This window comes from Apodemus sylvaticus, chromosome 1 (assembly GCF_947179515.1).
Source record: "Apodemus sylvaticus chromosome 1, mApoSyl1.1, whole genome shotgun sequence".
Taxonomy (NCBI): Eukaryota; Metazoa; Chordata; class Mammalia; order Rodentia; family Muridae; genus Apodemus; species Apodemus sylvaticus.
The window spans coordinates 206,411,427-206,555,605 of NC_067472.1; the positions used below are offsets into that span (position 1 = coordinate 206,411,427).

General features: G+C 42.8%; 4 protein-coding genes and 1 pseudogene across 5 annotated transcripts in view; 1 reads left to right on the plus strand and 4 right to left on the minus strand.

The window, feature by feature from the left end:
- Positions 1–2,933, minus strand: part of LOC127676282 (carcinoembryonic antigen-related cell adhesion molecule 3-like) — a 6,695-nt gene extending 3,762 nt beyond the window's left edge. The window contains exons 1-2 of the mRNA XM_052172164.1: positions 2,870–2,933; positions 1,308–1,667 (exon numbers count right to left, since the gene is read on the minus strand). Of these exons, the coding sequence (XP_052028124.1) occupies positions 1,308–1,667; positions 2,870–2,933 (424 nt within the window). The remainder of the gene's footprint in view (positions 1–1,307; positions 1,668–2,869) is intronic.
- Positions 2,934–28,278: 25,345 nt separating this feature from the next.
- On the plus strand, positions 28,279–42,485 carry LOC127673020 (pregnancy-specific glycoprotein 22-like; annotated as a pseudogene).
- A 36,981-nt stretch (positions 42,486–79,466) lies between these two features.
- On the minus strand, positions 79,467–89,083 carry LOC127676281 (pregnancy-specific glycoprotein 22-like). Its single transcript, XM_052172163.1, has 5 exons — positions 89,020–89,083; positions 86,252–86,599; positions 82,695–83,054; positions 80,680–81,039; positions 79,467–79,741 (listed from the first exon to the last, which is right to left on the minus strand). Exons 1-5 carry the CDS (start codon positions 89,081–89,083, stop codon positions 79,467–79,469), a joined length of 1,407 nt encoding a protein of 468 aa, XP_052028123.1.
- Positions 89,084–101,700: 12,617 nt separating this feature from the next.
- Positions 101,701–108,001, minus strand: LOC127676280 (pregnancy-specific glycoprotein 22-like). Its single transcript, XM_052172162.1, has 5 exons — positions 107,938–108,001; positions 106,537–106,896; positions 104,867–105,226; positions 102,995–103,354; positions 101,701–101,975 (listed from the first exon to the last, which is right to left on the minus strand). Exons 1-5 carry the CDS (start codon positions 107,999–108,001, stop codon positions 101,701–101,703), a joined length of 1,419 nt encoding a protein of 472 aa, XP_052028122.1.
- Positions 108,002–127,742: 19,741 nt separating this feature from the next.
- LOC127676277 (carcinoembryonic antigen-related cell adhesion molecule 3-like) overlaps positions 127,743–144,179 on the minus strand; it is a 19,180-nt gene continuing 2,743 nt past the window's right edge. The window contains exons 3-7 of one of the 2 annotated variants that reach the window (XM_052172158.1): positions 135,877–136,236; positions 132,824–133,183; positions 130,455–130,814; positions 129,024–129,371; positions 127,743–128,026 (exon numbers count right to left, since the gene is read on the minus strand). In XM_052172158.1, the coding sequence (XP_052028118.1) occupies positions 127,743–128,026; positions 129,024–129,371; positions 130,455–130,814; positions 132,824–133,183; positions 135,877–136,236 (1,712 nt within the window). The remainder of the gene's footprint in view (positions 128,027–129,023; positions 129,372–130,454; positions 130,815–132,823; positions 133,184–135,876; positions 136,237–144,179) is intronic. The other variant, XM_052172159.1, reaches the window with a different exon arrangement.

Below are 144,179 nucleotides of genomic sequence, written 5' to 3' on the forward strand. Positions count from 1 at the left end.
GCTGAGACCCACAGTGTGTGGAGGATGGTGCCTCTCCCAGAAGAAACTGGGTCTGCACACTGACATCATATTTTCCATTACTCTTGCCATCCAGTAGAAGGCTTTATGGCCTGAGATTGGAATGATAATATAGGAAGACCCAACTCCTAGAAAGGGCTCAGTGGACAAATGCATTGAATAAACAGATGGACGTGTGCTCCAGGTCACTGTATGTCCATGCATTAAGTTACTAGATTCTCAGGTTCTAAGCTAATTTAAGTTTTATACCTCAATTTAATTTACTTTTAATAACTCTTTGTGTTAGGGGAGGAAACATGTACTCAGGCATGCATCGTTGTATGGGTGAGTGGGTGCATGCCACAGGATATGTGTGTAGGTCGGAGGACAGCTTGTGTGACTGAGTTCTCTCCTTCCACCATGAGGGATCTGAAGATTGACCTCAGGGTAGACAGCATGTACCCATATCCACTGAGTCATCTCACAGTTTGATTTTCATTTGAAGAGTCCTCTTGTCGTAGGTGGGAACATTAGTCTTCAGAATATATTTGCCAAGGTAATTAATGAATTTGATAAATGAACAATGCAATAATTCTCTTCCCATCTTATTTCCTGTTCACTGAGAGTTTCCAGCTATTGAGCTGCTGTCTACGTTGCTGTGTTTTCTCATCTTATGTTGCAAACTGTAACCCCGAGTCTCCTCTGAAGCCCTTATCCTCTCCAGGAGACTCCAGACAATCATTCAACTAGCCTCCTCCTAGGCAGGGATAGGGAATGGTGTAGGCGCCTGTAGCAGAATTTCCTGCCACTGTGTGTATGTTTGCATGGAGATAAAGAGCCAGCTGCACAGCCTCTGGTGGCTGCTCTGTTCTCCCTCCTTATAGAACACCTTCGCCGCCAGCAGTGCCTCTGAGCCTTGTTGCTCTGATACCAGCTCTGTTTTCCTCCACTCTGAGCTGAGTCTTGGACAGAGGTCTGGTTCAAGGGTCACTGAAGATCCCATAGTTTCTCATCTCTTCCTGAACTCAGGTGAAGGTTCATGGTGGGAGGCCCAAGGGTCTGGGTTGAGGCCGACATCCTTGTCTGAGTGACTCACCACAAGCCCACCTCTCTGCAGGTGCAGTCAAGTGAGAGATTCTGGTCTATGAAAGTTTTTCTCCAAAATGCGTTCCCTGCACTAAATCCTCAAACAACAACATGGAGACAAAATGCAGAGGGGAAGTAGATTCAGTTCAGGCCTAACACTTCTATAAAGGTACAATGGACTGAACCCCACCCAACAACAGAGTTCATAAAAAATATTGACTTACTCTGTACAAAGAATTCCGCACGCATTATTTCACGTCTTGAGGTTGTATCAAGCATTTGTAGAGTGTAGTATCCCGAGTCTTTTCTGGTGACACTCTTGATCAGCAGAGATCCATTGGGGAGTACTGTCTCTCTACCACTGTGCGCAGGCCCCACCACGGTAGAATTTGTTGCTATCACATGTCTTGCGATTTCAAATCTCTGGAGAGGTTTGCCTCCTGCATACCAGGAAAGGGCTTGAACTTTCTCTGGCAGGTTTTGCACAAGGACAAGAACATTTTCCCCCTCAACAGCAATGGGAGGCACTGATTCAATGGTGAACTGGGCAGTAGCCGGAAGCATCCAGCAGGCTAAAAGGGAAACTAGAAGGGAAGAGAGAAATTCCATGAACATTGGGAGCTCTGTATTTGATGGTAAGATGAGACCTGTGTCCTGAGTGGACAGCTTATCAGCCTAGGTTGGTAGATTAGGGTGGAATCGTTGTACTTGGAAAGGGTGAGCAGGTTGACCCCATCGCTGGCACTGAGCCCATTCCTTTCTGTGCATGGATTTCCCTCCTTGGGTATCTTAAGGACTCGCCACGCTGTCCTCAGCTTCCTGCCCATATGATGAGTACTTGGGCTGAGGTGATGTTATCTCTTTTTTTTTTTTTTTTGTTTTTGTTTTTGTTTTTTTTTGAGACAGGGTTTCTCTGTGTAGCCCTGGCTGTGCTGGAACTCACTCTGTAGACCAGGCTGGCCTCGAACTCAGAAATCCGCCTGCCTCTGCCTCCCAAGTGCTGGGATTAAAGGCGTGCGCCACCACAGCCCTGCATGATGTTATCTCTTACTCTAGATATCTCCACTTTCTCTTTTTTTCTCTATTCTCTAATTGGTCTGAGTACTCTAATTATATTTCTAGATAGTATATCTGGTCTAACTTACAGTCCACTTGTCTAGGGCTTTATCAGAACCAAGATGTGCCTGACATCTTTAGAAGGCCCAAAAGTGATAAAGGCTTAGATACCTTTGGATGAGTGGGAGAATGCGTGTGTCAGGGCTATGCATATCCAGGAGTATATTTATAAAATGCTAAAATATGAAGCTAGTGACACCTTTCATACAATATTTTGGTGTAGTTTGTATGTGTGAGAAAGGTGAACGCTTATATATGGGTGTATTTGTGTGTATTTGAGTATAGGTGAATGTATACACAGCATATACCTGGAAGTCAGACACCTTGTATGTGTTGGGAATTGAATTGGTGTCTTAGGTTTGGCATCCAGGAGCATTATGATTAAGTTATCTCAATGATCCTCCCTAATTTGGTTTTCAATTGGGCAGTCACTTTCTCGTGGGTGGAGACGTAAGTCCTCAGAATATAGTTGTCCATGTGACTAACTTGGAATAGAAAACAATTGTGCTGTTTCTCTATTATACAATCTTGTATCACTTCCTTCTATGGTGTGCCTGACCCTGTCTGTGTCCTCTTTCCAAACCCTGAGTCTATCCCCAGTTCTTGTCTGACATCAGCAAGGCTCTGAGCTCCCCTTCTCCCACTCAGTGCCGAAGAGTAGCCTCCTCACCTGTGAGCATGAGCCCCTGCCAGGAGGTCCAGTCTTTACAGTAAAGTGCAACAGAGTCCATCATGACCACTGCCGCCTGCCGCCTGCTCTGTTCTCCCTCTGTGAATAGCTTCAGCTCCTGTGCTGTTTCAACACTCTCTTCTTCTGTCAGTTCTGCTGTCCTTCCTCCCTTTTATGTGAGTCTCCTCCTATGTCAGAGCCCCTCCTAGAATTATACCGGCTGGGAACATTTCCTGTGTATAAAACACATCAGTTCATTTTCCCCAATCTCTTACCCCCTAAGCTTCTCCCCCTTCCTCTCATTATGTAACAGTCCACAGGACTGCATATTGAGCAATAAAGCTGATAAGACTCCTCAGGCCCTTATATGGCCTTATACAGACATATGGTACTCCATGATTTGCATACAAACAAAAAATCATGTAGAATACAAATGAATAAGGTTTACACTACTCCCAGAAAACTGATTGTTCTAATATTCTGCTGCTATGATAAACACCCTGATCAAAAGCAGCTTAAGAAAGCAAAAGAATTTAGAGACCAGACTCAGAGGTGAAATCAATCCTAGAAGGAAATTAAGGTACACATAAAAGACAAGAATCTGGAGTCAGGAACTGAGGGGGAGAGCTGTTTAATGGGTCGTTCACTGGTACTCTCTTCTTTTTATGTCTTTCTCTGTGTTTCCTGGTCTCCCTGTTTCTGTCTCAATGTCTCTGTGACTTTCTTTGCCTCTCTCTCTCTCTCTCTCTCTCTCTCTCTCTCTCTCTCTCTCTCTCTCTCTTTCTCTCTCTCTCTCTCTTTCTCTCTCTCTCTCTCTCTCTCTCTCTCTTTCTCTCTCTCTCTCTCTCTCTCTTTCTCTCTCTCTGTCTCTCTCTCTGCCTCTGTCTCTCTCCCTCCTCAGGTGTACATGACTCACTCTCTTTCTGAGACACTCCAGAACCACATGCATAGGGACACACTTCCCACAGTGGCCTCTGCCCTCCTTCTTCAATTAAGACACTCAAGAGAATCGTTCACAGATTTCTTCAAAGTGATCTATGAAAGACACTGACTCAACTGTGTCTCTTCTAGCCCCACTCCTGAAACTTTAGGATGTATACATTTAACAATGAATGCTAGCTACCACTGGAAGCTCCCTGTCATCCAAGGAAGCGGCCATCACTATTGTCTGTGACCATCACATGTGCTCCTGTTCACAGCCTCAGACAACTGCACCTTCAGAGCGAGGACTCAGATCAGAAGCAGCCCAATCTGAGGTTCACTTTCCCATTTCCCTGATCCTCAAGCATGGAACTCTTTGGTGTCAGTCAGTGACATTTTCATTCATGAGAAAGATAGTGAAATAAGTAACATGTCCCATTTTGACTCAGAACAGGCCTGCCTAGCACCTTCACTTCCCCTTCAAGTCAATATGGCATTATAGGTGAGTCAGTCACCAGGTAAGACAGGAACAATCTGGGAGCAGAACTCTAATCTGATTTTTGTCCCCCCCCCCCATCTACTGTACATTTTCATCTGTCGTGTGAGTATCTATGAGCAGGTTTAAAAGCAGTGGGTGTTCCTACTAGATCAAGAAGTACAAAAAAAGAAAAGAAATGGAGGAGACAGGAAGACATTGCTTACTGACAGAAAGAATTCTACTTTCTTTCTCAAGGTCCCTACTTTCCCCTAAAATGTTCCACTGACTGCCTGAGATATTCTGTAACTCCATACATCAGATTAAACCTGTAAGAATCAGAGAGACAGAGAGAGAAGACAATGGGGCATACATCAAGAGGCTTAGGAGAAGACTGAGACTTGATTTCACCCACACAGACTGAAAAATATTGTCTTCCTCTTACCAGAAATTCAAAAGACTCTACCCCAAAACTTAGTGCAAATCCACCAAGCAGAGGATTGAATATGTTACATATATTCCTATTGATGCTGGTGGTAGAGCTATGGAGGAGGTAGGCATGAAGTCCCTGTTGTACTATGATACTCAGGCTCACAGGTTAATGTTCTGTGAGGTTAGAGTGTCATTTGCAATGGTAGCCTTGGATAGCAGTACTTTGCAGGCAGGACAGAGAGAAGATGGCCCTCTGTGGGATCTCTGATCCTCAAAAAGGCCTCTTTCATACAGTGTTGTCTCCCTTAACTCCATCCCCAATAAAGGCCCTTCAGAGACTAGACATAGGTGACTCAGGCAAATGCAGGAGGACCTGAGTTCTACAATATGATGACCCCCATGTGTTGGGTGGAAGAAACAGTCCATGTCACAGGTAACCTGAGCCTCAGTGCTTGGTGTTATAGACCTTGGAGTTGAAGGCAGAGCTCCATTGACACTCCTTATCCTTACTGACACACTGTCTGCCTGGAGCCAGAGAATACTATGTCCTTCAAGCTGCACTGATCTCCAGTCTGTAGCATAGGCCAGCAACTTCCAAGATTTTAGTGTTAAAAGCTCTCTTGTAAGTAGGACTGAAAAACAACTTCACTTTAATCTTCCTGAGCAGCAACCACACCAGTCATCAAGAACTTATGTGTGTACAGAAATCCAACGTGAGACTGAAAATCAAGTAACTATGCAGGATGGGTAACAGCAAACGTAAAGAGTTTCCTTATGTTAGATGCAATATATCCTGGGAGTGACAAAGCAAAGACACATCATTTATATTGCAGAAGTGACAGTAGCACACAAGAAAACAATTTATACTATAATACTATTCTAGTATGTAGAATTTTACAGAAAATCTTCAGAGTCATGTGCCTTAGTTCTGGAGCCAAATCTAACTGTGCATTTGTTTTCAGATCCTGAACAAGATACCATCTCAAACTATGGGTGATCAAGATTGACAACAGCTCCTCCATGCTCCACAGACAGTTGAGAATCCCCCCAGGGTACATACATGTGACTCCAGACAGATTACTCATGCTCACATCTGCTTCCCATGGTCAGCGTGAGCCTGAGCAGAGCAAGCCCTGTGCTAGACTCAGGATTTATTGGAAAAGACACAACTAAATCTTCTCCTTTACATTCTAGGAGGAGTGACAGTGGCACAGCAGGTAACACATGATTTTATCCGTAGAAGGTAGGATGGGGAGTCCTGGAATTCTGCAGAACGTCTCCAGAGGCAGGACTTTGTTTTTTATATCAGTTTCCCAGATATAGGACTCATGGTTAGTGAATGTTAAAATCTCTATAATTTTGCCTTTAATATAAACAAGACATAAGCTTGAGACAGGACAGCTATGGAGATGAGCAGAGTCTGTTACTATTTGCCTGAAGGAGAGAGTGCATTAGACTTAGTCACTGACGACAGAGTGGTATATGTCTTTTATTCCTCCCTTGGGAATCTTGACTATTCTGTGAAGTTTCATAAGCCATCAGAACAATTGATCAATGACTTGGCACCTGTGCAGCTGTGCTCCTTTTGCTGAGACTCAGAAGGACATGACCTGGTGATCTAACTTGAGACTCTTATGGAAGTGCACTAATTGGTTCCATGAGCTAGCAAATTCAGACAGCTAATAAATCAGTCTATCCAGTTAGCTCTAACAGGTCATGTTACACCCCTGCCCACACTCTCCAAGAATATCCTCAATTCAAGAGTCTGGGATACTGACCAGGAGCCAGGATATCCTAGTGGTCTCTCTTCTAATAAGATTTGGTATTTCTCTCATCCAGACCATACTTGAAACCCAAAGAATTTTCTTGGTCTGTACTTATGGTGAAGAACATAAAAACTAATCTTTTTATGGTTTTTTCCTTTCTTTTTTTATTTGATATATTTTTTATTTACATTTCAAATGATTTCCCCTTCTCTAAATCCACGCATCCCTCAACAGAAGAATGGATGTAAAAACTAATCTTATTCTAATTCTTTGGCTAAAGTATCACACTCACATCCTCCTCTCAGCAGGAATTTTTTTAAAAAAATATGATATTACAATTTTTCTACACTGGTTATGTCCTCACCAAATGCTCAGTCCCAGTGTGGGCATAAAAAACTGACAGGTAGTAAGCAAATCCACATGTGTGTCTCTTGTTTTACTAAGTAGAAATACCACATGTAATACCCAGAGATTAAAGAGAGCTATGGGTGTGTTTCTTTGGTTTCAATCTCATTATCCAAATTTACATGGTAAAAATGTCTGTTTTCATCAAGATGGCATTCTGAAACTATAAGGATCCTTTGGTATACATTGTCTCTCTGACACTGTATACACGCCCCAGAACACTGATTGTTGGCTATTAGAAAATGTGCAAGCTCATCCCTGTCAGCTGCATTTTCCCCTTTGTATCAGTAAAAGTCTTCAATATTCTCTGCTTCATTAAGTACAAATGGAACATCTTCCCCTTCAGCTGCATTGAGCTATAGTGAGCCAATAGAAAGATAAACAGTATGGGGATAGGACCACTGAAAGTCATGCTAGGAGCAGGACCGATGACCTCGTGGTTGAGAGCGCTGGCTACTCTTTCAAATAACATGGGTTCCCAGCATATAGATGACATGACACCACTTCCTGTTCATGTAGTCCTGTGGAAAGTGGACCCTCTTTTAAGATCTGTTGGCACTACATGCCATTAACACAAAAGAACACGCGCAGGCATAACAGCCATAAGTGTAAAATCTTTACGTATTTCTTTTGAAAAATAAAATGGAAGTGAACCTAGAATAAAGAGAATGGAATCTTGAAGACCTGTGCATTGGGTCAGAGGGTAGGGCCCTAGGTCCTATGCAGATTTGTTCATTTCTCTGCCTCTGTGTGTGCATCTGGGTACATCTATAGAACTATACAAAGGCTATATGACATGAAGTTTTTAGTCAGTGATTCTAAATATGGCCTTTACTTTGTATTGAAATATGTTATTATGTTTCTGAATAGACCACACCTGATTGCAATTCAGATCTCTGTTCACTCACCAATGTACACTCAAGAGCACTTATGGAGGACAGGGATGCCTACCCTAACACTTCCTCTAGAATCCTTGTCTCATCTCTTAATCATTTCATTTCATAAGATTTATATTATTCCTTTTTGTGTGTGCTTCAGGATGATGTGAATTCAAGATCCCTCTGAGGACAGGGGACTGTGTGGAATTTCCTGGTGCTGGAGAAAGTTGAGGTTGTGAATTCTCCTAAGATAGTTGCTGGAAACTGAACTGAGAACTTCTGGGAGAACCACAAGTACTCATAACCACTGAGCCATCTCTTGAGCCCTTCTCTCTCATTTCCATACTCTGTCACCTTTGTTGTTCCAGTCAGTCTTGGACTTTACCTTCTAGATGACAATCTGCTTTACAATTCATTGCAATTAGAGCTTTTTGAAGACAGAAATTTGCCTGCCTTTCTGGGAAAATCTAGTGCCTGGAAAACTTGAAGATATGTGGGTAAATGAATGAATGATGAATGAATGAATGAATGAGTACACCAATGCACTGACTTTAGAGGCAGTTCAAGGGGAGTTTTCCTGGATACCATACACATGGCCCTGGCAGCACACACAAAAAGAGTGAACTATACTCTCATGTGTTACTAAGACTGAGTCTGAGATGCTCCTGTTATTCCATCACTGGGAGTGACCTTTTCCTACTCCAAACTCTAATGGCCCCTCAGTCTCATTCCTGTTGCAATGCAAGAAAAAACCTTTGGCTTGAGATATCAAAGATTGCCGATTACAACCTGCCTATGACTGTGAGTGCTTTAGATCATAAACCCAAGACATGTTCATGGTCTATAAACTGGGAGTTGAAGGTCTACTCTATTCACGTAGGCAGTTACAGTAATAAAGCTACCAAATTTACTCTCAGCTAACATTTAAGTTGCTTCTGTAATTTCTTTTGGCACTCACTTGGTGCCAGTTAAAATACTCATAAAATAATAAGTCATTCATTTTGACACTGGGTAAATTAAGAGTCACATACACAGTCCTTCAGATATAATCAGCCTGTGTATGTTAGAGGCTTTGATGATTTGACCACAATAAAGCATTTGTATATTGAGCTCTAGGCTCACAAGTCAATATTGCCCTCTGTTGAAGTTGTCACTTGCTTTGAAGAACTTGGGTAGCAGAGTTGTGTAGGCAACAGGGAGATGATGGCCCCTTGTAGGACCTCTGATACTTGCAAAGGCCTCTTTCATCTAGGTTTGGTCTCTCTTACCTCCACACCCAATACATTCTCTTAGGAAACTAGATAGAAGGTGACTCAGGCAGATGAAGGAGGAGCTCAGTTCCCTGAGATGATGGGTCTCTAGCGCTGGGTGAGACAATAAGTCTTTGTCACATATGAACTGAGCTGCAGAGATGGATGGTACAGACATGGGAGTTGAACTTGGTGTTCTAATGTCTCTGAATTCCTGAGATACCACAATTCTGTGTCCCTCTAGCGGTACTGATCATCACTGATTAGCCTAGTCCAATTCTTTCAAAAGTTTTTCTGTTCAAATGTATCTTACATTAAGACAGAATAAAACTTCCCATTAACCCTCCTGAGCAGCACCCGCACACTGTCCACAGAATTTGATGTGTGGACAGAAATCTCACACATTAGATCTGGAGCATGATTGGAGTTCAGTCAACTATACAGGCAGGACCATAATATGGGCCAATCTTTCCAGGTATTTGATTGAGATTGGCATAAGCCACAGGGCCCCCAAAACAGAGGATGAAATTCAAGGGGTGAGTCTCAGAATGATCTAGGAGAGTGAAGGATACATGCTACACCCATACTTAAAACAAAGCCACTATTTCTACATTTGGCCTGTAATACCTTTTCTTTTTTTTTAATTTTTTTTATTTGGTATATTTTTTATTTACATTTCAAATGATTTCCCCTTTCCTAGCCCCCCCACTCCCAAAAAGTCCCGTAAGCCCCCTTCTCTCCCCCTGTCCTCCCACCCACCCCTTCCCACTTCCCCGTTCTGGTTTTGCTGAATACTGCTTCATTGAGTCTTTCCAGAACAAGGGGCCACTCTTCCTTTCTTCTTGTACCTCATTTGATGTGTGGATTATGTTTTGGGTATTCCAGTTTTCTAGGTTAATATCCACTTATTAGTGAGTGCATACCATGATTCACCTTTTGAGTCTGGGTTACCTCACTTAGTATGATGTTCTCTAGGTCCATCCATTTGCCTAAGAATTTCATGAATTCATTGTTTCTAATGGCTGAATAGTACTCCATTGTGTAGATATACCACATTTTTTGCATCCACTCTTCTGTTGAGGGATACCTGTGTTCTTTCCAGCATCTGGCAATTATAAATAGGGCTGCTATGAACATAGTAGAGCATGTATCCTTATTACATGGTGGGGAATCCTCTGGGTATATGCCCAGGAGTGGTATAGCAGGATCTTCTGGAACGGTAAGCACCATGAGAGATATTTTCTGAAAAGAAGATGGCTGGTTTATATCTTTAAATATTTGTGTTTTGTTATTTAGACTATATGTTTATCTCTCCACTGCACACATTCCTGGTGCCCACAAAACTCAGAGACCTCACTGGATCCCTGGAACTGAAGTTACAGTTGTTTAAGAGTTGCCATGGGAGTGCCAGAAAGTAAACTTTGGTCTTCTGCAAGAGCATCCAAGGAGGAATCTCTCCAGCAGTGCTAGGTGGATGCTTTCAGAGGCAGATCTGACTGGCAGAATGTAGAGAGCAAGAAATTGATAAAACCATGACGTGAGGAGATGGGTGTGGTCAGTAGATGTGAAGAGATGGGTGTGGTCAGTAGACATAGGCTAGAGGTTTCAGATGATCTCCATATGACAGCATTGTTTCTAATATCCAAGATCTAAAGCCAATACCAATATTTCTCTAAAGAACACAATTTGGTATGGTGAGAGAAAGATGGATGCTGAAACTGTTTCATATCAGGAATTCTCTGAACGGAGAGTGCCCATGTTAGATGAAGACTCTATTAAAATGAAGAGCGAAGCAAAACAGGTTTACTTTACCTTCCAGATTAGTGACACTGGCATATCAGAAAACATTATTTCCTGTCTAGTAAGTGGAATTCTACAGTAATTCTCCAGAGGAAGGTGTCTTAGTTCTGAAGTCATATCTAACTTTCCATATTTTTGCTTCCTGAACAAGATGATCCCTGGGGAAAAAAAATGTTCCCTGAAGCTATGGATGATCAAGATTACCATCAGCCCCTCTCTGCTTCATAGACAGCTGAGACAGTAGATATGTGACTGTAGACAGATTACTCATGCTTCATGTCTGCTTCCGATGGTCTGTGTGAGCCAAACCAGAGACAGAGCCCTGTATCAGACTCAGGATTTATTGGAAGGAACACAACAAAGCCTTCTTTATGTTCCAGGAGAAGTGACAGTGGCACAATAGATAACACATGATTTCATCTGTAGTACCTAGGATGGGAAGTCCTGGAATTCTGAGATTAGCAACGACAGGAGTACTTTCTGTATATCACTTTCCCAGATATTCATTGTTTGAGGATTTTACAACATTTGTAAGTTGAAATGTGAACAACACCTAAACTTGCGACAAGACATCTGTTTAGATGAGATGAGTTACACAAAGATACTTCATAATATTTAGGGCTATTGTAAAGAGTGCCGTTTCCCCATTTTTTTTCTCAGCTTCTTTATCATTAATACAAAGGTAGACTTCTGATTTAAATTTATATCCTGCCACTTTGCTGAACTTATTTATCAGTTTGTAGGAGTTCTCTTCTGGAATTTTTAGGGCCACTAATGTATACTATAATACCATCAGCAAATAGTGATACTTTGGCTTCTTCTTTACCAATTTGTATCCCCCTTGTTATACTTTTGTTTGCTAATTGCTCTAGATGGAACATAGAAGAGTATATTGAATAGATAAGTATTGAGTGGGCAACCTCATATTTTATTGTGATTGCTTCTAGATTCTCTCCATTAAATTTGATGTTGGCTGTTGGTTTGCTATATATTGTTTTTATTATCTTTAGGTATATGCCTTGAATTCAATCTCTCTAGCATTTTTACAATGAAGGGCTTTTGTATTTTGCTTAAGGAGTTTTAAGATTCTGTTGAGATGAGTATGTTTTTTTTTTCTATGAACTTGTTTATATAGTGTATTATGTTGATGGATTTCCATATGTTGAACCATCCTTGCACTCCTGGGATGAAGCCTATTTAATCATTGTTAATGGTGGTTTTGATGTGTTCTTTGGGTTTGTGTGTTAGAATTTTATTGAGTATTTTTCCATTGATATTCATAAAAAAAGGTTGTTTTCAAGTTCTCTTTCTTTGTTGGGTCTTTGTGTGGTTTAGGTATCTGAGAAACTATGGATTCATAGGATGAATTAGGTACTGTTCCTTCTCTTTTGATTTTGTGGAATAATTTGAGGAGTTGCTATTAGCTCCTCTTTGAAGGTTTGGTAGAATTCTGCACTAGAACCATCTATCCCTGAGCTTCTTTGGGTTGGGAGGGTTTAGATGATAATTTCTATTTCCTTAGGGGTTATGGGATGGTTTAAATAGTTTAGCTGATGCTAATTTAACTTTATTACATGGTATCTGTCTAGAAAATCTTCCATTTCATCTAGATTTTCGAGTTTTGTAAAGTATAGACAGTTGTAGTAGTTTCTGATGATTTTTAAAATTTCCTCAATTTCGAGCGGCAACAGCAGCAGTGGCTGGTCCAGCTGAAGGGCCATCAGCAGTGGAACCAAGGTGACAGGGTCCAGGCAGGCCCTGCGCCCGCTACCACTGACCATCGCTGGCTAGCCAGGCTGCAAACTGTGGTGGATTTACAGAGCCTTTCACCCCACAGAAGCCACTTCAGAACTCTGCCTCCCGCCAGTCAGTTATGAGAGACTCGCTTCAATCTTGGTTCTGGGATGCCAAAGAGATCAGACAGACTGAGGTACGCAAACATAACCCGAGGCCAACATCGCGGGGGTCTAAGCCCAACGGGCGTTGGCCTGCACCCAGGCCCTGGGCTGTTCGGGGACCATCGGTGTGCCAACCCAGCCAGGAGGTTGTTAGCCTAGCAGACTCTCCCAGCACTCTCAGGGAGCTAGCGCACGCTGCCATCCTGACCACCTGACAGAACCAGTTAACACTCATAGCCCAAGGGGTACTTTCCTCGGACCTTGGCCTGCCAGGCTTTTGCCTAGACTCGGAGCCTGAGCAGCTAGGCTAGCCTTGTGTGCACCAACCCGGTTGGGAGATCAGCTGCCCAGCAGAGTGATCATAATGCAGAAAAGGTCCCACAGCATACACCATCAGCACTCCCTGAAGTAGCAAACCAGCACCATCTGGTTCACACAGACAATCTGGAGCAAGGCACACTAGGGCTCCAAGGGCACCCAAGAGGAGGACAGCACATCAGCAATCTGCAACAGGGGAAACCCAGCCATCCAGTGTTGCAGAAATAGCCCTAGAGCCTTACAGGTGGCTCAAACACCAGCCAGAGACAAGACCAACTAACGCCAGAGAACAAGATAGCAAAGGGCAAACATAGGAACGCTACTAACAGAAATCTAGGCAATATGGCAGTGTCTGAACCAAACTCTCAAACATCAGCAAGACCTGATTATGCCAACACACCAGAAAAACAAGATTTGGATTTAAAATCACTGGTCATGATGCTGCTAGAAGAACACAAAAAGGACATAAATGAATCTCTTAAAGAAATACAGGGGAACATGAATAAGCTAGAAACCCATATAATGGAAACATAAAATCACTTAAAGAAATTCAGGAGAATAAGGCTCAAGAGAGAGAAGCCAAAAAAGAAGAAACAACAAAAATTAAAGAAATGCAGGAGAAAGTGAGTCAAACAGCAGAAGTCAAGAAAGAGGAAACACAAAAATCTCTTAAAGAGTTAAAGGAAAACACAAACAAACAAATGAAGGAACTGAGCAAAACCATCCTGGATCTAAAAACAGAAGCAGAAACAACTAAGAAATCACAAAGGGAGACACCTTTGGAGTTAGAAAACATGAAGAAGAGATCAAGGGTCATAGATGCAAATATCAATAACAGAATACAAAAAATGGAAAAAAGAATCTCAGATGCCAAAGATACCATAGAAACCATTGATTCAACAGTCAAAGAAAATGCAAAATGCAAAAAGCTTGTAACCCAAAACATCCAGGAAATCTAGGACACAAGGAAAAGACCAAATCTAAGGATTATAGGTATAGATGAGAGTGAAGATTTACAACTTAAAGGGCCAGCAAATATCTTCAACAAAATTATGGAAGAAAACTTTCCCAAGTTAAAGAGAGAGATGCCCATGAATATACAAGAAGCATACAGAACTCCAACAGACTGGACCTGAGCAGAAATAACTCCCATCACATAATAATCAAAACCCCAAATGTACTAAACAAAGAAAGAATATTAAAGGCAGTAAGAGAAAAAGGCCAAGTAACATATAAAGGAAGACCTATCAGAATCACACCAGATTTCTCACCAGAGACCATGAAAGCTAGAAGATCCTGGGCAGATCTCATGCAGACTCTAAGAGAACACAAATGTCAGCCAAGACTACTATACCCAGCAAAACTCTCAATCACCATAGATGGAAAAACCAAGATATTCCATGACAAAACCAAATTTACACAATATCTTTCCACAAACCCAGCTCTACGAAGAATAAGAGGAGGAAAACTCCAATACAAGGAGGGAAACTACACCCTGGATAAAGCAAGATAGTTACCTTCTTTCTATAAACCCAAAAGAAGATAACCACTCAAATATAAAAATAACATCGAAATGACAGGAATCACTATTCCTTAATATCTCTTAACATCAATGGACTCAATTCCCCCAATAAAAAGACATAGACTAACAGACTGGATAAGGAAACAGGATCCTACATTTTGCTGCATACAGGAGACACACCTCAGTGTCAAAGACCTTAGAGTAAAAGACTGGAAGACAATTTTGCAAGCCAATGGTCTCAGGAAACAAGCTGGAGCAGCCATTTTAATATCAGATAAAATTGACTTTCAACCCAAAGTCTTCAGAAGAGACTCCGAGGGACACTTCTTGCTGGTCAAAGGAGAAATACAACAAGAAGAACTCTCAATCCTGAACATCTATGCTCCAAATGAAAGGACAAGCTCATTTGCAAAAGAAACTTTACTAAAGCTCAAAGCACACATTGCACCTAACACAATAATTGTGGGTGACATCAACACTGCACTCTCCTCAATATACCGATCAGGAAAACAGAAACTAAACAAGAAGACAGTCAAACTAATTGAAGCTTTGGACCAATTAGATTTAACAGATATATATAGAACATTCTATCCTAAAGCAAAAGAATATACCTTTTTCTCAGCACCTCATGGTACCTTCTCCAAAATCGACCATATAATTGGTCACAAGACAGACCTCAACAAATATAAGAAGATCAAACTAATCCCATGCCTCCTATCAGATCACTATGGAGTAAAAGTGGTCTTCAATAGCAACAAAAACAACAAAAAGCCCACATACACATAGAAACTGAACAATACTCAATGATACTTTGGTTAAGGAAAAAATACAGAAAGAAATCAAAGACTTTTTAGAATTTAATGAAAATGAAGGCACAACATACCCAAATTTATGGGACACAATGAAAGCAGTGCTAAGAGGAAAACTCATAGCCCTGAGTGCCTCCAAAAAGAAAATAGAGAGAGTATACACTAGCAGCTTAACGACACACCTGAAAGCCCTGGAACAAAAAGAAGCCAATTACCCCAGGAGGAGTAGAAGACAGGAAATCATCAAACTCAGGGCTGAAATCAATCAAGTGGAAACAAAGAGAACCATACAAAGAATCAACAAATCTAGGAGCTGGTGCTTTGAGAAAATCAACAAGATAGATAAACCCTTAGCTAGACTGACCAAAGGGCACAGAGAAAGTATCCAAATTAACAAAATTAGAAATGAAAAGGTGGATATAACAACAGAAACTGAGGAAATTCAAAAAACATCAGATCCTACTACAAAAGCCTATACTCAACACAACTGGAGAATCTGGAGGAAATGGACAATTTCATAGACATATACAAAATACCAAAATTAAAACAGGACCAAATAGACCATCTAAACAGTCCCATAACCCCTAAAGAAATCAAAGGTGTCACAGAAAGTCTTCCAACCAAAAAAGCACAGGACCAGATGGTTTAAGTGCAGAATTCTATCAGACCTTCAAAGAAGACTTAACACCAATACTCTTCAACCTATTCCACAAAATAGAAACAGAATGAACACAACCCATTTCCTTCTACGAAGCCACAATTACACTGATACCAAAACCACAGAAAGATCCAACAAAGAAAGAGAACTTCAGACCATTTTCCCTTATGAACATCGATGCAAAAATACTCAATAAAATTCTTGCCAAACGAATCCAAGAACACGTCAAAACGATCATCCACCATGATCAAGTAGGCTTTATCCCAGGGATGCAGGGTTGGTTCAATATACATAAATCCATCAATGCAATCCACTACATAAACAAACTCAAAGAAAAAAACCACATGGTCATTTCATTGGATGCTGAAAAAGCATTTGACAAAATTCAGCATCCTTTCATGCTTAAAGTCTTGGAAAGAACAGGAATTCAAGGCCCATACCTAAACGTAGTAAAAGCAATATGCAGCAAACTGGTAGCCAGCATCAAACTAAATGGAGAGAAACTTGAAGCAATCCCACTAAAATCAGGGACTAGACAGGGCTGCCCACTTTCTCCTTATCTTTTCAATATTGTACTTGAGGTACTAGCTTGGACAATTAGACAAATAAGGAGATCAAAGGGATACAAATTGGAAAGGAAGAAGTCAAACTATCATTATTTGCAGATGATATGATAGTCTACCTAAGTGACCCAAAAAACTCCACTAGAGAACTCCTACAGCTGATAAACAACTTCAGCAAAGTGGCAGATTATAAAATCAACTCAAGCAAATCAGTAGCCTTCCTATACTCAAAGGATAAGCAGGCTGAGAAAGAAATTAGGGAAATGACACCCTTCACAATAGCCACAAACAGTATAAAGTAACTTGGGGTGACTCTTACCAAACATGTGAAAGATCTGTATGACAAGAACTTCAAGACTCTGAAGAAGGAAATGGAAGAAGACCTCAAAAAATGGAAAAACCTCCCATGCTCATGGATCGGCACAATTAATATAGTTAAAATGGCCATTTTACTAAAAGCAATACACAGATTCAATGCAATTCCCATCAAAATCCCAACTCAATTCTTCATAGAGTTAAAAAGAGCAATTCTCAAATTCATCTGGAATAACAAAAAAACCAAGATAGCTAAAATTATTCTCACCAACAAAAGAAATTCTGGAGGAATCAGTATCCCTGACCTCAAACAATACTACAGAGCAATAGTGTTAAAAACTGCATGGTATTGGCACAGGGACAGGGAGGTGGATAAATGGAACAGGATTGAAGATCCAGAAATGAAGCCACACACCTATGGCCACTTGTTCCTCAACAAAGGGGCTGAAAACATCCAATGGAAAAAAGATAGCCTTTTCAACAAATAGTGCTGGTTCAACTGGGGGTCAGCATACAGAAGAATGCGAATTTATCCATCCTTGTCTCCATGTACTAAGCTCAACTGCAAATGGATCAAGGACCTACACATAAAGCCAGACACTCTGAAGCTAATAGAAAAGAAACTGACGAAGACCCTTGAGGACATCGGTACAGGAGGAAAGTTTCTGAACAGATCACCAATAGCGTATGCTCTAAGATCAAGAATTGACAAATGGGACCTCATAAAATTACAAAGTTTCTGTAAGGCAAAGGACACCATCAAAAGGACAAATTGGCAGCCAACAAACTGGGAAAAGATCTTCACCAACCCTACATCAGATAGAGGGCTAATATCCAATATATACAAAGAACTCAAGAAGTTAGACCCCAGAAAACCAAATAACCCTACTAAAAAATGGGGTACAGAATTAAACAAAGAATTCTCACCTGAAGAACTTTAGATGGTGGAGAAGCATCTTAAAAAATGCTCAACTTTATTAGTCATTAGGGAAATGCAAATCAAAACAACCCTGAGATTTCACCTTACACCAGTCAGAATGGCTAAGATTAAAAATTCAGGAGACAGCAGATGTTGGCGAGGATGTGGAGAAAGAGGAACACTCCTCCACTGCTGGTGGGGTTGCAAATTGGTACAACCACTCTGGAAATCAGTCTGGCGGTTCCTCAGAAAACTGGGCACCTCACTTCTGAAAGATCCTGCTATACCACTCCTGGGCATATACCCAGAGGATTCCCCAGCATGTAATAAGGATATATGCTCCAGCATGTTCATAGCAGCCCTATTTGTAGTAGCCAGAAGCTGGAAAGAATCCAGGTATCCCTCAACAGAAGAATGGATGCAAAAAATGTGGTATATCTACACAATGGAGTACTATTCAGCCATTAGAAACAATGAATTCATGAAATTCTTAGGCAAATGGATGGAGCTGGAGAACATCATACTAAGTGAGGTAACCCAGTCTCAAAAGATCAATCATGGTATGCACTCACTAATAAGTGAATATTAACCTAGAAAACTGGAATACCCCAAACATAATCCACACATCAAATGAGGTACAAGAAGAACAGAGGAGTTGCCACTTGTTCTGGAAAGACTCAGTGTAGCAGTATAGGGCAAAACCAGAACAGGGAAGTGGGAAGGGGTGGGTGGGAGAACAGGGGGAGGGAAGGGGGCTTATGTGACTTTCGGGGAGTGGGGGTCCAAAAAAGGGGAAATCATTTGAAATGTAAATAAAAATATATTGAATAAAAAACATTATTTTAAAAAAAATTCCTCCGTTTCTGTTATGTCTCTCTTTTCATTCCTGATTTTGTTAGTTTTGATACTGGCTCTGTGCCCTTTAGTTAGTCTGGCTAAGGTTTTAAATCTCTTGTCAAATTTCTCAAAGAACCAGCTCTTGGTTTTTGTTGATTCTTTGTATCATTCATTCTCTTTGTTTCTTTCATTTAGTATTTTATTGGTTATGTTAATTATTTACATTTCAAATGTTATTCCCCTTTGAAGTTAAACCCCTATCACCTCCTCCATCTCCTCTTCTTCTATGAGGGTGTTACCACTCCCACCCACCCACCCTGCTTTGTCCCCCTAGCATTTCCCTACACTGGGACATTGAGTCTCCACAGGACCAAGAGGTTACCCTCTGTTTGATGCCAGATAAGGCAGTCCTCTGCTACATGTGCAGCTGGAGCCATGGGTCCCTCCATGTGAACTCTCTTTTTGGTGATTTAATCCCTGGGAGCTTTGATCTGTTTGGTTGATATTGTTGTATTTCTGGCAAGATTGTTAAGCCCTTGAGCATCTTCTGTCCTTCCACTAACTCCTCCACTGGGCTACCTGAGCTTAGACCCACGGTTGGCTGTGTGCATCCACATGTGTAATGGTCAGGCTATCGCAGAGCCTCTCAAGGAATTGTGATATCAGGCTCCTGTCAGCAAGAGCTTCTAGGCATCAGCAAGAGTCTTTTCTGGTGACACTTGTGATCAGCAGAGATCCATTGTTGAGTACTGTCTCTCTGCACTGTGTGCAAGTCCCACCACAGTAGAAGTGGTAGCTATCACATGTCTTGCAGTTTTACAAGTCTTGAGAGGTTGAACCCCTGGGTACTAGGAAAGGGCTTTAACATTCTCTCGAGGGTTATGCACAAACAGAACATTCTCCCCTTCGACTGCAATGGGAGGCACTGATTCAATGGTGATTTGGGCATTAGTGGGAAGCAGCCAGCAGGTTAAAAGGGGGATTAGAAGGGAAGAGAGGAATTCCATGAACTGTGGGACCTCTGTATTTGATGGAAAGATGAAACCTATGTCTTGAGTGGACATGCTAGTCAGCCTAGCTGGGTAGGAAGGATGGCACCATTGTACTTGGAAAGGATGAGAAACATACCCTCCACATCAGGGCCACATTAGTGGCCCTGAACATATTCTTTTCTATGTATGGAACTCTCTCCTTGGATATCCTTAAGGACTCCCCACAAAGCCCTCAGCTTCCTGCTCACATTCAGAGCCCTTGGGCTGAGATGATGTCTTCAGTTACCTCTTACTCTAATGATCTTAACTTTCTTTTTTTCTGCATTCTCTCCTTGGTCTGAGTACTCACTTCTAGATGTTTTTTCTGGTCTAACTTACAGTCCACTAGTCTAGGGCTTTCTTAGAACCAAGATGATCCTGATATCTCTGGAAGGCCCAGAACTGATAATGTCTTGAATACCTTTGGATGAGTGAGAAATACATGTGTCAGGGCTTTGCAAATCCAGGAATATATTTACAAAATGCTAAAAATGTAGAGTTTGGTATAGTTTGTATAGAAAGGTGAATGCTTATACATGTGTGCACTTGTGTATAGGTGAATGTGTAAACAACATATACACAGAAGCCAGACAACTTGTATGTGCTGGGAATTGAAGTGATGTCTTAGGTTTGGCATCCAGCAACATTACCATTAATTCATGTCAGTGGCTCTCCCTGGTTTGGATTTTAATTGGACAGTCACCCAGTCGTGGTTGCTGATATCAGTCCTTAGAATATAGTTGTCCATGTAGTTAACGTGAGATAGAAAACAATGGTGCCATTTCTCCATTATATTATCTTGTATGACTTCATGCAGTGGAGTGCTTGGCCATGTCTGTCTCTTCTTCCCAAAATCCTGAGTCTACCCAAACCCGAGTTTTGGCTTCAGATAACAAAGGCTGTCATTTTCAACCTAGGTGTCCATGTGGGTGCTTTGGTTCATGAACCCAAGAGGAATGGCTGTTCATGGTCTAGTCTTGTGTTTAGGTAGTTAAAATCATGAAGGAATCAGATTTACTCTCAGCTACCATTCGGGTTGGTTCTGTCATTTCTGCTGGCACTCACTGGGTTCCAGTTTCAGCACTAAGTCCTATGTCATTCATGGTGACGCTGGGTGAAGTAGCATTTCTGTCAGTCTATGTGAGAGGCTCTGATGATTGGACTACCATATGCAAGTTGTGCTATGAGACTCAGGCTCACAGGTTAACGTTTTCTTCTGTGAGGTTGGAGTCATCACTTGCAATGGTAGCCTTGGATGGCAATACTTTGCTGGCAGGCCAGAGAGAAGGCCCTCTGTGGTATCTCTGATCCTTGAAAAGGCCTCTTTCATACAGTGTTGTCTCCCTTAACTCTATCTCCAATAAATGCCCTTCGGAGACTAGGCAGAGGTGAGTCAGGCAAATGCAGGAGGACCTGAGTTCTACAATATGATGACCCCCATTTGCTGGGTGGGAGAAACAGTCCACATCACAGGAAAGTTGAGCTTCAGTGCTTGATGTTATAGACCTTGCAGCTGAAGGCAAATCTCCATTGATACACTTTATCCTTACTGGCACACTGCCTTCCTGGAGGCAGAGAATATTGTGTCTCTCAAACTGCACTTATCTCCAGTCTATAGCCTAGGCCAGAAACTTCCAAGACTTTAGTGTTAAAATCTTTCTTTTTATATATATATTTTTTATTTTCTATATTCTTGGTTTACAATCCAAAAGCTTTCCCCTTTCCCAGTTCCCCCCTCCCCATATGTCCCATAAGTCCTCTTCTCTCCATCCATTCTCCTATCTTTCCCCCCTCCCTTTTCTCTGTCCTGGTACTCCCCTACAATGCTGGATCAAGCCTTTCCAGGATTAGGGCCCTCTTCTTCCTTATTCATTGCAATCATTTGATATGCTAATTGTATCTTCAGTATTCAGAGCTAATTAATATCCACTTATCAATGATTGCATTCCATGTGTATTCTTTTGTGATTGTGTTACTGCACTTAGGATGATATTTTACAGTTCCATCCATTTGCCTAAAAAATTCATGAATTAATTGTTTTTAATTGCTGAATAGTACTCCATTGTGTAAATATACCACATTTTTCGTATCCATTCCTCCATTGAGGGATATCTGGGTTCTTTCCAGCTTCTGGCTATTGTAAATAAGGCTGCTACGAACATAGTGGAGCATGTGTCCTTATTGCATGCTGGGGAATCCTCTGGGTATATGTCCAGGAGAGGTATAGCAAGGTCCTCCGGAAGTGTCATGCCCAGTTTTCTTAGGAACCACCAGATTGATTTCCAGAGTGGTTGTACCACCTTACAATCCCACCAGCAGTGAAGGAGTGTTCTTCTTTCTCCACATCCTCGCCAACACCTGCTGTTTCCTGAGTTTTAATCTTAGCCATTTTCACTAGTGTGAGGTGAAATCTCAGGGTTGTTTTGATTTGCATTTCCCTAATGGCTAATGATGTTGAGTATTTCTTAAGGTGCTTCTCGGCCACCCAAATTTCTTCAGGTGAAAATTCTTTGTTTAGGTCTTTACCCCATTTTTAATAGGGTTATTTGGTTCCCTAAGGTCTAACTTCTTAATTTCTTTGTATATATATGATATTAGCCCTTTGTCGGATGTAGGATTGGTGAAGATCTTTTCCCAATTTATTGGTTGCCACTTTGTCCCTTTGATGGTGTCCTGTGCCTCACAGAAACTTTGTAATTTTATGAGATCCCATTTGTCAATTCTTGTTCTTAGAGCATAAGCTATTGGTGTTCCGTTCAGGAACTTTTCCCCTGTGCCTATGTCTTCAAGAGCTATTCCCAGTTTCTTTTCTATTAGTTTCAGTGTGACTGGTTTTATGTGGAGGTCCTTGATCCACTTTGAGTTGAGCTTAGTACAAGGAGATAAGACTGGATCAATTCGAATTCTCCTGCATGCTGACCTCCAGTTGAACCAACACCATTTGTGTAAAAGGCTATCTTTTTTCCACTGGATGTTTTCAGCTCCTTTGTCGAAGATCAAGTGAACAGAGGTGTGTGGATTCATTTCTCGGTCTTCAATTCTATTCTATTGGTCCACTTGCCGGTCCCTGTGCCAATACCATGCAGTTTTTTTTAACACTATTGCTCTGTAGTATTGCTTGAGGTCTGGTATACTAATTCCCCCCAGAAGTTCTTTTACTGTGGAGAATAGTTTTAGCTATCCTGGATTTTTTGTTATTCCAGATAAATTTGAGAATTGCTTTTTCTAACTCTGTGAAGAACTGAGTTGGGATTTTGATGGGGATTGCATTGAATCTGTATGTTACTTTTGTCAAGATGGCCATTTTAACTATATTAATCCTACCAATCCACGAGCATGGAAGATTTTTCCATTTTCTGAGGTCTTCTTTAATTTCCTTCTTAAGTGACATGAAGTTCTTGTCGTATAGATCTTTCACTTGTTTGGTTAGAGTCACACCGAGATACTTCATATTGTTTGCGGCTATTGTGAAGGGTGTCATTTCCCTAACTTCTTTCTCAGCCTGCTTATCCTTTGAGTATAGGAAGGCAACTGATTTGCTTGAGTTGATTTTATAACCTGCCACTTTACTGAAGTTGTTTATCAGCTGTAGGAGTTCTCTGCTGGAGGTTTTTGGGTCACTTAAGTATACTATCATGTCATCTGCAAATAGTGACAATTTTACTTCTTACTTTCCGATTTGTATCCCTTTGACCTCCTTATGTTGTCTAATTGCTCTAGCTAAAACTTCAAGTACTATATTGAAAAGATATGGAGAGAGAGGACAGCCTTGTCTAGTGGGATTGCTTCAAGTTTCTCTCCATTTAGTTTGATGTTGGCTACCAGTTTGCTGTATATTGCTTTAACTATGTTTAGGTATGGGCCTTGAATTCCTGTTCTTTCCAAGACTTTTAGCATGAAAGGATGCTGAATTTTGACAAATGCTTTTTCTGCATCTAATGAAATGATCATATGGGTTTTTTCTTTGAGTTTGTTTATGTAGTGAATTGCATTGATGGATTTCCTTATATTGAACCATCCCTGCATCCCTGGGATGAAGCCGACTTGATCATGGTGGATGATGGTTTTGATGTGTTCTTGGATTCGGTTGGCAAGAATTTTATTGAGTATTTTTGCATTGATATTCATAAGGGAAATTGGCCTGAAGTTCTCTTTCTTTGTTGGATCTTTGTGTGGTTTTGGAATCAGTGTAATTGTGGCTTTGTAGAACGAGTTGGGTAGTGTTCCTTCTGTTTCTATTTTGTAGAATAGTTTGAAGAGTATTGGTGTTAGGTGTTCTATGAAGGTCTGATAGAATTCTGCACTGAAGCCATCTGGTCCCATGCTTTTTTTTTTTTTTTTTTTTTTTTTTTTTTGGCTTGGAGACTTTCTATGACCCCTTCTATTTCTTTAGGGGTTATAGGACTGTTTAGATGATCTATTTGATCCTGATTTAATTTTGGTGTTTGGTATCAGTCTAGGAAATTGTCCATTTCCTCCAGATTCTCCAGTTGTGTTGAGTATAGACTTTGGTAGTAAGATCTGATGATTTTTTGAATTTCCTCAGTTTCTGCTGTTATATCTCTCTTTTCATTTCTAATTTTATTAATCTGGATGCTGTCTGTGTGCCCTTTGGTTAGTCTGGCTAAGGGGTTATCTATCTTGTTGATTTTCTCAAAGAACCAGCTCCTGATTTTGTTGATTCTTTGTATGGTTCTCTTTGTTTCTACTTGATTGATTTCAGCCCTGAGTTTGATGATTTCCTACCTTCTACTCCTCCTGAGTGAATTCGCTTCTTTTTGCTCCAGGGCTTTCAGGTGTGTCATTAAGCTGCTAGTATGCTCTCTCCATTTTCTTTTTGGAGGCACTCAGGGCTATGAGTTTTCCTCTTAGCACTGCTTTCATTGTGTCCCATGGATTTGGATATGTTGTGTCTTCATTTTCATTAAATTCTAAAAAGTCTTTGATTTCTTTCTGTATTTTTTCCTTAACCAAAGTATCATTGAGTATTGTTCAGTTTCTATGTGTATGTGGGCTTTTTGTTGTTTTTGTTGCTATTGAAGACCACTTTTACTCCATAGTGATCTGATAGGAGGCATGGGATTATTTCAATCTTCTTATATTTGCTGAGGTCTGTCTCGTGACCAATTATATGGTCAATTTTGGAGAAGGTACCATGAGGTGCTGAGAAAAAGGTATATTCTTTTGCTTTAGGGTGAAATGTTTATATATATATGTATATGTATATGTATATGTATATGTATATGTATATGTATATGTATATGTATATGTATATGTATATGTATATGTATATGTATATGTATATGTATATGTATTAAATCTAATTGGTCCAAAGCTTCAATTAGTTTCACTGTGTCCCTGTTTAGTTTCTGTTTTCCTGAGGAAAGTGCAGTGTTGAAGTCACCCACAATTATTGTGTTAAGTGCAATGTGTGCTTTGAGCTTTAGAAAAGTTTCTTTTATGAATGAGGGTACCTTTGCATTTGGAGCATAGATGTTCAGGATTGAGAGTTCTTCTTGGTGTGTTTTTCCTTTGACCAGCAAGAAGTGTCCCTCAGTGTCTCTTTTGATGACTTTAGGTTGAAAGCCAATTTTATCTGATATTAGAATGGCTACTCCACCTTGTTTCCTGAGACCATTTGCTTGTAAAATTGTCTTCCAGCCTTTTACTCTAAGATAGTGTTTGTCTTTGACACTGAGGTGTGTTTCCTGTATGCAGCAAAATGTAGGGTCCTGTTTACATATCCAGTCTGTTAGTCTATGTCTTTTTATTGGGGAATTGAGTCCATTGATGTTAGGAGATATTAAGGAATAGTGAGTATTACTTCCTGTCATTTTTGATGTTATTTTTATATTTGAGTGGTTATCTTCTTTGGGGTTTGATGAAAGAAGGTTACTATCTTGCATTTTCCAGGGTGAAGTTTCCCTCCTTGTACTGGTGTTTTCCTCCTATTATCCTTTGTAGGGCTGTGTTTGTGGTAAGATATTGGGTGAACTTGGTTTTGTCATGGAGTATCTTGGTTTCTCCATCTATGGTGATTGAGAGTTTTGCTGGGTATAGTAGTTTTGGCTGGCATTTGTGTTCTCTTAGAGTCTGCATGAGATCTGCCCAGGATCTTCTAGCTTTAATAGTCTCTGGTGAGAAATCTGGTGTGATTCTGATAGGTCTTCCTTTATATGTTACTTGGCCTTTTCTCTTATTGCCTTTAATATTCTTTCTTTGTTTAGTACATTTGGGGTTTTGATTATGATGTGATGGGAGGTATTTCTGTTCTGGTCCAGTCTGTTTGGAGTTCTGTAGGCTTCTTGTATATTCATGGGCATCTCTCTCTTTCGGTTAGGGAAGTTTTCTTCCATAATTTTATTGAAGATACGTGCTGGCCCTTTAAGTTGTAAATCTTCACTCTCATCTATGCCTATAATTCTTTGGTTTGGTCTTCTCATTGTGTCCTGGATTTCCTGGATGTTTTGGGTTACAAGCTTTTTCTTTAACATTTTGCATTTTCTTTAACTGTTGAGTCCATGGTTTCTATGGTATCTTCAGCATCTGAGATTCTTTCTTCTATCTCTTTTATTCTGTTGTTGATAGTTTCATCTATGGCCCCTGATTTCTTCCCAAGATTTTCTATCTCCAAAGTTGTCTCCCTTTGAGATTTCTTAGTTGTTTCTACTTCTGATTTTAGATCCTGGATGGTTTTGCTTAGCTCCTTCACTTGCTTGTTTGTGTTTTCCTGTAATTCTTTAAGAGATTTTTGTGTTTCCTCTTTCATGACCTCAGCCTGTTGACCAAAGTTCTCCTGTATTTCTTTAAGTGATTTTTGGGTTTCCTCCTTATTGGCTTCTGAATTCTCCTGAATTTCTTGCAATGATTTTTGTGTTGCACTTGTAAGGGCTTCGAACTTTTGATCCATTTTCTCCTGAATTTCTTTAAGAGATTTATTTTTGTCCTTCATGTGATCCTGTAACTGCATCATGACCAGTGATTTTAAATCTATATCTTGTTTTTCTAGAGTGCTGGTGTATCCAGGACATGCTGCTAATGGAGAATTGCGTTCAGATGCTACCATATTGCCTTGATTTCTGTTAGTAACGTTCCTGCATTTGCCTTTTGCCATCTAGTTCTCAGGTGTTAGTTGGTCTTGTTGTCAATGCTGGACTCACCAGTGCACGCTTCCTCTTCACAGCTGGTCTCCGGGTGCACAGCTGACCTCCTGCACTGCCTGGAGACTGGGTACAGTGGCCCAGGCTGTTCCTGATCCCGAAGTGGAGGCCTGAAGGCTCCCACCAGAGCCTCAGGGCTAGATCCTCTGCTCTGCAGGGCCTGACTCACCAGAGCAAGCTGCTTGCTCCCAGCTGGCCTCTGGGTGTACCGCTGGCCTCTTGTACTTCCTGGAGATGGGGTGCTGTGGACCAGGCTGCTCCTGATCCCAAAGCAGAGGCCTGAAGGCTCCCGCCAGAGGCCTCAGGGCTGAATCCTCCGTTAAAATCTTTCTTAGGGTAGGACTGAAAAAAACTTCCCTTTGAGCTTCATGAGCAGCAACCACACCTGTCCACATCACTTTATTTGTGTACAGAAATCCCATATGAGACTAGAATTTAGACAACTATACAGGATGGATCATAACAAACATGAGGTGTTTAAAATCAGTGAGTTTCTGAGCAGAGAGAGCCCTATGTTAGATGAAAGATATACTGGAAGAGACAAAACAAAGACAAGCTGTTTATGTTGCAGAAGTGACAGTAGCACACAAGAAAACAAATAATTTATGGTATAGTATGTGGAACACTGTAGAAAATCTCTAGTCATGTGCCTTAGTTATGGAGTCAAATCTAACTGTCCATTTGTTTTTGGTTCCTGAACAAGTTATCCTCTCAGGCTATGGATGACCAAGATTGACATCATTTCCTCCATTTTCCACAGACAGTTGAGAATCCCCCCAGGGTACAGACAGTAGACATGTGACTCCAGACAGATTACTCATGCTCACATCTGCTTCCCATGGTCAGCGTGAGCCTGAGCAGAGCAAGCCCTGTGCTAGACTCAGGATTTATTGGAAAAGACACAACTAAGTTTTCTCCCTTACATTCCAGGAGGAGAGATGGTGGCACAGCAGATAACACATGATTTCATCTGTAGTAGGTGAGAAGCATACTCCTGGAGTTCTACAGAAATTCTCTAGATGCAAGAGTTCTTTTTGTATCAGTTTCCCAAATATAAGGCACAGAGTTTGTGAATGTTGAAATATCTATAATGTTAACTTTAATGTGAATAAGACATAAGCTTGGGACAGGATAGCTGTCTAAATGAGCAGCATCTGTCACTATTTGCCTGACGGAGAGACTGCATCAGACCTAATCACTGAAAACAGAACAGTGTCAGGAGGACATATGTCTTCTATTCCTCCTGAACTATTTTGTGAAGTCTCATAAACCATCAGAACAATTGACCAATCACATGGGCACCCAGGCAGCTGTGCTCTTTTAGCTGAGGCTCAGAAGGAAATGCTCTGGTGATCTTACTGGAGGCTCTTATGGCAGAGCACTGGCTGGATCCACAAGCTAACAGATTCAAACAGCTAATAAATCAGTCTATTCAGTTAGCTCTAACAGGTCATGTTCTACCCCATGCTCACACGCTCCCACAGTAACTTAAACTCAGAACTCTGGAATACTGACCAGGAGCCAAGGCATCCTAGTAGCTTCACTTCTAATAAGACTAGTGGGCCACTATCTGCATCCTACAGCTGGGGCTGTTCCACAGCCCTCAGTGCATGGGTCCTAGCAGGGGAGAGCTTGTCTCCAAGGAGTGCTCTGACTCCTGGGCTTGGAGGTAAGATCCCCAGTTTCTCTCTGGTGACTGTCCATGGTGGGTCTGGGCAGGAGCACAAAGGGCATAAGAACAGCAGAGAAACTGGGATAGGGTCTCTCTGGTCGCCATCTGCACCTAGGAGTTGGGGTTGTTCCACAGCCCTCTATGCATGGGTGCTGCAAAGGGGAAAGCTGGTCTTCCAGGAGTGGCAACACAGGCTGGCAGGCCCACAGGCAGGTCAAGCTCCAACCAGAGACAGCAAGACCAATTAACATCAGAGAAAACCAGATGGTAGAAGGCAAGCAGAAAAACCTTACCAAGGCTACAGAACCCATTTCTCTGACCATAGCAAGTCCTATATATACCAATACACCAGAAAAGAAAGACTAGGATTTAAAATCACATCTCATGATGCTGATAGAGGACTTCAAGAAGAATATAAATAACTCCCTTGATCAAGTACAGAAGAACACAGGAAAAGACCTTGAAGCCCTTAAAGAGGAAACAAAAAAAATCTCATAAAGAATTACAGGAAAACATAACTAAACAGGTAAAGAATATGAACAGAACAATTCAGGTTCTAAAAATGGAAGTAGAAACAATAAAGAAATAACAAAGGGAGACAACTCTAGATATAGAAAACCTAGGAAAGAGATCAGGAGTCATAGATACAAGCATCACAAACAGAATACAAGGGATAGAAGAGAGAAACTCAGGTGCAGAAGATACCATAGAAAACATTGACACAACAGTCAAAGAAAATGCAAAATGCAAAAAGGTCCTAACCCAAAACATCTAAGAAAGCCAGTGCACAATAAGACAACCAAACCAAAGGATAATATATATAGAAGAGAATTAAGATTCAAAACTTAAAGGGCCAATAAATATCTTCATCAAGATTGTAGAAAAAAATTCCCTAAAGTGATGCCCATGATCTTACAAGAAAACTACAGAACTCCAAAGAGGTTGGACCAGGAAATAAATTCCTCCAGCCACATAGTAATCAAAACACCAAATGCACAAAACAAAGAAAGAATATTAAAAGCAGTAAGGGGAAAAAAGGTCAAGTAACATATAAAGGCAGACTTATCAGAATTATGCCAGACTTCTCTCCAGAGACTATGAAAGCCAGATGATCCTGGGCAGATATCATACAGACTCTAAGAGAACACAAATGTGGGCCCACGTGGTTGTTCAACTGGCAGTTAGCATACAGAATGATACAAATGGATCCATTCTTATCTCCTTGTACAAAGTTCAAGTCTAAGTGGATCAAGGACCTCCACATAAAATCAGATGCACTGAAACTAATGGAAAAGAAACTGGGTAAGAACCTTGAACACATTGGCACAGGGGGAAAGTTCCTGAACAGAACACCAATAGCTTATGCTTTAAGATCAAGAATTGACCAAAGGGACCTCATAAAGTTATAAAGTTTCTGTAAGGCAAAGAACACTGTCAAAAGGACAAAATGGCAACCAACAAATTAGGAAAAGATCTTCACCAATCCTACATCCGATAGAGGACTAATATCCAATATATACAAAGAACTCAAGAAGTTAGACCCCAGGGAACCAAATAACCCTATTAAAAATGGGGTACAGATCTAAACAAAGAATTTTCACCTGATGAACTTTGAATGGCTGAGAAGCACCTTAAGACATGTTCAACATCATTAGTCATTAGGGAAATGCAAATCAAAACAAACCTGAGATTTCACCTTACACCAGTCAGAATGGCTAAGGTTAAAAACTCAGGAGACAGCAGGTGTTGGTGAGGATGTGGAGAAAGAGGAACACTCCTCCACTGCTGGTGGAATTGCAAGATGGTACAACCACTTTGGAAATCAGTCTGGCGGTTCCTCAGAAAACTGGACATGACACTTTTGGAGGTCCCTGCTATACCTCTCCTGGGCATATACCCAGAGGATTCCCCAGCATGCAATAAGGGCACATGCTCCATTACGTTCATAGCAGCCTTATTTACAATAGCCAGAAGCTGGAAAGAACCCACAAAAGAATAAACATGGAATGCAATCACTGATAAGTAGAGATTAATTAGCCCAGAAGCTCTGAATACCCAAGACATAAGTAGCATATCAAATGACTCCCATGAAGAAGTAAGGAGAGAGCCCTGATCCTGGAAAGGCCTGATCTACCATTGAAGGGGAGTACCAGGACAGAAAAAAAGGAGGGAGGTGAAACAAATATAAGAAGATCAAAATAATCCCATGCCTCCTATCAAATCACTATGGAGTAAAGTGGTCTTCAATAGAAACAAAAACAACAGAAAACCCACATACACATGGAAACTGAACAATATTCTACTCAATGATACCTTGGTCAAGCAAGAAATAAAGAAAGAAATTAAAGACTTTTTAGAACTTAAAGAAAATGAAGACACAACATACCCAAATCTATGGGACAAAATGAAAGCAGTGCTAAGAGGAAAACTCATAGCCCTGAGTGCCTCCAAAAAAAAAAAAATGGAGACAGCATACACTAACAGCTTAATGACACACCTGAAAGCCCTGGAACAAAAAGAAGCTATTTCACCCAGGAGGAGTAGAAGGCAGGAAATCATCAAACTCAGGGTGGAAATCAATCAAGTAGAAACAAAGAGAACCATACAAAGAACCAACAAAATCAGGAGCTGGTTCTTTGAGAAAATCAACAAGATAGATAAACCCTTAGCCAGACTAAGCAAAGGGCACAGAGACAGTATACAGATTAACAAACTTAGAAATGAAAAGGGAGATATAACAACAGAAACTGAGGAAATTCAAAAAATCATTAGATCCTACTACAAAAGCCTATACTCAACACAACTGGAGAATCTGGAGGAAATGGACAGTTTCCTAGACAGATATCAGACACCAAAACTAAATCAGGATAAATAGATCATCTAAACAGTCCCATAACACCTGAAGAAATAAAAACGGTCATAGAAAGTATCCCAACCAAAAAAAGCACGGGACCAGATGGGTTCAGTGCAGAATTCTATCAGACCTTCATAGAACACCTAACACCAATACTCTTCAAACTATTCCACAAAATAGAAACAGAAGGAACTCTACGCAACTCGTTCTATGAAGCCACAATTACTCTGACACCAAAACCACACAAAGATCCAACAAAGAAAGAGAACTTCAAGCCAATTTCCCTTATGAATATTGATGCAAAAATACTTAATAAAATTCTTGCCAACCAAATCCAAGAACACATCAAAATGATCATCCACCATGATCAAGTAGGCTTCATCCCAGGGATGCAGGGATGGTTCAATATAAGGAAATCCATCAATGCAATCCACTACATAAACAAACTCAAAGAAAAAAACCATTTGATCATCTCATTAGATGCAGAAAAAGCATTTGACAAAATTCAGCATCCTTTCATGCTAAATGTCTTGGAAAGAACAGGAATTCAAGGCCCATACCTAAACATCATTAAAGCAATATACAGCAAACCGGTAGCCAACATCAAACTAAATGGAGAGAAACTTGAAGCAATCCCGCTAAAATCAGGGACTAGACAAGGCTGTCCTCTCTCTCCATATCTTTTCAATATAGTACTTGAAGTTCTAGCTAGAGCAATTAGACAACATAAGGAAGTCAAGGCGATACAAATTGGAAAGGAAGAAGTCAGATTATCACTATTTGCAGATGACATGATAATATACTTAAGTCTACTTAAGTGACCCAAAAACCTCCACCAGAGAACTCCTACAGCTGATAAACAACTTCAGCAAAGTGGCTGGTTATAAAATCAATTCAAGGAAATCAGTTGCCTTCCTATACTCAAAGGATAAGCAGGCTGACAAAGAAGTTAGGGAAATGACACCCTTCACAATAGCCACAAACAATATAAAGTATCTTGGTGTGACTCTAACCAAACAAGTGAAAGATCTATATGACAAGAACTTCAGGTCTCTGAAGAGGGAAATCGAAGAGACCTCAAAAATGGAAAAATTTTCCATGCTCGTGGATTGGCAGGATTAATATAGTTAAAATGGCCATCTTGCCAAAAGCAATCTACACATTCAATGCAAGCCCCATCAAAATCCCAACTCAGATCTTCACAGAGTTAGAAAAAACAATTCTCAAATTCATCTGGAATAACAAAAAACCCAGGATAGCTAAAACTATTCTCCACAGTAAAAGAACTTCTGGGGGGAGGGGGGGAATTAGTATACCAGACCTCAAGCAATACTGCAGCGCAATAGTGTTAAAAACTGCATGGTATTGGCACAGTGACAGACAAGTGAACCCATGGAATAGAATTGAAGACCCAGAAATGAATCCACACACCTATGGTTACTTGATCTTCGACCAAGTAGGCAAAAACATCCAGTGGAAAAAAGATAGTCTTTTCAACAAATGGTGCTGGTTCAATTGAAGGTCAGCATGCAGAAGAATGAGAATTGATCCATTCTTATCTCCATGTACTAAACTCCACTCCAAGTGGATCAAAGACCTCCACATAGAACCAGACACACTGAAACTAATAGAAAAGAAACTGGGGAAAACCCTTGAGGATATGGGCACAGGGGAAAAGTTGCTGAACAGAACACCAATAGCTTATGCGCTAAGATCAAGAATTGACAAATGGGACCTCATAAAATTACAAAGTTTCTGTAAGGCAAAGGACACAGTTAAAAGGACAAGACAGCAACCAACAAATTGATAAAGGATATTCACCAACCCTACATCTGATAGAGGGCTAATATCCAATATGTACAAAGAACTCAAAAAGTTAGACCCCAGGGAACCAAATAACCCTATTAAAAAATGGGGTACAGATCTAAACAAAGAATTTTCACCTGAAGAAATTCGGATGGCCGAGAGGTACCTTAAGAAGTGCTCAACATCCTTTGTCATTAGGGAAATGCAAATCAAAACAACCCTGAGATTTCACCTTACACCAGTCAGAATGGCTAAGGTTAAAAACTCAGGAGACAGCAGGTGTTGGCAAGGATGCGGAGAAAGAGGAACACTCCTCCACTGCTGGTGGGGCTGTAAGATGGTATGACCACTTTGGAAATCAGTCTGGTGGTTCCTCTTCCGCCAGAAGAGGACATGACACTTCCGGAGGACCCTGCTATACCTCTCCTGGGCATATACCCCAATGGATTCCCCAGCATGCAATAAAGACACATGCTCCATTATGTTCATAGCAGCCTTATTTATAATAGCCAGAAGCTGAAAAGAACCCAGATGTCCCTCAAAGGAGGAATGGATACAGAAAATGTGGTATATTTACACAATGGAATACTACTCAGCAATTAGAAACAATGAATTCACAAAATTTTTAGGCAAATGGTTTGATCTGGAAAATATCATCCTCAGTGAGGTAAACCAATCACAAAAGAATACACATGGAATGCAATCTCTGATAAGTGGATATTAATTAGCCCAGAAGCTCTGAATACCCAAGGCACAAATCGCATAACAAATGACTCCTATGAAGAAGTATGGAGAGGGTTCTGATTCTGGAAAGGATTGATCTAGGGTTGGAGGGAAATATAAGGACAGAGAAAAATGAGGGAGGTGATTGTAGAACGGATGGAAAGAAGGAGGTTTATGGGACATATGGGGAGGGGGGATCTGGGAAAGGGGAAATCATTTGGAATGTAAACAAATATAGAAAATAAAAATATTTTTAAAAAAAGAAAGAAAAATGCATTGACAGGAAAAAAGAAATGTAAATAAATAAAATAATCAATAAAAAAGAAAAAATGTCAAAAAAAAAAGAAGGGTGGACACACACACACCCTCCCCAGCACCTAAGCCAGGTGATGATCACACCAGTTCGTTATTTCTGATTTCTCTCTTTTTCCCATTCAGCCTCCCTTTTAATCTGCTGGCACCTGTCTACCACTTCCCAAGTCACCACTGAATTAGTGCCACCCCAAGTGGTTGAAGGATAAGATGTCCTATTCCTTGTCCACAAACTACCAGAAAATCTTAGGTCCTTAGGCTGGTTCAAAGGGATGACAGTTATAAAACGTGGAATTGCACTGTATGAGATAAACACTAAAGTAAGTGTGATGGGGCCTAAGTACAGTGGTAGAGAGACCTTGTACAGAAATGGGTCCCTGTTGATTCACAATGTCACCAGAAGGACACAGGATTCTACACCCTACAAACCATAAATAGACATGGAGATATTGTGTCAACATCCACGTACCTCCATGTGAACCGTGATTCTTTGTAAACTCTGGATACTGGGTGGTTATCATTCCACAAAACATGCACAGAAGTGTTCAGCCTAGCTATGCCTACATCTACTGTACATTGTGCCCCATGTTAGGGTTTGAGTATTTAGTTCAGGACACAACAGCAATAGATCAGAATCTTTCATTTGACTTCAGCTTGAAGAAAAATGGATGCATGCTGGATAACTCAGTCAAAAATATCAGGTTCTGACTGGAGGAATATGTCCTTGAGAGAATCAGGGTTGGGCTTGATTGAGGAAAAGTGGGATCTTCAGAGAGTTGAACACCAGGAAGACCTAGCTCAAGACTCCTGTCCCAGACTCAACTTCTAATGGCCTTGAGAAGCCATTAAAAGAAGAACTTTTTACAAAAGTTGAGTTTTGATTTCCTGTTGTCAGGAAGCAGTGGTTTTGAGTAGTCAATGTCTTCTGCTTTGTCTTTCACAAGGCTTGTGCACTGCTGTGAGAGCCACGGGACTACTGGACATCTCTAGTGACTCAGCAGGGAGAGAGAGCAGAGCTGGACAGGAACCATTAACTAACTGTCCTGATGGTCTCATGACCTCCACATAAGGAGTGCACCCTGCACCCACCCATCCCCACTCAACTAGTCCTTATATATGTTCAAAGTCACACATAAATATAATTTGTAAGTAAGTGTAAAAAAACTCAAAGCAAGTCTCCACATATGTCTGAGTCATTTTTTTTAAGCATGACCCCAGTCAATTTTGAGACTGAAGGTGGGTTTAATAATTTCCAATCCACTTTTATACCATTTTAATTATGGACAAGTATTAAGATAGATAGTACAAAGAGGAACAAGCAAGACAGTAAACACAAAATTGTCAAGTCAGTAAGCAAAGTCCCATGACAGTTGTTTCCAAGGGCTTGTCAGAATGACCAAAATACCTGAGCCTACTTCCTTGCCCAAGCCTAAAACCTTGCCTGAAGCCTGCTTCTCTCATTCCACCATAAGATTAAAATTCCTGCCTTAACCTACTTCCCTGTTATAGCCCGTGTTTTCTGGAGCAACAACTGCTCCAAAAAAATTTAAAGCCCATGGTAAGAGCAAAGGCCTGTAATAAAATTCCAATAATAATAAAATAAAATAAAATGTAATAAAATAAAAAGGCCTAAAATAAAATCTGTAATGGATAATATACACTGAACAGTTTAAAATCCTAGCTTTTTGTATTGACACAGAGACAAACATTTTTTCTCACGTAAGGTAAAGGCTATATTAGCCATTCCTTGAGGCAAAACTTTCCAATGATATTGCTTCACAAACCCTTTACAATCATCAGGATGCAAAGGAATAATATCAAAACAATACTCCAAATCCGTAACAATTCTATATGCAGTAGGCAGGCCAGATTTTAATGACTTTTCTCTTTCAATACTAGAACATAACCACAACTTTGGAAAACAAAACCCAGTTTTAAACAATCCATTCTCTAATCAATACCAAAGACATTACTTTAATGTTACAACGTTCGGCTGCCAATTCTTACACACAAATGTACAACAGTGCTGCTTCCTGCACCTCAAAGAGACACTGCCCTAAATCCTATCTTTTGTAAGTCTGGTTTCTAGGACAAGAATTAAACAAAATATTATCTCAATTTAGAAGTATCTTTTAAGGCCTGTTTTCCTGGGCTGGTTCATGCCCCAAGTTGTTATTTACAGTGACTTCAACCCTGAGTTTCCAGTTTTAAGCTAACCGTCTTTATCAACGTTTCATAGCCTTGTTAACCTTTCATAAATCTTAAATTTTAACTTTATTTTGAACAACGCCTTGATAGATCTGTTAATAATGCTGCTTTGGCCCTAGAGGAAGTCCCTGAAGACCAGGCGAGAACTCAAAAAAAAAAAAAAAAAAAAAAAAAAAAAAAAAAAAAAACCTCCCCTAGTCAGGGAGTGTCACACTAGCCTCTGAGGCACTGAGCCTCTGAGCTTTGCATTAATTCATATGTAAATATTTCTTTATTTGAGACTATTGCCTGAGGCCAGGCCCAAAGATTACCCCTCCTGCTCTGAGGACAGATTCCAGGGGAGCAATTCTAAAGTCTATGTCTTTAATTTTTTTGGACAATCTTTCCTAAAATGATTTAAGTCCCATACTTGAAACATTCCTCATCACCTCAGCACTGTGAAAACATTACTTGTATTGTAGTTCCCTACAAGGCAGCAGCCATAGCCAGACCTTGATTGTATGAGGGTCCAATTTCTGTACAAAGGTAAGTCTGTCTTTGCTTTGTAAGGCTGGATGGCTGTGTGGCAGACTACATTAGCATTCTCATAAGCCAATTGTAACAAAAGGAACCCCTGCTTGAGGGTCTCTGAAAATTCTAAAAACTAGCTGATTTTTTTAGTAGCCTATTCACAGATTCCTGAAACAGTTCTTCGGGAGCCTGTTTGATACTGAATAAATTCCCACTGAGAGCTCCTTTTCAATCTTGGAGGCTTCAATTGGCTTCTGCTACTGTATCCAATAAAACTTGCGTAAAAGGGGCAGCAGGCCCATACTGGCCACAGCTCTTTTTAACCTTTTTTCACTCTTGAAATCATCCTAATTACAAAATGTGGATGATTTAAGCAGCAGCATCCTGGGATCAAACTGCAAACTGCAGTCAATGGGGACACTGGCAATTCAGCCTTAATTGTTAAGTTTCTCTTTCAATACTAGAACATAACCACAACTTTGGAAAACAAAACCCAATATTAAACAATCCATCCTCTAATCAATACCAAAGACATCACTTTAATGTTACAACGTTCGGCTGCCAATTCTTACACACAAATGTACAGCAGTGCTGCTTCCTGCACCTCAAAGAGACACTGCCCTAAATCCTATCTTTTGTAAGTCTGGTTTCTAGGATAAGAATTACACAAAATATTATCTCAATTTAGAAGTATCTTTTAAGGCCTGCTTTCCTGGGATGGTTCATGCCCCAAGTTGTTATTTACAATGACTCCAACCCTGAGTTTCCAGTTTTAAGCTAACCGTCTTTATCAACGTTGCACTTTTTTAACCATACCCAATGACTTTGAAGCCAATACTCTAAAACCAAGACATGCTGGACATATTTATACCTTTAAGAACAGTCAGAAACAAAATGAAGTGGCTACACAAATTTTATAAATTTAGACCTAACAAAATTCTTATGTTTTCTAACTGTAATTTCAAGAGAGGAGGTCTTTGTTACCTGATGAACCCAATAATCACAATTGCAGAGATTTTTGTAATATCAGCTCCCTTACCGTAGAAGCCGAGAGCTTCTGGGCGCTTTAAGATCGGCTTGTACAGAGAAGCTCCTGGCAGGGCCTCTCAGCTGTGCCAGACTCCTAACTGCAGGTGTAGGGCTCCAAAGGCCAACTGAGACTGCTTATTATTTATTTTTCTCTTTTTATGAAATTAGTTAAAACTAAATCAAAGGGTGAACAACCAGCAGATAAAGTTTTAACTGTTTTTTTCTTTTGAACATGAAACACAGAACAACAAACAACCAATCAAACCACAAAAACACAGACTTAACATAAAACAGTCAGTTTTAACGGATGTGGACAGATTGGTGCACCAAGGACAGACAATAGACAGGGAGGGAAGAGAATTAGAGGTCCTGGAAGGATCCAGATATCCTACCTTAAGGGACCCAGAACCAAACATTCCAGTAGGAGCCAGAGGAGGTGGGACATCTGTGATCTTCTGCCCCTAGGAAAGCACTGAGACAGCTTACTTTCATTTTCCTTCTCTTTCGCCAAAGTTTCCCAGACTGTCAGGAAGAACTGCTTTTCTCTAATCCTTTCTCTCATGTCTAGGGTATAAACTGTCTCTAGGCAGGGTCCAAAGATTAAGAGCACCTATAAGAATTACCTTCACTTCTCTGACCTTTAGCATAACTCTAAACACATACACAAAACATATTTTACCTTCTCCTTGTCCTTCTACAAGGATTATTCGCCACTAGCCCAAATTTTTATCTGCACATGCTTCCTTTTCCTTCACTATACTCCGCTTTCTGGAGCCAAACGTTGAGGTACCATCTGACCAAACCCACTCAGTCAGTCAACAGGTTCTCCAGCACAGGGGTGAGAATTAAAAAGAAAAAAGATAATTAGACTGCATTGTAGCATGACAGCAGCCAATTTTGAGACTGATAGCTCTGAATTTTTTTCTAAATAGCTTTTTTTTTCAATATAAAAGAAATCATGGTTCATACAATGCCCAGTCCCAGTGGACTGAAAGACAGATCAGTAAAGAAAGTAAAGGTGACATCAGGTGTTGACTGGAACTACAAGCCAAACAGAGCAACAGCAAACAGCAACAACAAGTCAGAAAGTCAAGACCCATGGTCTGTAGGGGAAGAGATTAGGAGGCATAACCCCAATACCAAACAACATTGAAAGGAGCAGAGATCTGAGGGCAGTGAGCCAGGGCCATGTTTGCATCTGAAGAAAGAGCAGCAGACAATGAAAAATAAAAGTGCAGGCACACAAAGTTGGATGGGAGAAAGACAACTAGGGTGAGTTATGAACACACCTGCTCAAGACTGTGTCTCATTTTACCAAAATACAAAGGTCTCAATTAATCAGATCTCTCTCTTCATGTCTAGTCTTCCTTTGGAACTGCGGGTGGTTTGTTGGCTCTGCCCAACCCAGTATAGAAACACTGCCACCAATTGTTCCCGATGGAAAAGATGTTGTTCTACAGATTCACAATCTCCCAGAGAACCTTCTAGGTTTTGTATGGTTCAGAAGAACGACCCAGGTCAGGAACCATCTGATTGCCCGATACATAAGAGATGAAAAATCAAGTTTTTCATTTGGGCCCGCATACAGCGGTAGAGAGAAATTTTATACTGACGGATCCCTGCTGGTCGAAAACATCACTCAGAATGAGGCTGGATTGTACACCCTAGGGATTCTGAGTACAGACATGAAGAGTGAAGACACACATGTAGAAATCCAGGTGGAGAGTAAGTGATTTCCAATAATCACTTTCCTGTAATCGTTCAGTACTGGGTGGGGCTTAGACACACATGACTGTCATGCCTGGCCTGTACCTTCCTCCTCTCTATACCATGTCCCCATGTGAAGGTTTGAGCACTAAGTGCCAGACAAACATGGAAAGACAGATGGCCATAGATCAGACTCCATCTTCTGACTCTACCTGCATCAAGAGACACCTTGATGATAAATCAGTCTAAGATGTCAGGTTCTGCCAAGTCTCCTGGGGCTCTAAACCAGGAAGCCCAAGCACTGTTGTCTTACGGACCAAAGCAACCCATGGGAATGTATTTCCAGTCCTCCATTCTTACTTCCTCTTAAAGCTGATAGGTAAAAATGTTTTTTGTTGTCCATGCCAAATTGCAATATGAATTATCTCCAAATTGAGATTGTCATAAATAAAATCCAGGAACTGGTGCAGAGACCGTGGAAGTTTACTGGATTGCTTTTCATGGCTCGTTCAACATGCCCCTAGCCCAGGGATGGAACTGTTTGTAGTGGTACAGACCCTCCAATATCAATCTGCAATTTAAAAAACTATACTATCAGCTTGCCCATGGGCCAATGTGTTGGTAGTGTTTTCAACTGAAGCCTTGTCTTTCAAAAGGACTCTACATTGTGCCAAATTGATATAAACCATTCAACCCTAATACTTCAGCCTCTTCCAAGATCTTGCCCTGAATATCAAATTGATCCTGACCCTTACACAATCCCACTCCTGTTGGGCTGCCAGGAAGAGCAGCAAGAACACCTAAAAGGTGACATCAGGAATTAACTAGAGACTCAAGAGAAACTGAACCCCCAAAAAACCAAAGAAACAGAAAGTGAAAATCCAAGACCTGTAGAATTCAGAAAAGGCATCACTTCAAATCCCAGCATGCATAAGTCTGTGTAGTGTCTGTGCAGCATGGAAGGATCCATGTACACATCCAACGGGCCCCTCCATGTAGAGGAAGCAATTTTCACAGCCTCTGGGGGAATGTAGGAAATTGTGTTGCTCACCTTCTTTAAGTGGGATAGATACACCCCCACCTGCCTCTCTAAGCTAGTAAGACCTCTTCTCAGGATGGAGGTGACTATGTTTACACCAAGAACAGTGAGCTACACATGGTGACTTTTTTCTTTTCCCTTCCAGGTCTTGTTTTTCAGTGTTGTAACTCTCTGACTCCTGCCAAATTCAGTGTAGAACCCGTGCCGGAAGTATGCTGCTGAAGGGGAAAGCATTCTTCTCCTCATTGATAATCGGCCAGAAGAGGTGATATCCTTTACCTGGTACAACTCGATGTATAGGGTCCCAACCTTTAAAATTGTAGAACCACGTAATCTGGAATATCACCACCTGGGGGGATGCATACAGAGGAAGAGATACAGTGTACGCCAGTGGATCCCTGCTGCTCCAGGATGTCACTGAGGAAGATACAGGAATGTACACACTAGAGACTTTAAACGTAAACTACACAGTTCACAGAGCACATGTGCAGTTTTATGTAAACAGTAAGTGACTCTCAGTGGCCTCTGGATTCTGGGTATGACTTATCCTACTTCATATGCTGGACTGTCAGGGTTGGATTGTGCCTGTTCTCTCTCCTGCTGCATTGTGTCTCCATACTGGGATTTGGGCACTTACTGTAGGACACACACTAAGTAGACAAACTGCAGTCAGTCAGAATCCCTCACCAGTCTCTACCTCCACAGAGAAGAATGTGTGTGGACTAACTCAGCATGAGGGCATCAGCCTCAGTGCAGACTCTTGGGGTTCTCACCATGCACATGGCCACAAGAGAGACCTTGGGGTAGTGAGCCAAGCACTGGATGAGGGAGCTATGAGGTCTTCACGGAGAGCACCAGGAAGCCCCTGCTCCAAAATGTTGTCTCTGGCTGGACTCTAGGTGACACTGAGGAGCTTTTTGTCAATGCTTGGTTTTGGCAGGGAACACGGCTTTGCTGACTGTCCAAGTCCCATAGAGTGTGGGACCAGATGTGACTCCCATGACAGTTGCAGTTTTGTAGGTTATCTGTGCATCTCCTTCCCCTGAGTCTCAGTGGAGAGGTGCCAAGACATAAGCCAACTATTGTGATGGGCTTAAGTGACTTACAGGAAGGTCAGGTCCCCCAAGGGAGGGAGATAGGTGACAGTTCTCCAGGCAGCTCCTTGTCCTCATGGGTCCAGCATAAAGAATTTTCTTCCCCCATTAAATAGTAATATATACTGCCAATTTGAGCAGCTCCACCATCCCAAGGTCAGGCCATTGCTCATACCTAATCTTAACTCCAGGCAGAGCAGTGATCATTTATTACATGTTTTGTTATATGAAAACTGAGACATAAGAAACACAGTAGGTAAAATAGGGGCACACAGGCCATGGCTATCTGATAAAAAGCACAGGATAAGTCTATAGTCACGGCTCTAACTTCTCCCTCTTGGAGGCTTTTTAAAGTATTCAATAAAGTGGGGCTGAAGGAGCTCTCTGACAGATTATTGTCATTTGGTCCCGTTCTGTTTTTTCACAGAGCCCTTCATTCGAATCATGGACACTACAGTCAAAACAAACAGATCTGTGACTTTCTCCTGTGTTTCACCCGACACTGGAATCTCCATCCATTGGTTCTTCAATGACCGCAATCTGCAGGAACGCAATCTGCAAGTTACCGATAGGATGAAGCTGTCTCCATCAAAGTGTGGATTCAGAATAGATAATGTCAAAATTGAAGATGCTGGAGAATACAGGTGTATGGTCATCAGCCGAGCTGGTAAAGGAGCGGGTAGTTATCCAGTCAGGGGGCCTTGATGAATGAGCACCCCTCCTCTCATCCTACAGTAGAACGGCAGCAGTTCTTTATTGATGGGATAAAACATGGAAGAAACTTATGCAGAGAAAATGATCAGTTACTATTCAGGTACAGCCAGCATGGTGAGACATGCCTGTGATTCTGGGATACACATGTGTATAAGAATGAGGCAGGGTTTAAAGTGAGACTGTCTCTAAAGGAAAACAAAGACATCAATATAGTAAACAGAAATACAAAGGCATCAGCAACTTAGACTATGAATCAAATATATAGCCAATCTTCAAAATCCATGGGAACTAATTTCAGGAGTCCCCAAACTTTTGGGTGCTTTGAATCTGATTTGAAAATCATACAGTGCAGAGGCCACCAACTTTGTTCCTGTGATTGAGCAGACAGGTCCATCCAGGTAGACAGGGAACACTGGAATGTAAGATTGCTCGGGACATGGCCCGACAGGGCACCACCTGCACCTAGGATCTGGGCAGTGCCAGCAGAGCTGCCTGTGCACCTATCCTGCTAGGGGACATCTGCTCTGCAGGGAGTGCCGTGATTAGAGGTGAGGTGGCCATCTTCACTCCTGCACTGAGCGGGCTTTTACAGCCAGGAAGGCAGAGAACACCCAAGGGAAAGATCACTTGGGACTCAGTCTCCCAGGGCCCCACCTGCACCCAGGAGCTGGGCAGCCCCACAGCACTCTGTGTCAGGGGAAATCCAGTCACCCAGGGGTGCTGAGATAGGCTTGCAGGCACACAGGAGGGACAAGCACAAGCCAGAGATAGTAGGACCAACTAATACCAGAGAAACCAGATGCTAAAAGACAAACATAGGAACGTTACTAACAGAAATCAAGGCAGTATGGTACCATCCGAACACAACTCTCCTGGATACCCCCACACACCAGAAAAGCAAGACTTGGATTTAAAAGTCATGATGCTGATGGAGGGCTTTCTGGAGGGCTTCAAGAAGGACATACATAACTCCTTTAAAGAAATAGAGGGGAACACAAGTAAACAGGGAACTAAGGGAAAACACAACAAAACAGGTGAAGGAATTGAACAAAGCCATCCAGGATCTAAATATGGAAGTAGAAACAACCATGAAATCACAAAGGGAAACAACTCGGGACATAGAAAACCTAGGAAAGAAGTCAGGAGTCATGGATCCAAGCATCAACAACAGAATACAAGAGATAGAGAATCTCAGATGCAGAAGATACCATAGAAAGCATTGACACAATAGTCAAAGAAAATGCAAAATGCAAAAAGCCCCTGACCCAAAACACCCAGGAAATCCAGGACTTAATGAGAAGACCAAACCTAAGGATTACAGGTATACAAGAGAGTGAAGATTTCCAACTTAAAGGGCCAGTAAATGTCTTCAACAAAATTATAGAAGAAAGCTTCCCTAACCTAAAGAAAGAGATGCCCATGACCATAAAATCAGGGACTAGACAAGGCTGTCAACTCTTTTAGATACTGCTAATTTTTAAATTTTCCAATTATTTATGCAAATGCAGCTCGTTAAGAAAAGGTACTGTTCCTTTAAATGACTGTCCTCTGGACATTAAAGAGCTCATCCAGAGGCTGGAGAGATGGATCAGAGGTTAAGAGAACTGACCTCTCTTCCAGAGGTCCTAAGTTCAATTCCCAGAAACTACATGGTGGCTCAAAAACCATCTGTAATGAGATCTAACACCCTCTTCGGGTGTGTCTGAAGACAGCTACAGTATACTTATATATAATAAATTAATAAATCTTTAAAAAGAGCTCATCCTAGATTACCTGGACAAGACCCCTTAAGGCAAGGCCACAAGAGATTTGTATCCCAGGCAGACTATAGGTCTTGCAAAGGAACAATTGGCCATACAACCATATTCTTTACATCATCAAATAGTAATGGCTTGAGAATAATTTTATATTTTTAGAAAATGTGCACATCAAATTGTAAAGACTTGTTCTCAGTGTCCTCAATTTCTACCTGTACCACATAATGGTGTTAATTCTAGAGGAATTAATCAATTATTACAAATCAATGGTACTCATATTTCTGATTTTAGAAAATTAAAATATGTGCATGTGACTAATGATACATTTTCAGGCTTTCTAGTTGCAACTGCTCTAAAAGGAAAATCAACTAAAAATACATTTATTTTCTATGCTTGCATAGTCATTGCCTACATTATTGTCTATGCTTTGTGTTACAACTTAGATTAAAACAGATAATGAAACTGTCTATTTATTACAGTCATCAAACATTTGATATATGTATGTCCACTTACGTGCAGGCAAAGGCACCAGTGGGAGGTACAAGGCAAAGCACTACAAGGGGAGGGCCATGTTTCCTGCCTCTGAGTCCCCTGTGAAGCAAACCTGGTTGCATAGAGGTTGGTGTTTAAAGGCCTTCCTCAGAATCAAAACAACAAGGAAGTCTAGACCCTCCCCTCCACAAAAGACACCATAAAGTATTTAGGAGGACCAGTCAATCTTCCCCTCCCTGGTTAATGCCCACTGTCCTTTAACAGATGACTGTCCACTTGGTTGCTACCTTCTCGTGTTAAAACTAATAAAAAGGGAGGAATTGTGCCCTCCCCCCCAGCCTTCCAGCGGAAATTTCAGACCTCGGTGCTAGCCACTACTCCCCACCGAGGGTGGGGCTCTAGCCCATTGTTCTTCAAGGACCTGCAGCTCCCTGAGAGGCACTAGCCACCTGCTGAGAAATGACTGGTTCTGTAGACCAGTTTCCAGCGTTTGGGGGAAGGGTTTTTCCCCCCTGCCTATATATTTGGGGACCCCCATTAAACCTCGAGCCTTGATCAGAAAATTTGTCTTGACTTGTTATTTCTCTTGCCCGCCTGTCCTTTCATTTCAGCCCCTTAGCCTTGGTTCCCTTAGTCGCAGGTGGCTACATTAATGATGAAAAATAATTTAATATTTCAAAACAGAAATGTAAATTAATCAAGAATGGATGCCAGAAAAATTTTTCAATTTGAAAGAAAGTAACTTTTTGCACATATCAAAAAAATGGTCAAAATTTTAACTGGAAGGGAAAGTCTTCTCTAGATAATTTTTGTTTTGATATCTTGATCTTTACATTTATTTAAAACTTTTGAGCGATTTAAAATAAACTCCCTTGCAATGAGGCAGCAGACTCTGTGGCTTCCTGCATTTTGATGATCTGTTACCCACTTTACTTATTTCTAATCCTTCAAACTGCCTGTTAGACAGGTTCCAGTAGAACACAGCCTGATGTAATAGGTCATGTGCTTCTTTCCAAACAATAGGTCTAGAGTCTGATTCACACAGCTATTTCCACACAATAGTTCTGCCGTTTGAAGCAATGACCTCGCTTGTGTTCATCCCAGCTGTTGTTTCCAGGTTCATCATGTCTAGCCGTAAGTCATTTATCTACTAAACAAAACTTTTAGCAAAAACTTTGAAATGTATAGAACATGGCAAAATCAGCTTTATCCTGGGTCTAGACTCAGGCAATCACTACTCACTATAAAGGCAGAAAAATGCATAATTTTGTGCTGAGAAGCCTCATTGTTTTAAAGTTCTCTATTGTACATCTAGGGAAAGCTAGCAGAAAAGTTAAATTTAGCACTTTTTTAAAACTAGAATTAAAACATTGTTCTAAAAATAACCATTACTTCTCATGAGTTTCATTTGTCATTATTCGTTCTAAGTTATTTTCTTATCCTGTGTTTGATATCTAACTATAAGGTTAGACCTTTGAATATGACATTAATTAAAGAAGAGTATGTGTAGAGTTACCTAACTAAATTATCTTTCTACATTTAATGATACTGGGGGTGCTTTTCGAGATGGCTGGTTTATGGTAGACAAGTCCTTGCACTGAGGAATTACTCCAATGCCATTATTCACTCTGAAAGATTCAACCTTCATTTCTTCTGAGAACACACATACAACTGGTGTGTCTCTGAGTTTGTGTTTGTTAGCCTTATGTTCACATCATGTCTCATAATTGTAAAAATATTTACATATTATCAGTTTTCTTGAGATCTAGGATAAGTGACAGAGAATTGGATATTTGAAAGCACAGAAAAGATTATATGAATATTTTTAAATGATCATTCATTCCATTCCAATGGCATCACTTCAGTGGCAGAATACTGGAATACTGGCAACCAATTATTACATAATTTAATTCTTTCAGCATGTGGATGGGCTAAATTCTAGCATTGAAAAATTAATGAAATAAAGGCACTTGCCTTTAAGATGTTTATTTTACATTTTATTCTAGGAAACTGATTATAAAAAGGATCCTGGAATAAATCCAGCTTTGGTTGTGTGTGTGTGTCTGTGTGTGTATGTGTGTGTGTGTGTGTGTGTGTGTGTGTGTGTGTGAATTCAAAAGCTTCATCTGAAGTGAGAAACACATAGAGATCTATAAAAAACATGCTATACTAGCATATGGTCAACTGGTCCCAAAGAAAAGCTACTTGGCTAGAATCTGTGTTCAGCAAATTGTAAGTCATGAGATACAAAACTACTACTGGGTTGTTTTTTTTTTTTAATAATTCATTCAAATGGAGACAAACCCATAGAGTAACCTGCCAGACCAGCTCTGGTTCTTATTATTTATTTATGCATTCATTCGTTTATTCAATGTGTGTGTCACGCTCCCCAGACATCCCATAAGAGGGCATGGGATCCTATTACAGGATCGTTGTGAGCCACTACGTGGATGTTGGGAATTGAACACAGGACCTCTGGAAGAGAGGTCAGTGCTCTTAACCACTGAGCCATCTCTCCAGCTCTGAAGCTCTGGTTCTCTCTTGAAGGTAGCTGAGGGGAAAGAGTGTCTGAAAGGGTTAGAGTTGGTCTTCTGAGAGATTACTTGTTTTACCCATCTTAGTTTTGGTTACCCTAAAGCCAGAAGCTGCAGGCCTCTGGGCAAATTAACACCTAGTGCATAACAATGGGAGTGGGAGTTGTGGGGGTGGATTAGGTAAAGAGGCACTTTGTTCTTTTCTCCACAGGTCCTCCATGCCAGGCACTAAGGCTGAAAGCCCATTTAACTCCTTGTCAGTTAGAGAAAAGTAGCCCTCAGAAATCAAACATGCACTTTTTTTAAACAAAGGTTCACTAAAAGTTCAACCATAAATTCAAATCATGAAATGAATTGAATAAGAGGCTTACAATAGAGGCATGTGGTTCCATTAAGACAAATTAGCTAGCTAGATATCCATTACTTGTTACTAGGTCTACGGCTTTTATTGAGAGTCTAAAACTACAATTTTTGTGTCTAAGAGGGATAGCTGTTCCCATACTTATGGGGGTCCATCATCTCAGAAGGCTACGATCCAAAATTAACCATTAAAATAGACAATAAACCATTCAAGTGCCTTATTGCTAATGGAGCAGACAGAACAATTTTAACACAGCAAGAGATCCCACGTGACTGGCAACTTGTCTCTGGGCCGAAGCTCATAGGCATAGGGGGGTACCTCTCACAGGTTCATCACTAAATGGGCTTACAAGTGGGAAGACCCAGATGGAGCTACTGGCCTTATATGCCCCCTGGTGGCTCAAGTAGCCACCAGTCTTCTAGGAAGAGCTATTCTACAAGCTTTAGAGGTGGTTCTTACCACCCAAACATAAGGGGACCACATTACAATCGAGGGCATTACCTATAAAGAAAATCATACCCAAGGAGACCCTAGAAACCCTCCAAATCATCTCCAATTCTAGGGACCACTGTCAGATTTAGTATTCCCTGCCTTGATTGGCTCTCTGATGAAGCCATCTGGGTCCCACAGTGGCCTCTATAAAGGGAGAAGCTTAGAGCCCTCACACAACTGGTAGAAGAACAGATGTTACTACAACATCTCCACCTCTCCCGCAGTCCATGGAATACCCCTGTGTTTGCTATAAAAAAGAGCTCAGGGGGATGGAGATTAGTACAAGATCTGAGGGCAATTAGTAAAACGATGTGAGTCTGGGGCTCCCCACAAATAGGGCTACTCTATATCTCAACCATCCCTGACAATGTTACCCTATGAGCAATAGACATAAAAGTCTGCTTTTTTTTGCATCCCTCTCCACCCCAGAGACTGTGAACGCTTTGCATTCTCAGTATCCCCCATCATTAACAGTTCTGGCCATGCCTAATAATATGAATGGAATATACTCCCACAGGGAATGGCTAATAGACCAACCATTTGTCAGGAGGCAGTAGCCACTGCATTAAAATCCCATTTAGACAAAGGACTCAATGTCTACCATTATATGGATGACATAGTAGTATGGGGTACTCTTCCATCTCCGCCTCCCAACTTAAGGACCAGCTAATACCTTCCCTTTCTGCCCTAGGAATCAAAATGGCCCCTCACAAAATCTAACTTATTCCACCCATTACATTTTTAAGAACTGAGATCTCCCTTACCTCAATATATCCCCTCAAACCCACCCTTTCCTTCCCTCAAAAATTAACTCTCGCCTCCCTACCGAGCTTTCTGGGCAACATCTGGGCTTCAGCCCTGGCTCCACCTTCCTACAAGTACTGTTCAACCCCTCTTCAACTTCCTGAAAGGAGACAAAAGTCCCTCCTTCCTAAGAACACTATCCCGGAGGCAGTCCAAGTCCTAAATTCTGTCAATGCAGTCCTAAAAGATATGGCTCTTGCTAGGTATGACCCAACAAAACCTATACAGCCCCTCGTCTTTAACTCCTCCCCTACACTTGTGGGAGCCCTTTACCAGCCTCAGGCGGTGCTAGAATGGCTCCACACCCCAATGGGTAGTGCACACAGAATTTTAAATGAGGTAGATGCACTCCCTAGCATGATTAAAAATGGCAGGGATAGAGCCCTGCAAACCCTAGGGAAAGACCCTGACATTCTTGTCAGCCCCTTCTCCCTCTGGCATTCAGTGGCTAATCAAAAATCACTCCCACTTTGCTATCAGCTTAATAAGATTCCCAGGACAAATTGACAACCATTATCCTGAAGAAAAAAAGATGGGCCTCAGCCCTCCCTCTGTTGCGATGGCTGCCTCCAGACTATTCTCAAAAGAGCCCATAGCAGGAGCCACCTCAATATTTACTGGTGGGGGAAAGAGGGGAGCTGCCACAGTAATATACTACTTCCCTGAGGATGAACCCTCTATCCTCCAATTCAAAGAGCTGCCCCATCACTCTCCCCAATATAAAGAATCATATGCCATGTATCTACCTCTAAAAGGAGTCCCCTTGACCTCTTTTCACACAGTGTATGCACTGCCAATTTGCTTCCCTGGCCGTCAAGATCCTTCATCAAACTAGATGCCAACCACTTTCCCCTCTACTCATATATATCTCCACCCTTCTACAGGAAAGAGATTCTCCCATTTATATCCAGTCCCATATCTGAGGGAAATGCACTCGCTGACCAAACTGCCTCAACAGGGACATCCATGGCCTCCACAGAACAAGCAGATCAATTTCATCCATGCACACACACACACACACACACACACATAAAGGGGCTTCATGCCCACTTCCCCCACATACTTCTTGCTCAACTCCAAAGGATAATAAAGACATGTTTCTCTTGTGCATCGCTCATTACCACCCCAGCTTTGCCAACGATGGGCACCAATCCCTGAGGCCTCAAGTCCAAGGCCTTAAGGCAAATTGATGTCACCCATATTCCCCAATTTGGCAGACAGAAATACTCTTTTGTCACCATAAATACATATTCACATTTAATATAGGCTACAGCCCAAACAGGCAAAAACTCTAAAGAATTGATTCACCGTATGCTCTCTACCTTTGCCATCATGGGCATTCCTCACAGATAAAAGCTGATAATGGCCCTGCCTTTATTAGCACTCAATTAAAAACATTTTGCACACACTGGGAAATTACCCATCATACAGGAATTCCCCACAACCTCCAGGGTCTATGAAAAGTAGAAAGAACATAGCAAACCCTAACGACCCAGCTCCTAAAACAAAAGGCAACCACCTATCTCCCTAATGTACAATTAATGATGGCTCTGATTACCCTAAACACATTTAACATCTACAAAAATTCCAAACATCCTCCTATCTCTCTCCATTGGCACACACCAAAGTTAACCCCTCCCCCATCCTAGTACGATGGCAAGATCCTTTGGATGGCATTTGGAAGGGACCAGACCCCCTCCTTACAACTGGGAGAAGTTTCGCTTCTGTCTTTCCACAGGATCAGCCTAAGCCTATCTGGGTTCCTCCCGGAAATGTCTGACACCACCCCACCAACCAAGAAGATGGCCTGCCTCTCACTGGCAGATCAGGGACAGAAGAAGTGGAGGAGGATGCAGAGGACGCACCACACCCAGAAGAATAGCAAGATCTCCTGGAAGGACACCCATGACCTGGTGACTGCTGCCCAGGCCGTGTGCCCTCCACAAGCCCGCCTCTCCTCTATTCTCTTGGCTGTTTTTGTTATTCTACATGCTAACTCTGCTACTTCCAAGCTTCCCCTTAGCTTTCCTAACACCTACCAATGGAGATTCTATGCTAGGAAAACCTACAATGGATACAACAAGGTTATAGGGACCCAGGACTGTCCACTTGAAGGATACTGAACCAGGATTGAGATCCCACTACACCCAGATTCCATCTCCTCTATCCCTAGCCCTTTTCTCTGTTTTCCTTACCGAAACACAGGTGAATGTCTCCAGGACGTTTCCACATATGGAGGCTGCAGATACTGGAGCTACAGAATGGAATCCAGCAGTCATGGTGGCACTATGCTCACCAACCTTAACACTCATTTTCAGCTTCCCATCAGCGACCCATGGAATGAACGCTGGTGGACCAGAGTCCTGGGTAAACTTTACCCCAATGGCCATGGCAAATACCCAGTAGCTGGCCTGCACATCTCCCATGAGCTTGTTGCTGCCTCCAAATCAGCCTTTACCCATGCTGCTATTACCCAACAGGAAAATCAGTCTCAGAAGGAGCTACAAGCCTTCTCCTGGCTACAATACATCCAATATGCAGCTGACCTCTTTCCCTTAACAACCCTTCCCAACTCCCCCCAATGCTTTTTCTGTGCTTCTCTCTCCCGACATTTATCAGCAGCTGTTCCCATTAATATTTCCCTTCACAACCTCCATGGACCCCTATCCACGAGGAAAGCACAGGACATCCTTGTCTTTGACATACCCACCTTTTTCCTTGTAGGGCCCTCTTCAAAACCCCATCTTACTGGCCGGGCATGGTGGCGCATGCCTGTAATCCCAGCACTTGGGAGGCAGAAGCAGGCGGATTTCTGAGTTCGAGGCCAGCCTGGTCTACAGAGTGAGTTCCAGGACAGCCAAGGCTATACAGAGAAACCCTGTTTCAAAAAACAAAAAAAACAAAAAAAAAAAACAAAAAAAACCCATCTTACATGTGACCACAATATCACTAAATCAGGATGTGTTACCCTCCTGCCCTCCTCTGATGCAAAGGCACTACAGGTGCCTGTATTAACACCCCTCTTCAAGGCTTCTGCACCCCCATGAGAATTATCCCCCAGGTTTATCTCTATAAACCTGAAGAACTCTCCTTGCAGATGGGAGAAAACCAAAAGAAGAGAGAGGACTTCATCCCTCTGCTCATTGGGCTAGGCCTTGCCGTCTCATTGGGCATGACAGAAACTGCTGAAGCAGCCCTTGCTTAAATGCAACATCTGGCTAGCGACTTCCAAGACAAACTTGACCAGGCAATGGCTTCCACTACAGACAGCCTTGAGTCTCTTCAGTGCCAGATAACTTCCTTAGCAGGAGTTGCTCTCCAAAACTGGAGAGCCATGGACTTACTGACTGCTGACCAGGGAGGGACTTGTGTTTTGCTGAGGAAGGAATGTTATTTTTATGTCAATGAATCTGGGCTGGTGGAACAAGATATACAAACACTCAACTCCAGGGAAACCTCCGGGCACGCTATACTCCCAACACCCCTTCCCCTTGGTACTCTAACCCCTTGGTAGCCTGGGTTCTTCCCCTCCTTGGCCCAATACTAGCCATTGGAGCCTTGCTTCTCTTGGCACACTGTCTCATTCAGTTTCTGAAACAGCAGATTAGTAGCATTGCAGAAATCACTACCAATCAGGTCATGGTTCAGTATCAAACTGCTTCCAGCATGAGAGACAGTTATCCTGATGGCTCCTCTCCCTTATAAAAAAAGAAAAGAAAATGGGGGAGTTGTTGGGAGGCGATCTGTGCACAGGCAGCCTGGCCTCAGGTGGAGCAAGGACTTTGAACCCTGAAGACCTGGAGGGAAAGGGGGCTTCCACCCACAACCTTGTGGACAGGGCTTCCTCCTGCATGGGACAGAAGGAATTCAGTCACCAACCCCTGGGCCCTAGCCCCTGTCACAGTTGCAGCCCCCACAACCCCCCACAGGAGAGGTGTGTGTTTATCAGTCACATAAGAGCAGCACCAGGCCTTCCCACATGTAAATAAGGTTTCCCCAAGCTTTCAGTCCAAGACAATGAGGAGTACCTGCTGCCAAATCCTGAATCACCCCAAAACCGTATATAAACCCTATCCTGAAGCCTATGAGGAGGATTAAAGGTGTGCGAGAATTACTCAGGTTTCTGAGGGTTTCTGTCCTAAGAACTGTAACACAAGGGAAGAGGCCCACTCTCCAGAAGCAACACCAGCCACTCTGCCGCAATCTTCCCTGGTTAAATGGCCTTCCGTCAGCCTACCAGACTGGAATCAGTGCAGAGCAACACGGGGTAACCAAGACAGTAGCTGTAGTGGCAGCAAAGGCTGAGGCGGTGGTGGTGGAAGTGGTGGAAGCAACTTGCCCATCTGCTGCCCCACCTCCCACCCCACCCCCGCCAGAACTCTCACACCTGGCAGGGCCTCCACACTACAGGCCTACAAGGGTGTTCTATTTAAGTGCTGATTTTCCTATAAAAATAAAAATTTTCACATTCGAATCAACTATATTGGCTGTATTGAGAAAGAGATTGATGGTGAAGCTACCTTTTCTATCACTCTATCCACCACAAGGTAAAACTAAGAAGTGTCTCTGAATCCCCGAAAAAATAGTGTCAATTTCACATACCCAACCTTTTTACTGCTGAGAAATTCACATCATAAATGGAGGAGGAGGAATGATTTAGTGGATATAGAAGGACAGAACTGCTTTATAGATGGAAGAACAGTTATACGATTGCAGACCTGATATTATTTACATGTTCAGAGAAAGGTGTAGCCCTAAATATCATCTCAAATTGTCTTGAAATCCAGGCAGAGGAGAAACTCCAAGTGTAAAAAGTCTCCAAAGAAAATTGCATACAATTCCTTGGGTAATGAATTAGAGCTTGAAAGATGAAGAGGGCCACTAAAGCTAAATCATGACTAGCAGATTACTTAGATAGTTAGGCATTGGAAGACTTGTAGGGGCACAAATATAAAGTATGCGTGTCCAGTCCTCAAACTTCACCTGGAGCACATTCTAGGTCGTATACCCATTTGTGTGAAAACAGTTCATAAGGCACGAACCCATGATTTTCTTCTGAAAATTGTGTGAAATTTTAAGCATTAATATGACATTATAGGAAACTGAAGCACATAACTAACTGAAGGCGTAGAAGCGGAGGTAAGTTGTGTTTTTGAGAGCCAGGTTTCAATGTCCCTTCAAACCTCATTTATTATTGGTAGGCCTACTGATAACACTGAGGAGATTCCATTAAGCTCAGTCTTTCTCAGAGTAAAACTAAACTGTGGAAAGGATTTATTTTCAACCCACATAAAGATTCTTCCTGAAGGTTAATCTTTGAAAGTAACTTTAAGTTTGAATTTCCTACATCATATCCTCAAGGATCATAAGGAACATTTTCACTTTTGCTCATGTGGCTGGGATAAATCAGCCTAAAGAAAAAAAAACATGTATTTTAGTCCACATTCTAACATATCATTCTAAACCAAGTAGCAGCAAAAATAACTTTTCTTCAACTTAACAACTTATAAACATAAACATTACACTTGATTTCACAATGTAAGAGAATATCCCATAACTATAAACATTGAAGAACTAAGTTGTATTTTCTGTGGTTACCCTTTCTTTCCACTCTGAATAAGTGAGAAGCCAGAGACTAGGTTATAGAACATAGTCTCTAAAATACTCCTAACGCTTTTAGAGTGTGATATGAAACAAAACTAACTTTTTCTTCTTCTTCTTTAGAGAGTCATCCTTCCTTAATACTCAGGAATAAATTTGGTGTGGTAAGTCTAAATACCTTAAACTTGTTATATTAAAGCTTCACAGGTCAAATTTTTCTACTTTATATTCCTAGTTCTTTAATGCATATAGCAATGCTAATCTAAAGTCTGAACACAATAATTTTAGACTTAATGAACTACTCACTGTTAAACATGTTTACTTTAATTGTCTCATTATTATTCTAACTATGAAATAAAAATTGAAGACATTTTTTAGAATTCTTAAGGAAATATTTTCAATCTATGTAATTAAATGTGCAAATATTAGCTTCAAAAAATATGTTTCTCAACGAAATCTCAAAAGTATGTCATTCCAAAAGTTAAACATTTATTTCAAAGAAAAATGGAGAAAAAGAACATGTTCTAATATGTTCTAAGAGAACAGGATAAACAGTAAGTAAAGACCATTTAAAACACAGTTCAAAACATAATTAATATATTATCATCAAATATTTATGAAGGTCATGATTTTATTAGCTCAATTTTGAATCTATGCAGACTAGGAAAGAAATATACAGATTTAGTATGGCACAAACAGCAAAGGGCATCTGCTCAAGTGTCTCAACTTCTCAATAAGAAAATGGAGTAAAATGAATGATTAGATGTATGTGTTTTGGTGAAAATGTTCATCACAATTTTTATTTCTAAGTAAGTCCTAGGACTGTTTAAGTCCAACAGTGTCTTTCACTATTGTCAACAGATTGAGCCACCAGAAGAGATTACTATTGTGCCACCACCACTTGTTGTCATTGTAAGTTCACTTTTGTACTCAATAAATGAAAAGCCATGGTTTTTAAATGTTTGTGTTTTAAGAAATGAGTATACATTAAGTGATAATGTCTTCTCTCTCTGCCTGTCTCTGTCTCTAGGTCTCTGTCTCTCTCTTTCTCTCTCTCCATCTTTTATGTGTACTTGTATGTACAGTCTATTGACAGATGACTTATTGGGAAATGAGTGCTTTAAAAGAATGTAAAGGAAACATTTATAGACTGTTTTTCATCCTGGGCTGTCTTTTTGAATTGTATGAAGGAGTGTACAACAGGAAAATGTAAATCTTTATAAATCATATATTGGGTATCATTCTAGGAGTGAGGGAAGGATCCATAAATAATACATAGGAAATATTAGAGAAAAATATGCAAAAACTGAAATAATAGAACATTACATAGATGCATATGAGGCAATGGAGAAAACTCTATGCCCAGGTTTCAAGGTGATGGCTAAAGCTCACTTCATGGAATAATACTCCAGCACATGACGAGTCACCATAGTTTATCGAGTTACTATATTTTACAATGTAGAGAAAAAACAAGAATAAGAAGATTTGTGCTGTACAGTGTCTCCAGTTTTGCTCCTAGAATAAGTTCCTGTCAAAGTTTTTGTTCTGATTCAACTAAAAGAAGCCTTGGTTGGGAAATTACCCTGTCAAGTGATCCATTTATTTAGTTGGTAATCTCAAGTTAGTGTGTCAATAATTTTAATGGCCAACAAAAGGGATAAGATAAAAATCAAGCTACAGTAGGAAAAACTTTGATATTTATTAGCAATCACAAGAGAGCAGGGGTAGACTTCATTGAGCATATGTAGATAGACCATGCTAAAATACATATAGTATGTATGTTATGTTTATGTGGTGTTTGTGTGTGTGTGTGCACAAGAACATAGATAGAGAGATATGCTTTAATATACCCCTAGATTCACATATATGGGTTACTATACATAAAAATATGTTGCTGCCAGCAGCTACTGTGAACTGGGGTCCCTGGAAGAGAAGATGGGGATGAATGGGGGGGGGGGCAGCAAGAAAGAAATGACATCAGGACAGCATTGCTGTTCAAGATGTAATGGTTTATCGGGGTCTCACAATATATATGACTTTTAGGGGCAAGTCCCTTCCCCCAAACTCCGTGGGTGCTGGCTTCAATGCTTCACACTGCTCAGTGGGTAGCCTGCTTAATTCAGGAAACTGTAGGTCTTGCAGATCAAAGGACTTCAACCCTCTGTCCCAGGCTAGCTCAGGTGTAGCTAGCAGCTAGCAGGCAAATAAACAGGAGGAGGCTGTGTTGTTCTAAGGAGAACAAAGGGCCAGGAACTTCAAGGGCTGAGAACTAGTAATTAGTGCAGAGGTTTGAAAACCCAACTCAAACACTAAGGGAAGAAACAAAAGATATACGTATAATTGGTAGATAAAGTAAAAATAGTCTTGGAGAATTACCAAAACTATTTAAATGATTTTTGTCTTCTAGACAAGAACTCATGCACTGGGGAAAACTGCAAAATAATGTACATCATGTGGTACAATTTTGTGCATGTGCATTATGAATGTTCCTAGTGTTCATTGAAATTTTACCTGTGATATGATCGACATCTCATATATTTGTCTGTTTTAATCCATGAGTAACATTTTTGTGGCTAAAATCTAGAATAAAAATACAGATGCATTACTAGTATCAAAGAATGAAAATGTCCCTAATAAAGCATGCATATGTCAAAACAAGAAACAAAAATGTATAGGCTTTTATAATTCCATTTTTGTTTACTTGCAGATAAAATCTCCATTCTCCTATTGATCGTTTGTAACTTTTAGGACATCCACAGCTAAGGTACAATGCCATTATGATACTCCTGTGGACTGCATATGTTCTACAATCAAAGCTCTCTGATACCCCCAGCACCACTAAGTGCATTTTAACCTATTCTTCAATGCACACACCCCTAACATGCCTATAAAAGTGATGGCAACTATTCTTACATCCATTCATAAATTTTGTTTCTCTTTATCAGAAATAAACTTATGATAGATAAACTGTATGATATCAACATCACAGAACATATTATATGTCAAGAAACACCTAAAGAATAAATACTAAAATATCTGTGGCAAATTGCTGGTTCATGTAAAATCCTCATGAAACTGAGATAATATAGCCAAAAAAGCAGACACAGAATTTGACCTCCTAAATTTTGCATATAGATGAAGCCTCCCAGGCAATGGGCATTTGAAATTACCACAATTTTCTAAAATGGATCCAATAGCTTCTTACTGTAGAAGACTCTTTTCATAACTTAGCGTATATCTAACATAAAAATTTAATTTACCCAAAAAGTTTACTAAACTATTGTAATTAGATTTAGGTTTATTTTCACAAAGACCCTTTATGTGTCTGTGAGTTTTGCATTCCTATGGGATAAATGTATAAACATATCCCAAAGAAGTATACTGGTGACAAGTTTTTTGTTATAGTTCTTCTTAGAAAGGTGGAAGGATGTCTTGAAAGATGTGTTAGTAAATAAAAGAATGCCATATAAACCAAACCTAAGGATAATAGGTATAGAAGAGAGTAAATATTCCCAACATAAAGGGTCAGTAAATATCTTCAACAAAAGTATAGAAGGAAACTTCCCTAACCTAAAGAAAGAAATGACCATGAATATACAAGAAGCCTACAGAACTCCAAATAGATTGGACCAGAAAACAAATTCCTCCTGTCACATAATAATCAAAAAACCAAATGCATGAATCAAAGAAAGAATTTTAAAAGCAGTAAGGGGAAAATGTCAAGTAACATATAAAGGCAGACCTATCAGACTTATACATGACTTCTCAACACAGACTATGAAACCCAGAAAATCCTGGACATATTTCATACAGAAACTAAGAGAACACAAATGCCAACCCAAGTTACTATACCCAGCAAAACTCTCAATTAACATTAATGGAGAAACCAAGATATTCCACGACAAAAAAATTACACATAACTATCCAGAAATCCATATCTACAAAGGATAATAGATAGAAATCTCCAAAACAAGGAGGGAAACTACACCCTATGAAAAACAAGAAAGTAATATTCTTTCAACAAACCCAAAATAAGATATACACACAAACATAATTCCACCTCCAACAACAAAAATAACAGAAAGCAACAATCATTATTCATTAATATCTCTTAACATCAGTGTACTCAATTACCCAATAAAAAGACAGACTAGGTTCCACAGATCATCTGTGCACAGGTGCCACCAATGAGAGAGCTTGTTTCCCAGGAGTGCTCTCACTCCCAGGCATGGAGATGACCTTTCCTTTAACTGTCCAGAGTGGGACAGCTAAGAGCACAGAGGGCACAGGATCAGTGGAGCAGCAGGGACAGGATCCTTCCATCAATGTAATCCACTATATAAGAAAACTCAAAGAAAAAACACACAATCATTTCATTAGATGCTGAGAAAGCATTTGACAAAATCCAACACCCCTTCATGATAAAAGTCTTGGAAAGATCAGGAATTCAAGGCCCATACTTAAACATAATAAAAGCAATATACAGCAAACCAGTAGCCAACATCAAACTAAATGGAGAGAAACTTGAAGCAATCCCACTAAAATGAGGATCTAGGAAAGGCTCCCCACTCTCTCCTAATCTATGCAATATAGTACTCAAAGTCTTAGCCAGAGCAATTAGACAACAAAAGGAGGTAAAAGGGTACAGTGACAGGCAGGTAGATCAATGGAATAGAATTGAGGACCCAGAGAATTGAGGACCCAAAAATGAACCCACACACCTATGGTCATTTGATCTCTGACAAAGGAGCTAAAACATTTCAGTGGACAAAAGACAGCATTTTCAACATATGGTGCTGGATCAACTGACAGTCAACATGTAGAAGGATACAAATTGATCCATTCTTATCTCCCTGTACAAAGTTCAAGTCCAAGTAGATCAAGGACCTCCACATAAAACCAAATACACTGAATCTAATAGAAGAGAAACTGGGGAAGACCCTTGAGGACATGGGCACAGGGGAAATTTTCCTGAATAGAACACAAATAGCTTATGCTCTAAGATCAAGAATTGACAAATGGGACCTCATAAAATTGGAAAGCTTCTGTAAGGCAAAGGACACTGTCAATAGGACAAAATGGCAACCAACAACTTGGGCAAAGATCTTTACCAATCCTATATCCCTCTCTTCCTTTCCCTCTTCCCTCTCCTTCTCCCTCTCCCTCCCCCTCTACCTACCCGACTCTCTTTCTCCTCCTTGTGATCTCAAGCCCAGGAAAACTAATCCTCACTTATATTTCTTCTCCCCAGCTATTGGCTATCAGCATCTTTACCCACAACAGATTAAAGCTAGATATCAACAACTACAAAACAACAGAAAGCTTAGAAGTTCATGAAAACTGTACAACTGACTGCAGAATAAAAAAAAAATGGGTCCAGAAATAAAGAAATAGAGCATGTAAATACTTTCTTGAATCCAATGAAAATGAATACACAACATAACCAAACATACGGGGAAACAATAAAAGCTTCGCTAGGAGGCAAGTACACAATGGAGAAGTAACAACTATGACATCATGAAATTTGCTAGCAAATGGATGGACCTAGAAAATATCATCCGGAGTGAGGTAACCCAAACACAAAAAGGCTAACATGGCATGTACTCACTTATAAATCCATATTAGCCATAAAATAAAGGATAACCTTCTACAAAGTCCAAAAAGCTAAGTGACAAGGAGGCTTCAGGGTGGGGACTTGTGAATCTTACTGAGAAGAGAAAAGACAATAGACATAAAAGGTAGAAGGGGAAACTTGACTGGGGTTGGGGTGTGGAAAGAAATGAGAGGGATCAGATTGGGGGTATGGAGAAAGAGTACTGGTAAAGACAACTAGAATTGAGGGAGGCCACTCCAGAATAAGATACAAACATGGAGAAATGGAAACTACTGGGAATTGATGAGAGTGACCCTAGCTAAGACCTCCTAGCAAGGAGGGATACAGAGTCTGAACCAGTCATCTCCAGGCAAAACTTCCAGTGGAGGGATTGAGATACCAACTCAACCAAAAACCTTCAATTTATAAATTTTTTCTGCCTACAAGATGGACTGGGGTAAAGATGGTGCAAAAATTGTGGGAGTAGCCAACAAATAACTGGTCCCGTTTGAGACTCATGCTATGAGAGGGAGCCCACCCCTGATACTGCCTGGAAGTCTGGGAGCCAGAAGTTGGATAGCCCAGAGACCTATAATAGAACCAAACATGAATGGCAAAAAGGTCATGCAATTAGTCCTAAATATGTTCTGCTATAATCATGATTGGCATCTAACTCAATTGTTATCAGAGAGCAACTGATGGAAACAGATGTAGAGAGTCACAGACAAGCATAATGTGAAATCCCATAGCAGAAAGAATGGAAGGATTGTAGGAGCCAAAGGGATCAAGAACACCACAAGAAAACCCACAGAATCAATCAAAGCTCATAATGGCTCACAGAGACTGAACTACCAACCAACAAACCTGCATGGGACTGACCAAGACCCTCTGTACATATGTCACACTTGCGTAGTTTGTGGGACTCCTAACACTGGGAGCAGGAGCCGTCTCTGACTCTGTTGCCACATTTTGGGACCCTTTCCACCTAGTGGAATAGGAGGCGCCTAGTCTTACTAAAACTTGATTGCCATGGCTGGTTGCTATCTCCAGAGGCTGGTCTCTTTGGGCAAAGAAGGGAGTGGGGAATGGGAAGAGAGGAGAGAGAAGGTAAATGGCATTCGGGGTGTGAAATTAGTTGATCAAGTAATAATTAATAATAGAGTTAATAATTTTAAAGGATAGAAAGGTCTCCTGTGCTTCTGGATCAGTGGGATTAACATAATAAAAATGGCCCTCATATAAAAAGCAATCAACAAATTCAGTGTAATCCCCACCAAAAGTCCAAGATAATTGTTAACAGATCTTGAAAGAACAATTCTGAGCTTCATTTGGAAGAAGAAAAAACAGAAGCAGAAAAATCCTGAGTAATAAGAGAACTGCTGACAGTTTCATCATTCCTAATTTTAAGTGGAACTACAGAGCCATAGTAATAAAAACCAACATGGTATTGACATAAGAACAAACACAATGAGACGCTGCCATCTTTGCACCTGTGATTGTGTAGCAGACGGGTAAGCAGGGATCACCAGAGGAAAGGATCACTTGGGATACACCCCGCCAGGACTCCACCTGTACCCAGGAGCTCTGCAGTGCCACGGCCAACCAGCTGGACACTTACCCTGCTGGGGCACCCTGCAGGGAGGCGGTTGAAGGGAGTCCCACAGTCAGAGCTAAGACACTGCCATCTTTGTGCCTGTGACTACGTAGCAGACTGATAAGCAGGGATCACCAGAGTAGATGATCACTTGGGACACACCCCACCAGGACAACACCTGCACCTGGGAACTCAGCAGCACCGCAGCAATCTGTACCAGGTGAATGCAGGTCACCCAGGGTTGCTGAGATAGGTTTTCAGGCACACAGAAGGGACAAGCACCAGCCAGTGTCACCAGGACCAACTAACACCAGAGATAACCAGATGGCAAAAGGCAAATGTGGGAAAGTTGCTAAAAGGCAATATGGCACCATCTGAACCCAATTCTCCTACAACAGCAAGTCCTGGATACCCCAACACACCAGGAAAGCAAGATTTGGATTTAAAATCAGAAGTCAGGATGCTGATGGAGGGCATCATGGAGGGCTTCAAGAAGGACATAAATAACTCCCTTAAAGAAATACAGGATGGGCGGTGGTGGTGCACACCTTTAATCTCAGCACTTGGTGGCAGAGGCAGGCGGATTTCTGAGTTTGAGGTCAGCCTAGTCTACAAAGTGAGTTCCAGGACAGCCAGGGCTACACAGAGAAACCCTGTCTTAAAAAAAAAAAACAAACAAAAAAAAAAACAAAAAAACAAAAAAAAAAAAAACAAAAAACAGTCATAGCACAGCACTCAGTTTACTGTCATCTGTGGAGGGGTAGTGTTGCTATATTTTGGACAGTGGTGGCACATGCCTTTAATCCCAGCACTTGGGAGGCAGAGACAGGTAGATTTCTGAGTTTGAGGCCAGCCTGGTCTACAGAGTAAGTTCCAGGACAGCCAGGGCTACACAGAGAAACCCTGTCTCGAAAAACCAAAAAGGAAAAAAAAAAAGAAAGAAAGAAATACAGGAGAACACAAGTAAACAGGGAGAAGCCCTTGAAGAACTAAGGGAAAGCACAACAAAACAGGTAAAGGAATTGAAAAAAGCTATCCAGGATCTAAAGAAGGAGAAAGAAACAATAAAGAAATCACAAAGGGAGACAACTTGGGACCTAGAAAGCCTGTTAAAGAAGTCAGGAGTCATGGATCCAAACAACAACAGAATACAAGAGATAGAAGAAAGAATCTCAGATACAGAAGATACCATAGAAAGCATTGATTCAACAGTCAAAGACAATGAAAAATGCAAAAAGTTCCTGACGCAAAACATCCAGGAAATCCAGGACAAAATGAGAAGACCAAACCTAAGGATTATAGGTATACAAGAGAATGAAGATTTCCAACGTAAAGGGCCACTAAATGTCTTCAACAAAATCATAGAAGAAAACTTCCCTAACCTAAAGAAAGAGATGTCCATGAATATACAAGAAGCCTACAGAACTCCAAATAGATTGGACCAGAAAAGAAATTACATAATTAAAACACCAAACGTACTAAACAAAAAAAAATATATATTAAAAGCAGTAAGGAAAAAAGGTCAAGTAACATATAAAGGTAGACATATCAGAATTATACCAGACTCCTCACCAGAGATGATGAAAGCCAGAAAAGCTTGGGCAGATGTCATACAGACCCTAAAGGAACACAAATGCCAACCCAGACTGCTATATCCAGCAAACCTCTCAATTACCATAGATGGAGAAACCAAGGTATTTTATGACAAAAACAAATTTACAGAATGTTTTTCCACAAATTCAGCCCTTTAAAGGATAATGAATGGAAAACACCAACAAAGGGAGGGAAACAACACACTAGAAAAAGAAAAAATTAATCTTCTTTCAACAATTCCAAAAAAAGACAACCACACAAACACAAAAAACTACATCAAAAATAACAGGAAGCAACAATCACTATTCCTTAATATCTCTTAGCATCAATAGACTCAATTCCCCAATAAAAAGACAGACTAATAGACTGGATTTGTAAACAAGGCCCAACAGTTTGCTGCATACAGGAAAAGCATCTCAGTGTCATAGGCAAACAGTACCTCAGAGTAAAAGACTGGAAGACCGTTTTCCAAGCAAATGGTCCCAGGAAAAAAGCTGGAGTAGCCATTCTAATACCCAGTAAAGTAGACTTTCGAACAGAAGTCATCAAAAAAGACACAGAAGGACACTTTATACTCATCAAAGGAAAAATCTACCAGGAAGAACTCTCAATTCTGAACAGCTATGCTCCAAATACAAGGGCACCCTCATTCATAAAGGAAACTTTACTAAAGCTTAAAGCATACATCAAACCCCACACAATAATTGTGAGTGACTTCAATATCCCACTCTCCACAATGGACAGATCAAGGAAACACAAACTAAACAGAGACACAGTGAAATTAACAGAAGTTATGGACCAAATGGACTTAACAGATATCAATACATTTCATCCAAAGTCAAAAGAATGAATATACCTCATGGTGCCTTCTCCAAAATTGACCATATAATTGGTCACAAGGCAGAGCTCAACAGATATAAAAAGATTTAAATAATCCCATGCCTCCTATCAGATCACTACAGATTAAAGCTTGTCTTCAATATCAACAAAAACAAGAGAAAGCCCACGTACACATGGAAGCTGAACAATGCTTTACTCAATGATACCTTGGTCAAGGAAGAAATAAGGAAAGCAATCAAAACCTTTTTAGAATTTAATGAAAATAGAGGCACAACATACCTAAAATTATGGGACACAATGAAAGCAGTGCTAAGAAGAAAATTCATAGCTCTGAGTGCCACCAAAAAGAAACTGGAGAGAGCATCCACTAGCAGCATAACAGCACACCTGAAAGCTCTAGAACAAAAAGAAGCGAACATACACAAGAGGAGTACACAGGGAAACAAACAAACTCAGGGATGAAATCAACCAAGTTGAAACAAAAAGAACTATACAAAGAATAAACAAAATCTAGAGCTGGTTCTTTGAGAAAATCAACAAGATAGATAAATCTTTAGCCAGACTAGCCAGAGGGCACAGAGACAGTATCTGAATCAACAAAATCAGAAATGAAAAGGGATAAATAACAACAGAAACTGAGGAAATTCAAAAAATTATCAGGTTCTATTCCAAAAGTCTATATTCAACACAACTGGAAAATCTGGATGAAATGGACAATTTTCTAGACAGATACCAAATACCAAAGTTTAATCAGGATCAGATAGGCCATCTAAAAAGTCCCATCACCCCTAAAGAAATAGAAGTGGTCATTGATGGTCTCCCAACCAAAAAAAAAAAAAAAAAGCACAGGTTTCAGTGCAGAATTCTATCAGACCTTCAAAGAAGACTTAACACCAATACTCTTCAAACTATTCCACAAAATAGAAACAGAAGGAACTCTACCCAATTCATCCTATGAAGCCACAGTTTCACTGATATCAAAACCACACAAAGATCCAACAAGGAAAGAGAACTTTAGATCAATTTCCCTTATGAATATCGATGCAAAAATACTCAACAAAATTCTTGCCCACCGAATCCAAGAACACATCAAAATGATCATTCACCATGATCAAGTAGGCTTCATCCTAGGGATGCAGGGATGGTTCAATATATGGAAATCCATCAATGTAATCCACTACATAAACAAACTCAAAAAAACCCACATGGTCATTTCATTAGATGCTGAAAAAGCTTTTGATAAAATTCCACATCCTTTCATGTTGGATGAAAGGATTTCAAGGTCTTGGAAAGAACAGGATTTCAAGACCCATACCTAAATATAGTAAAAGCAACATACAGCAAACCAGTACCCAACATCAAACTAAATGGAGAGAAACTTGAAGCAATCCCGCTAAAGTCAGGGATCAGACAAGGCTGCCCTTTCTATCCATATTTATTCAGTATAGTACTTGAAGTTCTAACTAGAGCAATTAGACAACATAAGGAGGTCAAAGGGATACAAATTGGAAAAGAAGTCAAATTATAACTATTTGCAGATGATATGATAGTATACTTAAGCTACCCAAAAAACTCCACCAGAGAACTCCTACAGCTGATAAACAGCGTCAGCAAAGTGGCTGGATATAAAATAAACTCAAGCAAATCAGAAGCCTTCCTATACTCAAAGGATAAGCAGGTTGAGAAAGAAATTAGGGAAATGACACCCCTCACAATAGCCACAAACAATATAAAGTATCTTGTAGGAGAATGGATGGAAAGAAGAGGACTTATGGGATATATGGGGAGGCGGGGACTGGGAAAGAGGAAAGCTTTTGGATTGTAAACAAAGAATATAGAAAATAAAAATATATATTAAAAAAAGAAAATTCAATAATGCACCCAATAAACTATATTATTTCTAGAAAAAAAATATATATAAGGTATCTTGGTGTGATTCTAACCAAACAAGTGAAAGATCTGTATGACAGGAACTTCAAGTCTTTGAAGAAAGAAATTGAAGAAGACCTCAGAAGATGGAAAAAAATTTTCCATGCTCTTGGATTGGCAGGATTAATATAGTAAAAATGGCCATCTTGCCAAAAGCAATCTACAGTTTCAATGCAATTTCCATCAAAATCCCAACTCAATTCTTCAAAGAGTTAGAAAGAGCAATTCTCAAATTCATCTAGAATAACAAAAAAAAAAAAAAAAAAAAAAAAAAGATAGCTAAAACTAATCTCAACAGTAAAAGAACTTCTGGGAGAATCAGTATTGGTACTGTGACAGGCAGGTAAATCAATGGAATAGAACTGAAGACCCAGAAATGAAACCACACACCTATGGTCACTTGATCTTTGACAAAGGAGCTACAACCACCCAGTGGGTGAAAAGCCTTTTCAACAAATGGTACTGGTTCAACTAGAGGTCAGCATGCAGAAGAATGCAAATTGATCCATTCTTATCTCCTTTTACTAAGCTCAAGTCCAAGTGGATCAAGGACATCCACATAAAACCAGACACGCTGAAACTAATAGAAAAGAAAGTGGGCTGGGTTCTCCACCATCTTGGCTCACAGACGGACCAGACAGGCAGAACCAGGTATGTTAAGAACATCCTGAGTCTAACATAGCTTGGGAGACAGCCCATCAGTCTGCACCCAGGGCCTGGGCAGCTCTGCGGGCTGTCTGTGTGCCAGCTCTGTCAGTGGACATTTGCCCTGCAGACTGACCAGCATTTGCAGGGAGTCTCCACCATCTTGGCTCCCGAACTGACCAGACAGGCAACACCAGGTATGCTGAGAACATCCCAAATCTAACATGCCTTGGGAGACAGCCCTTCAGGCTACTGCCTGCGCCCAGGGCCTGGGAAGCTCTGGGGCCCATCTGTGTGCCAGCACTGTCAGGGGACGTTTGCCCTGCAGAGTGATCGGCACTTAGAGGGGGTCCCCGAGGCATCCGAACAGAGACAACCCAAGCATAACATTGCTTGAGGCAAAGCACATCAGGGCTCCAATGGCACCTAAGAGTAAGGCAGCACATCAGCAATCTGTGCCAGGGGAAACCCAGTCATCCAGTGGTGCAGAAATAGCCTTACAGGCTCACAAGAGGTTCAAGGACCTAACGCCAGAGACAACCAGATGGGAAAAGGCAAACATAGGAACGTTACTAACAGAAATCAAGGCAATATGGCAGCATCTGAACCCAATTCTCCAACAACAGCAAGTCCTGGATACCCCAACACACCAGAAAAACAAGATTTGGATTTAAAATCACTGGTCATGATGCTGTTAGAGGAACACAAAAAGGACATAAATAAATCTCTTAAAGAAATATAGGAGAAAATGGATCAAAAGGCAGAAGCCCTTACAAGGAAAACACAAAAAAAATCATGTAAAGAAATTCAGAAGAATATGGGTCAACAGAAAAAAGCCAATAAAGAAGAAATGCAAAAATCACTTAAAGAAATACAGGAGAACTTGGGTCAACAAGCAAAAGTCATGAAAGAGGAAACACAAAAATCTCTTAAAGAATTACAGGAAAAAACAAACAAGAAAGTGAAGGAACTGAGCAAAACCATCCATGATTTAAAAACAGAAGTAGAAACAACTAAGAAATCGCAAAGGGAGACAACTTTGGAGATAGAAAACCTTAGGAAGAAATCAGGGGTCATAGATGCAAATATCAGCAACAGAATACAAGAGATAGAAGAAAGAATCTCATCAAAAGAGAGATGGAAGGACACTTCTTGCTGGTCAAAGGAAAAATCCACCAAGAAGAACTCTAAATTCTGAACATCTGTGCTCTAAATGCAAGGGCACCCTCATTTGTAAAAGAAATGTTACTAAAGCTCAAAATACACATTACACCTAACACAAAAATTGTGGGTGACTTCAACACTCCACTCTCCTCAATGGACTGATCAGGAAAACAGAAATTAAAGAGGGACACAGTGAAACTAATTGAAGCTTTGGACCAATTGGATTTAACAGATATATAAGGAACATTTCATCCTAAAACAAAAGAATATACCTTTTTCTCAGCACCTCCTGGTACCTTCTTCAAAATCGACCGTATAATTGGTCACAAGACAGACCTCAACAAATATAAGAAGATCAAAATAATCCCATGCCTCCTATCAGATCACTACGGAGTAAGAGTGGTCTTCAATAGCAACAAAAACAACAGAAAGACCACATACACATGGAAGCTGAACAATACTCGACTCAATGATACCTTGGTCAAGAAAGAAAGAAAGAAAGAAATCCAAAGGTCTGATAGATGCCACAGCTTAGGGGAATTGAGCACAGGCAGTGGGAGTGTGGTGGGTGAAGGAACACCCTCATAGAAGCAGGGGAAGAGAGGATGGGATAGTGGTTTTCTGGGAGAGGGGAATCTGGGAAAGGAGATAATATAAATAAAGAATATATCCAATTTTTTTAAAAAAAAAAAAAGAGGCCAACAACATTAAGGTGACATCTTTTCAGAAGTCTTTTCTGAAAGCACAGAGGCTGAGTTCCAGAGATAGTCAAGGTTGTGCCTTGTGCTGTGGCTGGACTTGGTTATGTGTAAGAGTCACCCAGGTGGTAGTGGTTTTGATGGCAAGAAGCAGTCATGAAGAGCAGCTGAGGCTTGGCACTGTGAGAGGCAATGGAAGGCATTGGCAAAGGTGCAGCTTCAGCTGCAACTAATGGCCCAGGACTGAAGGGGTCATGCAAAGGAGTTGAGGCTTGGCACCATGAAGAGAGCCTATGAGAGGATATTGGTGAAGCCTAGTTACAGCAGAAGACAGCAGTGTTGTGGAGATGCCAGTACCATGAGATGACCACCAAAGCATAAGCAACAGTGGAGTACAGGCAGCTGGAGCCTAGAAGACAAGGTTTGCTACAAAGGGTAGAGCTAGAGGAGGAGCCCAGAAGATTGTGAGTGGATCCCAGACATTGGACAGTTGGAGTTTGATTTTGTTTTTGATTGTGACTCTGCCCTGATATTTTCCCTCTTGAAGTTAGAAGGTATTTTAGTGGAGCCCACAGTTAAGAGACTTTGAATTTTTAAAAAACATTGAATTTTAAAAGATATTGGGGGGCTGGTGAGATGGCTCAGCGGTTAAGAAGGTCTGACTGCTCTTCTGAAGGTCCCGAGTTCAAATCCCAGCAACCACATGGGGGCTCACAACCATCCTAACAAGATGTGATGCCCTCTTCTGGGGTGTCTGAAGGCAGCTATAGTGTACTTACATATAATAATAAATAAATCTTTTTAAAAAAAAAAAGATATTGGGTATTTTAAAGGGATTGAACTTTTAATATGTAAAGACTGTGGGGATTTTAAAGTTATTGAGATCTTGGAGATGAATAAGAAAGTAAGGGTTGAGGCTTAATAGTGATGTGTTTGTGTGTCAAGTTGACAAGGGGTCAATTGTATTGGCTGGTTATGTGTTTCAATTTGACACCAGCTAGAGTTAACACAGAGAAAAGAGCTTCAGTTGAGGAAATGTCTCCATGAGATCCAGCTGAAAGACATTTTCTCAATTATTGATCAAGGGGAGAGGGCCCATTGTGGGTGGTTCCATCCCTGGACTAGTAGTCTTGGGTTCTATAAGAAAGCAAGATGAGCAAGCCAGGGGTAGCAAGCCAGTAAGTAACATCCCTCCATGGCTTCTGCATCAGCCCCTGCTTCCTACTTGCTCAAGTTGCAGTCCTGACTTCCTTTGGTGATGAACAGTAGTGTGGAAGTGTAAGATGAATAAACCCTTTCCTCCCCCCCCCCCAAAAAATGGAGAACAGAGCTAAACAGAGAATTTTCAACTGAAGAAATTCAAAGAGATGAGAAGCATCTAAAGAAATGTTCTACGTCCTTAGTCATCAGGGAAATGCAAATCAAAACACCTCTGAGATTCTACCTCACACCAGTCAGAATGCCTAAGATCAAATACTCAGGTGACAGCAGATGCTGGTGAGGATGTGGAGAAAGAGGAACACTTCTCTGTTTCTGGTGGGATTGCAAGCCAGTACAACTACTCTAGGAATCAGTCTGGCAGTTCCTCAGAAAATTGGACATAGTATTACCTGAGGACCCAGCTATACCACTCCTGAGCATATACCCAAAAGATGCCCCAACATATAACAAGGACACATTCTCCACTATATTCATAGTGGCCTTATTTATAATAGCCAGAAGCTGTAAAAACCCAGATGTCCTTCAACAGAGGAATGTATACAGAAAATGTGGTACATTTACACAATGGAATACTACTCAGCTATTAAAAACAATGAATTCTTGAAATTCTAAGGCCAATGGATGGACCTAGAAAATATTATCCTGAGTGAGTTAACCCAGTCACAAAAGAGCATATATGGTATGCACTCATTGATAAGTGGATATTAGCCCAAAAGCTCCTAATGCCCAAGATACAATTTGCTGACCACATGAAGCTCAAGAAGGAAAACCAAAGAATGGGTGTTTCAGTCCTTCTTAGAAAGTGCAACAATAAACTACAGGTTCAGGAGAACATGGTGTTAACTTCTGATATACAAGTGCACTTGCATATTTGTATGCATATATATCTGTAAACAGTTGTATACACAGGCACACAAATCATATTCAAATGATGGACTGGGTCAAGGGTATTCATTATAGAAATATTCCTTCTGTTACAAAATAACACACCTGCAATACATTTGAAACCTAAGGTCTTAACTTTTATCTTTAATACTGGAATCCAGGAGGCTGGCAATGTAGCTTAGCTGATACAGCTCTTTGCTCAAAGCCCTGGGTTCAATTGCCAGCACAGCAGAAACACAGTCGCAGACATTAAGAATGTGAGAGGTGGAAGCAGAAATCTCAGAAATTCAAGGTTATGCTCAGTTACTTACAGAGTTTTGAGATCAGCCTGAGCTACATGATACTTCTCTACAAAAATAAGTAAATAAGTAAAGAGGATTATCTTGGATTTGGATGGGTGGGGGGAGGCTATGATCTGGAAGGAGTTGGGGGAGAAAATGAATAATCAGAGTATATCGTATAAAAATTTTTGTCAACAAATTTTTTCAAAAGAAAAAATAGAACAAGGACATAATGAGATTTGCAGGCAAATGGATGGGACTAGAAAATATCATCCTGGATGTGGTAACTCAGACCCAAAAGGATATGCATGGTACATACTCACTAAGAAGTGGATATTAGCCAAAAGAAAAGTACAGAATACCTAGGATACAAAACACAGAACTCAAGAAGGCTAACAAGTGAAAGGGCCCAAGTGAGGACGGCTCAGTCCCACTTGAAAAAAAGAAAGCAATCACAAGAAGGGAGAGGAAGAAAAGGACCTGGGTGGAAAGGGGGACAGGGAGGGGAATAGGGGAACATGATCAGGTATTGGGAAACAGGACTGAAGCCCTGAGTACCAGTAGAAAGAATGAAAATAGGCAACCTCAGGAGGGAGGATGTGGGGGACCCTCTATAATGTACCAGAGACCTGGAAGGTAAGAGATTCTCAGCACTCAAATGGAGGGACTTTAGATGAAATGCCCTACAGTGGGGAGAGGGAACTTGTAGAGTCCACCTCCAGTAGAAAGACAGGGCATCAAGTGGAGAGATGGGATTGCCATCCCAAAGTCAAAACCTCTGACTCAGAATTGTCCCTGTCTGAAAGAAATTCAGGGACAGAAATGGAGAAGAGCCTGAGAAAAAGGAGGTTCAGTGACGCAGCCCAAATTGGGATCCAGCTCAGAGGAAGGCTCCAAGGCCTGACACTAATACTGATGCTATAGTGTGTTTACAAACAAGTGCCTAGCATAGCTGCCCTCTGAGAGCCCAAATAAGCTGAAAGAGTCAGATACAGATAGTTACACCCAACCAATGGACAGAAACTGGTGAACCCTGTGGTTGAATTAGGGAAAAGCTAGAAGAAGCTGAGGAGGAGGGCAACCCTATAGAAAGACCAGCAGTCTCAGCTAACCTGGACCCCAGGGATCTCTCAGACACTGAGCCACCAACCAGGCAGCATACACCAGCTGATTTGAGGCCCCCAGCACATATACAGCAGAGGACTGCCAGGTCTGGACTGCCAGGGAAGATGCACCTAACCCTCAAGAAACTTGGGGCTCCAGGGAGTGAGGAGGTCTGGTGAGGATGCAGGGTGGAGACATCGTTTTGAGACAGGGGAGGGTGGGGAAATGTGGAATGTGGAACAGTTGGAGGGTAGACTTGGAGGGGGATAAAATCTGGACTGTAAAAAAAAGATTAAAGAATAAACTTGTACTCTCACATTAAAAAAAAAGAATGCAAATAGATCCATATCTATCCCCCTTCATAAAACTCGAGTCGAAATGGATTGAAGACCTCATTGTAAAACCAGATACACTGGACCTGTTAGAACAGAAAATAGAGAATAACTGTGAACATCTTGTCACAGGACATTACTTTATAAAAAGAATGCCAACGTGGCAATCAGTAAGAACAATTAATAAGACCTCAAGAAACTGAAGTGTCTACAAGAAAGAAGGGTACCATGAGTCAAAGTGGATATCTAAGAACTGGGAAATACTTTTTACCAACTCTACATCTCATAGAGGACTAATATCATGTGTGTGTGTGTGTGTGTGTGTGTGTGTGTGTGTGTGTGTGTGTGTAAAGAAAGAGAGAGAGAGATACTAGATATAAAAAACAAATAATCTAATTATTAAGTGGGGTACAGATCTAAACAGAGAATTCTCAATAGAGGAAAGTCAAATGACTGGGAAACAGTTAAAGAAATGCTCAACGTTCTTAGCCAAAGGGGAAATGCAAATAAAAGTTAATTTGAGATACCATCATACACCTGTCAGAATAGCTAAGTTCAATAATGTAAGTGACAGTTCACGCTGGCAAGGATGTGGAACAAGGGAGAACTTCTCCATTATTGGTGGGAGTGCAGACTTGTACAGCAACTATGGAAATCAATATGGCAGCTTTTCCCACCAGACAAAAGACATGTGTTTAATCAGTGTCACTGTGGCTTGATTCATGATACCCATAAACTGGAAACAATCCAGATGTTCCTCAACAGAAGAATGGATGAAGAAAATGTGGTGTGTTTATACAACAGATTGCTCAGTTATTAATTTTAAAATGACATCATAAAATTTACAGGCTAACACATGGAACTAGAAAAATCAACCTAAGTGAGGTAAACAAGACAGAAAAATAAAAGTGGTACATAAAAGTTTATAAGTGGATATTACCCATTAAGTAAATAATAACCAAGCTAGAAGAAACTGACTCAGACAGGATAGGTAAAGAGGAAGAGGATAAGGGGAACACATGGATCTCCTAGGGAGAGGAAATAGAATAGCTTTATAGGCAGACTGATAGGTGAGTGGGGATGAAAATGGGACGATCAGGTGGGGAAGAGGACATAGGGTTGAAGGGGATAACACAGGACTGGAGACAGCTGAGGGGCATTTGACAGATGACATGTAAACCTAGTGCAATAGAAACTTCCTAAAATACATGACAGTGATACTAATGAAGTCTCCTAACAATGATAGATAGGGAGTCTCAAATTGCCATCTCTTGTCTCCAAACAAGGTTTCTAGTTATGGGACTGGGACGGGATTCAATGATGTTGTAGGTCGAGTGAGTCCCATAAAAAATACAAAAACAACCCATACTGATGCTAAACAAAGGGTTGCTCTCCACAAATGGATAGTGGGACCCTATTGCCAAGGACAACACATATACAACTCTTTGTGCATAGAGAAGTCAACCTGATACATATGGGGAGGTTTCACCCCTAAGTTTTAGTCTTTTGGTACTCTGAAGGCTGCATAAAGGGAAATATGTATACCAACCCAGTCACCAAACCTTGACTTGAAACCTCTCCTGCCTAAAAAGAATATGGTGGCACAGAACTCATGAAAGTAATCAGCCATTGCCTGCTTTGACTTAAGACTCCCTTCATAAGAAGGAACCTATACCTGACACTGCTTGAGTAACCAAGAACAAGAGACGAGAAAGACCTAGAGTAAAACCAATTACAAGTTATGATTAGGCCAGGCGATGGTGGCACACACCTTTAATCCCAGCACTTGGGAGGCAGAGGCAGGCGGATTTCTGAGTTCAAGGCCAGCCTGGTCTACAGGGTGAGCTCCAGGACAGCCAAGGCTACACAGAGAAACCCTGTCTCAAAAAAAAAAAAACAAAAACAAAAAAACAAAAAACAAAAAAAAAACCAAGTGATGATTAGATATAGATAGATAGACAGACAGACAGACAGACAGACAGATAGATAGTAGGTAGATAGATAGATAGTAGGTAGATATATAGATAGATAGATAGATCAATTGATCGATAGATAGTAGATAGATAGATAGATAGATAGATAGATAGATAGATAGATAGAAACAATAATGTGATTCCTAATGATATTCTGCTCATGGATGCTCATAGATCATTTCCTTCTCCAGCCACCATCAAAGAGGCTTTCTCTGGCAGCAGATGGGAACAGAACAGATGCAGAGACCCACAGCCAGACATTATGCAGAGAGACAAATTAATGGGTTGTATCCATCAAATCTGTCTCTTCAGAGCTTAGGGAACCCCTTGGAAGAAGAGGTAGAATGTCAGAGCCAGAGGGAGTAGATGACACCAGGAGAACAGGGCCCACTGAATCAACTAAGGAACTCACATATCAACTCACAAAGACTGAATCAGCATGGCAGAGCCTATACGGGCCTGCACAAGCTCCTCTGTATGTGTATCATAGCTATCAGCCTAGCAGTGTTATAAGAATTCTGACTGTGATAAAAGTGGGTCTCTGACTCTTGTATCTACTCTTAGGACTCTTCCTCCTGTTGAGTTGTAGTGTCCAACTTCAATATGATAGCTTTCCATCATCCTGTTGTATTTTATTTTGCCGTGTTTTGTTATTATCTCTTAGAGGCCTATTTTTCTCTACAGAGAGACAAAGTGAGTAAATCCCCAGGGGATGGGAGGAACTGGGTAGAGATGAAGGAGGGAAAACGATAAACAGTATAGGATATATTGTAGGATAAAAGAATCTATTTTCAGAGGCCAGCCTGCCACCGCACCACGTGGTGCAACTGTAGATACCCAAAAGTGTGGGTTAAATGGTGGCCCTCACCCACTTGGGGCTTGGGCTGCTGGGTGAGGTGGGACGCAGTTTTAACTACACGCACCCCACTCTGGTGCTGTGTGGATGTCGGGCTGTGAGAATCTATGGGACCCCAGGGGAGCACAGTCTGAGGTCCCTGGGGACTTCCAGAGTTGGCTTAGGGAGTCCTAAACCTGCACAGAGGCCAGGGATGGCAGGTTCTCAGACTCTTGGGCACTCAGATGGCACTGGGTGCAGAGGAAGAGCTGAGAATGGAGTGGGGGCCTGAGGGTTGAATCTAGCCTAGGGCCAAAGGGAAACGGAGAAGGAGGGCTCTGGCTGGGCCCCTTGGGAAGTACAAGGAAGGAGTGAGTCCTCGGTTTGTTCAGTGGGTGGCTTGGCTTGGTGGAGACGTTGCTGGGACCACCAAGAGGTCTCCTGCGGAGATTAGATGCAGCTCTTTAGATGAAGGCCTGTTCTATTGCTCCCCACAGCGGATCCTGATGGGAAGAGGCAGTCCATGGTTTTAAAGTATTTATTGTCATGGTGGAGAGTTGTGATGAGTGAAACTGTACCCCACTTCCTCAGGGTAAATCTAAGGTTAAATTCCTTTTGCAAGAAGGAGTGTCTTGGAAGGAGAGCTTAATTTGCTAAGCCCTTCAGGCCTTTAGGTACCTCATTAAAATGGAGATCTCTCTTGATTTGTGGCCACATCCGCTACCTGTGGAGGGGCTCAGGGCATTGCCCTTATGTGACTGATGTCCACAGACCTATGGAGTGGAGAGTTGTGGCCTCATGTCAGGAGCCTGGTGTGTGGGAGCAGGGCAAAACGCCTACAATTCCTTGCAGGATATCTCCTGCTGGGTCACCAGGATTATAAGCCTAGCGCAACCAAAAACCAGGCTGCCTCTAACGGTTTCACACAGAAGCCTACCCACAGCCATCCACATGGTCCAGGAGGGGAAAGACCCTTGGAAGCCCTCCTGCTGCTCTACTGACCTGTAGCAGGAATCACTTTGATGTGACAGAGAAGTGTACAGAAATGAGAAGCAGAATAATATGAGCTTTGTGAAGAGACTTGGAACTGGAAATATGAGAGTGGAGAACAGAGGCTGATGTGGGTTTGCCTAGTCTGCCACCTGAGTCCATGGTGAAATACCAGCCAGTGATGCCACTGAGAGCCATGTCTGGGTCCATAGACAAACAGCACCAGGGGTCTGTGTTGGTGTCTGTGGCTCAGGTTACCACTAAGAACACGTGGCCATCCCCATTCTGGACTGATTCCTTGGACATGTTGATGTCCAAGGGCTGTGCAGGGCTGGCTCCATTCCTCAGTGGTCAGAGCACTGGGGAGAGTTGGCACTGTAACTTACCTAGACAGCACAGTAAGCTGGCCCTGGTGGCAGGGATGCAGGTTAGCTGACCCTGAGGGCATAAGCACTGGAGAGCTGGCCCTGCCACTCATCTACCATGCACAAGGGCCTTGAACAAGACATGTTGCAGTGAACATTTCCAAGTAAAGATGTGTGGCCAAAAGGGTATACTGTGGGATACTGTCACACACTATAGTTTCCACATAAAAGGTTTTTCATATTTTGTTTTGGGGTTATTACCATTATCATTATTATTATTATTATTATTATTATTATTATTGTTGTTGTTGTTGTTTAAGGAGGAGGATGCAAGGGCAGATATTAGGAGATAGATGAGTGGAATTTAGGTACATGATGTGTAACTCATAAGGAATTAACAAAATGTTTTTTTAAATCAAAAAAATCGATTTTCAATAAAAGGAAAAGGTGTTTCTTCAAAGTATTAGTGGCTTTTACAATTTTTAATTAGATTAACTTTGTTTTTAAAGGGTTGACACTAACACTAGAGATTAAAATTGAGACCTAGCTGTCTACTTTTCAGGATACTAAAATTTCCGTGTTCACACTGATGGGATAAAGACAGAGTGACTTACATAAAAGAGACAAATTCCTAGAAGCCCAGAATCTACAGAGAGAAGCAATAAGAGACTCCAAACAGATTCTGTGAATAATTCATAAGACGGAATCAATAAAGACATTTGACAAATGTAAACAGCTTTTAATGATAAAAACAGCCAAATTAGGGCTAGAAGACTGCCAGTGCAGTCGGGGTGCATATGAATATCCAGAACCAGCTCAGTACTCAGTGAGGTCACCTGACAGCCTTCCAAACTCTAAGACCAGTATCAACACAAGGAAGCTGCTGTGGTCACTTCTATTCAGTATTCTCTTAGGCATACTAGACAGAACAGTTAGGCAACACAAGGAAATCAACGATGTCCAGTTAATTGGCTAAATACATCTGCACACAACATGAAGTTATTTTTAGAAAATCCTAAAGATTCTACAGAACTTTCTGGGAATAAAAAGCAAATACAACCTCATGAGCTATACTTCTTTGAACTAATATTGCCCACAATCAGATGTCCTGTTTTGTCACATGCATAGAGTACACCAAGTAACAAGGAGACTCAAGGGGTGACCCATGGATCTGCCCAGGAAGGGAAATAGAATAGATTGTGTGTGGATTGGTACAGGGCGAAATGAGGCAAGGGGAGATGGAGGAAGGGAGGGAGGAACAAAATACTGGAAGAGTGGAATCAGGGGGCATTTCAGGAGCAATGTGGAGACCTAGTGCAGTGTAAACTCCCAGAAAACTTTGAAAAAGACCCCAGAGAAGATGATTAGTAATGAGGGTTATGGAGCCCGAACTGGCCATCTCCAACTTAACCAGGCAAAGTTTCCAGCAGTGAGACTGGGACACCAAACCAGTCCCAAAACCTTTGACCCAAAATCTGTCCTGTCTGCAAAATGTGCAGGTAATGGTAGCAAATACATTTGGGGAGTGGTCAATCAATGACTGGTCCAACTTGGAGCCAATGCCATGAGAGGGGGCCAGTGTCTGACACAGCCTAGATAGTTAAGAACCAGAGACTGGAGAGCACAAAGAATCAGGATATAAACAAACTAGAATGAAAAAATTAATGAAATGATTATTAATGTTGTTCTTAAATAGTCATAGATCGGTCCCCAGCCTAATGGTCTTCAGAGAGGCATCATCCAGCAACTATGGGGGCAGATGCAGACACACAGATAATACTTGATGGAGCATAACAATACCACAGAAGAGAAGGAGGAGGGGTTGTAGGAACCAGAGTGTTCAAGGACACCAGAACAGCATTCTCCAGAATCAACTATACAGGGTGTATATTGAATAACAGAGACTGAATCAATAATCACAGACTTTGTATGGCTTGAAGCTAGGTACTCTGCATGTATGCTATGGTTATGTACCTAGGTGTTCTTGTGAGGCTCCTATCGACGGGAGTGGAGGAGTGTCTTTGACTCTTCTGCCTCTTCTTGGGACCCTTTTCCTCCTTTTAGGTTGCCTCACCCAGCCCTGATATGAGGCTCTGTGTCTAGTGCTACCGCAACTTGTTATGCTGTGTTTGGTTGATATTCCTGAAAGACTGGTTCTTTTTTTGAAGGGAATGGATCTGAGGGAAGTGGATGTGGGGGAGGACAGGAGGGAGGGGAAGCAGTGGTAGGAATTTAATGGATTAAAGAAGAACATAAAAGAAAGAAACATATTAACAGGAAAAAGAATCCTGCAAGATCCCACTGTGAATGCAACACTCAAAATAGAGACCATAGAATGAGGATTTACACCATGGAGTTTACATCTGTGCATCAAACAAGTTGAAGGTCAAAACTATTTAGAAACTAGCCATGTCCACAATCAGACATTGTGTTCCCTTCTTCTGTCACTCTCTCACTTCACATCAATGACTGCTCTCTAGGCACCATTAACAGCTGAATTAGTTAAACATGGAATGTGTTTTAGCATATAAAGGATGCATTTATCACGGCAGACTCTAAGAATCCAGGGTTTGGGGGCTCCTGAAATAGGGTCTTATGGATTCTGGGGGTTGGCTTTATATTTGATCCACAACCTAAGCTGTTGTTGACTTTGTGATCCTGTTCGCTGTGTTGAGTCTGCCCTTTGCTTTGAAGACAGAGTCTCACTTTAAACCCTGCCTCATTCTTATACACATGTGTATCCCAGGATCACAGGCATGTCTCACCATGCTGGCTGCACCTGAGTAGTAACTGATCGTTTTCACCACACAACCTTACTCCATGTTTTATCCCATAAATAAAGAAATGCCGCCATTCTGCTGTAGGATGAGAGGTGGGGTCTCTCATTCATCATGGCCACCTGACAGGTTGACTGGCCTTTGCATCACCGGCTCGGTTGGTAACCACACACCTGTACTCTCCAGCATCTTCACTTCTGACATTATCTATTCGGAGTCCACACTTCGTTGGAGACAGTGTCATCCTTTCTGTGGGCTGTAGATTGCGGCTATTGAAGAACCAAAGGATGGAGATTCCAATGTCAGGTGTAACGCAAGTAAAGGTCACAGATCTGTGTACATTGACTGTGGTGTCAGTGATTAGCACAAAGGGTTGTGTCACAGGCTCTGTGAAAAAACAGAGGAGGGGTCCAAATGACAATAATCCTTTAGAGAGCTCCACCAGCCCCCCCTTTAGTTAGTACTTTTAAAAACGTCCCCGGAGGAGAATTAGAACTCTAACTATAGATGTATCCTGTGCTTGTGATCAGACACTGCTGGCCTGTATGACCCTGATTCACCCACTGTGTTTCCTTTGTCTCAGTTTCCATATAAAAAAACACATGATCAATGATCACTGCTGTGCCTGAGAGTTAAGCATTGGTATGAGCAATGGCCGGACCTTGGGATGGAGGTACTGCTCAAATTGGCAGTATATATTATTATTTGACTGCAAAAGAGAATTGTCTAGGCTGGACTCATGGCATGTAGTTGGCTTCTGTCCTGGTACCTGTCCACTGAGACTCAGTAGAAGATGCTGCACAGGTGACCTATGTGAGCCCAGCTATCACGGCGGCACACAGTTGGTCCCATACTCTGTAAGAGTTGGACAGGCAGTAAAGACTTGTTCCCTGTCAGTTCTGAAAGGAAATCAACACCAAGCATTGACATAAAGCTCTCTGATGTGACCTAGACCCCAGACAGAGGCAAAATTTTGGAGCCAGGGATTCCTGGTACTCTCTGTGAAGACACCATAGCTCCCTCATCCAGTGCCTGCCTGACTCCCACAAGGTCTCTCTTAGGGCCATGTGCATAGTGAGAACCCCAAGAGTCTGCACTGGGGCTCACATCCTCATGCTGACTTATCCCACACACATTCTTCTCTGTGGAGGTAGAGACTGGTGAGGGATTCTGATTGACTGTAGTGTGTCTACCCAATGTGTGCCCTACAGTAAGTAGATGCAATGCATCTGAGGACAGAGCAGGCACAACCCAATCCTGACAGTGCAGTGCATGAAGTAGGATAAGTCATACCCAGACTGCAGAGGCCACTGAGAGTCACTTACTGTTTACATAAAACTGCACACGTGCTCTTTGAACTGTGTAGTTAACGTTTAAAGTTTCTAGTGTGTACATTCTTGCATCTTCCTCAGTGACATTCTGGAGCAGCAGGGATCCACTGGCGTACACTGTATCTCTTCCTCTGTATGCATCCCCCCAGGTGGTGATATTCCAGATTACGTGGTACTCCACAATTTTAAAGGTTGGGACCCTATACATGGAGTTGTACCAGGTAAAGGATATCAGCTCTTCTGGCAGATTATGGACGAGGAGAAGAACACTTTCCCCTTCAGCAGCATACCGGGGCACTGCTTCAACCATGAGTTTGGAAGAGGTGGTAGGGTTACAGCACTGAAAAGGGGAATCTGGAAGGGAAAAGAGAAAACGCTGTCACATACAGAACATTCTGCTTGGTGAAAAGATGGTGGTCTCTGTCCTGAGCAGATGGATTCTTAACTCAGCTTAGAGACTCAAGTATGGATGTACCACTTAATGAAAATGAGCAGCATGTACTCCATTCCCTCAGCACCCCTGAAAGTGTCATTTCCTCTACAGAGAGGTATCTACATGGCTCCTTCCTCACTACACTCCTATTTTAGTCAGGGTTTCTATTCCTGCACAAAACATCATGACCAAGAAGCAAGTTGGGGAGAAAAGGGTTTATTGAGCTTACACTTCCATGTTGCAGTTCATCACTAAAGGAAGTCAGGACTGGAACTCAAGCAGGTCAGGAAGCAGGAGCTGATGCAGAGGCCATGGAGGGATGTTTCTTACTGGCTTGCTTCCCCTGGCTTGCTCAGCCTGCTCTCGTATAGAACCCAAGAGCACCAGCCTAAAGGTAGTACCACCCACAAGGGGCACTACCCACTTGATCACTAATTGAGAAAATGCCCCACAGCTGGATCTCATGGAGGCACTTCCCCAATTGAAGCTCCTTTCTCTGTGATAACTCCAGCCTGTGTCAAGTTGACACACAAAACCAGCCAGTACAACTCCCTCAGACACTGAACATACTGTTGCACACTCAGGTTTGAGATGATGCCTCCCCTGAATCCTACAGAGTCCAGATTTTTGGTTTTTTTTCTTCCTTTCTTCCTTCCTTCCTTCCTTCCTTCCTTCCTTCCTTCCTTCCTTCCTTCCTTCATTCCCTTGCTTGTTTTGCATTTGTTTGTTTGTTTGTTTGTTTTATTTCTTAGTTTTTCTCTCAGGATCCAGGCAAGGCCTGACTTCATCTTCTATATGTCACTGCTGCTTTTGCTGGCAGTCCACTAAATTGGAGTTGAGTGAGGGCCAGGAGCAACCGATCTTCAGGGCAGGCTCAGCTCTTGGGAAACATTGGGGTATTAGGGTAGTTGGTTTTATGTCAACTTGACACAATGTAGAGTCAAGTTGAAAGACAGGGCCTCTGTTGAAAATGTCACCAACACATTAGCCTGTAGGCAAGCATGTATTATATTTTTTAATTAGTGATTGATGGAGAGAATCTAGACCACTGCAAACAGTTTCACTCCTGGGCTATGGGTCCTAAGTCACATAAGAGCAGGTTGATCAAGCCACGATGAGGAAAGTAGCACTCCTCCATGGTCTCTGCAACAGTTCCTAGATTTTATTTATGATGATCTCAATTTGGAGCTAATAAATATTGCAGTTTGACACGGACAGCCAAAAACCATTGTTGCCTATCAGCTTTAAGAGGAATTAAGAATAAAAGACTGGAAATATGCTACCCCAGGTCCCTTTAGTCAAGCGTTTAAAAGATGGCAGTGTGTGAGCTCCCTGGTTTAGAGCTCCAAGAGACTGGGAAGACTGACATCTTAGACTGAGTTACCATCAAGGTCTTTCTTCATGCATGTGAAGTCATAAGATGGAGTCTGATCTACAGTCATTTGTCTCTCCATGTCTGTCTGCTCACACCTGCACAAGGGGACACAGTGCAGAGAGGAGAGAGGCACAGGCCAGGCGTGACAGTCCTGTGTGTCTAAGCCCCACCCATCAGGAAGGATCCCAGGAAACCACTTACCAGCAACTTGGATTTCTACATGTGCTTCCTCACTCTTCATATCCGTACCCAGAACTCGTAGGGTGTACAGTCCGGCATCCTTCTGAGTGACGTTTTCAATCAGCAGGGATCCATCACTGTACAGTTTCTCTCTACCACTGTACGCAGGCCCAAACACACTGGAATTCCTGCCTATTATGTATCGGCCAATCTCAAGGTGCCTGAACACCGTCATCCCTTTGAACCATGCAAAGCCTTGAAGATTCTCTGGGATATTATGAACATGTAGAATAACTTGTTGCCCTTCAGCAACGATGGAGGGCAGTGATTCAATACTGGGCTGGGAAGAGGTAACAAAGCGCCCACAGTTCCAAAGGAAGACTAGAAGGCAAGAGAATGAGTCAGTAAATTGGGGCAGATTTTTGTGTGATGAGACACTGTTCTGAGCAGGTGTGTTCATTACTCACCCTAGCTATCAATGTCCCCATCCAACTCTGTGTCCATGCACTTATATTTTCATGGTCTGTTGCTTTCTCTTCAGAGGTCAACATGGCCCTGACTCACTGCCCTCAGATCCCTGCTCACACTCAATGTAGATTGGTATTGGAGTGATGCCTCCCCATCTCTTCTCCTACAAACTTTACTCTCTGACTTCTTAGTGGTGGTGGTGGTGGTGGAGTTCCTGTTGTTGTTGTTATTGTTATTGTTATTGTTTGCTTCCTCTTGTAGTTACAGATAACACCCAGCTTTCTTTACTGACCTATCTTTCAGTTCATTAGGACTGGGACATCATAAGAACCATGATTTGTCTTATATTTTTAAGAAATGTTATCTAGAAAAGCACGTAGATACCTGTGAACAATAAATGATGAGTGAATGAGTACGTGAATGAATGAACGTGCAGGACCTTTTGTGGCCATGGATTTCCTTAAGAAAATTGTAAATTTGAATGGACAGAAGCAGCTGGCCCCTGTTGTAGAATTAGAGAAGGCTGAAAGAAGCTGAGGAGAAGGGTGACCCTGTAGGAGGACCAGCAGTCTCAATTAATCTGGACCCCTGAGATCTCTCAAACAGTCGACCACCAAACAGGCAGCATACACCAGCTGACATGAGGCCCCCAACACACATACAGTAGAGGAGTGCCAGGTCTGTGTTCATTCAGAGATGATGCACCTAACCCTCAAAGGACTGGAGGCCCCAGGGAACTTAGAGGTCAGGTGGGTTGGGTGGTGGGGACATCTGTGTGGAGGCAGGGGTGAGGGGAGGAAGTATGGATGTGGAACACTCAGAGCATGGATGGGGGTTGGGTGGGGAATAAAATATGGAGTGTAAACAATTAATTAATTAATTAATTAAAAAGAAAAGAAATTGTAAATTTGATAAATCGTTGCATTTGCTTTGGTTTTTACAATTATTTACAAATTATATTTTATGTGAGATTGAATACAAGAACTACTTCAGTGGGGACGGGTGCTGAACTCAGAACTTAGGTGAAGGTCAGAAATCTTCTGTTCATTGATTGGTCTGAGCTTATCAGACTATGAAACAAATGCACATATTCATTCAATCATGTCACTGATCCACACCACCTTGGTTTCTTATTTGCAATGTCATAGCTGAGAACAACAGTCTTCAGAATACTGTGGCCATGTTAATTAACTTTGGGTAAAACCAAGCTCCCCCTCCTCAAGAGCCTCCTGCTGCTGCTAAGCCTCTGCTCCCCTGTGTCTTCTCCCCCTCCAAACCCTGAAACTCCTCTCAGCTCCTCTGCCTCTCAGTAGTCTCCAGAGAGGTGAGTTCTCTCCTCTCACCTGTGAGCATAAGCACTTTGCAGAGGGTACAAAAGACACCTCCCTGGTCTCTGTGGCATGATCTGTCCTTCTGTGGCACGTATGGTCCAGCACACCTCTCCAATCTTGTGCTTCCGCTCTCTAAGCTGAGCCTCCCCTCAGGCAAGCTCATCTCCAAGAGTCATATGGTCTGAGGGTATTGCTCTATAAAAATACTGTTTGTCCCCTCCAGTCTTGGTGCTGTGCCATGTCCCTCTCCCCTCCTTTTGTTTCAGTTATCCAGAGCACAGAGTAAGCACCAGGCTGGCGACCATCGTTGTGACCTGAGATCATAAAAGATGAGGTTTATCTCTGCTGCATCCTGACCTTGGTCAGTCAGCACCAAAGAGAGAAACTCTGCACAACTGTGTGACACAACCCGGATATGTACTCAGTCTGCCCCGTGTTCTCAATGCACTGGAAAGATGGAAATTGACAGGGATGTCTGTGAGGTTCCAAAGGGACCAGCTGAATAATATGTGGGAAAGGGGACACATCTATTCTCACAGGAGTCACCAGTCAGAGTTATGACCCAGGACAAAGGCCCAGGATGTGTCAGGAGTCTCATACCCTGGGTGTGCAGGTAGAGGTGACCTGATCCCTAGAAAAAAGGCTGAGTTCTTTCATCTCGTGCAAGATTTCAAGAGAATGCTCTCAATCCCTGTACTTGCTGAGCTGTGTAATGAGTCAGCCCATGAGCTCCCTGTTCTTTCTGAGATGCCTTGGACCTCTGCCTAATAGATTTTCCATGGCTATCCTATATTTCCCAAAAGAAATACATCAAAGGGGTAATAGAGCATGATCTCTTGTAGCAAACAAATTAAGCAGACAGTAGGTCTGAGGATGCTTTGTCAATGATTTCCATGTTGATAGAACTATGGGTGGAACCGAGCTTCTAGGTAAATTCCTGGTTCGGCAAATGCATTTCTGATTTGTGTCCTGATGCTGTAACTGCTGACCACTGGGGTAACTGGAGCCCATATCTGTGGAGCTGTTCACATCAGCTTAGTCTGTTCCCATTTGCCTATAGGACAGAATTCCTAAGCTAGACCTGAAATGACAAAAACCACTCAGAAGATCCTGTGTTCTCTGTCCCTCTCCTTGGCATCCATGAACTTCCTAGGAGTCTCATAAATATGTCAGGTCAGTGAGGTAATGTCCTATGTACCTGTCCAGCTATGCTATTCCTGCTGAATCACTAGAGGAGATGTCCAAGAGACCCAGCCTAATGGTGGCTCTAATACACAAGCCTCGTGCAAGACAAAGGGCAAAACTTTGACTACTAAAAAGCACTGTTCCCTGACAACAGGAAATCAAAACTCAGCCTTTGTAAAATGCTTCTCAAGGTCATTAGGAGTTGAGTCTGGAATAGGAGTCTTGAACTAGGGCTTCCTGGTACTCTCATTTTTTTCTGGTGATCCCATTTTTTTCTCAATCATGACCAACATTGATTCCCTCGAGGTCTCTCTCAAGTACACATTCCTGCTAAGAGTTTATACAGATATCTTCAGCAGATATCCTTGACTGAGTTATCCAGCATGTATCCACTTGCCTTCAAAGTGAAGTCAAATGAAGGATTCTGATCTATTGCCAATGTTGTCCCACAAGTGTGTACTGACTAAATGCTCAAGCCCCAACATGGAAACACAATGTAGAGTGGAGGTAGCCACAGGTCAAGCCAGACACTTCTCTATATGTCTAGTGGAAAGAAACCCACCCAGCACCCCAAATTCACAAAGAATCACTTACGGTTCACATGGAGGAATGTGGATGTTGTTGATACAGTTTCTGCATGTTTATTGAAGGTTCGTAGAGTATAATAATTTCTGTCCTTCTGGGTGACATTGTGGATCATCAGGGATCCATTGCTATACAATGTCTCTCTATCACTGTGTACATGTATATCAGAGGCCACTGTATAGAGTGCAATTCCACGTTTCCTATTTGTCCTCCCTTTAGACCAGACAAAAGCTGTAAGATTTTCTGGCAGATTACGGACAAGGAAAAGGACATCTTCCCCTTCAACCACTTGTGGTGGCACTAATTCAATGGTGACTTCAGAAGTGGTAGACAGGTGCCAGCAGGCTAAAAGGGAGACTAAAGGGGAGAGAAAGAAACTATCAATATTGAACAGCTGTGATCATCATTTGGCTTAGGTGTTGGGAAGGGCTGTGTAGATCCTTCTTAATGAAGGTGAACAACATGACCTCCATTTCCTCAGAGTCTCCCACTGTGTTGTCAACTCTCTACGAAATTCTCTGCTCAGTTGTCTGCCTGGATTTCCATGTAGCATTCCCATATTTGGTGGGAGGATACCTCTCTGGTCCCCTCTTCTAGAGGGTCCTCAGTTGTGACTTTTATTTTCTGTTCCCTTTGTGCAACAAGTCACCTCCTCACATCATCTTTCATATCCTCTGACTTCTGCTCCACAAGAATCAATTCACTCTGTGAAGACAGGGATTAATCTGAGGTTTTTAGAAGCTTCAGTTCCTGGAAAGATGCAAATACTAGTAGATAAAGAAAAGAAAGGGAAGGAAAAAAGGAAGGAAGGAAGGAAGGAAGGAAGGAAGGAAGGAAGGAAGGAAGGAAGGAAGGAAGGAAGGAAGGAAGGAAGGAAGGAAGTCTCCATGTTTTATCTACATGGTTCCCAGGTTTGGAGCTCATTACAACAATTATAGTCAAGTGTAATTTAAATGATTTTACACTGACTTATTTATGCTAGGTGTGTATTTCTGAAAGCAGGTGCCTCAGACTGCCCATGTGAAGGTGTATGCTGCAAACCTGTGTGGAGGCACCTGTCTCAGTGTGAGCATGTGCCTGTACATGCCACAACATCTGTGTGGAGGGCAAAGACCCAACAGAATTTTGCTCTCTCCATCTACCACGCGGGAGCTGAGGACTGAGTTCAGCTTCTCAGATCTCCACACCCTGGGTCATATTGCTGCCCACCCCTGCTTGACTTCTATGCGGAGAGTCACCTGTCACGATTGGGAACATCAATATTTAAAACATGGGAAACAGGTCACTTGACTGTGAATGTGGAGTGCTTGCAGCTTTTTTCCTATTCTCAGCTCCTCCTGACTGCTGAGAAAGTCTGGCCACTAAGCCTCTGACCCTCACTGTACCTTCTGCCTCCTGAAGGCAAACAGACACCTCAAGTCTATACAAATCAAAACAACCCTGAGATTCTACCTCACACCAGTCAGAATGGCTAGAATCAAAAACTCAGGTGACAGTAGATGCTGACAAGGATGTAGAGAAACAGGAACACTCTTCTATTGGTGGTGGGATTGCAAGCTGGTACAACCACTCTGGAAATCAGTGGTTGTACCAGCTTGGCAGATTCTCAGAAAATTGAGCATAGTACTATCTGAGGACCCAGCTATAACACTCCTGGGCATATACCCAGAAGATGCTCCAACATGTAATAAGGATACATGGTCCACTACGTTTATAGCAGCCATATTTATAATAACCAGAAGCTAGAAAGTACCCAGAGGTCCTTAAACAGAGGAATAGATACAGAAAATGTGGTATTTTTACACAATGGAATACTACTTAGCTATTAAAAACAATGAATTCATGAAATTCTTAGGCAAATACATAGAACTAAAAAATATCAACCTGAGTAAGGTAACCCAATCACAAAAGAACACACATGGTATGCACTCACTGACAAGTGCATACCCTAATACCCAAGATACAATTTTCAGACAACATGAAGCTCAAGAAGAAGGAAGATGAAAGTATGGATGCTTCGGTTCTTCTGAGAAGGGGAACAAAATATTCACAGGAGCAAATATGGATCTAAAGTGTAGAGCAGAGAGAGAAGGAAGGTCATCCAGAGACTGTCCCACCTGGGAATCCATCCCATATACAGTCACCAAATCCCGGCACTATTGTGGATGCCAAAAAATGCTTGCTGAAAGGAGCCTGATATGGCTGTCTCCTGAGAGACCCTGCAAGAACCTAGTAAATACAGAGGCAGATGCTCGCAGCCAACCATTAGACTGAGCATGGGGTCTCCAATGGAGGAGTTAGAGAAAGAACTGAAGGAACTGAAGGGGTTTGCAACCTCATAGGAAGAACAACAATATCAACCAACCAGACCTCCCTAGAGCTCCCAGGGACTAAGCCACCAACCAAGGGTACACATGGCTCCAGCTGCATATGTAGCAGAGGACTGCCTTGTCAGGCATCAATTGGAGGAGAGGTCTTTGGTCCTATGAAGGCTAGATAGAAGCCCAGAGTAGGGAATTGAGGACAGGGAGGTGGGAGTGAGGTGAGTGGAGGAAGACCCTCATAGAAACAGTGGGGATGGAGGTCAGGATATGGGGTTTCTGGGAGGGGAAACGAGGAAAGGGGATAATATTTGAAATGTAAATTTTTTTAAAAATCCAAAAAAAAAAAAAGAAACCTTAAGTCTCATCTCTCCATCTTGTCCTCTTTAGGAAACTCCAGAATACTTCAGAATACCCCTGTGTTCCTCTCCACCCCATCAGAGTGGGCACTCTTACCTGTGAGCAGAAGCCCCTGCCATGGGGCACACCCCTGGCAAAAAAGCAAAGCAGACACCTCCATCTCTCTTCTCCCTGAGCAGTGTGTCTCGCCTCTGAGAAGAACAGCTTCACCTCCTACAGGGCACCAGCCTCTCCTGTCCTTCCTCCTCCTGAGCTAAGTGTCCTCTCAGGCAGGAGCACTTTCAGAATATAAGAGGCTGTGTGTGCTGGGGTCTGTGTCCAAGACACTTATCCGTCCCTTCCACTCTGAGTCCTGCCCCAAATTCCTCACAGCTTCCCTTTATGTTTCTCCTCCAAGCAACTTGTTCAGACAACAAGACTGATAAGCAGCCCCATGCCCTCAGAGAACAACAGCTCATCCCAGGGTAGATATCTGCTGCAGCCTGTCCTTGGGTTTTAGACCATCAAAGACAGACACTTCTTCATCCTGCCAAAGAAGCCCAAAGACTCAACTGAGCTCCCAGTCTGCCCTGCGTTCTAAGTGTTTTGAGGAGATGGGATTTCTTTACTCCAAGCAAAGATGTCTGTGAAAGTTACAAAGAGGCCAGCTGAGTGGTAACTAAGAATAATGATAAATCCTTTATCACTAATGTCACTAGTTAAGTTCCAGATCCAAAAGAGTGACCAAGGAGTGATTGTGTGAGAATTTTCATGTCCCCCTTGTTGGGAAGAGTTGACCTATGTGTCCTGGAAAGGACTGTGGGTTCTTTCATTCTATGGATAGTTTCAAGGCAACCTTCCAACATTATGTGTTGGCTAAGCTGTGTGCTGGGTAGGCCCATGTCATCTCTGGTCTTCCTAGGAAATCTTTGCCAATTGTCTGAGTGAATGCCCAGTAATAATCTGGTCTTTCCCTATTAGAGATGCAAGAAGACAGAGCACTTTCAAGTTCCTAAGTGTGGAAAGGTACTGTCAGACACCAGGAGCAGACAGTAGGTCATATGAGAGTCTAGGGAGGGAGCTCCAGGTTAGTACAGACAGGAATGGACACCAGTCTCCAAGGCAAGGAGATCATGACTCAAGGAAGGAATTTTCTGAGTGTTGGGTGTATGTCCTGATTTCACCCCCTGGAGATCATGGGGAAAACTGTAGTCTCACTGTATAGGGCTACATTAGGGATGGTCAACAAGGCAAATGTGACTTCCCCTTAAGCCCTTCAGCACAGGTGGGATATAGGACCTGTCATCTTTCTCACTGTGCTCTACAGAATTATTATTTCTATCTAATGTGAGTCTAGGCAGCATTCCAGATTCTGAAAATCCCTGCACTAAAATTGACGTGATGTGCACCAGAGGATGAACATTCCTGTAGGAGACAATTCTTTTCAGACTCACAGAAGTAGACAGTAACGTAGGGGCTGCACATGCACTTTCTGGCCCATCTCTGGTATCTAAATCCTTCCTTCTCTTTGGCCACAGGGGTCTGAGTGGGTCTGCTCTTGAGTACAGAGAATATTGGTTCAAACAGATGTGTCTACTCCTCTTCCCTACTCATTGTTCTAGATTTCTTTGTCTTGTGATTACAAAACACCCTGAGCAAATAAAAAAAAAAATAGCTGAAGAAAGAATCAAGGGTCCATTTCCTTTATGGGTCTGGGGCATTTTGTGACACTAAAAGAAATCAAGGCCGAAAACAGACTGCTTGTAGGCTCACTCACTGGATCACTACCTGGCTCGGACATAGCTCTCTTGTATAATCAAAGAAAGTCTGCCCATGGATGGCACTCCCCACAGTAGCTTAGGGTCTCTTGTATCAATTAAGATAATCGCTCATGTCCACAGCCCAACCTAATAATGAGAGTTATTTAGTTAAGACACTTTCACCCCCAATGTAAACTTGGTGCTTGCCAATCTAATAGTACTAACCAGGACACTGCTTCCAACTATCAAGTCCTTCTGCTCCACAGTGACATTGCACAGGAAGTTTCCCATTCTCCAACTCAGTATCCCTCTCTCTTTGCCATGGTCATCACATGTGCTGGTGTCCATAGCTTTACACAGCTAAACCCTCAAATGCAGGGCACTGCTCAAGGACATTTACCCTGGCTTTCACTTTTCTCATTTCCAAGATCCTGAGCTCAGGGTCACTGACACTCTGATGTCCACCACAGACATTGTGAAGAGTAAGTGAAACCACATCATCAAAACACTGGTTTCATCCTGACTTGGGACAGGCCTCCCAGGCAAGTTCGTCACCTGCCTCTTCTTGCCCCATTTGCATCAGAGCAGAGATCAATCACCAGCTAATACAAGACAAGATCTGGGAGCATTTGGGATAAAGGAACATGAGTATGCTTCAAAGTTCTGGGTGGTCCTTCTGGTTCATGAAAAATGGAAATCACAAAGCAAATGAAGGGGAGGGGGAAGATAAGAGTGCCAGGAAAAAAAGAGATCTACTTAAATACAAGTGTCTTAGTTATGGTTTTACTGCTGTGAACAGACCCTATGACCAAGGCAACTCTCTTTTTTATTGATTGTTTTATTATTTCCATTTCAAATGTTATTCCCCTTCCCAGTTTTCCCTCCACATGCCCCCAATCCCCTCCTCCTTCCCCTCTGCCTCTGTGAGGGTGCTCCCCGACTTCCCACCCACTCCTGCCTCAGCAGCCTAGCATACCCCATCCTGGTCATCAAGCCTCCACAGGACCAAAGGGCTCCCCTCCCAGTGATGGCAGACAAGGCCATCCTCTGCTACATATCCTGCTGGAGCCATGGGTAACCCTGTGTAGTCTTTGGTTGGTGGTTTAGGCCCTGAGAATTTGGGGAGGTCTGGTTGGCTGATATTGTTGTTTTTCATATGAACTTGCAAACCCCTTCAGCTCTTACAGTCCATGCCCTAACTTCCCCATTGGGGGTCTCTGTGCTCAGTCCAATGTTTGGCTATGTACATCCGCATCTGTATTGGTCCGGCTCTGATAGAGCCTCTCAGTGCACAGCTATACCAGGCTCCTGACAGTAAGCACGTCTTGGCAACAGCAATAGTGTCTGGAATTGGTGTCAGCAAATAGGATGGATCCCTGGGTGGGGCAGTCTCTGGACGGCCTTTCCTTCACTTTCTGCTCCACTCTTTGTCCCTACATTTCCTTTTTTTTTCTTTTATTCGATATATTTTTTATTTACATTTCAAATGATTTCCCCTTTTCTAGCCCTCCCACTCCCCGAAAGTCCTGTAAGCTCCCTTCTCTCCCCCTGTTCTCCCACCCACCCCTTCCCACTTCCCCGTTCTGGTTTTGCCGAATACTGCTTCACTGAGTCTTTCCAGAACAAGGGGCCACTCCTCCTTTCTTCTTGTACCTCATTTGATGTGTGGATTATGTTTTGGGTATTCCAGTGTTCTAGGTTAATATCCACTTATTAGTGAGTGCATACAATGAGTCACCTTTTGAGTCTGGGTTACCTCACTTAGTATGATGTTCTCTACCTCCATCCATTTGCCTAAGAATTTCATGAATTCATTGTTTCTAATGGCTGAATAGTACTCCATTGTGTAGATATACCACATTTTTTGCATCCACTCTTCTGTTGAGGGATACCTGGGTTCTTTCCCTACATTTCCTTTTGACAGGAGGAATTCTGGATTAATATTTTTGAGGTGGATGTGTGGCCCCATCCCTTAACTAGGGGCCATGCCTATCGGCTGGATGTGGTCTCTACAGGATCTATCCCCCCTTGTTGGGTATTTCAGCTAAAGTCCTCCCTGTTGGGTCCTTGGAACCTCATGGGTCCCTTGCATCTGTGACTTTCTACTGGCCACCACCAATTCCGTCTCACCCATGGCTACATACCTACATACAAATTCCTGATACTCTGTACTTCTCCCTCATCTCCCCCCATATCTAAACTTGCCCCTCTTTTTCCCTCCCCCTCCTCTCTCCCTCTAATTCTCTTCCCCCTACTGAGCAGTACTGAGCATCCACACTTTGGTCTGATCTTTCTTCTTGGGTTTCATATGGTCTGTGAGTTGTATCATTGGTATTCTGAGCTTCTTTTTGGCTAATATCCACTTATCAATGAATGCATACTGTGTGTGTTCTTTTGTGACTGGGTTAACTCACTCAGGATGAGATTTTCAAGTTCCATCCATTTGCCTGAGAATGTCCTAAAATCATTGTTTTCAGTAGCTGAATAGGACTCCATTATATAAATGTACCACATTTTCATTCCTCTGTTGAGGGACATCTGGGTTGTTTCCAGCTTCTGGCTATTATAAATAAGGCTTCTGCTGGGTGGTGGTAGCGCTCACCTGTAATCCCAGCACTCTGGGAGGCAGAGGCAGGTGGATTTCTGAGTTTGAGGCCAACCTGGTCTACAAAGTGAGTTCCAGGACAGTTAGGGCTACACAGAGAAACCCTGTCTTGAAAAAACCAAAATCCAAATAAATAAATAAATAAATAAATAAATAAATAAATAAATAAATAAATAAATAAATAAGGCTTCTATGAACATAGTGGAGCATGTGTCCTTGTTATATGTTGGAATATCTTTTGGTTATATGCCCAAGAGTGGTATAGCTAGGATTCAAATTAGTAGAAGAGTACTCATGTAGCATAAGTGCGCCCTAATCCACACCAGCACACACACACACAAAACAGCCCAGTGCACACTTGGTCTGGCTCTGAGATGTCTCCTATGTCTCCATCACCCTAAGCCTCTCCAGGTGGTAGAAGTCCCTCCAACATGTTCTAGCTTAATGCTGGGCCTGGCTGCATGTACTTAAGCTAGGCTAGGATACCCTACCCACACTAGGTATCTGTGTCATGGGTTCATGTCACTGCCCAAGAGGGACAGAATGTCCTAGCTCTAGCCATCTGTAATTAGGAAGTTATGGTCATGATAAATGAGAAATTACTTACAGTTAGTATTCAGGTTGAATGAGTCACATCAGATGAGACTCACTAAGATCCAGGTTGCACTCTCAGAGGGTCCTGTGTTAGTTATAACATTGAGTAAATTGGCAGACCAGCTACCTTCTCACAGCTTCAGCCTGATACCTTTTGAGAGGCTTTGACCATTGATCCTCCACAGGTAGGTTTATTCTGAGTCTCAGGTTCATAATGTTAGGCTACCATCATCACCCTTCATGGAGTTAGAATTGTTACCTATGATGATGTCTTGTATAGCAGTGCTGTGCTGAAAATAGAGAAAAGTCAGCACCACACAAGAACTCAGACCCTTGAAAGTCCTCTTTCAACAAGTGTTTGTCTTTCTAATATTCATCTCAAATCCACTCTCTTAGAGAATCAGGCAGGAACACTCAGGCAGAAGCAGGAGGAGATGAGTGTTCAGAGTTGGTGGCTCATGTGTTATGTGGAAAAACCAGTCTTTGTCACACAGGAAGTGAGCTCAAGACCTTGATGACACTGTCATAGGATCTGGAGTCAGAGCCCTGAGTTCCTCGTCCTCACTGACTCATTGCCTGTCTGCCACCATAGAGCACTGTGTACCTTCAACTACACTGACCTCCACTGCCAAGCTTGGGTCATTGCCCTCCAATGCATTTCTATTCAAGGCAATGCTTTTCTATAGATAGGGCAAAATAAGACTTCCCATTGGGACTTCCCTTCCATTCCCTCTACCCCCTCCTCTGCCACTGCCTGCCCTAGTTCCTTGTGCTGTGGTAGACCCCTGCCAGTTCTGCCACAGGAAAGGCCTCATCTCCTGATACTTTCAAGAGAACTGGCAGCAACAGGGCATTCTGTAAGAACCACCCCACACCTCTAGAGGACCAGAGCCACTCTGGGACTCACTACCCAGCAACCACCAAAACCCACTGTCCCTCCAGATCACCACTCCTCTTCTGTCCCTTCTACCCCTCCCTCTTCCCCCACCACTGCCCCATTCCTTCAGATGTGGTAGACCTGGGCCACTTCTGCCACAGGGAAGATCCTACTTCTGGATACTTTCTAGAGAACCAGCAGCAGCAGGGCATTTGAGAACTAGAAGCCTGAAGGGCATTCGACCCTTGCCAAGTCTGCCACAGGGAAGATGCCATCTCCTGATACTTCCTAGACAACCAGCTGTATACAAAGCATTTGAGATAAAGGGAATCCCAGGAGTACAGAAACAGAGGCCTGCAGGACAGAAAAGTCAGAGACAACAAGGCCAGCTAACACTCACCAGAGATAACTAGATGGCCAAAGGCTAATGCAAGATCATTACCAACAGAAACCAAGGTAATATGGCACCATCAGAACCCAGTTCTTGATCCAGTTTCCACCTCCAGATCAGGAACATACGCTGACACAGCATGCCGTCTCCAAGTGGCACAGGAAGACAGATATCCACCCAGCAGCCAGCACAGAGGAGCAGCCTGCACAAATGAGACCATCCCTGCAGATCGGAGGATCCTGTCCGGAGGACTCTGACAGGAGCCTTCTGGTTTCCACCTCTGGATCAAGAACATCACCTGCCACAGCACGCCATCTCCAAGTGGCTCAGGAAGCCACTCCCTCCCAGCTGCATGGATGAGACAGCCAGCACAGCCTGCATCCAGAGTCACATCAGGGCCTCAGAGCTACATACCCAAATACAAGTACAAGAGATTGGGGCCGCCATGTTTGCTCCTGTGATTGTATAACAGATTGGTAGGCAGGGATCACCAGAGTAGAGGATCGCTTGGGACACACTCCACCAGTACTCCACCTGCACCCAGGAACTCAGCAGCACCACAGCAATTTGTGCCAGGGGAAAGCAGCTCACCCAGGCTTGCTGAGATAGGCCTGCAGGCACACAGGAGGGGCAAGCACCAGCCAGTGACAGCAGAACCAACTAACACCAGAGATAACCAGATGGCAAAAGGCAAACATGGGAATTTTGCTAACAGTAATCAAGGCAATATGGCACCATCCAAACACAATTCTCCCACAACAGCAAGTCCTGGATACCCCAACACACCAGGAAAGCAAGATTTGAATTTAAAATCACAAGTCATGATGCTGATGGAGGACTTCATGGAGAGCTTCGAGAAGGACATGAATAGCTCCCTTAAATAAATACAGGAGAACACAAGTAAACAGGGAGAAGCCCTTGAAGAACTAAGGGAAAACACAACAAAACAGGTGGCGGAATTAAACAAAGCCATCCAGGATCTAAAGAAGGAGGTAGAAACAATAATGAAATCACAAAGGGAAACAAATAGAGACATATAAAACCTAGGAAATAAGTCAGCAGTCATGGATCCAAGCATCAACAACAGAATACAAGAGATAGAAGAGAGAATCTCAGATGCAGAAGATACCATAGAAAGCATTTGACTCCAGAGAGACAAATAACCCCATTAAAAATGGGGTACAAAGAATTTTCACATGAGGAATATCGAATAGCTGAGGAGCACCTAAAGAAATGTTCAACATCCTTAGTCATCAGGGAAATGCAAATCAAAGCAACCCTGAGATTTTACCTCACACCAGTCAAAATGGCTAAGATCAAAAACTCAAGAGAAAACAGGTTCTAGGGAGGATGGAACACTCCTCCACTGCTGGTGGGATTGCAAACTGGTACAACCACTCTAGAAATCAGTCTGACGGTTCCTCAGAAAACTGGGCATGCTACTACTAGAGGAGCTCGCTATACCACTCCTGGGCATATACCCAGAGGATTCCCCAGCATGTAATAAGGATACATGCTCCATTATGTTCATAGCAGCCCTATTTACAATACCCAGAAGCTGGAAAGAACCCAGATGTCCTTCAATGGAGGAATAGATACAGAAAATGTGGTATACTATTCAGGCATTAAAAATAATGAATTCATGAAATTTTTAGACAAATGAATGGAATTGGAGAATATCATCCTAAGTGAGGTAGCCCAATCATAAAGGAACACTCATGGTATGCACTCACTGATAAGTGGATATTAGCCTAGAAGCTTGGAATACCCAAGACACAATTCACATATCAAATGATGCCCAAGAAGAAGGAAGGAGAGGCCCCTGGTCCTGAAAAGGCTCAGTGCAGCAGTGTAGGGGAATACCAGGACAGGGAAACAGGAAGGAGTGGATTGGGGAACAGGGGAAGGGAAGAGGGATTATGGGACTTTCGAGGAGGGGAGATCCAGGAAAGGGGAAGTCACTTGAAATGTAAATAAAGAATATATCAAATAAAAAAAGAACTCAGTTCTCCCACAACAGCAAATCCTGGATACTCTATCACATCAGAAATGCAAGAGCTGTATTTAAAATCACATCTCATGATGCTGATGGAAGACCTCAAGAAAGACATAAATAACTCCCTTAAAGAAATACAGGAGATCATGGGTCAACAAGTAGAATGCTTTAAAGAGGAAACACAAAAATCCCTTAAAGAATTTCAGGGAAAAAAAGCAAACAAACAAGTGAAGGAACTGAACAAAACTATCCAGGATCTAAAAATGGAAGTAGAAACAATAAAGAAATCTCAAAGTGAGACATCTCTGGAGATAGAAAACCTTGGAAAGAATTCAGGAGTCATAAATGCAAACATCAAAACAGAATACAAGAGATAGAAAAAAGAATCTCAGATGCTGAAGATTCCATAGAAAACATTGACTCAGCAGTTGAAGAAAATGTAAAATGCAAAAACTTGTAACCCAAAACATCCAGGAAATCCAGGACACAATGAGAAGACCAAACCTAAAGATTATAGGTATAGAAGAGAGCAAGGACTTACATCTTAAAGGCCCAGTAAATATCTTCAACAAAATTATAGAAGAAAACTTCCCTAACCTAAAGAAAGAGATGCCCGTGAACATACTAGACACCTACAGAACTCCAAACAGACTGGATCAGAGCAGAAATTCCTCCCGTCACATAATAATCAAAAGACCAATTGCACTAAACAAAGAAAGACTATTAAAAGCAGTAAGTAGAAACAGTCAAATAACATATAAAGGCAAACCTGTCAGAATTACACTAGACTTCTCACCAGAGACTATGAAAGCCAGAAGAGCCTGGACAGATGTCATACAGACCCTAAGAGGTAACCCATTCACAAAAGAACACACACAGTATGCACTCTTGATAAGTGGATATTACTAAAAAAGTTCAGAATACCCAAGATACAACTCACAGATCAAATAAAGCTCAAGAAGAAGGAAGAACAACAGTAGATGAAGTGTGAGGACTCTTATGGAAGAGTTGGAGAAAGAGTTGTAGATCCTGGTGTGGTTAGAAACTCTACAGAAAGACCAACAGAATTGACTAATCTGGTCCCTTGGGGCTCTCAGAGACTGAACCACCAACCAAATAACATACCTGGGCTGGACCTAGCCCCTAACCTCCACACATGTGTAGCAGATATCCAACTTGATCTTCATATGGGTCCCCAAGTAACTGGAGTGGAGGCTATCCCAAAGCTGTCTGTGGGAGATGTTCTTATAACTGGGCTGCCTTGTCTGTCCTCAATGGAAGAGGATGCACCTAGCCTCACAGAGAGTTGATGTGCCAGGGTAGGGGAATACCCAGGGGGCCCCATGCTCTCAGAGAAGGGGAGTGGATGGTGGAAAGGATCATGGGAAGGGTCACAGAAAGGGGGAAGTGGTCAGGATGTAAAGTTAATATTTTTTTTTAAAAAAAAGAATAAAACTAAATGCTACTTTAAAAACAACACTTATTAAAGTAGGTTTTAAAACATCTAAGCCTACAGGTGGTACCCCACGTTGGGCATCATTCCATAGTAGTTATGATCTGGTTCTTCCTTCCAGCCCCATACTCCCAGAAGTAAGACTCAGACTCAAAATATATTTACAAACACTTTGGCCATAAACCTAGGCTAGTCTCGACTAGATCTAACTTATAATAGTCCATTAATTTCAATCTATAGTCTGCCACATAGCTTGCTGCCTGTGTTTAAGTACTATGCAACTGCCTCCTCTCATCCTGCCATGTGAATCTCTCATGCTGGGCTCTATCCATGAATCCTTTCTGCCTCCTGAATGTCCCACCTCTATTTCCTGCCTAAGCCATAGGCCATAGGCATTTTAATTGACATGTAATGCATCCACATAATACACAAGATATTCTCTCTACACAGAAAAAAGATACATTGTAAAAAAAAGAATCTGTTTTTAGAAATCAGCCTGCCACCATGCCACATGCTGTGTCTGTAGACACCCAGAGACCTACCCACAGCCATACCACGTGGTGCAGGTGGAGGAAAACACTCAGACGCCCATGGTGCTGCTTAGCCCACCTGTAACAGGAGTCACTATAAAAATGTGCGAGTATGTGATGGAGAGATAAAAGGGGAGAAGCAGAACAATTGCAGCCTTATGAAGAGAGTTGGAACGGAGATGTGAGGGTGGAGAGAATAGCCTGGTTTAGGCAACCTACCCTGCCAAGTGAGGCTATGGTGAGGTCCCAGCCAGTGCTGTGACTGGGGGTTGTGTTTGTGTCCACTGCCACGCAGCAGCAGGAGTCTGATATCTGTGGCTCATACTACTACTAAAACCATGTAAAAGTCCCCAGTCTGAGCTTCCACACTGGACCATGTTGATAGCCAAGAGCTGTACAGAGCTGGCCCTGCCCATCTGGCTGCAACACTCGGGAGAGCTGGCCCTGCCAACAGCATGGCCAGCACAGTAGTACTGGCCCTAGTGGCAAGGATGCAGGTGAGCTGGCCCTGAGGATGCACTGTAGACCTGGTCTGCCACTCATCTACCATTCACAAAGGCCTTAAGCCACAATGGCTCACCGCAATGAACATTTCCAAGTAAAGATGTATAGAGAAAAAGGTGTACTGTGGGACATACTGTGATACACTATAGCTTCCACAACAAGATGTTTTGTTACTATTGCTGTTATTGATGATGATGATTTTTTTGTTTTTTGTTTTTTATTTTCTTTTTGAGTGAAGGTTGCAAGTCCGGAGGGCAGATGGGAAGGGACAGAGAGATAAGTGGGATTTAGGTACATGATGTTTTTGAAAACCTAATTAAATCTATTTTCAGTGAAAGGGAAAAGGTAGCTCTTCAAAGTGATAATGACATTAATAATATTTAACTAGATTAATGTTGCTTTTAAAACATTAATGCTATTAACACTAAAAGTAGAATTTGAGACCTTGCTGTCAATTTTCAGAATACTAAAATTTCCATGTATACTCAATAGTGATGGACTAACTATAGAGTGATTTACATGGGGCAGACAAATTCCTAGCACCCAAAACCTACAAAGAGGGAAGCTTGAAGAGACACAAACAGGATCACATGCATAACTCATAAGGCAAAGTCAATAAAGACATTTGACAAGTGAGAAGTTTTTAATGATGAAAACAACCAAAGTAGGGATAGAAGAATATGTATAAGTACTCAGCAGAACAATAAGACAACACAAAGAAATCAAAGTGGCCAGTTAAATGACTCAAAAATATATCTGCATATGACATGAATTTATTATTTTTTAGAATATCCTAAAGATTCTACATATCTGGAAATGGAGAACACACGTGCCAATATGAGCTCTACTTCTGTAAAATAATATTATGCACAATCAGATGTCCTATTTTTGTCGCATGCATAGAAAGATCAAGAAAAAGAGACTCAAGGGGTGATCAATGGATCCTCCAGGAAGGGATTGGAATGGGGAGGGGTGAAACAAGGAGGGGAAGGGAGGAAGTGCTGGAAGAGAGGATTGGAATTGAGGGGCATTTCAGGAGCAATGTGGAAGCCTAGTGCTGTGAAAACTCCCAGAAAACTTTGAAAATTACCCTAGAAAAGATGATTAGCAGTGAGGGATATGGAGCCTGAACTGGCCATCTCTGTAACCAGGCAAAGTTTCCAGCAGTGAGACTGGGGCATTAACCCAGACACAAAACCTATGGCTACAATCTCCTGCCTGCAAAATGTGCTGGGTAATGTAGCAGACTTGTAGGAGTGGCCAAGCAATGACTGATCCAATTTGGAGCCAATGCCATGAGAGGAAGTCAATGTCTGACACAGCCTAGATGGCTAAGAACCAGAGACTGGAGAGCACAAGGGTTCAGGATATAAAAATAAAACAAGAATAGCAAAGAATTAATAAAATGACTACTAATGATACTCTGCTATTCTAATAGATCAGTGTCTAGCCTAAGAAATTCATATTAACAGGACAAAAAGGATAGTGTGCTAGGTCCCACTGTGATTGCCACTCAGAATAGAGAGCATACACCATGGATTTTACATCTGTGCATCAAACAATCTGGTGATAAAAACTATTTAGAAACCAGTTATATCCACAGTTGGACACTGTCATTCCTTCTCACGTCACATGAATGACTTGTCTCTAGGCACCATTAATGTTAGCAGAGTTAGGTAAACATGGGATGTATTTTAGCATATAAAGGATGCTTTTATCTGGATGCAAACACTGCACCATCTTCACAGCAGACTCACAGCATCCAAGGTTGGGGGGCTCCTGAAATAGGGTCTTATGGATTCTGAGGGTTGGCTATATATTTGATCCACAACCTAAACTGTTGATGACTTTGTGATCCTGTTTGCTGTGTTGAGTCTGTGCTTTGCTTTGGAGACAGAGTCTCACTTTAAACCCTGCCTCATTCTTATACACATGTGTATCCCAGGATCACAGGCATGTCTCACCATGCTGGCTGCACCTGAATAGTAACTGATCGTTTTCACCACATTACTTTGCTCCATGCTTTATCCCATAGATAAAGAAATGCCGCCATTCTGCTGTAGGATAGGAGGCAGGGTCCCTCATCCATCATGGCCACCTGACAGGCTGACTGGCCTTTGCATCACCAGCTCGGTTGGTGACCACACATTGGTACTCTCCAGCATCTTCGCTTCTGACATCATCAATTCTGAGTCCACACTTTGTTGGGGACAGCGTGATCCTCTCTGTGACTGGAAGAGTGTGGTTATCGAACAACCAATGAATGGAGACTCCAGTGTCTGGTGAAACACAGGTGAAGGTCACAGATCTGTGTGTTTTGGCTGTGGTGTTAGTGATTTGCACGAAGGGCTCTGTCACAGGCTCTGTGAAAAAAGAAAACAGAAGGGGACCAGATGAAAATAGTCCTTCAGAAAACTCCAGCATTCCCTCTTTAGTGAATACTTGAAAAAGTCTCCAAGGAAGAGAAGTTAGAGCTACGGCTATAGACATATCTTGTGCTTTTGACCAGACACCCATGGCCTGCATGACCCTGATTCACACACTGTGTTTCCTTTGTCTCAGTTTCTGTCTAAACAAAAAACAAAAACAAAACGTGTGATGAATGTTCACTGCTGTGCCTGGGTGTTGAGCTTAAGTATGAGCAATGGCCTGACCTTCAGATGGAGGAGCTGCTCAAACCAGCAGTATCTATTACTACTTAACTGCAGAAGAGAATTCTCTATGCCTGATTCATGAAGACCAGGAGCTGCCTGGCAAATCGTCAACTCTGTCCCTCCCCTTGGGTACCTGACCCATCTGTAAGTCTCCTAAGCCCATCAGAACAGTTGGCTTCTGTCCGGGCACCTGTTCACTGAGGAGAAGAAGGAGATGAACAGGTGACCCACATGCCTACAGCTGTCATGGTCTACACTCTTTCAGACATGGACAGTCAGTAAAGATTTTTTTTCTGTCATTTCTCACAGAAAAATCAAAACAAGCATTGACAAAAAGCTCCTTTGTGTGACCTAGACTCCATTCAGAGACAAAATTTTGGAACCAGGGTTTACTGGTACTCTCTGTGAAGACACCATAGCTCCCTCATCCAGTGCCTGCCTGACTCCCACAAGAACTCTCTTAGGGCCATGTGCATAGTGAGAACCCCAAGAGTCTGCACTGGGGCTCACATCCTCATGCTGACTTATCCCACACACATTCTTCTCTGTGGAGGTAGAGACTGGTGAGGGATTCTGATTGACTGCAGTGTGTCTACCCAATGTGTGCCCTACAGTAAGTAGATGCAATGCAGCAGAGGACAGAGCAGGCACAACCCAATCCTGACAGTGCAGTGCATGAAGTAGGATAAGTCATACCCAGACTGCAGAGGCCACTGAGAGTCACTTACTGTTTACATAAAACTGCACACGTGCTCTTTCAACTGTTTTGTTTAAGCTTAAAGTTTCTAGTGTGTACATGGCTGTGTCTTCCTCAGTGACGTTCTGGAGCAGCAGGGATCCATTAGCATACACCACCCCTCTTCTGCCATAGTCATTCTCCCAGGCGGTCATATTCCAGATTACGTGGTACTCCACAATTTTAAAGGCTGGGACCCTGTACATGGAGTTGTACCACGTAAAGGTTAACAGATCTTCTGGCCGATGTTGAACGAGGAGAAGAACACTTTCCCCTTCGGCAGCGTGCTGTGGCATGGGTTTAATGCTGAGTCTGGAAGAGGCGAGAGCTTTACAACCCGGGGAGAGGGATGCTGGAAGGGAAAAGAGGAGAAGTCACCGCATGGAATCACTATGCTTGATGGAAAGCTGCTGAGCTCCATCCAGAGCAGATGGATTCTTGACTCAGCTGAGAGAGGCAGCTGCGGGTGTGTCTGTCTCACCTGATGAAGGTCAGCACCGTAACCTCCTCCATTCCCTCAGCACAGTGAAAGCCCCAATTCCTCTGCACGGAGGTGTCCCTCCGGTGTCTACGTGGCTCCTTCCTCACCTGCTCACTCAGACACTAAGCACAGGCACACAAACTCGGATTTGACATGGTGCCTCCTCTGAACTCTAAAGGCCCCAGATTTTTACTTTCTTTGGTTTTTTTTCCTTGTTATTTGGATGGTTTATTTTCTGTCATGTTGTGTCTTGTTTCTGTTCTTTCTCTTGAGGCTCCAATAAACCCCTGACTTGACCTTCTAGGTGCCCTTGCTGCTTTTCCTAGCAGCCCACAAGAGTGGGGTTGGGTGAGGGTCCAGACCAATATGATCTTTAGAGAAGAATCAGATCTTGAAAGAGGCTAAGTTATTAGGGTAGCTTGTTTTATGTCAATTTAACATAATGGAGAGTTCTTTGAAATGCAAGGCCTCAGTTGAAAATGCCACCTGACACACTAGCCTGTGGGAAAGCCTGTAGAATGTTTTTAATTGGAAATTGATGAAGGAGTCCAGATCACTCAAGCAGTGCACACCTTGGCTATGGGTCCTGAGTCATATAAGAAAGGCTGAGCAAGCCACGATGCAAAAGCATCACTCCTCCCTGGTTTCGGCACCAGTTCCGAGATTTTATTCATGACCGTCTCAATTAGGAGCTAATAAATCTTGCAGTTTGACATGGACATTGAAAAAAACCATTGTTTCCTGTCAGCTTTAAGAGGAATTAAGAATAAAGAACTGGAAATGTGCTCCCCTGTGGTAATGGTTTGTATATGCTCAGTCCAGGGAGTAGGTGTGTCACTGTGGGTGTGGCCTTTACGACCTGCATCCCAGCTACCTGGAAGCCGATATTCTGCTAGCGGACTTCAGATGAAGATGTAGAACTCTCAGCTTCTCCTGCACCATGCCTGCCCAGATGCTGCCGCACTCCCACCTTGATGATAACTGACTAAACCTCTGAACCTGTAAGCCAGCCCCAATTAAATCTTATTCTGTATAAGAGGAGCCTTGGTCATGGTGTCTGTTCACAGCAGTAAAACCCTAACTAACACACCTAGGTCACTTTAGTGCAGCTTTTGAAAGATGACAGGGCTTGGGTTCCATGGTTTAGAGCCCTAAGAGACTGGGCGGAGCCTAACATCTTAGACTAAGGTCTTTCTTCATGCATGTGAAGTCATAAGATGGAGTCTGATCTACAGTCATTTGTCTCTCCATGTCGGTCTGGCACTAAGTGCTCACACCTGCACAAGGGGACACAGTGCAGAGAGGAGAGAGGCACAGGCCAGGCGTGACAGTCCTGTGTGTCTAAGCCCCACCCATCAGGAAGGATCCCAGGAAACCACTTACCAGCAACTTGGATTTCTACATGTGCTTCCTCACTCTTCATATCCGTACCCAGAACTCGTAGGGTGTACAATCCGGCATCCTTCTGAGTGACGTTTTCAATCAGCAGGGTTCCATCACTGTACAGTTTCTCTCTACCACTGTACGCAGGCCCAAACACACTGGAATTCCTGCCTATTATGTATCGGCCAATCTCAAGGTGCCTGAACACCGTCATCCCTTTGAACCATGCAAAGCCTTGAAGATTCTCTGGGATATTATGAACATGTAGAATAACTTGTTGCCCTTCAGCAACGATGGAGGGCAGTGATTCAATACTGGGCTGGGAAGAGGTAACAAAGCGCCCACAGTTCCAAAGGAAGACTAGAAGGCAAGAGAATGAGTCAGTAAATTGGGACCTTTGTATTTTGGTAAAATAAGACACTGTCCTCAGCCAGTGTGTTCCTGACTCGGCCTCGCTGTGTGGCTGAGTGTCTTGCCAGCCACCTTTGGCTACCTGCACTTGTATATTTCTTTGTCACTCTCTTGTCAGTTGTCATCACAGCGCTGGCTCACTTCCCTCAGATCCCTGCTCACACTCAGAGTAGTTTGGTGTTGAGGTGACGTCTCCCAATCTTTTCTGTAAAGAACCTGAGTCTTCCCTCTCTGAATTGTTGTTGCTGTTGTTGTTGTTGCTGTTGTTCCTGCTCTTGTTGTTGTTGCTTCTGCTACTGTTGTTTCTGCTACTGTTCTCTCCCTCCTGTAGTTCCAGTCAAATCCTGACTTCACCTTCTAACTTTCTTTAGTACTCTGAATCCCATATCACTAATACTGGGGCAACACAAGAACCATGATTTGGCTTATTTTTTTTTAAAACGCTACCCATAAAGAATGAATAAGTGAATGAATGATGTTGCAGGACCTTGTATGCTGATAGATTTACCTTTAAAAAAAATCCTAGGTTTGGAGACACAGTAATGTATCATTGCGTTTGCTTTGATTTTTTTTTTACACTTACATATTTGTGCCTGACTTTGAATACAAGGACTAGTTCAGTGTGGATGGGTAGGTGCAGGACACAGAACTTAGGGAGAAGTCAGAAGTCTTCTGTTCATCGGTCTCAGCTTGTCAAACCAGGAAGCAAATGCCTATATCCATTCAGCCACATTGCTGATCAAAACCAGATTGATTTTTGCTTGGGGCACCAAGCTGAAAACATCAGTCTTCAGAATACAGACATCATGGTGATTTGAAGTTAAAAGTCAACCTTTGTAAAATGTTTCTCAAGGTCATTAGAAGTTGAGTCTGAGACAGGAGTCTGGAACAAGAGCTTCCTGGTGCTCAACTCTGTGAGGATCCCATTTTTCCTCGATCATGACCAACATTGATTTTCTCAGGGTCTCTCTCAAGGACACATTACTGCTAAGAACCCCAAGAGTCTAGACAGATATCCTTGGCAGATATCCTTGACTGAGTAATCCAGCATGTATCCACTTGCCTACAAGCTGAAGTTAAATGAAGGATGCTGATCTATTGCCACTGTTGCCCAACACACGTGTCCTACACGACATGCTCAAACCTGAACATGGGACACAGTGGAGAGGGAAGGTAGGTACAGGTCAGGCCAGACACTTATCTGTATGTCTAGTGGAAGGATCCCACCCAGCACCCAGAGTTCACAAAGAATCACTTACGGTTCACGTGGAGGAATGTGATCGTTGTTGATACAGTTTCTGCATGTCTATTAAAGGTTTGTAGGGTGTAGTATTCTGTGTCCTTCTGGGTGACATTGTGCAACAACATGGATCCGTTGCTGTACAATGTCTCTCTTCCACTGTGTACAGGCCCTGTCACACTGACATCAGCGTTGAGGATATAGTGTGCAATTTGAAGGCCCGAATATGTCCTCCCTTTAAACCAGGCAAATGCTTTAGTATTCTCTGGCAGATTCCGGACAAGAAAAAGGACATCTTCTCCTTCAACCACTTGGGGTGGCACTAATTCAATGGTGACCTTGGCAGTGGAGAACAGGTGCCAGCAGGCTAAAAGGGAGGCTAAAGGGAAGACAAAGAAACCATCAATACTGAGCAGCTGTGATCATCACCTGGCTTAGGTGTTGGGAAGGGCTGTGTAGATCCTTCCTAATGGAGGTGAGCAACATGGCCTCCATTTCCTTAGAGTCTCCCACTGTGTTGTCAACTCTTTATGCAATTCTCTGCTCAGTTGTCTGCCTGGATTTCCATGTAGCATTCCCATATTTGATGGGAGGATACCTCTCTGGTCTCCTCTTCTAGAGGGTCCTCAGTTCAGACTTTTATTTTCAGTTCCCTTTGTACAAGTCACCTCTTCACATCATCTTCTAGGTCCTCTGACTTCTGGTTCCCTACAACCAAGAAAGAAGGAAGGAAGGAAGGAAGGAAGGAAGGAAGGAAGGAAGGAAGGAAGGAAGGAAGGAAGGAAGGAAAGAAGGGTGTCTCCATGGATTTATCTACAGAGTTCCCAGGTTTGGAGCTAATGACAATAATTATAGTCAAGCGTAATTTAAATGATTTTACACATCCTAATATGTTCTATATGTGTATTTCTGAAGGCAGGTGCTTCAGACTGCCCGTGTGAAGGTGTATGCTGCAAACCTGTGTGGAGGCACGTGTCTCAGTGTGAGCATGTGCAGATGCAGGCCACAGCACCTGTATGAAGGACAGAGAGCCAACAGGATTTTGTTCTCTCCATCTACCATGTGGTAGCTGAGGATTGGATTCAGCTTGCATCTCTCCACACAGGGAGCCATATTGCCACCCACCCACCCCTGTTGGATTTCTGTGTGGAAAGTCATGATTAGGAACATCAATCCTTTGAACATGACAAGCAGTGTAACTGGTTGTGAGTGTGGAAACTGTGGGGCTCTTGTCCTATTCTCAGCACCTCCTGTCTGCTGAGAGATTCTGTCTGCTGAGCCTCTGTCCCTCGCTGTAACTTCTGCCTCATGAGAGCAAACAGAAACCTCAAATCTCATCTCAAGATTCTGTCCTCCTTAGAAGACTCCAGCATATCTCTGTGTTCCTCTCCACCCTGTCAGCCACAGTGGACACCCTTACCTGTAAGCAGAAGCCTCTGCCAGGGGTTACACCCCTGGACGAGAAGCACAGAAGTCACCTCCATCTCTCTTCTCGCTGTGATGGTCTGCCTCTGAGAAGAAGAGCTTCACAGCCAACAGAGGCTGGTGCCTTCCTCCTTCTGAGCTGAGTGTCCTCTCAGGCAGGAGCACTTCCAGAATATAATGTGCTGTGTGTGGTGAGGTTTGTGTCCAAGGCACTGCTCTGTCCCTTTCATTCAGAGTCCTGCCCCGCATCCCTCTCAACTTCCCTTTATGTTTCTCCTCAGCCAACACCTTGAGGGACAAGGCTGATAAGCATCCCCATGCCCTCAGAGAACAACGGCTCATCCCAGGACTGACATCTGCTGTGTCCCAGCCTTTGGCTCTGTCAGCACCAAAGATGGAGCCTCCATCCTGTCTATGTGTTCCTGTGACACAGAGACCCAGCTGAGCACCCTGTCTGCCCTGTGTCCTTAGTGCTCTGGTAAGGTGCGATTTCCCAGCAGGAAGGTGACATAGATGCCCATGAAGACTCTAAAGGGACAGGCTGAGTGATGACTAGGGATGAAAATCAATCCTTTATCACTAATGTCAAATTCCTGATTGAGGAGAGAGATAAGGGGGCAGTTGTGTGGGGAGTGTCATGGCCTCAGTGTTGGGAAGTGGTGACCTGTGTGTCCTGGAATGGACTGTGGGCTCTTTCTTTCTATGGAATGTTTCAAGGAAACCTTCTAGGAGCATGTGTTAACTAAGCTGAATTTTGTGTGAGTCTATGTCCTCTCTGGTCCTCCTGGAAACCTTTGCCCTTTGTCTGGGTGATTCCCCTGTAGTAATCTTAACTTTCCCTATGAGAGACGCCAGGAGAGAGAGCACTTTCAGGTTCCCTGGGTGGAAAGTGCTCTCAGACATAGAAAGCAGCCAACAGACCAGAGCAGAGTCTAGGGAGGGAGGTTCAGATTAGTAGGGATGGGAATAGAAACAAGTCTCATAGGCAGGGACATGGCTCAGGAAAACAATTTTCTGAGTGTTGAGGGTCTTGATATTGTCCCTTAGAGATCGCCAGGAAAATTGCAGTCTCAAGCATAGGGATACATTAGGGGTGGTTAACAAGTCAAATGTGACCTGCTGTAATCCCTTTGACACGGGTGGGTGCAGAGACTGTCTTCCTGCTCAATGTACTCTGCAGAACTCCTGTTTCCATGTAGCACAGGGTAGATCTAGGCAGGATTCCAGATATTTTTCCTGGGAAGGCCAGACTAAGGCTGAAGTAGTGTGTATCCAGAGGATGGGCATTCTCTAGAGGAGCCTTGAACTCAGAAAATGTAATATAAATGTCCTGAGACATTTCTCTTCAGAGTTAAAGAAGACACTAATGTAGCAGCTGTACATGAACTTTTTATCCCATCTCTGGTATCTAAATCCTTTCTTCTCTTTGGCCACAGGGGGTCTGAGTGGATCTGCTCTTAAGTACGGAGACTATTGATCCAAGTGTCTTGCTGTTTTACAAGTTCCCTGAGGAAAAGCCACCTAGGAGAGAGAAAAGTCCATTTCCTTTATGGGTCTGGTCATTTTGTAGCACTGAAGGAAATCAAGGCAGGAACATACTGCTTGGGGGCTCATTCCCTGGCTTACTCTTTGTCCCAGGCTTAGCTAGCTCTCTTATACAACCACGAGGGATAGCGCTGTCCACAGTAGCCTGGGCCCTCTTGCATTGATTAAGACAATCCCTCTCACACATGTCCTCAGCCCAACCTAATCATGACAGTTACTTAGTTGAAACACTTCTTTCCCCGAAAGGTCAATATGAGCTGTACAAGCTGACAGTTCATGCTAACTAGGACACTGTTTCAAACTGTCAAATCCTCGTCCTTCATAGGGAGATTCCACAGGAAGATTCCCACTCTCCAACTGAGTGTCCCTCACTATTTGTTGTGGACATCACATGTTCTAGCAATGGGTCCACAGCCCCACACAGCTGGACCCTCAAATCCAGGGCACTCAGCACAGTCCTCCCAGGCATATCCATTACCTGCCTCTTCTGGCACCATTGAAACGAGAAAGATCAACTAAGACAAGACAGAATCTGGGAGAATCTGAGGTAAAGAAACATGAGTATGGTTCAAAGCTCTGGGTGGTCCTTCTGGGCCATGAACAATGGAGATCAAAAGAGCAAAGAGACAGCACTCTGGGAGGCAGAGGCAGGCAGATTTCTGAGTTCGAGGCCAGCCTAGTCTACAGAGTGAGTTCCAGGACAGCCAGGGCTATACAGAGAAACCCTGTCTCAAAAAATAACCAAATCCAAAACAAAAAACAAAAAAAAAATAGCAAAGGGCTGAGAGGGAAAAATATAACTTAGTGCCAGGAAAAAAATCTACTTAAATACAAGTAAAGTCTGTCTGCCTAGAAAGTTTCTCCCTCTTGGGAAAAACTCCCACTTTACATTATAAGACCAATCCAGGGCTCCCAGGAGAAATCAGAGATGCAAGAAGAGGAAGAACACACAGAACTAGATTCTTACAAATGGATTTGGATTTATTTATGCTCATGAACACAGACTGGACATTCATTTCTGAATCTGTCCATGAAAATAAGGCTTCATTACAAATCTCAGTGTAACATTTAAATAATACACTTATGAAGACCTATACTTTTCTTCACTGTGGTCCTAAACAGGAAATGACTGAGTGCTAGACAATGAAGATATAGTATCTGCTATTATGAGTAGTGAGGTTGGGAATAAAGAGCTCTTGATTGGAGATTCCCAGATAAGCCAAGATTACTATGAAGATGGGTCAGAGGCTGCTTGATGGGAGATGGTGAGGTTTGACCCTGGGTGAAAATGAATATCTTAGGAGGATGTAATTGGGGAATCCAGACAAGCTGGAGCAAACAGAATAAAGCCAGATGTGATGTCAGCAGAGGAAAGGGGTAAACCTGGTCTGTAGTACCTCTGCTATAGTATCTGTACTATAATCTCAGTTAGTCAGATCCTAACAAGAGCTGGGATGCAGGTTAGTAGAAGAATATTCACATAGCATGCACTAGGTTCAGCTCATCACCAGCATGCACATAACACACCACCCCCTGTACACTCAGTATTCATTGAGCTTGGGTCTGAGATGTCCCCTATGTCTCCATCACTGTGAGTCTCTATAGGGGGGAGAAGTCTCTCCAGCCCATTCTAGCTCAATGTTGGGCCTGGTTGCCTGTACTTGGTGTAGGCCAGGGTGTCCTGGAAAGGCTAGGTATCTATGTCTTGGATTAGTGTTACACTCCCTAGAGGGACAGAGTGTCCTAGATCTAGTCATCTGTATTTTGGAAGTTACAGCATGATTAAACATAAATTAATCACACTGAATATTTGGGTTGAATGGGTCACATCAGATGGGTCTCACTAAGTTCCAGGTTTCACTCTCATAGGGTCCTGTGTCAGTCATGACATTGAGGAAAATAACAGACCACTTGCCTTCTCACAACTTCAGCCTGTCACATCCCGAGAGACTTTGAACATTTATGCTCCATGGGTAAGATTATAGTCTAAGTCTCAGGTTCACACTTTACAGCTATCATCCTCACCCTCCATGGGGTTAGAATTGTCTCTTGTGATGGTGGCTTTTGGTATCAGGTGTACAGAGAGCAGAGAGAGAAGATGGCTCCCTGTGGGACCTCTGATACTTATAATGTAGTTTTTCATCCAGTGTTAGTCTTTCTAGCATCCACCTCTGATCCAGAGAACTAGGCATAAAATGAATCACGGGCAGATGCAACCGAGTGTTGAGATGGTGGGCCACCTGTGCTGGGTTGGAGAAACAGTCTTATTCCCATGTGAGCTGAGCTTCAGAGCTCCAGTGTCACTCCTGATCCACGCTGACCTACTGCCTGCCTGCACCACAGAGTACTGTGTCCATACTGCTACACCGGCCTCCACTGCTCTTCAGGTCTGTCCTACAGATAGGACAGAATGAGACTTCCCATTGATCTTTCTTGAGAAACATCCACAGCCTATCCTCAGGACTTGTGTGTAACAAAATCTCACACATGAGACCAGGAGTGGGCCTGGCATTCAGGAACTACCCCAGGCTATACCAGAATGTGCGCCAAGCCTCCATGGTGTTTGATGGTGACTAACATGAGACACAGGACCCCAAAAGGCAAAGAACTGTCTCGGTATGATCTAGGACAAGAAATACAATGACATGCAGGTGAACTTGAAACAGAACCATTATTGCCTTGGCCTTTACTGCTCTGTCTTGCACAGTTCAGCACCATGAAGAAATATTTCCTGAAATGCAGGTGACTGTTTTCTTTCTGTTAATTTTTGCATGTGTGTGGTTATTTTTACTGCTTATATATAAGTGTTCCACAAGAATATCTGGTGCCCACAGAAGTCAGAAGGGGACATTGGATACACTAGAAATGGAGTTACAGGATGGCTGTCATGGGTGTGCTGGGAACTGAACTTGGCTCCTGTACAAAAAGCATTCAGTGCTCTTAACCACTGAGCCATCTTTCCAGCACTCCTAGGTAGATGTTCTCAAAGGAAGATCTGCCTGGTAAAAGTCAGACAGCAAGAATTTCTAGGAACTCAAGTTGGAAGGACAGGTATGTTTGGCAGATCTGGGCTAGGGATTCACAACATGAACTTTCTCCATGTGGCACCATTGTTACTAATATCCAAGATCCGAGGCCAATCCCTGCAAGGATTATTTCTCTGAAAAGCACAATGAGGTAATATGTGAAGCAAATGGTAAAATAGTTTGAAATCACTGGCTCCCTGTGCAGAGAACAGATGCACACCAGAAACCACATGATTTCCTGTTTAGAATGTGAGCTGCAGAGTCCAGGAACTCTACAGAAGTTCACTAGAGGCAGATGGCTTATATCTAGAGGCAAATATAACTGCCCATTCGTTCTCACTTCCTGAACAAGATGTTCCCTCAAGCTGCGGACAACCAAGATTAACATCAGCTCCTCCCCGCTCTACAGTCAGCTGAGAAGTCCTTAAGGTGTAGATATTGTATACATGGTCAGAAACATATAACTTGTGCTTTACATCTCTCACCTGTGTACTATGTAAGCCTGATGTGACCACTGTGTTCCCTGTGTCTCAGTTTCCAAGTGATAGCACACTTTGGGAATAAATGTTGCAGTGACTATAAAATAGCCTTAAATATGAGCAAGTACCTCACCTTGGGAGAAAATAGCGGTCCACATCAGCAGTGTCTGTTACTATTTGCCTATAGGAAGGAATTTGATAGAATTATACCTGAAGAAATGAGTCATCAGGAGGGCCTAGGTCCTCTGTCCTTTTGGGGACACTGACATTCCTGTGAAGTCTCACCAGTCCAACAGACCAGTTGGCTAATGGCCTGGGCACCTATGCAGCTATGTTCTCCATGCTTGGACAGATCACATACTTCCAACATATAATGGCCCTAGATATGCATTACCATTCCAAAACACGGGGAAGGGAGCACAGTGAGGAAATACTGGACCAAAGCAAGACCAAAAACAAGCTGGACCAACTCCAAACTCTGCATCTCCATGTCTAATGTCAAAATGCTCTTTTGGATCTTCAACTCACTTCACCTTTGTTGATTACAACACATTTCTTTCTCTTCCGCTGGTTCTACTCCCTGTGAGCAGCTTTCCTTGGCGGGAATCCCAAAACTCTGGCACCTCTAAAATCTTTGTCTTTAAGGAAATTTAGGTTTTACCTTCACACAATGGCCTTTTACAACATCACACAATGGCCTTTCTGAACCTCCATGCAGGGATACTTTTCAGGGGCTTTTCTTAGTCATGGATGAAAATGACATAACCATTTTTTTCTAGGCCTCCATCTGCCTCGTGTCTGGCCTCAGCAAGTTTCCTTAGTTGCAGAGGGAGATTACAAACCCCCTTCCTTTTATTCTTGACCCCCAAAGACAGAACAACATGGCTGGTCTGCTAAAGTCTGCTGCTTCCTGGGGCTGGACCACAGTCCCCGTTTTCAATTAGATCTTTATCCGCTTTTTGTTTTGGATGACTGCCTAAACTTGGCTATCTTAGAAGCTGCTCTATAGACTGGCAATGAACTCAGAGATCTTCATGCCTCTCTCCCTTGAGTGCTTAGATTAAAGGTGTGTACCACCACACGTGGACCCTAAGCTTTTCTTTAATACACTTTCACAAGATGGAAGATTAGCTAATTGGGATCATGCCCCAATGTCATCATTCCCTTAATTCCATTTAATATCTTAAAAACCAAAGGGGGAAAAAACATTGAGTATCTTAATTGGATTCTCTTCTTGAACACAAGATTTAGTTTCATTCATCTTTCTTGTGCCCCTTTAATGATTGAACCATGCATTTTATAGTTTTCCATGCTAAGAGTGAACCACAGTTGAACAGCCTGCTATCCCACAGGAACATCCATTATCATTCCACCTCTATGTCCACCTTCAACAGACCTGTGGATCCTGAGCCACACAGATAGGCTTCCCTTCCCCACCCATCTTCCCTGCTTACTGAGCCCTCTGGGCGTGCCAGGGTGCTCTAGGCAACCTCCTAGCCCAGACATACATCCCTTCTCCCACCACATCTCTGCCCACCTTCATCAGATCTTCAGCCCCTGGGCCAACAGACCTGCAGATCTGGAAGCACATAACCCAAGAATACCCATTTCTACCACACCAGGACCATCAAGGTTAACCCCCCTCCCAATACCTACTACAACAAGAACATTCAGAGACCAAAGCCATTCAGATGGCTAAAGATCCTCAAAAGAACACAATCAACAAAAGCCAGGATGATATGACATCTTCAGAGCATAGCTACCCTACTACAAGACCTGGATATCCTAACACAACTAAAACACAAAAAATGACCTTAAGTCCAGTGTTATAAAGGTAATAGAGACCTTTAAGGAAGAAATGGATAAATCCCTTATAGAAATACAGGAAAATACAAACAGGTGAGGACGGGAGTGGGAGGGATTGGGAAAGGGGAGAAATGAAGGGAAAGAGTCAGAGATAGATGGCTGTGATTGGAGGCATCTGAAGGACAATGTGGAATCCATGCAGAGGAAATTTTCTTGAATCTATGGTGGTGACCCCAATAAAGACTCCTAGTCACAGAGGACACAAACTTTCCACCTTCTAAAGCCAGATAATGGTCCAAGTGGTGAGACTGGGACACCAGCCCACCCACAAAACCTTCAACCTAAAATCTGCCCTTGCAGTAAGTGCTGTTGCAACGGTGGCACAAAAGTCATGGGAGTGGCCAACCGATGACTAGTTTGACATCAGACCAACACCATTAGAGGGAGCCCATACCCAACACTTCCTGGATGGCCACCAACTAGAAACTGGATAGTCCAGAGGCCTTGGCTTAGAACAAAATACAACTGGCTAAAAGAATGTAATTATTCCTGATGGAATTCTACTATACTCATAGATTGGAGCCATGCCCAGTCATCTTCATAGAGCCTTGTCTGGCAGTAAACAGAAGCAGGTGCAGAGACCCACAGCCAGACCAGAGGTCTACATTTAGTCCTTCCCCTTGGAGCACTGGGAACTCAGAAGAAGAGTGGAAGAAAACACTCTAGGAGCCAGAGAGGACCAAGGAAACAATGAGAACAGGGCACACTGACTCAATTAAGAATTGTTTAAGTGGACTCACAGGGACTGAAGCAGCAAGCATGGTGCCTGCATAGATATGCACCATGTCCTCTGCAAATACATTAGCTATGTTCACTTTGTGTATTCGTGTGTCTCCTAAGGATGGGAGTGGCAATGACTCTGACTCTTTTGCCTGCCCTTGAGACCCTTTTCTTCCTTCTGGGTTGCCTCTCACAGGCTCCATATTTGTGCCTGTTTGTGCCAGGCACATATTGTGCTCCAGGTTTGTGCCAGGTCTTATTGTATCTTGTTGTGTCATGTTTGGTTGATATCTTTTAGAGGCCTGCCATTTTCTGAAGGGAAGTGGAGAAGGAGTGAATCTTGAGGAGAGGGAGGGTTGTGGGGCACTGGGGTGGAAGGAGGGGAAACTGTGCCCAAGGTCATTGTATAAGGGAAGAATTTATTTTAAATTAGAAGTAATAATAAGATCTCCAAGTGGCGCAGGAAGGTAGCTAACCACCCATCAGCACAGAGAGGGTAGTCAACACAGGTGAGGCCTGCCCTGCTACTCAAAGGAAGCAGCCAGAAACCCCAAGGACACAAGAACCTAAGAGCAGCCTAGGACAGGAGTCCTCTGTTTTGTGTCCTCACCCAGAACTGATCGCAGCCACAGAGCTACATACCCAAAAACAACCAGAAGAGAGGGGGTCTCACAGAGTATGTTCATACCTGTGTAAACAGAGAGAACTAGTCTCTCAGGTGCACAGATAGAGAGGCTTGTGTGACAGAAAAGCCACAGGTAGAGACAACAACACCAGCTAACAAGAGAGACAACCATCTTGAGTTCTTTGTATATATTAGATATTAGCCCTCTGTCGGATTTAGGGTTGGTGAAGATCCTTTCCCAATCTGTTGGTTGACGCTTTGTCCTTTTGACAGTGTCCTTTGCCTTACAGAAACTTTGTAGTTTTATGAGGTCCCATTTGTCAATTCTTGATCTTAGAGCATAAGCTATTGCTGTTCTAGTCAGGAACTTTTCCCCTGTGCCCATGTCCTCAATGGTCTTCCCCAGTTTCTTTTCTATTAGTTTCATTGTGTCAGGTTTTATGTGGAGGTCCTTGATCCATTTGGAGTTGAACTTGTAACCCCATTAAAAAGTGGGGTACAGAGCTAAACAGAGAATAATTTTCACATGAAGAACTTCGGAGGGCTGAGAAACACCTTAAGAAATGTTCAACATCATTAATCATTAGGGAAATGCAAATCAAAACAACCCTGAGATTTCACCTCACACCAGTCAGAATGGCTAAGGTCAAAAACTCAGAAGACAGCAGGTGCTGGCAAGGATGTGGAGAAAGAGGAACACTCCTCCACTGCTGGTGGGATTGTAAGATGGTGCTACCACTTTGGAAATCAGTCTGGTGGTTCCTCAGAAAACTGGGCATGACACTTCCTGAGGACCCTGCTATACCACTCCTGGGCATATACCCAGAGGATTCTTCAGCATGCAATAAGGACACATGCTCCACTATGTTCATAGCAGCCCTATTTGTAGTAGACAGAAGCTGGAAAGAACCCAGGTGTCCCTTAACAGAGGAATGGATACAAAATATGTGGTATATTTACACAATGGAGTACTATTCAGCCATTAGAAACAATGAATTCATGAAATTCTTAGACAAATGGATGGAGCTGGAGAACATCATACTAAGTGAGGTAACACAGTCTCAAAAGATCAATCATGGTATGCACTCACTGATAAGTGGATATTAGCCTAGAAACTTTGAATACCCAAGACATAATCCACATATTAAATGAGGTCCAAAAAGAATGGAGGAGTGGCCCCTGGTTCGGGAAAGACTTGGTGTAACAGTATAGGGAAATACCACAACAGGGAAGTGGGAAGGGGTAGATGGAGGAACAGGGGGAGGGAGGAGGGCTTATGGGACTTGCGGGGAGTGGGGACCCAGAAAAGGGTTTATTTCATTTGAAATGTAAATAAAAATATATCAATAAAAAAGAGAGAGAGAGAGAGACAACCAGATGGCAAAAGGCAAACGCAAGAACATTACCAACAGAAACATGGCATCATCTTAACCAAGTTCTCCAAAAAAAAAAAAAAAAAAAAAACAAATCCTGGAGACTCCAACACACCAGAAAAGCAAGATCTGGATTTAAAATAACATCTCATGGTGCTGATCGAGGATTTCAAGAAGGACATAAATAACTCTCTTAGAACAGGAGTCAATAAAAGCCCTTAAAAAAGGAAGCACAAAAATCTTCTAAAAAAAATACATGAGAACATGGGTCAAGAAGTAGAAGCCCTAGAAGAGGAAACACAAAAAAAATCTCTTACAGAATTACAGGAAAACACAAATAAATAAGTGAAGGAACTGAACAAAACCATCCAGGATCTAAAAACAGAAATAGAAACAATAAAGAAATCAGAAAGCGAGACAACTTTGGAGATAGAAAACCTTGGAAAGAAATTAGAAGTCATAGATGCAAACATCAAAAACAGAATACAAGAGATAGTGGAAAGAATCTCAGGTGCTAAAGATACCATAGAGGAGCATTGACTCAACAGTCAAAGAAAATGCAAAATGCAAAAAGCATGTAACCCAAAACATCCAGGAAATCAAGGACACAATGAGAAGACCAAACCTAAAGATTATAGGTATACAAGAGTGTGAAGATCTACAACTTAAATGGCCAGAAGATATCTTCAATAAAATTATAGAAGAAAACTTCTCTAACCTAAAGAGAGAGAGATGCCTGTGAATATACAAGAAGCCTACAGAACTCCAAAGAGACTGAACCAGAACAGAAAATCACCCATCACATAATAATCAAAACACCAAATGTACTAAACAAAGAAAGAATATTAAAAGCAGTAAGGTAAAAAGGCCAAGTAACATATAAAGGAAGACCTATCAGAAATACACCAGATTTCTCACCAGGGACCATGAAAGCAAGAAAATCCTGGGCAGATCTCATACAGACCCTAAGAGAACACAAATGCCAGCCCATACTACTATATCCAGCAAAACTATCAATCACCATAGATGGAGAAATCAAGATATTCTATGATAAAAGCAAATTTACACAATATCTTTCCACAAATCCAGCCCTACAAAAATAACAGATGGAAAATGCCAAAGTAAGGAGGGCAACTACACCCTAGAAAAAGCAAGATAGTAATCTACTTTTAACAAACCCAAAAGAAGATAACCACCAAACATAAAAATAACATCAAATGGTACAGTGACAAGCAGGTAGATCAATGAAATAAAATTGAAGACCCAGAGATGAACCCACACACAGATGCTCACTTTATCTTTGACAAAAGAGCTACAACTATCCAGTGGAAAAAAAGATAGCCTTTTCAACAAATGGTGCTGGTTCAACTGGAGGTCAGTATGCAGGAGAATGCAAATCGATCCATTCTTATCTCCTTGTACTAAGCTCAAGTCCAAGTGGTTCAAACATAAAACCCTGCACCTCTGCATAAAACCCAAGTCCTCTGCATAAAACCAGATATACTGAAACTAATAGAAAAGAAACTGGGGAAGAGCCTTGAGCACATGGGCACAGGGGAAATTTTCCTGAACAGAACACCAATAGCTTATGCTCTAAGATCAAGAATTGACAAATGGGACCTCATAAAATTACAAAGTTTCTGTAAGGCAAAGGACACTGTCAAAGGACAAAACGGCATCCGATAGAGGGCTAATATCCAAGATATAAAAAGAACTCAAGAAGGTAGACTCCAGAGAGACAAATAATCCCATTAAAAATGGGGTACAGAGCTAAACAAAGAATTTTCACATGAGGAATATCGAATGGCTGAGGAGCGCCTAAAGAAATATTCAACATCCTTAGTCATCAGGGAAATGCAAATCAAAACAACCCTGAGATTTCACCTCACACCAGTCAGAATGGCTAAGATCAAAAACTCAGGAGAAAACAGGTATTGGCGAGGATGTGGAGAAAGAGGAACACTCCTCCACTGGTAGCAAGCTGGTACTACCACTCTGGAAATCAGTCTGACGATTCCTCAGAAAACTGGGCATGATACTACTGGAGCCATTATACCACTCCTGGGCATATACCCAGAGGATTCCCCAGCATGTAATAAGGACACATGTTCCACTATGTTCATAGCAGCCCTATTTATAATAGCCAGAAGCTGGAAAGAACCCAAATGTTCCTCAATGGAGGAATGAATACAGAACATGTGATATATTTACACTATGAAATACTACTCAGCTATTAAAAACAATGAATTCATGAAATTCTTGGGCAAGTGGGTGGAACTGGAGAATGTCATCCTAAGTGAGGTAATGCAATCACAAAAGAACATACATGAAATGCACTCATTGATAAGTGGATATTAGCCCAGAAGCTCAGAATACCCAAAACACAATTCACATGTCAAATGATGCCCAAGAAGAAGGAAGGAGAGGCCCCTGTTCCTGGAAAGGCTCAGTGCAGCAGTGTAGGGGAAGACCAGGACAGGGAAGCAGGAGGGGGTTGGTTGGGGAACAGGGGGAGAGGAGAGGGCTCATGGGACTTTCAGGGAGGGTGGGTCCAGGAAAGGGGAAATCATTTGAAATGTAAATAAAGAATGTATCTAATAAAATAAATAAATGAATAAATAATGGGATGCAGAGCTAAACAATAAATTCTCAATTGAGAAATACTAGATGGGTGAGAAACACCTAAAGAAATGTTAAACATCCTTAATCTCAGAGAAATGCAAATCAAAACAACCCTAAAATTCCACCTCACATCAGTCAGAATGGCCAAGATCAAAACCTCAGAGGAGAGCAAATGCTGGAGAAGATGTGGAGAAAGACGAGAACTCTTCCATTGCTGATGGGGTTGCAAGATGGTAAAACCACTCTGGAAATCAGTTTGGTAGTTCTTCAGAAAGTTGGACATAGCACTACCTGAGGACCCATCTATACCACTCCTGGGCATTCATTCAGCAGATGCTCTAACATGAAATAAAGACACCTGCTCCACTATGTTCATAGCAGTCTTATTTATAACAGCCAGAAGCTGGAAAGAACCCAAATGTCCCTCAGCAGAGGGATACAGAAAGTGTGGTACATTTACATAATGGAGTACTACTCAAATATTAAAAACAATGAATTAATGAAATTCTTAGGCAAGTGGATGGAGCTAGAAAATATCATCCTGAGTGAGGTTATCCAATCACAAAAGAACACACACAGTATGCACTTGCTGATAAGTGGATATTAGCACAAAAGCTCGGAATACCCAAAATACCACTCACAGACCACATGAACCTCACAAAGAAGGAAGACCAAAGTGTGGATACTTTGATCCTTATTGGAAAGTGGTTCGAAATACCCGTGGCTCATAGCCAACCAATAAACTGAGCATAGGGTCCCCAATGGAGCAGCAAGAGAAAGGACCCAAGGAGCTGAAGAGGTTTGCAACCCTGTAAGAGGAACAATAATATGTACCAACCAGTACCCTAGAGCTCCCAGGGACTAAACCACCAACCAAAGAGTACACATGGAGGGGTCCATGGCTCCAGCTACATATGTAGCAGAAAATTACCATTTCAGCCATGAATGAGAGGAGAGGCCATTGGTCCTCTGAAGGCTTGATTCACCAGAATAGGGGAATGCAAGTCTGGAAATTGGGGGGCAGGGTGGTGAGCAGGGGATGGGATAGGGGTTTTCAGAGGGGTAATGGGGAAAGGGAAATGGTATTTACCATTTGAAATGTAAATAAAGAAAATATCTAATAAAAAGTTTTTTAAAAGAAAAAAGATATAATTTTGTGAGTGTTGACGCTGTGTCTGTATATAGATAGCCTTCAAGAGAACATGAAGAGACCTGCAGCTCATGTCTGTGGCTACAGAAGGAATGGTCTCCAGGCTAAAATGCTGTGAGCTGGCCTGACACTTGGGCACAAGGGCATTGCAGGGCTAGTCACCCTGCTCACTGTGACTCCAGGCAGTGTGGGATGAGTGTATGGAGAGCTTATGATTTGTCCTGGAAATGCTGGCCCAAAGACAGAGATATACATCCAAAGGATGGGCAAATTCAGGAGGAGCTGTGAGCCTTCAAAACTTCTGAAGACATCCTATCACTTTCTCTGGATCTCAAAGCACAGTATATCAGAAAAGAAGTAGCACCCGCACTTGCCTAGTCTGTCCCTTTGTCTAATCTTTGCCCAAAAGATGCTAATGTCTTTGCATATGAATATAGAGACTATTGTTTATGATCCAAATTGATATGATTTATGCTTGCCACTAAAGACTCTAGTTCTAATTTAGCTTCTGCTGCTATGTAAACACTTTAAAATCAGCAACTTAGGGAACAGAGGATTTATGTGCCTGAGGCCTTGAGGTGAAATCCATACTGATTGAAGATAGAGTCAAAATTCATAGCAGGAACCTGAAAGCGGGAAATGAGAAGGAAAGCTGCTCTTCCTCTCCCTCGTCCTCTCTTCTTCCTTAGGAACAGCCTAATAGGAGTAGCCAGTGTTGCCATCTGAGGTCACAGTGATGTTCTGGCCTACTCTCCCACTGAAAGCCATCTCTGAGTCTATGGCTGCAGAACAGGGGTCTAGGTCAATGTTCATGTCCCTCGCTGCCACCAAAAGGCATGTGGACCTTCCTGGTCTGGGCTGCCACCTGGGTCATGTTGACATCCAGGGGATGTGCAGAGCTAACCCAGCCCTCACCAGCTGTGGCACTTGGGAGAGCTGGTCCCACCTCTCACCAGCCGCAGCACTGTGCAGAGGGGAATCTGCACCTTGCCTGGGCAGCACAGGTGAGCCAGCCCTGAGATCATGAGGTCTAGAGAGCTAGGCATACATACCTAGCTCTCATCTGCCATGAGTGATGTGGACATTGGAGAGATGTCCCTCTGCCCCTCACTACCTGCATGGCAAACAGGAGAGCTGGCCCAGGGGTTGTGACAGTAGGAGATCTGGCTCAGTCCCTCATTGGCTACAGTACTCAGGAAAGCAGCACCTTTTCTGACTGCCACGGGCAGGAAGTCTGGCCACACCCCTTACCCGACAAAGTAGGGGAAGCTGGCCCTGGTGGTGTGTGTGCAGGAGAGCTCCCAGGCTGAACACCTCAGCTTCCACCCTGATGTAGATCCAGATCTTTGAGTTGGCCCATCCCAACATCTACCCCATCCATGATCTACTGGAGCATGTGAAAGGGCTGGTCCTGCAGATCCAGAGCTGCAGGATCACCATAACACAGGGCAACAACAGGATATCTAAGAGGAGTCCCAGTGAGAATTCATTATTGATAGTGTAGCAGAAGCCAGAGTCCGGACAAATGACTCATTGCAATCAATATTTTTGCAAGTAGAGCTATTTGGTCAAAAAGGAATACCATGTAATATGACACACTGCAGCTTCCAATGCAAGATGGGTTATGTTGTCATTGCTGTTGTTGTTGTTGTTGTTGTCGTTGTTGTTTTCGTTGTTGTTTTGCTATAGGGTTTTTTACTTCTATTTTTGTTTTCTCAAAGGTAGAGGGAAGATATGAAGAGACAGGAAGATGGATAGCACTGTGGGATTGCAGAGCATGTAAAATTTACAAGGAATCAATAAAAGTTAAAGAAAGAAAAAGGTGAAGGAGGAGGAGGAGAAAGAGAAGAATCTGTTAAATGGTATCATCAAATCATTGGGGGGACATGTCTTACCCTGACTCATTATAGACCTGCCAGAGATATTTCACCCACAGAGCAGAGCCAGTCCCCATGTGAGATAGGAGCAGAGCTGGGAGCAGAGCTCTGAGCTGCTGGCCCCATCTGTGGAAAGTTTACTCCTCACATGTGGGGGAAAGGGTATGTCAACATATTTCAAAACCTTGATGTCCTCTTTGTACAAGAGCTGTTGTAAAAGTTAATGAAGCGAATAGGAAGCCGTGAGTTTGTGACCAGAAAAACAAAAATCAACTTGAATTTATGGATTCTTCACCCCCTGGGAAGTCCTTCCCACTACATGAAACTGCCCAGGGCTGGGAGAGATGGCCACATTCCAAGCCAAATCCATGTTTGGGTAGAAGAAATGGAGATAAAGAGTTTTGGAGAGGCTGACTCCCCGTCAATAAGGCAAGAATATTGCACAAAAAATAGCTAAAGTTTGTCCCTTGTGGTGATTTGAATGAGATATGTCCTCCGTAGTCACAGGCATATAAGCTATTGGTCACCAAACAGTGCAACTGTTTCATCAGACTAAAAAGTCACAACCGCTACAGGAAGATCATTACTTGGGCAAGCTTTGAGACCAGAAATCCCTACACCATTTCCAGTTCAAACTCTCTGATTTGTGCTTGAAATTCAAGCGATAAGGCCTCAGCTTCCTGATCCCACCACAGTGCTTGCTTCCATGTCACAATGGACCATAAAGAAGAGTAAATTATTTTCTCTACATGTTGGCTCAGTCATGGTTCACAACAACAGAAAAAATTACTAATACTTACCTGAATGACTATTGGAGGAGGGGTAGGTTTATGGAGTAAAAAGAACAAATACAAATGTGGAGTCGCTGGAAAGAATAGAGCGTTCCTGTCGTTAGAAAGCCACAGTAGGTCTAAGATCCTTGTCAAGCTCCAAAAATACCAGCCAACTGAGGCTAGGAGTGTGGTGAATTAGGCAGGTGCTTCTGTGCCAAGCACAACAGCCCAGGTTCCAATACCAGAGGACCATACATATCATAAGCCCCCAACTACAATAACATGCACTAACTGACCCTGAGTCTGAGATGTCACTTCTCTTCATCACAGGTGGTAATGGAGAATTTCTCCAGACAGAAGTCCCTCGTGTCATTCTTAGCTCCAGGATGGCCCTGACTAAACGTGTACGACCAAGCCCAGGATTACATGGCCAACCTAGTTATTCATATATGTGGTTCTATACCATGAAACCAAAAGGAAGTGAGCAGTCTATCTATGGCCCTGTGTTCTACCCAGTTGTAGTCATGATAGAATTAAAGTGATTTACAGGTAGTATTTATGTTGGCTGGGTCATACTGTGTTGCACTCACTGGACTCTTGTCATGTTCCCAGTCAGTCCTAATGACACTGAGAAAAGTAAGAGTCCTGCTGCTCTAGACAGCCTCAACCTGTCACCTCTGAGAGGCTCTGACCACTTATCCACCACAGGGTAGATTATATCCTGAGTCCCAGATTCACATGTTAGTGCTACCAAGTCCTCAGCCTCCACTGGCCTGGGGTTGTTGCTTGTGGTTGTGTATAACAGTGCTGTTCAGACAACAGACAGGAGATTCCCGTGTGGGACCTCTGACCCATGCAAGTACCTCTTTCCACTAGCATTGGCATCTCATCTCCCTACCAACCAGAGTCCAAGGAAAGGGCATGAGGAGGTGAATCACAGGCAGATGCAGGGGATCTGAGTGCTCAGAGATGGTGGGACATCCTGTGTGAGCTAATCTACACAACCTGATGGTAGACAGACCTAGGACCGCCTTAAAGCACACAACATTGTGTCCCTCCAGATGCACTGACCTCCAAGGCTTTACTGCCTAAGCCTGCCCCACATTGCTTCACGGAGAAGCCTCACAGCCTGTCCTCAGGACTCGATGTGTGAACAGAAACCTCAGCTGAGAAGCAAGAGAAGGCCTCCCTCTCAACTCAGCGGTCCAGCTCAACCACAAAATGGATCATTCTGATCAGGTGGTTCATGATGGATGGCATGAGCCAGTGACTCGGTAAGGATGAAGCATGAATCCAGGAATGACCTGGTAATGTGCAGGGTCAGGGCAGGCTTTACAGCAGAGGCACCTTTGGTCCATGGCTTTTAACACTTCTTCTCTCATGTGTGTGAGCCATGTGGAGAGCTTTCTTGAGGTTCGGATGGATACTGATCGTGTAACATGAAGAAGATAGGGACAATAACCTGCTGAAACTGGATTGGTAAGCCAGGTATATTTGACAGATGTACTGGTTTCTTGGCATGACCTAACACAAGCTAGAGACACCTACAGAACCCCAAGTAATTGTCTCCACAATTGTTTCTGGGTGTGTATGGGTAGCATTTAGCTGTTATTGATTGATGTGTGAGGGTCCAGCCCACAAAGTGGGGTCAATCCTAAGCAGGTGGTCTTAGCCATACAAGGAGAAGGTAACCGTGCAAACTGTGGTGAGTATGCCAGGAAACATCATTCATTTACGGTCTCTACGTCGGTTCCCATGGATTAAAATAGGGATAAAAATAAATAATAATAGTTTAAAAAATCAATGGACCCAAAGTTGGTTCTTCAAACTGAATAACAATACTGACAAACCAGTTAAATTAACTTTTTAATGCATTAATATTATTAATACTAGAAGTGAAATTTGAGACCTTACTGTCCATGCTTCAAAATTCTGAACGTTCCATGAGGAGTCAATAGCTATGCACTAACTGTTGAGTAACCTAGATGAAACATACATTCCCAGAAGCCCAGAACCTACAGAGATAGAAGCAGGAGGAGACACAGAATTTAGGCCAGGTGGAATGAATAAAATGAAATCGATGAAGACATTTAACAAAAGTGAATCACATTTTGTTTTGCTCATTTTGTTTTGTTTTGTTTTTCAATACAGGGTTTCTCTGTGTATCTCTGGCTGTCCTGGAACTCAGAACAGGAACTGTAGACCAGGTTGGCCTTGAACTCACCAAGATCTTCCTGCCTCTGTCTCCTGAATACCAAAATTAAAGGCATGCTGGATTACCACCCAGGTAAAGTGAGCAGTTTTTAGTGATGAAAATAGGCAATTATGGGTAGAAGACTGTACTGGTTAAGTAAGGACACATATAGAGACGGACACACAACCAAGTCAGTACTCAGTGTGGACACTGACAGCTTTCCATCTAAAACAAAAACCCAGGATGCTGCTGTGCCCACATCTGCTCAGTAATCCCTCAGGAGCCACAGACAGAACAATTAGGCAACACGAAGAGACAAATGGTGCCCAATCAATTGTCTGCAGATGGCATGAATTTATTTGGAGAAAATCCTAAAGATTCTACAGAAGATCCTGGAACTGGTGAGCAAACTCATCTAGCTGAACTGTACTTCTGTAAACTATATTGGCAAAAAAAACAATTAAATATCTTGTTTTTTCACATGCATAGAGACACCAGTAGATGGGGTTACAGGGTTACATGGCTAGAGGGAATGGGAGAAGTTACAAATACTGTGAGAATGGACAATATTGATGATCACATGACAATCTGAATGGGTTTTGTGTCAATTTTCTGCTTCCAAATGCCCAAAGTGGGAAAATCCCCTAAATGTCCCCAAAAAAAGGGAGAAAGAAAGGAAAGAAGGAAGGAAGGAAGGAAGGAAGGAAGGAAGGAAGGAAGGAAGGAAGGAAGGAAGGAAGGAAAGGAGGGAGGGAGGGAGGGAGGAAGGAAAGAAAAGAAAGAGAAAGAAAGAAAGAAAGAAAGAAAGAAAGAAAGAAAGAAAGAAAGAAAGAAAGAAAGAAAGAAAGAAAGAAAGAAAGAAAGAAAGAAAGAAAGAAAGAAGGGAAGGAAGGAAGGAAGGAAGGAAGGAAGGAAGGAAGGAAGGAAGGAAGGAAGGAAGGAAGGAAGCAAGGACAGGAAAAAAAATCCTATGAATGCCACTGTCAGGACATAAAGAGTCTAGACAGGTCACTGCTGTGGATGTTACATCTGTGCATCAAACTGTGGATCAAAACTATTTAGACACAAGTTATTTCCACCGGGAAAAGGCAGTCCCTTCTCCTGTTACTTGTCCTTACTTCACATGGGTGACCGGTGTTCAGGCAGCATTAGTGCTTCGTGAATCAGTTATACACAGAATATATCTAAGCATAAGAAAGAAGCATTTATCTCTATGAAGACACTGCACCATGTTAACTTGGAGCATCCGGAACACTGGTGGATGCTGGAATTAGTTCCCATGGATTCTGAGGATTGGCTATGTATTTGATCCGCAACCTAACTCTTAACACCACTGTGATACTGTTTACTATATTGATGATTTCTCTTTTTGGAAACCAAGTCTCTAAGCCCTGGCCTGTCCTTGTACATGTTTATCCCAGGAACAGATGTGACTCAGCATGCTGGCTGTGCCTGAGTAGTGACTGACAATTTTCACCACATAACTCTGCTCCATTTTGTGCCCACTGATAAATACATGGTCTCACTCTGCTATAGGATGGGAGGAGGAGTTACTCAATTATCACGGCCAGGCTGACGGGGAGACTGGTCTTGGAACTGACTGGGTTTGAGACTTTACACTGATACTGTCCAGCATCCTCCCTCGTGACAGGATCTATGGTGAGTTGGCACTTGGATGGGGACAGCGTCATCCTCTCTGTGAGCCAGAGATTCTGGTTGTTGAAGAGCCACTGGGTGGAGATTCCGGTGTCGGCTGAGAGGCAGGTGAGGACCACGAAGCTTTGCACTCTGACTGTGGCATCAGTGACTCGGATAAAGGGCTGCATCACAGGCTCTGTAAAGCAAGAGAGTGGGGGACCAGATGACAGTAGTCCTTCAGGAAGCTCAGCCAGCACCACTGTAGTGATCAGGTGCCTAAAAGAACCTCCACGGTGGAGACATTGGAGCTGGGACCACAGACAATTTCTTCTGCTTTGGATCTGCCACCCATGGCCTCTGTAGCCCTGATCCAGCCTCTGTGTATCCTAGGTCTTTGTTTTCCTACACTAGTACAGAGTGCATGGTCACTGCTGTGTTTATGAATTGTGCGTAGATATGAGCCTAATTGTGGGATGGTGGTACTGCTCAAGTCAGCAGCATCTCTTACCATTTACTTGAGGCTGGACCCCTGTGGGCAAGGAGCTGCCAGGAGAGCCATCACCTCTGACCTTCCCCTAGGAGGCCTGACCTTCCATGAGTCTCCTAAGCCCATCAGAAAACTTTGTTTCTGTCCTGACACCTGTCCACTAAGACTCGGGAAAAGGAAGTACACAGGTGAGCTACATGACTGCAGCTGTCATGGTGGTGCACAGCTGGTCCCACACCGCGTGGGATTTGCACAGTCAGTAAAGCCTTGTTCCCTATCAGCTCTGACAATGCCAGCCCTAAGGAAAAGCCATCTAGGGAAAACTAGAGTTGAGTCTGAGACTGAAGTCTGAAACCAAGGCTTCCTGATGTTCACTTCACTGTGATGAAACCTTGGTTCTCTCAGCTAGGCCCTGCCTTAGCTCTTTCTCAGGGCCAGATTTATGGTGAGAGCCCCAAGAGTCTAATACTAACTGTCATCTGTGGGCTGAGTTACCCAGGATACATCCTATTCTGCAGGTGGAGTCGGGTGAGGGATTCTGATCCATTTCAGTATGTCTACTCGATATAGGCCCTGCACTAAGTTCTCAAACTCCAACATGGAAACACATATAGAGAGAGACAAGCATAGTCCACACCTGACAGTCCTGTGTGTATAACACAGCTTCAACCCCACCAGCACCCAGAAATCTCAGAGAATTACTTACTGTATATGTGGATGTGCACATGTATTCCTTGAGTTTCAAACTGTCTGTTTAAGGTTAATAAGGTGTATAATCCAGCATCCTTCTGGGTGGCATTGTGGAGCAGAAGAGATCCATTGGAATACACTGTCTCTCTCCCACTGTGCGCAGGCCCCAGCCTGCTTCTATTACTGGTTATTATGTTCCGTGAAATTTCATGTCTGCTGACAATGGCTACACCTTTGTACCAGGAAAAGGATCGAAGGTTCTCTGGTATGTTGTGAACGAGTAGGAGAACATCTCTCCCTTCAACAACATTGGGTGGCACTGATTCAATGACAAGCCGGCCAGTGGTGGAAGGGTGAACACAGGCTAAGAGGGCAGACAGGAGAGAAGAGAGACAAACCCATCAGTATTGACACCTTTGTCTTGGGTGAGAAGATGGGGCCCTGGGACTAGAGAAACTTAGGTCCATCACTCAGCGGAGGTGGGTGGGACTGTCTGTCTCCCAGTCCACAAGAGTTAGGGTCCTGACAGGAAAGACTAGTTTGCTCTTTTTGGAAGGTTCAGTGCCTAGACAGCTCAGATACATGTGGGTGGATGATGGCTCAAGGCCTTGCATATCCAGGTATTGATGAGAGTCTCATAGCCAAAGCTACTGACCCTGGTTAATACTCCAGGTAGCTTACGCATGCGTGGGCCATGGGAGTCGGGTGGTATGTAGGTCTGGGAAGGTTGTGCCAGAGGCCTCCAGATCTGTAGGGACCGGGGGGCAGTGGCCCGGGCGGGGAGGTGGAAGTCAGGCTACAATTAAGCACACGGCTCCTGGAAAGACTTTTCTAGGCAATGGTTGTGGCCTTCTATAGCCACATAGTGTCACAGGAGGAGCTGCAGATCATGTCTGGCTGCTGTCCAGCTCAACCGCTGTTCCCATTTTCCTTCAGAACAGCATTCAGGGGGCTGGTCCCCAGAGGACAATCACTTGCAGGGAGGACTTGTGCCCTTTGTCCCTTCCTTTGTGGACCCTTATGTACCTGTGATGGTCATAAGCCATCAGGACAGAGAATTATTGGCCTGGGCACCTGTCCCGCTGTGCGCTCCCTGCTGAGTCTCTGGGGAAGATACCCAGGGGACCTAGCCTAACAGTGGCTCTCAGGGCAGTGCACCAGTTGGTTCCACATGCCAATAAGGCCTTGTCCCACGTTAGCTGCAACGGGAAGTCAAAACCAAGCCATGATAAACAGCTCCCCAGTGTCAAACTGGAGTTCAGGGCAGAGGCAGGTTCTGAGCTACTGCTGTTGGTCCACCGAATCTGTGGCCTGCAGTAAGTGCCCAAATGCCAATGTAAGGACACAGTGCAGTGGGGGGGAGAGCAGCACAGCTCAGTCCACACAGTCCAGTTATAAAGTAGGGTAAGCCACACCCAGCAGCTGGAAGCCATAGAGAATCACTTACCATTTATCTGGACTTTCACATGTGCTGTTTCAATTTTGAAATTTCTGTCTATGGTTTGTAGCGTGTACATGCCTGAGTCTTTGTCAGTGGCATCCCGGAGCAGCAGGGATCCGTTGGTGTACACTGTCTCTCTTCTGCTGTACGCAGGCCCCCTGATGATGGAATTAAAGGCTCTGCTATACTCTGCTATTTTAAAGATCTGCGTGCTATACACAGATTTGAACCAGGAAAACATTCGCAGATCCTCTGGAAGATTGTGAACTTGGAGAAGCACACTGCCGCCTTTGGCAGCATGCCGGGGCACGGGATCAATCCTGAGTGGGGCAGAGGTGAGAGGATCACAGCAAGTGGAAAGAGAGGCTGGAAGGGAAAAGAGAAAAGCCATCACATGGGATCGTCGTGCTTGATAGGAAAATGGCAACCTCCATCCTGAGAAGGGGAATTTGTCATTCAGCCTAGCAATGCACATGTAGACATTTCTACCCTCCCCCACTCCATGGAAGTATGCTGTATGGCCTCTGTCCCTCTGAGCCCTGGAATATGTCATTTCCTCTGCATGGAGTTCTCCTCTCAGATGTCATCCCCTCGCTGCTCTCGGTCAGACGCTGTGCACGCTCATGATCACATGAGACTGAGGTTATGCCTTCTCTGAAATTTTTCTCCACAGGCCCCACGTATATGTTCTCTGACATTTTTTCTCAGTTTCCTTTGTGGCTCTATTCAACTTGTGACTTTCCCTTCTAAATGCTCTTGCTCCTCTGCCCTCCAGCCCACAGGTCTAGAGATGGGTGAGGGCTAGGAGCAGTCTGATGTTCTTGGCAGGCTCGAGTCTTGGAAAACGATCGGGAACTATGCTGGCTGGCTTTATGCCAACTTCAACAGGCTGAAGTACATTTGAAAGTGTGAGTCTCAGTTGTAAAATCACCACCATATTGACCTGTGGGCAAGCCCAGAGTATATTTCTTAATTAGTTATTGATAGGAGAGGGTCCAGTGCACCAGGGGTCCTGGGTGCTATAAGAAAGCAGGCTAAGGGCTGGAGTGATGGCTCCGCAGTTAAGTGCACTGACTGCTCTTCCAGAGGTCCTGAGTTCAATCCCCACATGGTGTGTCATAATCGTCTGTAAGGGGATCCCTCTTCTGGTGTATCTGAAGAGACCAATAGTGTATTCATATAAATAAAAATAGTGAATCTTTAAAAACAAAAAACTCTTTAAATGAGCAAGCCAGGGGAAGTAAGTCAGATGGCTTCTGCCACAACTCCTGCTTCCTGACCTGCTTGAGTTCCAATCTTGACCTCCTTTGGTGATGAACAGCAATTTGGAAGCTGTCTTAGTCAGAGTTTCTATTCCTGCACAAACATCATGACCACGAAGCAAGTTGGGGAGGAAAGGGTTTATTTGGCTTACACTTCCAAACAACTGTTTATCACCAAAGTAGGTTAGGCCTGGAACTCAAGCAGGTCAGGAAGCAGGAGCTGATGCAGAGGCCATGGAGGGATGTTTCTTACTGGCTTGCTTCCCCTGGCTTGCTCAGCCTGCTCCCTTATAGAACCCAAGAGCACCAGCCCAAAGATGGTACCACCCACAGGGGGCCCTCCCCCCTTGATCACTAATTGAGAAAATGCCCCACAGCTGGATCTCATGGAGGCATTTCCCCAACTGAAGCTCCTTTCTCTGTGATAACTCCAGCCTGTGTCAAGTTGACACACAGAACCAGCCAGTACAGAAGCATATGCTGAATAAATCCTTTCCTCTCCCCCCCCCACCCACAAATAAAAAGAAAGGAAGAAAGAAACCAGGCCGAGCAAGAACTGAGGAGCAGGCCAGTAAGCAGCACTCCTCCATGGCCTCCGCAACTGTTTCTGGATTTTATATTTAAAACTCATGTTTGGAGAAAATAACTACCCAGTTTGACGTGGACAGACAAATCCATCGTTCTCTGTCAGCTCTGAGAGTTATTAATAGTCTAGCCCTGACAAAAGGTTCCCTTGGATCAACTAGTAGTTGAGCCTCACACAGATGAGTGCAGCCAGGGTTTCCTGGTGCTCGCCTCTCTTAGGACGCCTCCCTTTCCTCAACCAGCCCCTGTGCTGATGCCCACAGGGCCTTTCTTAGGGTAACATGCATTGAGATTCCCCCACAAGACTGGACAGTGTCTGACATCTTAGGCTGAGTTGCTTTCCATCCAGGTCTTTCTGGATGCAGAAGGCAATCAGAAAATGGAGTCTGACCTATGGCCGTTTGCCTCCACCATGTGTATCTTGCATGAAGTACTCAAACCTCAACATGAAGACACTATACACAGGCCAGAAAGCACAGCCCTGTGTCTAAGCCCCACGGCACTGACTGATCACAGAGAACCACTTACTGTCCACCTGGAGTTGCACATGTTCTGCTTTAGCTTTCAGATCTGTACTCAGAGTCCATAAGGTGTAGAATCCAACATCATTCCGAGTGACATTCTGAATCAGGAGGGATCCATTGCTGTACATTGTCTCTCTGCCGCTGTGGGCAGGGCCCGGCACGCTTGAATTCTTGGCTATCATATATCGTGCAACCTCAAGGTCCTTGAACACAATTGCCCCTTTGTACCAGAAAATGGCTCGGAGATTCTCTGGGAGATTGTGAACGAGTAGAAGAACACTTGCCCCTTCAGCCACACTGGTGGGCACTGATTCAACAGTGAGCTGGGCAGAGGTGGGAAGGCCCGCATAGATCAATAGACAGGCTAGAAGGGAAGAAAGAGAGCCATCAATATGGGGATGCTTGCTTGTATTGCGTTAAGATGGCGCCCTGTGTCCTGAGCAGCTGTCTCCATTGCTCAGCCAAGGTGTGTGGGTGAGGGTCTCCCTGCCCTGCTTGGTGGAGGTCAGTGCATTACCTCCACGCACTACATGATCCTGCAATTGACATCTGATGACCTCTCTCGCTGACTGTCAGCATGGCCCTGGCTCCCTAACCACAGACCCTTGCTCACACTCAGTGTAGACTTTCCTCATAGGCCTTGCATCTTGGCTCTCTGACTTGTTGTTCTGCTCTTTGGTGGCTCCAGTCCACCCCTGACTTCACCTTCTAGCTTCCTCTGCTGGTCTGCCTTCTAGTCCACTTGGAGTAGGATTTTCTGAGGAGCAGGATATGTATTTAAAAAAAAAAAACTGCTGCCAAGAAAAAAAATCTCAGATACCTGTGAAGGATAAATGAGTGAATGGATAAAAAATAATGCGCAACCCATGGTCCAAGGTCCAGCATGTCCGGGGTTTCGTTTGGAAGACTCTCACCTTTCTAGCTAGTGTATACCCCAGATTAATTTAATTTTTTACATTTGTCTCTGTTCTTTTGTGTGTGATGCTCTGTGTGTGTGTGTGTGTGTGTGTGTGTGTGTGTGTGTGTGTATGAATACGTGCAGGTGTGAACACGTGCATGGCTGCATCCATATGAATATGGTTGGGTACATGCCACAGTCCCTATGTGTGGAGCAGAAGTCAACTTAGAGGACTCAGAGGCTTCTCTCCCTGTTCCACATGGGAGCAGAGGATTAGACGCTGGTCATCGAGGCTGACAGAAATTGCCTCCACTCACTAAAAGACCTCACTGGCCCACCCCAGTCACATTATTTTTTGAGTCACCTTGTCATAGTTGGGAGGAGCAGTCTTCAGAATACAGTAGTCAATATGATTGACTATGGGTAGAGAACTCAGCCCTCTTTACCCTCACCCCTTACCATGTGCTGTTCACTGACAATTTCCTGCTGCTGAGCCTCTGACAACCTCAGTGTCATCTCCTCTAAGGGACATGGAGACACACTCATCTCCTTCAGACGCTTGTCCTCCTGAGAGACTCCAGCCAGCACCTGAGCTCTGCCCTCTCACACACACACTGTCAGGGATCTCTCTCTTCAATTGTGAGACTAGCCCTTGCCCACAGTGCCTTCCTTCCCTTGCCCAGGGAGGAAGGGTGCGGGCTCCATGGTCTCTGACGAATGCACTGTCTTCCCACAGCACAGGAGAGCTTCAGCACCAGCCCTGCCGCCATGCTTTGCCATCCCAAGGTCAGCTCTGCTGTCCTGCCTCCTTCTGAGCTGAGCCTGCACCGAAGTAGAAGCCCCTCTCAGAGTCACATGTGCTATGAACAGAATCCTTGTCCAAGGCACTGCTGTCCCCTCCCTAGATGTCGCCAGGTGCTTCTCTGCCCCATTCTCTCATTATGTTTCAGTCTCCAGCCCACACAGTGAGCAACAGACTGATAAGCGCCCCTGCGCTCCAGAGTCCAACAGCTCACTCCAGGGATCTCCTTTCCCTCTCCTTTCCCTGACCTTGGCTCTGTCACCAGCATAGAAGATAAGGAGAGGTTGCTCCTTATGCAACCTCTTGAGACAGAAACTCCACTGAGCACCCAGGCATCCCCATGTCCACAATACTCTGGAAAGATGGACTTTACGCTCAGCCAGAGGTGAGAGGGTGTCTGTAAGAGCTAGAAAGGGACCAACTGAGTGGTGCCAGGGGGAAGAAACTCATCACTTATCACTGTAGCCAACACTCAGGACCCGATTCAGGACAGTGGTATCAGGAGATCCATGCCCTGTGTGTGTAGCAGAGGGTCACCTGCACCCTGGAAAGGTGTCGGCTCACCCTGCTGTGGAGAGTTTCAGAGGGAAACCTGAATTCCAGTCTTGTTGGCTGAGATGTAGTGTTCAGGTCAGCCCCCATTCAACCTGACATTTTAAGGATGTCCTTTCCTTGGTAGTTTCCCCATGGTCACCCTCTCACTATTTGGTTACAGGAGAGGATTCCCTGAGCTGGAGGACCTGTGCCCTCTGTTCTTCCCCATGGGTACCCTGACTTTCCTGTGACGACTCATAAGCCGATGAGGAGAGTTGGCTTATGCCCTGATGACCTATCCATGCTGAGTCTTGGAAGGAGGTGCCCAGGTGGCTCTCAAATTAGTGGAATAGTTGGTTTCACATGCTAGGAAATACAGACAGCCAAAAACCATTGTTCCCTGTCAGCTTCAACAGGAAGTAAGGGTCCAAAGCTAGCAAAATACTCTTCAGGGTTCCTTGAAGTTTAGCCTGTGCCAGAGGTCTGGAGCCAGGGTTTCATGGTGTACATTGGTAAAGATATAAAAATCTACCTGGTGCCAACAGGATCTTTCTCAATACTGTGTTCATAGTGAGAGCCTCAAGAGACTAGACTGAGTCCCTTTCCTATCACACATGTGCACGCGCACACACACACACACACACTACTCTGTGAGGCTGGAGTCTGATCTATGTCATTTGTCTCCACTATGTGTGTCTTTCATGAAGTGATCAAACACCAACATGGAGACAAGGTACACAGGGGAGGCAGACACAGGCCACACAAAACAGTGCTGTGAGTCTAAACCTAGACTGGCCCTGACTGATCGCAGAGAACCACTTACTGTCCACATGGAGTTGCACGTGCACTACTTCTGATTTCAGATCTGTACTCAGAGTCCGTAAGGTGTAGAATCCAGCATCATTCTGAGTGACATTCTGAAGCAGGAGGGATCCATTGCTGTACATTGTCTCTCTACCGCTGTGGGCAGGGCCCAGCACGCTTGAATTCTTGGCTATCACATATCGTGCAACCTCAAGGTCCTTGAACACAATCGCCCCTTTGTACCAGAAAATGGCTCGAAGATTCTCTGGGAGATTGTGAACAAAGAGAAGAACATTTTCTCCTTTAGCAACACTGGGTGGCACTGATTCGATACTGAGCTGAGCAGAGGTGGGAGGGCGGCCACAGGTCAAAATGGAGGCTAGAAGGAAGACAGAAATCCATCAATGTTATGACTTTTGTAATTGGCTAGGATGGTGTCTCCTCCCCCACAACTGAGCTGGCTGGCAGCTCCCAACTCTTCCGATGGCTACCTCCGGCCTTTGTTCCTGTGAACAATAAGGCTCCTCACCTCGACTACCGACGACACCGCCCCAAGGCGGTTTTCACCTGACTCGCCAGTCTGAAGGCAGGCGACCCGCTGAGACCTGGAGCCAAGAAAATTCACAGGCCCGCCTTTGAAGTGACCGACTTCTGGGAGGGGTGGTCGATTCCCCAAATACTATATAACTTGCCTTAAAAATATTAAAGTCAGTCTTGACCGGAATTTACCGCCTTGACTCAAATCTTTTTCGCCTTAACCTCAAAATTCTCTTTCAGGCCACCCAGTTCACATGTAGCCGCTGGCGGTCTACAGGATGGCACCCTGTGTCCTGAGCAGCTGTGTCCATTGCTCAGCTGAGGTGTGTGGGTGAGGGTCTCCCTGTCCTACTTGGTGGAGGTCAGTGCATTACCTCCATGAACTCCTTGTCCCTCCCTTGTCATTTCCTCTCTAAGGTTCTCTCTCCTTGGGTGTCAACATGCCCCCGCCTCACTGTCTTTAGATCCCTGATCACTGTCTTTAGATCCCTGCTCACACTCAGATGGGTGTTGGGGTGATGTCTCCTGACCTCTTCCCCTATTCACTCTGATTCTTGAGTGGATCTCATCCACATGTGACTTCACCTTCTAGCTTTCATTATTGACCTTTCAGGGCACGAGGGCTGGGGTTTCAGGAGAACCCTGATGTGTCATAATGATGATAATGATGATGATAATGATGATGATGGTGACTGTGGAATATCAATGGACTCAATCCTCCAATAAAAAGATATAAACTAACAGACTGGATACATAAACAGGACCCAACATTTTGCTGCAAACAGGAAACTCACCTCAGGCACAAATACAGACTCAGAGTAAAAGGCTAGAAAACAACTTTTCTAAGCAAATGGTCCCAAGAAACAAGGAGGTGTAACCATTCTGATATAGAATAAAATCAACTTTCAGCCTAAAGTAATCAAAAAGATGAGGAAGGACACTTCTTACTCATCAAAGGAAAAATCTATCAAGATGAATTCTCAATTCTGAATATTTATGCTCCAAATACAAGGGCACCCACATTCATAAAAGAAACTGTACTAAAGCTCAAAGCACATACTGCACCCCACACAAAAGTAGTGGGAGATTTCAACACCCCACTCTTCTCAATGGACAGGTCATGGAAACACAAGCTAAACAGAGACACAGTGAAACTATCAGAAGTTGTAAACCAAATGGATTTAACAGATATCTATAGAACATTTCATCCTAAAACAAAAGAATATACCTTCTTCTCATCACCCCATGGTGCCTTCTACAAAACTGACCACACACTTGGTCACAAAACAGACCTCAACAGATATAAGAAGATTAAAATAATTCCATGCACCCAATCAAATCACCATGGACTACGGCTGGTCTTTAACAACAATGAAAACAAGAGAAAGCCCACATACAAGTAGAAACTGAAAAACATTCATCTCAACAATAACTTGGTCAAGAAAGAAATAAAGAAAGAAATTAAAGACTTTTTAGAAATTAATGAAAACTAAGGCACAACATACCTAAACTTATGGGACACAATGAAAGCAGTGCTAAGAAGAAAACTCATAGCTCTGAGTGCCTCCAAAAGAAACTGGAAAGAGCATACACTAACAGCTTGAGAGCACAAGGCTCTAGAACAAAAAGAAGCAAATACATCCAAGAGGAGGAGATGGCAGAAAATAATCAAACTCAGGGCTGAAATCAACCAAGTAGAAACAAAAGGAACTCTACAAATAATCAACCAAACCAGGAGCTGGTTCTTTGAAAAACAACCAACAAGATAGATAAACCCTTAGCCAAACTAAGCAGAGGGCACAGAGACAGCATCCAAATGAGCAAATTCATAAGTGAAAAGAGAGACATAACAACAGATACTGAGGAAATCCAAAAATCATCAGAAACTACTACAAAAGCCCATACTCAACAAAACTGGAAAATCTGGATGAAATGGAAATTTTTCTAGACAGATAACCAGGTACCAAAGTTAAATCAGGATCAATAAAATCCTTGCAAATCGAATGCAAGAACACATTAAAACGATCATCCACCATGATCAAGTAGGCTTCATCCCAAGGATGCAGAGATGGTTCAATATACGGAAATCCATTGATGTAATACACTATACAAACAAACTCAAAGAAAAAAGCCACGTAATCATTTCATTAAATGCTGAGAAAGCATTTGACAAAATCCAACACCCCTTCATGATAAAAGTCTTGGAAAGATCAGGAATTCAAGGCCCATAACTAAACAAGGTAAAAGAAATATACAACAAACCAATAGCCAACATCAAACTAAATGAAGAGAAACTTGAAGCAAAACCAATGAAATCAGGGACTAGACAAGGCTGTCCACTCTCTCCATATTATTCAATATAGTATTCCAAGTCCTAGCCAGAGCAATTAGACAGCAAAAATAGGTCAAAGAAATTCAAATTGGAAATGAAGAAGTCAAAGTATCACTATTTGCAGATGATATGATAGTATACTTAAGTGACCCCCAAAAACTCCACCAGAGAACTCCTACAGGAGAGAGGACTGGAGGAGCTGAACAATTTCAGCCAAGTGGCTGGATATAGAATTAACTCAAACAAATCAGTAGCCTTCCAATACTCAAAGGATAAACAGGCTGAGAAATAAATTGGGGAAATGACACCCTTCACACTGGTCACAAATAATTTAAAATATCCTGGTGTGACTCTAACCAAGCAAGTGAAAGACCTATATGACAAGAATTTCAAGTCTCTCAAGAAAGAAATTGAAGAGGATCTCAGAAGATGGAAAGATCTTCCATGATCGTGGATTGGCAGGGCTAATATAGTAAAAATGGTCATCTTGCCTAAAGCAATCTACAGATTCAATGAAATACCCATCAAAATTCCAACCCAATTCTTCATAGAGATAAAAAAGAGCAATTTCCAAATTTATCCAGAATAACAAAAAAAACAGCATAGTGAAAACTCTTCTCCACAAAAAAAGAACTTTGGCAGCATCACCATCCCTGACTTCAAGCTATGCTACAGAGCAATGGTGATAAAGACTGCATGGTATTGGTACAGGTAGATCAATAGAATAGAATTGAAGACCCAGAAATGAACCCACATACTTATGGTCACCTGATATTTGACAAAGGAGCTAAAAACATCCAGTGGAAAAAAGACAGCATTTTTAACAAATGGTGCTGGTTCAACTGGAGGTCAACATGTAGAAAAATGCAAATTGGCCCATTCTTATCTTCTTGTACCAAGCTCAAGTCCAAGTAGATCAAGGACCTTCACATAAAACCAGATACACTGAAGCTTATAGAGGAGAAAGTGGGGAAGAGCCTTGAACACATGGGCACAGGGGGAAATTCCCTGAATAAGACACCAATGGCTTATGCTCTAAGAACAAGAATCAACAAGAAACCTGTTATGGTTGTCTCTAGAGGGGCCCTGCCAGGGCCTTACAGATACAGATACAGATGCTAGCAGCCAACCATTGGGCTGAGTGGAGGATCCCCAATGGAGGAGTTGGAGAGAGGACTGGAGGAGCTGAAGGGGTTTGCAGCCCCATAGGAAGAACAATGATGTCGGCCAATCAGATACCCCAGGTCTTCCAGGGACTAAGTCATCAACCAAGCGGTACACATGGTCCCAGTCAAAAGTGTGGCAGAAAAATGGTTGTCAGGCATCAGTGGGAGGAGAGGTCCTTGGTCCTATGAAGGCTCGATACATACCCCAGCATGGGGAAATTGAAAGGGGGTAGGTGGGAGTAGGTTGGGTATAGGGGCATCTTCTAGAGGGTGGGAAGATGGGTTGGGGTTTTCTGGGAGGGAAGAAAGAGGGAAAGGGTATAACGTTTGAAATGTAAATGAAGAATATATTCAATGAAAAGTTAAAAAAATAAAATTAAAATTAAAAAAAATAAAAGAACTTCTGGCGGAATCACCATCCCTTACTTCAAGCTATACTACAGAGCAATAGTGATAAAAACTTCATAGTATTGGTACAGGTAGATCAATGTAATTGAACTGAAGACCCAGAAATGAACCCTCATACCTATGGTCACGAGATCTTTGACAAAGGAGCTAAAACCATACATTGGAAAAAAACATTTTCAACAAATGGTGCTGGGTCAACTGACAGTGAACATGTAGAAGGATGCGAATTGATCCATTCTTATCTCCCTGTACAAAACTCAAATCCAAGTGGATCAAGGACCTCCACATAAAACCAGATACACTGAATTTAACAGAAGAGAAAGTGGGGCAGACCCTTGAGCACATGGGCACAGGGGAAAATTTCCTGAACAGGACACCAATAGCTTATGCTCTAAGATCAAGAATTGACAAATGGGTTCTCATAAAATTGAAAAGCTTCTGTAAGGCAAAGAACACTATCAATAGAACAAAATGACAACCAACAGATTGGGGAAAAGATCTTTACCAGTCCTACATCTGATAAAAGGCTAATATCCAATATATACAAAGAACTCAAGAAGTTAGACTTCAGATAACCAAATAATCCTATTAAAAATGGGGTACAGACATCCTGTTAGTGTCATTTATTTTGGGAGAGACTGCTACAGTCCAAGGATTAACAGAGCCTTACATTTTTCCTTGCCAAAATATAAATTGCATGTCCTTTAAGTTACTGCCATCCTGGAATACTCTGTGTCTAATAATTTCCCTCATCTCCGAGTTGCCACTGCTCTTAAATCCTACATTAAGAATGGATACTTAAATCCATTAAGAATGCTTTACTACATCACCTTGAAGTGTCAGTGAATTGTTGCATTTCTGTTGGGCTTGTTTAATGTGATAGTGTCTCTTGGATAGAAGCCACAAGTTCTCTTCCTACAATTGGCTATCAAGATTGTAATTATTTCAAGTAATGCAATGAATAACTGGGTAACAAACTGTTGCTTAAAGTATGATTTCACGTCTGGTTTGGGCTGTATTTTGTAAAAAGACAAAAATTGAATAAAAATAATATATAAGGAAAAACTGGAGTACAGAGCTAAACAAAGAACTATCAACTGAGGAATATCGAATGGCTGAGAAACATCTAAAGAAATGTTCAACATCCTTAATCATTAGGGAAATGCAAATCAAAACAACCCTGAAATTCCACCTCACACCAGTCAGAATGGCCAAGATCAAAAACTCAAGGGACAGAAAATCCTGGAGAGGATGTGGAGAAAGAGGAACACTCCTACATTGCTGGTGGGATTGCAAGCTGGCAAAACCACTCTGGAAATCAGTTTGGTGATTCCTCAGAAAATTGGACATAGCACTACCTGAGGCCCTATACTGCTCCTGGGCTTATACCCAGAAGATACTCCAATGTATAATAAGGTCACATGCTCCACTATGTCCATAGCAGCCTTATTTATAATAGCCAGAAGCTAGAAAGAACCTAGATGTACCCCAACAGAAGAATGAATATAGAAAATGTGGTATATTTACACAATGCAGTATACTCAGATATTAAAAACAATGAATTCATGAAATTCTTAGGCAAATGGATGGAGCTAGAAAATATCATCCTAATGAGGTAACCCAATCACAAAAGAACACACACAGTTTGCACTAGATGATAAGTAGATATTAGTCCAAAATCTCAGAATACCTGAGATACAACCCACAGACCACATGAAGTTCAAGAAGGAAGACCAAAGTGTGGATACTTTGATCCTCATTGGAAAGTGGATCAAAACACCCATGGCTCATTGCCAACCAATAGAATGAACACAGGGTCCCCAATGGAGCAGCAAGAGAAAGGACCCAAGGAGCTGAAGAGGTTTGCAGCCCTGCAGGGGTAACAATAATATGTACCAACCAGCACCCCCAAGAGCTCCCAGAGACTAAACCACCCACCAAAGAGTACACATGGAGAGACCCATAGCTCCAGTTACATATGTAGCAGAAGATGTCCATTTCAGACATCAGTGAGAGGAAAGGCCATTGTTTCTGTGAAGGCCTGATTCTCCAGATTAGGAGAATACAAGTCAGAAAATTGGGTGGGGGCTTCATCAGTGGGAGGGGGGATGGGATAGGGAGTTTTAGGAGGGGTAAGATGGAAAGGGGATAACATATGAAATGTAAATAAAGCAAATATATAAATAAAAATAAATCTCTGTGGACACTGCTAATACATGGAATTACTTAAGGAGTTCATAGGTCAAGAGATACAGTATTAAATCTTCCATTTTCTTTATTTTTTAAACATATTTATGCATTATATTTGTGTGTGAGTTTTGGAGCATGGATTTATCTCTGTGTGTGAGTGTGTGTGTGTGTGTGTGTGTGTGTGTGTGTGTGTGTATGTGTACAGGATACCATCTCTAGGTGGAAGTCAGGGGACATCTTCCATTCACTGGTTCTCAGGTCATCAGACATGAAGCAAACACCCAGACCCACTGAGTCACGTCACAGACCTACACCAGCTTGGGTTCTTGTTTGGGACTTCCCAGCTGAGAATGTCAGACTTCAGACCACTGTGCACATGCTGATTAACTGTGTGTGAGAACAGTCTCCTCCTTCCCCTACTTCTTCACCCAGAGCCTCCTGCTTCTGCTGAGCCTCTGTCACACTGGGTCTTCTCTCCTACAAGCCCTGAGACTCTCTCAAGACATTGAGACTCCAGAGAACAACTGGAGTTATTCTCCTCTCCTCTCACACTCTGTAAAGTGTGGTCTCCTCACCCATGGTCAGGAGGCCCTGGCAGGTGGTAAACCCTTTGTAGAGGGTACAGAAGGCACCTTCCTGGTCTCTGAAGCCAGAGTTGTCCTCCCTTTGTGGCGAGTCTGCTCCAGCACAGCTCCCCAGTTCTCTTGCCCTTCCCCAGTCTAGGCTCAGCCTGCTCCCAGGTAGGGGCATCTCCCAGAGTCACATGAACTCTGGAGTAGGGAAGGCTGTGTTCCCTCCCTGAATACTCCCAGCGCTGCCCACCGACCCTCTCCCCTGGGCTCTTCATGCTTTAGTCCTCCAAAACACACATGAACAACGAGCTTTTGAGCATCCCTGTTCCCTGAGAGAACAGCTGTTCACCCCGGGGCTTCCCTCTGCTCTACCGTGGCCTTTGAGAGAGCATCTGCGCTCCCTATGTGACATGGAAATCCAGCTGGGCACCCAGTCTGCCCTGTCCTCGGTGCTCTGGGAAGACGGAATTTGCTCTCAGGAGGAAGGTGACAGCTGTCTGTGAGGGATCCAAAGGGACCAGGTGCATGATGAGTGGGGAAGGGGACAGATCCAGACTCACTGCAGTCACCAGTCAGGATTCTGAGGGAGAAGAAAGGCCCAGGAGCAGACCTGTCAGGAGCTCACATCCTGAGTGTGGGAGGAGCTGACCTGCGTCCTGGAAGGACTGCTCTGGCCTCCATCATCCCATGGAGGGTTTCAAGATGGTGCTCACACTTTCTCTGCCTGCTGAGCTGGTGGTGGGTCTAACCATGTGCTCCCTGGCCTTTCTAAGATGCCCTCAACCTCTGTCTAGCTGATTCCCATAGGACACCCTTTCATTCCCAGAGAAAATACATGTCTGGGATGTGAACATGATCCCCTAGCAGGGTAGCAGATACAGGGGGCAGTTAAGAGGTCTGAGGAGACTGCGCCAGTGAGCTCCGGGTCTATGGGGACAGAGATAAAAGCCAGGATACAAGGTGGGTTCCTGACACAGAAAACACTTTCCTAGGTATTGGTCGTATTTCCTGATGCTGCCTCCTCCTAGTCCCTAACAGGAACTTCAGCTCATTTCTGAGGAGCTGTGGGTCCACGTTCCTCCTTGCAGCTGGGGTGTGTGAGTGCAGCTCAGCCAGA

What these genes read in the sequence shown, in the direction of transcription:
- LOC127676281 (XM_052172163.1), bottom strand. Translation starts at nt 89,083, where the DNA reads ATGGAGGTGTCTGCTTTGCTTTTTTGCCAGGGGTGTGCCCCATGGCAG. An exon ending in GCAGGGGCTTCTGCTCACAG is followed by an intron (nt 86,600 to 89,019) that starts GTAAGAGTGCCC and finishes TCTCCCCTTTAG; the next exon opens with TCTCCCTTTTAGCCTGCTGG. An exon ending in TGTGCAGTTTTATGTAAACA is followed by an intron (nt 79,742 to 80,679) that starts GTAAGTGACTCT and finishes GTTTTTTCACAG; the next exon opens with AGCCTGTGACACAACCCTTT.
- LOC127676280 (XM_052172162.1), bottom strand. Translation starts at nt 108,001, where the DNA reads ATGGAGGTGACTTCTGTGCTTCTCGTCCAGGGGTGTAACCCCTGGCAG. An exon ending in TGTAGAAATCCAAGTTGCTG is followed by an intron (nt 103,355 to 104,866) that starts GTAAGTGGTTTC and finishes TTTCCCTTCCAG; the next exon opens with CATCCCTCTCCCCGGGTTGT. An exon ending in TGTGCAGTTTTATGTAAACA is followed by an intron (nt 101,976 to 102,994) that starts GTAAGTGACTCT and finishes CTTTTTTCACAG; the next exon opens with AGCCTGTGACAGAGCCCTTC.